The sequence below is a fragment of the Protomyctophum parallelum genome (assembly GCF_964188405.1).
Source record: "Protomyctophum parallelum genome assembly, chromosome: 11".
NCBI classification, from domain to species: Eukaryota; Metazoa; Chordata; class Actinopteri; order Myctophiformes; family Myctophidae; genus Protomyctophum; species Protomyctophum parallelum.
In genome coordinates, this window is record NC_139707.1 from 16,498,241 (window position 1) to 16,642,419 (window position 144,179).

A 144,179-nucleotide genomic window follows, 5' to 3' on the forward strand; every position below is an offset into this window, starting at 1 on the left:
AGTGATGATTGGCATGTTTGCCTTCATTATCGTGGCCATCCTGGTCAGCACAGTGAAATCCAAGAGAAGGGAGCACTCGGAAGACCCTTACCACACATATATTGAGGAGGACTGGTCCGATAAGCTGCACCAGACCTATGCCATCAGCAACCCAAACAATGACAGCTAAAGTGACTTTTATACCTCAATCACTTAACAAAGTAGGCTATATAAATCATAGGCTTTACACACACGTGGGGGTCATTATCATCTTCTAGGCTATCATCATCATCATCATCATCATCATCATCACCATCACAGATTTTCACCTTGACCACCAATTGATAAATAATGAATGTTGATTATTTGTTACCCGAATAAACAGTTTTAATGTGCATCTACACAGAAACATTCTTATTCCACCAAGAACAGTTCTACTTTAGCTGCCAAATATGCTATAATTAGTGGCGATAAACAAAATTTGTTGATATCACCACTAATTATAGCAAATCTAGAAATACATTTAATGTATTTCTTTGATTTAAGCTTAATTTATCTAGATTTGATATACAGTATGTTTGGATCTTTATGGCTTTTGAAGATTATGTCATATGCAGCTGCCAAGTCTATGGGATTTTTAATGTTTATTCATAGCACTTATGACGTAAATCGTTTGCCTGCCAAGTATTTATTTTCTTTTTTCTTTTTTTCTTTTTACTTGTGGCCTACTAGCAGTGTGTATAGAGTATAGAGTATAGAGTATAGAGTATAGAGGACAGACAGACAGACAGACAGACAGACAGACAGACAGACGAAAATTAAGCTCTGGTAATGAAGATGTCACTGTAGGCCCCTCTTTCTCTTCTACTTGTTGAGCATATAGGCTTTATGCTTTGGTGAAAAGGTGTGATCTGACCATCCAATCCAATCCAATCCAATCCAATCCACTTTATTTATAAATTACATTTAAAACAAAGTGCTGTACACAAGTGCTGTTACTAAAATACCAAGGGCGAAAACAACAATACATAATAACAGGGCAACATAAAGACAGTGCGTGTGTGTGTGTGTGTGTGTGTGTGTGTGTGTGTGTGTGTGTGTGTGTGTGTGTGTGTGTGTGTGTGTGTGTGTGTGTGTGTGTGTGTGTGTTTTGGGAGGGTTGGTATTAGATAGAGGGCACTGGCCCAAACAAGGTTGAGAAACACGGATGTAAAGAAAAGCAAGCTAACAGTTTGTGTATAATGAAGCCACATTGCCCTCTACTGGCAACATTCATGTACTGCTGTATAGAGTGATTATATTCTGTCTGACTGAGGAGCCAAATGCATGTCTTCTCTCACACCGCATCCATAAATCCATAAAATCCAGCATCACTCCTCCACATATTTAAACCAACTCACCCGAGCCATCAAACGTCCAACCTGAGTTCAGTCTACCTCTTATATGCATATTCTTAATCCTATCCATCCTTGTCACTCCCAACAAGAAAATCGTAAAATCGTCATCTCTGCCACCTCCAGCTCTGTCTTTTCATCAGTGACAAATCGTCAACTATCTTATAAACGTTCTCTTTCAGTCTTGCTGTTAGACACATTTTCCCCCACCCACTACACCCTGTCTTCACTCCATTACTTTGGACATGCAGTTTTTGAACACAGGTATTTAAACTGAATCCTCACAATTCCACTGTCTTCCCACATGTTCGTGCCATGATCATACTCATATACGCCTCTGCAATCCCAAAGTGACACTAAATGACATTTTATGTCGTCATTTAGTGCCCTAAACAAGCATAAAGTCCATAGACTTGGCTGGCAAACGATTTACAGTTTACATCATACAGTAAATGCTCTAAAGTCTAAACAAACATTGTCATATCCTTTAAAGTCCATAGACCTGGCTCGCAAACGATTTACGTCATAAGTGTTCTAACAATTTAAAACAACGCTCTGACAACGTTCCACACGTCACAAACTCTTCTCCCTTCTGGCTCGAATGCACTTGAACTGCAGACTCACTCCCAATCTTCCGCCGTAGTCTGAAAACCCATCTCTTCAGACTCCATCTTAGCCCGTAGCACTTGCCCTAGCCCAGACGACCTTACAGGCGACTGCAAAGGCTCAACTTATGTAACTTAGCATTTAGCATTTATATTCTTAGCTGATGACTATTTTTATGTATTTGATGTATTACCTTGTTTTTTGTTCTTGCTTACTGTAAATTGCTCTGGATTAAGAGCGTCTGCTAAATACCAATATTGTAAATTTGTAAACAAACATCCTCAAAGTCCATAGGCTTAAGGCTGGCAAACGGTTTGCATCATAAGTGCTCTATTAACAAACATAAAAAATCCCATAGACTTGGCTGCCATATGACATAATCTTCAAAAGCCATGTATTGGAGGGGCTAGCGCCCCTCAAAAAGAAGACAATGTTCATGCCCCTAACTAATCAGAGTTCATAATCACAGACAGATAGGTATAGCCCTAACCCGAAAACACTAATTGTGTATTTAGTTTCACCAAATATTCAGATATTATTGTCCAAATTGTACTCAATTAATTAACTCATAATGTAATCAAGTTGTCCCCTCACATAAGTGTAATGGACAGAACCACACCTTTTGTACTCATCAAATAGTATGCATTCATATTCAATCATTATGCACTTGCAGGTGACATAGTGGGGCATCACACTAGTCTAGTAGATTCCCTTCAGTATGTGCTTTAATTAGAGTATAGTCACAGAATTAAAATCATTACTTCAGTGCCTGACTGAAGTGTGAAACTTTTCTTTCAAGTGAATACCAGCCTTTCCGTTGAGTGATAACTGTACTTCTTCTAACCGGAAGTACAGGAAGTAGGTTACATGGCTACATTGAGAGCCATTGCATATGGCGTATATGTCCTATGAAGGGGACCTTCATGTAGCACTGTGTACTTCCAGTTTGACACTTTCATTAGAACTTAATATCCTGCCTAACATCATAAGGTAATTTCTTGACGGCACAATGACGTCACGTTTGGTTTAAACCAGAGCCATAGAGCAAGACAGAGTTAGGACAACTCCGTTCACTTCATCGGGCCAGTCCAATGGCGGCTCTTCTACATGGACTTCTATTGGCGAATAGTGACAATCTGTGGTGACAAAGGCCTGAACCCGAAGTTTACGGAATGCATTGGAGTCTATAGGCTTTACAGTTACAAACAAGTTACATGAACCACGTGACCTGGCTGTGTTCTGCCCCCTCAATGTTGCAACTCTGTCTATACTCTGTGGCTCTGGTTCAAACTATGTTTGGATTAACAAACCATAGCATCACCAATTACGTCATAACGAGTCAGGCGGGGCATACATATAAGTATAACCGCATCACCAGTCACCACCTTTTTCACAACGAGTCAGGTGGTCTATAATGCGTGAGCTCTGACACCGAGCTATTTGCTGCTTATACATTCACCTCATGTGTAAATGTATTAACGCAGTACATGTCGGTGCTGTACCAACTTGCACTCAACATTGTTGTTATTTGTATACAATTTGTATTGTATAAGTTTATTTTGAAACCCAATCTGGTTCGAGTCCAATGTGAACACAGCTTCAGACAACAGGCTCCCTTGGCTAACGTTGATAAAGAGATGAGGGAAAAGTGGAAAGAGTTCCAGACACAAAGGGCTACACAACTACGGGATCTAGATGGCCAATGCCATAAACTGGAACAGAAGTGCAGAGAGAGACACGATGAGATCATCTCCCTTCTGACTGTTCTCAACGATCAGCTGGATAAAATGGAAGAGCGTCGTAAAATGGAAGCGCGCCATTCTAAAGAGCTGGACAGATTGGTGAAAGCGCGCCATTCTAAAGAAGAGCTGGACAGATTGGTGAAAGAGAAAGATGAGAGAGAAAAGCTATTACTGTTGGCGATGGCTAGAAAGAAGAGCTCGCGAAGAAAATTGCTTAGCCGGAAAAAACGTAGAGGAGGCGAGAAGAGCTTGGAAAATAGATTGTTTGTATGGAAAAACAAGAAGAGGATGCTATACAACGTTAAAAAATGTACTGATATAAACATAGACAAATGAGTAGACATACAATATCAGCCGCGTAGTTTTTTTTAACCAGCTGTCCTGACTATTATTAGGGGGGCTGGGCTGTAGGCAGGTAGTCCCTCTTGGATTTCTCTGTCTTCAGGAGATCTGCCTATGTGAAAATAAACACAACTTTGCACATAAATTCAGTCCTAAGGACTGAGGTTAGGGTTGCGACAGAGTTCGGAATTATGGGAGGTCGAAACCCTACAATGGGGGGTTCAGACCATAGTTAGGCCTATATTTGGGCAGACCCAGTGATCCGGCCTGCGACTTCCTCAAAAGAAAACAAAATTACCCCCACTCCCAAATATTAATTATAAAAGGCAGCCGGTTTTGAGGCAAATTAATTGAACTTCATTCCAAATATTGACAATTAATATAATAAAATGTATGTCCATACCAGAATTCCACTGATGCAGGTAACTACGTAGATTATGCAGGCCCGTACTACAAATTTGAGTAGGCCTATATTGTAGGTAAATATTTTGAAATAGTCTTCCTTGTCTCAGTCATCAGTGTATGTCTGAAGTGGTGGTTTATGAAACACTGGCCAGATATACAGTAAACTATTAATGCACTCTGTCGAGCTGCCAACTAACTAATGTCTATTACAACTGCTGTTCTAAATCATTTAGACTCGTTATTGACCTTATACCAACCTTGAAACGTACCTTAGTTACGTCACCATCAACAGCCAATAAGGGACCACCATTCTTACCACACACACACACACACACACACACACACACATTGAATAAAAACGTAATATTACGTTCTGGCACAGGAGGGTTGTGCTGCTAAAAACGGATTAAAACGTTTTGCCACTGAATGTGTTAATTAAAGGACCGCTTCACCACTTTTAAACCTATCTTCATATAATATCATCACTAATAATCATGATAAAATGGCCCAATTATTTTCTCCTCAGTCTGTCTCTCATAGGAGGGTTGTGCCTGTGGGCAGTTCAGAAACCCATCCACCAGTGACATCTTCGATACATGGGGAATCCAAGCCAATAGAAACAGGAGGCTTTCTAGTCCTGAAAAGTTGCAATACGAAAATGGAAGCCATCCTTCTCACGAATCGAAACATTTTTGTAAAAACAAATCTTGCTTAATTAAAAAAAAATCTGCCTAACAATGATGTCACTGGTGGACGGGTTTCTGAACTTCCCACAGACTTATGAGACAGACAGAGTAGAAAAAATGGTGCCATTTATCATGATTATTAGTGAGGACCAATTATATGAAGATAGGTTGAAAAGTGGTGAAGTGGTCCTTTAACAGAGTTATTCCAGTTGCCCTTTGCACACCTGTTGGCAGATTGTCCAGTGAGCTGTCTCTTAAAATACATGAGCAGTTTCCCCCGCAGCAGCAAATTTAAAATGCACTTTGACTCTTTCCCCTGCAGACCCCAAAATATCTGAACCCCTCCAAATCTCTGGCTCAGTCATCTAGTCACCCAGATCCATGCCTAACAGAGCCATTATTGAGAGCATGCTTAAGGATCCGGTAAAATGCTATCAGCCGCTCTCTTGTTCTGTCCCTCTTTCTTGCTCACCTCTTTATTTTTAGCCTCCAAACAACTGGTCTCCTAAAAATGGGCCTGTCTCGCGTGGGTAGGAGGAGAGGGGTGCTGTGCTGCTATGTGTGTGCTATGTACGGTATCCAATCCCCAGTCTTCTACAGGCCTGATAGTCCTCCTCTTTTGCCTTTGTCTCTGCTGGAAAGAGTGCGATACAGGGTCACTGGTTCCTGTGCACATAGTTTGGGATTACCAGGGACATCTCAAGGAGAGCTCACATCAAAGGACCAACCTTTACTGCTGGACTATTTCCTTTTATTTCTCTACTGTTTCAGGGGACGTGGTGACCTTGCCAGCTATACAGTTCTGCATATTGTGACCAAACCATATTCTCTGACTCTCAGGGTGTGTGGATGGTAGTTGTGGACCATGCGCTCCCTGTGGTTGTTCCTGCTCCCTTGCCTGAGTCTTGTGCCTTTGGTCCCTGCTGAGAAGGGCCTGGAGTTCCCCCGCTATGATGGCAAAGACCGCGTTCTGGACATCAGTGACAAGAACTACAAGAAGGCCCTGAAGAAGTACAGCATGCTGTGTTTGCTCTACCATGAGCCCATGCCAGAGAGCAAGGAGCTACAGAAGAAACATCAGATGATCGAGTTGGTGCTAGAGGTAAGACACTGCCAGGGAAGAGAAAGAAGAAAGGGAGATGGTGAATGGAGATGATGGGCGGATTGACAGTGTTAATACAAATATATATGAAGAGAAGTAAAAAGGAGAAGGGTAATCAGGCGTGCTGTGAGTGGGAGAGGCATGAGGAATGGAGGACTTGTAGGGGTGAATAGGTCAACTCAGCCCATCGCCTAGGCTTGTTGTATAACAGAGTTGCTGTACCAGAGCATACAGTAACATCCGAGTCAATGTTCATTTATCTATTTGTAGGATTTGAGTGTACAATTGTGTCCATTTGGTTACATTTGTATGGCCAGTTAAATGAAAACTGATGGTTTTATTGCAGTACTTTGTTTCCCCCACTAGTCAAAGAACCCTCTGATGAAGTTCAAAACCCCATAGACTTAATATGTGACATAACCCTTTGTAAGAACCGCATACAGAACATTCTGCCTGCCATTTAGATGTTCCCACATATATCCTATGCATGTGTATATGTCTGTACTGTATGCGTTTCAATGCATGGGGGTCTGTCTGTACAGTTGCACAATGCACAGTGAGATACAATTCTGTCAGTTATGGTTATTTCTGCTAGGCTAATTGTGCACCCGAGTCTCACAGAAACGTAGCCCTGGCATGCTTCCCTGGCTCTCCAAGAGTGGCAGAAACAGGCCAGGGGGTCATCTATGTTATGTTATTGAACTGCACATGGAAAGGATACTGTATTTCTGATCATTATGTTTAAGGCCCATAATCACTTGATTATCACTTTTAAGGTCATGGAGATTGAAGTGGTATAGTTGCAGTGGTTCCCAAACAACGTGTGGAGATCTGCAATTTTCACTATGTTTTTTTATTTATTACAGTAGATCTATTTTCAAGCCCAAATATAAAATGCTAAACATGCATGGTAGCTTAAGGTAGTCAGATACAATCCTAAAGTGACAATTCAGAATCCTGCACCGGGTGAACTGTTCATTCTTTGTGTCATATAGTCGGTGCATGCCGAGTTTCTGCCTGATCTCTAGAATGAAACTTGAGACCTAGTAGTATTCTAACTCTGATAATAGCCGTGTAATTTTACACAGCACAGGTGGGACATATTAGGGGAAACGTACTATAGTCTATAGGCACCACACTGTACTCATGTGCAAAGACCGATATGAACTTGACTTGTACTAAAGGTTAGCTATACAGTATCTGACTACAATACAGTATAGTGGTCAGACTCGAAAGTGGTTGGTCAAGCAGCTAATTAGTTGCACTTGGTCCATGGCACATCACAGAGACTCATGCCTGTGTCCCGTGGGATATTGTTTGTGCCAACACAGTCAGATGTTTAACTTTTGAATGAAACTGATGCTGGTAGATGTCTCACAGCTGTGGTTGGCAGAAGATCACACACAATCTCACATCCTGTCAGAGGACTTTTTGTCCCTGTCCCCAACACTAGCAACAACTAGTCCAGCTTCACAGCAGTAGTCAGAGCATCCACATGTAATCTGTCAGTACTGGCAAACATCTAGGCTAGTCTATTTAATTATCTCCGACAGGCTGAGACATAAAATAAAGAAATCACACCCGTGTGAAGTGAGGCGCGCTCTTATCATCATACATCATCATGACGTAACATGTCTATTTGCTCGTCCACATATGACGGAAATTCTGTCTGTTTGTGTAATACGAAAATCTACACAAATAGGTTAACATAGGAGGGGTTAGCGCCCCTAAAAAATGTTCCCCATGATTCCTTGGATCATGATGTAATTAACTTCCCATAAGGGCCTCGCCAGATTCTTCCATTTTACATTTTCTTAAAAACACACATTTTTCTACTACTGTCAAACACAGTTTTAATACCCCATTCTGTTTGCCTTGAATTGCTTTAATCACACCCGTGTGAAGTGATGGCGCTCTCATCATTATACATCATCATACATCATCTCATGAACAACTGAATGGCATTTAATGTTTGTGTTGCCACAAATTTACGTCATATTTGAGGCACATATGACCTAATTTCTCCTTTCATTGTCAATGGCAAATATGAGACGTGTGGGGACAAAAGCGGTATATAGGAGGGGCTAGTGCCCCTCAAACATAATGAGGGTGGGGCCTATTTAAAAAAAAAATCACATTCCGTGCTCAGCCAATCAAATCATAACAAAAGTCAGTCCGGCCAATCACTTTTGGCGTCTGCCCTCACTTTTATCTTCAATGTAGCCTACGGTACTTTGCTCAGTCAATCAAATCTATGGGGTGATCAGCCAATCACAAGCCAATGTTTGTAGAAAGCTGGACATAGAAGGGGCTAGTGCCTCTCAAAAAAAATGTCATGAACACATCCAATCATACCCAAATTAGAGTAGTGTTACAGCATTTGTATACAAACTATTTCCATGCGCCTGCAGCTTTGAAATGCCTCTGTTGTGTTAGGGTTGGTCTCCAAATCTCATTTGCTAATCTAATTCACTGCACAATGGCTAGTATAATGCTATGCTGCAGGTTATAAATAGACCACAGCATTTTTGGATGATTATATAACCGTTTCTATGGTGGCCCCTGGGCTGTCCTTTCTCTGGGCTGTGTTATCATGTCAATATTAATTCCACCACCACTAATCCTTTGCTCAGCTAAATGGAATTTGATTGCATGGCGTGGGTCTGTTTGAGTGCATATAGTACACTATGTATCTGTGTAGTTCATATTGCATGATATGCTGTAAGTCGCTCTGGATAAGAGTGTGGAGTTTGCATGTTCTCTGGACCCCGTGTCCCCTAGGGTAGGTACCCTCACAAAAAACATGCACGGGCGCCTGATTGAGGGGAAAGGCACTGGTTGGAATAACGTATTCCTTCCACGTGCTACGTCCAACCAGGGAAACTCCCCCCTGTCAGGTGAAAAGAAGCAGCTTGGACTCCTCATGCATAGAAGGAAGCATGAGGTCAGTCCGCTGCCTCCCCTAGGTTGGCAGAGGATGTGTAACCTGACTCCGCCAGATTGTGGCAGAGCAGGAGGAGGAACTCCTTAGATAATTAGGATTAGTCATTAGATAATTGACACTGGGTGAAAAAATGGGTTGCAAAATCGTGGGATAAAATTTGTGAAAAACAAAAAAAGAGCGTCTGCTCAAGTATTGACTATCACTGTTGACCCTTGCTTCAAAAGGTGTAGTCGGTACTCTCATTTTATTAATCTTGAAAAATCAAGGCCATTATCTACACAGTAATTTAGAGCCAATTCAGATATTTCTCCTCTCTTCACAAGTAATATTAACCCTATACTGATCAGTTAGGTCTACTGTAGTTTACAGTATTTTAGAATTTTAGAATGCCACAGTAGAAACCATTATACAATCATATTTGCTTCTCATCCCAATCATGCAAAGTCTATTTTCACCATGGCTCAGCTGTCAATCTAACAGCTGAGTCTCCATGCCTACTATCCCATTTAGAATTGACCATTTCCTGCCTGTAGGTGCTTTGCTTGACCGACAGCTGTCAATCTGACAGCTGCCTCCATGTGTAACTATCTCACCTAGAATAGGATGATTGTGTCGGAGTCCATGTGTGAGTCCGTGTCGTGTGTCCATGTGTCTGTCTGTCCGTCTGTGTACAGCTAATTTCCGTTAACCAGGTGACTGTGTGTGTGTGTGTGTGTGTGTGTGTGTGTCACCGTTAACCAGGTCGATGCCAAATTTTGCACACACAATCCCTGGATGCCAACGATGAACCTCTGCCCCAAATTATCCAGAACAGCCTGTTATAGCGTCACCAGGAGGCCGACTTTTGAAAAACACATTTTTTGAATATTACTCTGTCCAAAAATACCGCAAATCGTTTCACAGTATTTCTACAGTCATGTGTTCAAGTCGGATCTGTCCGATATTTCATATTCCATCCTAATTGGCTAACATTGGCTTTCAAAGTTTGCAGTATTGGCCCGTTTCACAGACTTTCCTACTAGGCTGAGGAATATATCCCACCCTTTTCACATTGGCCTGTTATAGCACCATCAACAGGTGGATTTTTGCAACATTTTTTTGGAACAAAATGCTTCAAATCATCCAATTGCCATCCAAGGAATAAGAAGAAATGGCACCCTTTTCACATTGGCCTATTATAGGCCACAACCTGACCTGCCCTGGTGGAGACCTGTTCCCAGAGGAGCACTTTTTCTAGTTTTGTTATTATTTAGTCTTTGATGATATATTTTTTCTTTCTTCAGATGGTTGCCCAGATAATGGAGGAGAAAGACATTGGATTTGGAATGGTTGACTCTCATAAAGACGCCAAGGTGGCCAAGAAACTTGGTAAGTGAAATATTATAGCTTTGTGTCAAGCAAACTGCACTGATTCAGGAGTCCCGAGACCGGTGATGCTAGACTACACTCTCGCATCGCATCGGATGGAAGAAAAAATGACCATTTAGGGCCTGGGCCGGCCGAGCTGTCCAGGCACCTGGGCTGGTAATCCAGTCTGACAGGCAGCGTGTCGCAGATTCGAGTCTGCTTAAACTACATGATGTCACCTGCCTACTTCAACAGTTTTTACACTATTCTCCCCCGGCCTATACTGTAGGTCTGGAGGAGGAGGGCAGTGTTTACGTGTTCAAGGCCGACCGAGTGATCGAGTTTGACGGGCTGCTGTCTGCTGACACCCTGGTGGAGTTCCTACTAGATGTAAGTGGAGTGATTGTAGGCTGCCTGCTTCTACTAATCAACACACTAGCATTCGGTGCCAGTCACGAGCCAAGTGTTCTGCTCTCCTCTCACCTTCTCTTTTGACGTGTCGCTGTATGTTTGTCTCTAGCTGTTGGAAGAACCAGTGGAGGTGATAGGGAATGCTCTGGAGCTGAGGGCCTTTGATAGGATGGAGGAGGACATCCGCCTCATTGGCTACTTCAAGAGCGAAGACTCTGAGCGTGAGTGTGTGAGGCTGTGAGGATGAGTGAGCTGAGAGTGTTTGACGATAATGCAAGTGAAATGGTGCATGAGCTTGATTTATCCTTAGCACACCGGTATCGTGCATAATGAGCTTGTAGATCTGCTATTTATGCAATATGACACAGGCAGGGGTGGACTAACCCTTCATGGTGGCCGATGCTACAACCCCGCTGTCTGTTTTGTCAGCGAGCGGTGCAGGGTTGGAAATTTGACCCTGCACTCACTGCCGCATATCACCGTTTTAGCGCTCCTTCAGCAGGCTTCACTTCTACATTTTGCTGCTCTCCCTTTTTCTTTTCCCTTTGTCCTTGCCGTTTGGTGCCCCCCCCCCCCCAAGGTTGGTGCCCTGTGCTGCAGCACCTAAAGTCCTTCCATTAAGCCAGCCCTGGACACAGGCTTCACGCCTGTGACCAAGTATAAATCAAGCCTATATGTGCATGTGCTGCCTTGAATGTAACGGGTTTATGATAATTAGTATATCTGTGATGGGGTCTTCAAGGTGAATATCCTTCATTTTTATCTCATCTCCAGTGATTTACAGTTCCATTTTTACCACAGCTTTACATGCAGCTGCCGGTGCCTGTTTTATACGAAGAACTCACTGAAGTGTAATTGCCTCTGACTAACTGGGAGCATGAACCAGGGAGCAGAGTTCAGCTATTTCAGTTCCCTGATGTGTCTGTCATCTCTCCTGGGGCTAGAACAAGCACGCACTGATGTGTGTAATAATACTATAGCAAAAGTAATAAACGTGAACCGTTTTGTGATATTAAGACTCATACATAAATAGTAGTAATAATTATTGTGTAAATGTGTGCACAACTGATTTGTTGTTTAAGTTTGTGGACTTTTAATAGCAGATCTACAAGCTCACAACGCATCGCAGTGTTTGTTTAGAGCCTAAATAAATAATAACCGGCCGCCAGTCAAGTCTATGGACTTTAATGTTGTTTAGGGTAGGAAATGACAATGCAAGACGTCATCTGGCTGATATAAATACTGTGCTTGCTGCCCCGATCACTTCACACGAGTGAATCAAAGGTTTTATGGTCATGACTCATGACTCATGACTCATGACTCATGACTCATGCACCAGGCTTGATTCTAGGCTTAAAATAATTGATAAATATTTTGGGAATTCATCCTAATACTTTCCTCTCCTCTTTCATCCTCAGACTACCTTGCTTTCAAAGAAGCAGCAGAGCAGTTTCAGCCCTACATTAAGTTTTTTGCCACATTTGAGAAGTCTGTAAGTAGTAAGACATGCTCTTTCACAAAAAATAAATAAAAAAAGATTCATGAAACAGCATCCAACCTTGAGTGGGACACAACTTTGCCTTGAGCTGTCTTGGGCCTTGCAGGTGGCCAAGGAGCTGACACTGAAGATGAATGAGGTGGATTTCTATGAACCCTTCATGGAGGAGCCCGATACCATCCCAGGCAAGCCACACTCAGAAGAGCAACTTGTGGAATTCATCAACAAGCACAGAAGACCAACTCTGAGAAAGCTGCGAGCTGAGGATATGTTTGAAACATGGGTGAGCGAGGACCTCTTGTCTTGCCTGCACATACAATTAAAGACAGATTGATGAAATAATATACTAAAAAGAAAGGATTTCTATTTGACATTTGTGACATGCCATGATGTCTTTCTCAGGAGGACGACGTGGAGGGGATCCACATTGTTGCTTTTGCAGAAGAGGAGGACGCTGGTGAGCCCATTGGCAACGTCATGATAAAACATAAAACCATTACCATGTGTTTGACAAGGCCAGATGGATGCATGAACCCATAGAAAAAATTTGGTCTAAACCGCTAGTTCTCAACATGAGGTCCAGGGACCACCAAGTGGTCCAAATGGACCCTTACAGGTCTGTAACTCAGAGAGCATAAAATGTAACCAAATGATTATTATGGATTTTACAGTATAGATTGGGTCCCAGAGATAAAATGTACAGAAATTAACTAACTAAATGAAAATACTGGAACCCTAATATATAGCCTACACTGTAAACTCTGCTCCGAGGAAGGCTGAGGCCGAAATGTGTTAATAAATAGAAGAAATGTGCATCTGAGGCAGTCTTGCAATCTTTATTTTGGAGGGACGCTTTTTCCAATTTGGTGGTATTTCAACTACACTGTAAACTGCTCAGTACTTAATAGTTACATATACTTGTGACTGAGGATCTATTTGGACACCTGGTTGTCCCCCGACCCAATGTTTAGAACCAGTGGTCTGCAGACACCATGGAGTAGAGTTCTGCTATAGACTTACATTGTTTGTCCCATCATGTGGCGTTGATTTCTTGCAGATGGTTTTGAGTTCCTGGAGATCTTGAAGGAGGTAGCCAGAGACAACACCCATCTCCCTGACCTGAGCATTGTCTGGATCGACCCTGATGACTTCCCACTGGTGAGACAGAAACCATAGAAATATACAGTCATCAATGTAAAGTACTCTGAAAGTCTATTTCTTTCTAATATGCTGTTCTTGCTGCCCCCCTCAGCTGATTCCATACTGGGAGAAGACATTTAAGGTGGACCTGTTCAGACCTCAGATTGGAGTTGTCAATGTTACAGACGTAAGTCCCAGACCGGCGAGCCAAGTAAAACCAATGGCAATCAGACTACAGCATATTGGATCTTCCCTGACGTTATTTAACAATAGTGCCCACTTGAAACTCTTGCAAGTGTTCTGTCCACTTCACTATCACTAGTAAGAGAGTGGGTAGAGGAGGATGATACATTTTAAAGCAATGAATAGCAGAAATAGCCAATCTACAAGCACAGTACTCACAAACCATGTTTGGTCAAACAAGCCGGTCGAGAGATTGCAGGTGTATTTATTCTGTGGTGATTGCAACAAGGATTGGCTGTGGTGAGTGGAGGCAGGTGTAGTGGATACTGATGATTGTGAATGGGGATTGGCTAATGAGTGAGGGAGATAGGGAAGCGATTGAGAACGGGAAGTGGCCTAGAACTAACATAGTATACTTTAGGTTCTTATCAGTATCACAATAATTATTAATAAAATGAACTAATTTTTAAACGTTTTAAAGATAAAATATAATGAATTATTTTTACATAATTAAAAATATATATTAATGTTATATTATCAATACAATCTCTGTGTTTTGCCAATTATTTGCAATCCACAGGTTGGGAATTGCTGATATAACTCTTCTTCATATGCAGGCTGACAGTGTGTGGATGGTGATGGACGATGAGGAAGACATGCCTACTGCTCAGGAGCTGGAGGCCTGGGTTGCTGATGTTCTCTCTGGCAAAGTCAACACTGAGGATGACGATGATGATGACGATGATGATGATGACGATGATGATGATGATGACGATGACGATGACGATGATGATGATGATGATGACGATGATGACGATGTTGATGATGACGAGGACGATGATAACGATGATGATGGTGGTGATGCCGACGACAATGATGATGATGATGACGACGACGACGACGACGATGATGATGATGAATAATTCATAAACAGTGAATTGTAAATCTAGCATTGACTTCTTTCTTGTCACACTTGCTGTTATCAGAGTGAGTGATTTCCAGTTGAACAGACCTGGATTCAGCCATGCAGCAAGGTCGTCACATGCCACACCGCCACAGTGGCTTACACTTTTACGTTTCAGAACAATCTCTATGCGATTTGTATTGAATGGTGTGTATTCTGCACACAGTAAAAGTCTACTTGGTCTACTACATAATATATAATATATAGATATATTTTATCAAATAATAATGTATACAAATAAATAGAGTTGTTCGATGCAAAGTCAATGTAAGTAATATTTAAGTCAACATGAGTCATGGACCAGACTTCATACCACACTGTAAATGACTGTATGAAGATAAATGGGTGTTTACAAGGAAAAGGTACAGGGAAAATATATTATGTCAGCATTGCACATCAAAGTCAAGTCAAATATTTCTGTTTCTGAATAAAATTGCCGGCGATTAAGCCAATATAACATAGGCTACTATCTCAGGTCTTTTAAATGAGCCATGAACATTAGAGAGAACTTTACCCCAACTAACAAGTCAACTAGTACTTGAACAAAAATTGCACTTTCTATCATAATCTTCACATATTTTTCCCCCCAAAAGCTGTAAGATTAAAGCATAATTCATGTTGATGTGTAACCTTCAATTCCAATAAACAAATCTGATGGTCTTTGTGTGTCCTTTTTGTTGTTGTATTGCAGCTTTGATTCAGGTAATGAAGTTTGCAGGTTGTTTTTGCTTAGAGAATTCTTATGTTCTGCCCCAGGGGTCACAGCCAGGGGTCACAGCTTTTAAAACATGTCATTAGCTGGCAATCTCCATTTTCCACAGCATGCCTATACAGTAAACCCATCTCTCGCCTTCTCCATCTTTTAGGGGTTTATTTCTCAGCTGAATCAATAGAGCCAGGAGGAGCAGCTGCACTGGGAGATAATAATCACTGTTAGAAAGGTGCTGGAAAGCTCATTTGAATCCTAATTCGTTTTCAGTTCCTCTATTTCGTTCCTATTCCTCTAACCTTGCATTCCACTACTCTGCTGTCCATTTTCATCGTGGACTTTGTAAGTCGCTCTGGATAAGAACATCTGCTAAATGCCTAAATTGTAAATGTAATTGACTTATGTCACTGTCCATGTAGTTTGAAGGGGGTGAATGCATTGTGGCAGGAGGGGGCCAGGTGTTCCTAATAATGTGGTCCAGGTTTGGGGGAAGGGGCCTCCATGAAGCTCACTGTCCCGCTCTGCCAAGCAAAGACCTGAGATAGTAGTCTGCACTCTGCACTGAGTGATATCAGATGACACACACCAACCTAGCATTACACACAGGAACATGCTCACTATGCATTTAACTCAGTGGTAAGGGTCCATTTGGGTCCATTACACTCTTAAAGGAGTAGTTCACCCAGAATTACTTATTTTCTATCAATTACACACCCGACGAAGCCTTGATTTCACGGAAATGTTTTCGTTTTGTTTTTGTCGCATTCATGAGCCAATAATTTGATGACCAGTGGGAGACTGCAGAGTCTCCACTAAAATAAGTCCTATTTTGGGTGAACTACTCCTTTAAGAGTTAAATAAACACTGACTGAGGATAACAATACATTAAATAAAAAGCGTTACTCAAATGTCTTGAAAAGGTCAATACAAATATTTATTTTGTACAAATGTGATTTTGACACAGCTGCTGTGATTTCACAAGTGCCACCTTATAAAAGAACCCAGGGAAAACTTAGGGCTTGTGATTGGTCACCTGGATGACAGTGAAAAGACAGCGATCGCTGGTCAGTTTTTCTCTCTCACACTCATGCACGCACACATGCACACACGCTCACACACAACCTTGAAAACTGCACATGCATGCTGAGCACATACATACACACTGTATGTGTGACAGAGGCACGTGTGTGTAGTTAAGGAGACATAATGTTCACACAACTATCAACACTATAAAATCCTAAATACTACACATATTGTAAGAGACAATAATAACACTTGTGTAAATATGAATGTACAGCATGACAGGCTAACTAAATAGGGTTTTAAATGCATTGAAGTATAATATTCATATAAATTATTTTCTTCTTTTTTGATTGGTGCCAAGAGAAACACAAAACTATTTCCTAAGAGCTACACTTCCAATTATCAGAACTAGGTGGCAGTAGTGCGACACTTGACATGACTGTGGCGTCTACACAGATAATACTGACACTATAAATACTGACACTGGGTTCATCTACATTAAAGAAGCATTACATTCCAACACTTGTTTAAACACTGACACCCGTTCAAATGTCAGCGGCTATTATGACGATAAGAAAGTAGTTTGACTATTGGAAATAAAGACAGCTGAATAATAATCTCTTTTATCGGTCTGATCGATCGGCAGACGACAAGCTCTGCCTGGGATGGAGGTACTTCACTTGGCATACAGGATTTCATTGTCCAGAAATGGATCCATTTCACGAGGAAGGAATTAGGACAGAAATATGAGCATATTCTTGTCATTAAGATAGAAAGGGATCGTTTTGAATGTAAAAATAATACGTTAAACCACATGAGTCAGATAACCTTCCGCGCCCTTTCTTTCACCAGTGTGTACTGCACAAAAAAGAACAAAATAATACAGAGACAGATGTGTTCATTAATAATTTCTTGGGTCGACCTACTGTATGTCCATCTGTTCAGGCACACTGTATTTTTGGGCACAGTCCATGGCCATGGGTGGCCAGTGTTTTGCCAGTCAGGTTCCAAATATGTTTTATATTATTTACAGTCACAATATGTCCAGATATAGGGCAGACACACAAGGTAGAACAAGGTAAAAAAACAACAACAACAACAACAACATACAATACACAAATATTGATATAAAAAGGTATACAGGAATGGAATATGTACAAGTATAAATACTATACACAAATTCACAATACATAACAGCTTAGCAGTGTAGTGTGAATAGGACAATGAAGCTGAAATAGAACAGTTTTTCTGATAAGGGGTTTGTTAGTTTCAGAAGGGCAACCAGGGAATTGGAAAATGTCCATGTTGCTATAACAACAATAAAGGAGCGACTGGACACAGCTCAAGACAGTCTGTGAGTGCAGCGCATGCACACACACACACACACACACACACACACACACACACACACACACACACACACACACACACACACACACACACACACACACACACAACTCACCTTCATGTGCTGGCATGCACATGAAAAAGTAAGAACACTAAATTGGGGCCGCCATTTGTAGTGCATAGAGGAATTCTTGAGCTGTATATTCTGGTGAGCATCAGTGCAGAGACCCATGCATGTTTCCTCCCAATTTCCAGCCTCCATTCCATTGTGTGTCCAAGGATGCAGAGAGCACTTCCCTTCAGTTGAACTTCAGCCACAATTATGATAGGTTTGTGTCCAAAGGCATGTACAGTATGTATGTACGTACGTACGTACGCAAATAATTGGGGAAGAGAAGAATACAGTAGGTGTAAAACACAAGGTACAAAAAAAAAAAAAATACAAAAATTGCTTCTTCTTCTTTGTATTATTGTTGGAAAAAAACAAGTCATGATAGTCATAGAAGTCCAGGTCAGATCAGACCAGCTGTGTGTTGACTGCTCTTTTAAACTGATGTCTCTGACTGGAGCAGCAGTGTAAACTTGTGAGACTTGGGGTCAATGTACTCCTCAGTTATCCGGATGTATGGGATGCTCCTGACGGTGACAGCCAGGCTAAAATCCAGACACCGCAGGAGAAACTCGGTGCCCTCCTTCATGCTACTGGTGACTGATGCCTCGCTAACCAAAGTCCACTGGTCAGCCATCCAGCGCTCCGTACCGTACTGCAGAGTAGGGCCAGGTGCTAGGTAGGCCTCCAGGAAGGCCTAAACACAGACAAACAACCACTGTTATCAACACGTTCACAAAGAACATGCTGTGGAGAGACAATATTAGGATTTAGGTTACTTTAAGTCCTGTGCGTGGGACGCTTATGTAAAGTACTGCTGCTATTCTTTTTACGTCTGCACCTCATGTCTAGATGGCTGCTCATGTACACGCCAACATATTTTTGGGTGCTTTTATGGCTTATATTGATAGATTTACAGTAGGTTGACAGTGAGATGTGTGTGTGTGTGGGGGGGGGGGGTGACACCCAGCAAAGGTCATCAGGATCGTGAGTCGAACCCGTGACACGCTGTCGGGATTACCCAGACGGCTACGCCAGCCGCCCAGGCCGTTTGACCCGTTTCTATCGTGTGCTTTTTTTTCTTTCCCTTTCCTAAAATCAACAAATAATGTAGCTTGCACGAAAACATTCTCACGCACTTCTTTATACACCTATAAACCTGTGATGTGACAATATATTTGGTCTGTGGTGCTGCTGTGACATAATTCAGCAATGTTCCACCTCAAAATATCTCAACCATTTTGACTACTTCAAACAAATCACATCAGCAGAACCAGAACGGTTGGAATCTACTCACCTTTGGGCTCATGTTATTGATGAGACAGAAAGCCAGGTGTTTCTGGATGCTCTCCATGCTGTGGCAGTGCTGCCTCCTGGTGGTTCGGAGGTACTTCTGCAGGGCGCGGGCCATGGAAGGGAAGATTGCTAGGGCTGCCTCCCGCACGTCCATGATATCTGAGGGAGATTCACGCTCGTCCTCTTTCTTCATGCGGCGGATGTGTGTGAAGGCCTCCTCCACAGCCACCACCAGCCTAACATCCATGCAACACACAACATTCAGTGTCCCGCAAGTTATAAACTCTAATTTATACTTTATGCTTTACGACATCATTTGGCACAAAGAACTGATTGTGTACTGATTTGCATAGATTTTTTACCGTTTATGTATTTTAATTGTTTTAGTTCTTGACCCTGTTTTGCATTTTAATCGATTATTGTGTTCAGTTGGTTGTAGCGTGCGATAGTTCTATCAGTCTGTTTGTACTGTATGTTTTATTGTTGTAATAGTAATCATGCTGCTCTATTGGCCGCTACACACACCAGTTGATCAATGACTTGATCGCCTCCCAGGCAGTTCTCATTGGATAGACCTTGTTTCAGAAACCTCAACATTCAACGTAGCTAGCCTAGCTTTAGGTTGACAAGACGAGCCAGGCTTGCACAGGGCGCCGCGTGGGCATTGATCAAGTGGTGTAGGCATGCGATAGGTCACTCATGTAAAAGAGATTTTAATCTCAAATGACAAATTTGAGCTGAGTTTGTTATTTTCAGTTCGCACAACAAAGTATAAATGAAGCTATACTCTTCAATGGTCACTATGCAATGTCAATGACCCGGCCGCTACCTTCCACTCCTCTCTTTTCCAAATCAACAGACCCTCGTTTAAGCACCGTCTCTGTTCCTCACCTGGCCCTACGTTTGCGCATTCTTCTATCATGGTCAGCCTCCTCGTAGTACAGCTCATTGTGGGCACTGTCCTTGCGCTTGGTGGCAGCTGCGGCTGACATCCGTGACTGATTCCCAGTCCCAGGCTGGGCCCCTGCTGTGTTCCCTGAACCTGCTTCATGAGAGCGCACATAGACACAAAGCCTAATTTGTCCTTGGTATAGCCCATCGCATCGTGCATTGAAAATATCTGATCTACAAGCTCACAACGAGGCGCAAGTGCGCCACATTGTGTGCTTGTAGATCCGCTATTATCAGTGCGCAACCCTGGCATGCAACTAAGTATAAATTAGGCTTAATGGTTATGTCAGCTGGAGATAGTGGCCCCTGGACATTGATAAATGGGTTTGCGCCTCATTTGGAAAGGAGGAGAACAAAAAGGGTCAGGGGAGGGTAAGCCACTCAAATGTGTTTGGTCCGGCACTAGGTGGTCACGACAATTGTGAATAATTCGTGGTCAGTATTTTTGTCTCACCCACCATTTGAAAGTTTAAGATTTGAGTTATGAGGTATGCTGATTTTAAACATATATTTGGGGCACCATCCAGCTTATCTTGTTGCAGTCTCAGAGACCATTAATTACAGTGAAAAGAACAGCACTGGCAGTTCTGTGTAATGGTTAAACCGTGGTATCGTGAGGATGGATTAAATATTCATCAATATTCACTTACAAGGCTGTAGCTCCAATAAAATGTGTGCATTTGTTAGCTTGTGTGATGTGCACCATCTCACATTCAGTGGTGTTAGTGGATCATAAACTGTATATATCTATATAGAATAGAATCAGGTCCACATTAGGCATGATTAGAGGATGCATATACAGTATGAATATAGAATAGAATCAGGTCCATATTAGGCATGATTAGAGGATGCATATACAGTATGAATATAGAATAGAATCAGGTCCACATTAGGCATGATTAGAGGATGCATATACAGTATGAATATAGAATAGAATCAGGTCCATATTAGGCATGATTAGAGGATGCATATACAGTATGAATATAGAATAGAATCAGGTCCATATTCGGCATGATTAGAGGATGCATCATTATACAGTATGCATTGTAGGTATACATTATGCATCATTAATCTTTGATCTCCATACCGTGTGTGTGTGTGTGTGTGTGTGTGTGTGTGTGTGTGTGTGGGAGAGAGAGAGAGAGAGAGAGAGAGATAGAGAGAAAGAGAGAGGGGGGGTGGAACGTGAAAGCAAACAACATATTTTAACAGCCGTAATATGCTCTAGAGAGTGATCTATACATCAGATTATTCGCTGAGCGTAAACCCTTATACACTCCCTTACACCACCTCCTCACCATGTGCACAAACACAAACACAACCTCACCCTGGCCTACATATTCATGTTGCCTAGAGACTGAACGAATGATAGACAGAAAGGTAGACAGAGGAAGGCTGGTGGTGGTGCGGGCAGGCGGGTGGTGGTGATAGACAGAAAGGTAGACAGAGGAAGGCTGGTGGTGGTGCGGGCAGGCGGGTGGTGGTGATAGACAGAAAGGTAGACAGAGGAAGGCTGGTGGTGGTGCGGGCAGGCGGGTGGTGGTGATAGACAGAAAGGTAGACAGAGGAAGGGTGGTGGTGGTGCGGGCAGGCGGGTGGTGGTGAATGATAGACAGAAAGGTAGACAGAGGAAGGCTGGTGGTGGTGCGGGCAGGCGGGTGGTGGTGAAGTGAAAGGGGCAACATGAAATAATGAAGGACAAAAAGAAGGGGAAAGAGAAAGAGAGCGAAGGAGCGAGGTCGAGAGAGAGAGAGGCACGCACGCACGCACGCACGCACGCACACACGCAGCACACGCAGAGAGAGAAAGAGCGAGAGACACAGAGAGAGAGAGAGATCGGGGAGTAATCCGGAGACGGGGCGAGTGGGAGGGGGAGAGTGAGGGTATGTGAGGAATGAGCTTTACTGTGATGAATTATTGAAGGGTTTGAAATTCCACAGCCCCAGAGGCCTTTCTGCTGGATTTTAGCGGGGGGCTGTAAGGACACCATCTCCCAGACTGCACCTCTCCCATAGATCATTACAACCACAATGCGGGTTGGCAGGGGTGCGTTTTGTGGGGGGAGGGTGTTTCTGCTGGTGGGGGGATGGTTTGTGGTGGTGGTGGTGCTCTGGAACCCTTTCAACGAGAGGAAACTGTAGCGTCGCTGTGCTGTTTGTGTAGCAGCCTCTCTAGTTCACACTAATGTGTGCACGCGTGTGTGCAGGCACATACACAGTGCAGTAAGTGTGCTATAGCCAGGGATGCAGTACTGTACATACAGTACATTACGGACAGAGGCAGAGGAATAGCTGTGCAGTCAACCGTGAGATGGGTCTGTTTCCTGTGATAAAGTGCTGTGCAGAGCGGGAGGAACCGTTATCAGTACTTACTGTCCAAAAGGTATATTCTCAGTTTATTTTTAAAAGCTGCTCATGAAAGCACGGGGGGGGGAAGAGAGAGAGAAGGGGAACAACAAGGAGGCGGAAGGAGAGAGAGGTCATGAATACAAATGAATCATCTGAAAGCCCATCAAAGAAAACAGATGTTGTGTGTAATTCTAATGACGTCCGTTCAGTGAGGACACTCACCATCCACGTTGTAGACCTTCAAGCCTGCAAGGTGTTTGGCAGCCCGGTGCTTGGAGGCAGAGAGGAGCGCTGGGTTGTGGAGTGGAAAGTCTTTGTAGTAGTACTCCAGAATGGACAGAGCCGCCTTCTGGATACTGAGACACGGAGAACAAGAAAGACAGAGAGACATGGAGATAGAGAGACATGATGAGACCAATGGTCGAGCATTACAGGAGCAAAAATAAACAAGAAATGGGGTTTATTAATGCCATGGCTCCAATGTGGATCTCAGACTTCATGTGGGCAGACTGTATGGCGTATCTATTATTTGGGCAAGGTTTCAGCCTTAGCCAACTGCCATTCACTTCCATTATGGAAACAAATTGACTGCTTGCTGCCTACTGGCAAAATTGGCATGATAAATCCAGCGGTTTGCGAGATTAGACCCGGACAATCAAACACACATAGACCCATTTGTAGACAGTTTGCAACAATCTTACCGAGTAAATAGTCAAACACAGGATCGGTGCCTGTCTGGGCCATATTCCCATTATGACCATACATTGCTTGGTCCAAGAATAGTAACACCCCCCCCCCCCCCCCCCCCAAAAGCCCACCCCCTCAAGCAAACTGGACAAGGAGACTGAGTGATGAGTAACTCAATTACTGCTACCGCCATTCTTCCCTCTGGACATGAGCCTCCAATTACACACGTAGAACAACAAGGGAAGGGGGGCTACTTGGAGCTGCATGTGTCCTCCAACAATGTTAAGACGATCTTTCTCATCGCGGGCCCCTCATTTTTCACTTCAAAGCACGCACACGTGCTTTCTCACTTATCCCCCCCCCCTAAACACAAGCGAGCAAGATGTGCGTGCATGCGCTGTATACCTACCTGAGCTGTCCCACGTTGTAGTGGCGCGTCTCTCCGTCCGTGGAGCGGATGATGCGTATGCTGTAGCAAGGCTGCAGGTGCTTGAGCTCCAGCAGCACCACGGCCAGGTAGTGAACGAACAGCAGGGAGTCCACCAGGGACACGGCAAACTGGACTATTCCGTGGTAGTCCTCGTCCTGCACAGCAGGTACACAAACACATACACACCTCTTATACCCATTCTGACCTGAGATCAGATTAAAAAAATGTCTTCTATACATCCTGACAGTTTTCTGAAAAAGCTATGTTTCTATGTCAGTGGTTCTTCGATTTAAAAAAATAGCAGATCTACAAGCTCGTAGCGCGCCACTCGGTGGTGCGCTATGAGCTTGTAGATCTGCTATTTTTCAATAGCTAAAGCATAACATAATGCTAACACAAAAAGGTGATGTATTCATTTCAAGGTGGCTTTTTGGTGCCACAAAACATTGTTTGTTTTTGTTTTTGTGTTCCTTGCTTTTGCTGTTGTGTGTTGTTTTATGTGTGTTTTGTTTGCTTTGAGTCTTTCATGTTGTTAACGTGTCTTATTGTGTTTTTTGTCTTAAAATAAAAAACATTTGATAACAAAAAAAAAGAAAGGTAACAAGGGCAGTTCTCTAGCTATAGGCACAGTCATCAATCATAGGCTATGTAGAAATAGAATGCCTACAGTAGAAGTGTTACGCCTCCAGCCTAGGGGAAAGCTAAGCACAACATGACATTTCTCTCTCCCCCTTGTTTCGCCGGCTCCCAACGACAAACATACAGTACCAGGTTCACAGTCCAAACACACTTAGGGCAGATATCAGCGTGGACATGGCAAAAATAAACAAACACAAGAAACAACAATCAGTACAAGACTACCTCCCTACACAACACAGGACAGAAATGTATTAACAAAACATCCCACCACCCTTAAAGTTGCAACACTAAACTGACATTGGCACACACACACGCGTGCACATTAAGCCGAGAAGACAACCGCACACACTGAGCCAATACATTAACCAAAGGTCATGACAAGAAGTGAAACACTGTACACGTATATGCTCCACGCCAACCCTAACACCCACCTGTGCATCCAGGATGCGGACCCCGTAGAACAGCCAATATGACATGGTGAGCAGGAGTGTGAGTGTGGCAAGGAAGGCGCGATACACGCACACTCTGGGCAGGCCGGCGCGGGCCGGCCTCAGGAACAGGGCCCAGACGGCCAGCATGAGGATGAGGAGCTTGAAGGAGATGGAGAGGAAGAGTCCCTCGCATGCCGCGCCACAGGTCTGCAGCCTGTCGGGCCACAGTACAGCCGGGAGGACCATGAAGGCCAGGGGAGAGGCCAGCACCAGCATGGCCAGACATACGCCCACGACCAGGGGGGCATAGCGCCGGCAGCCTCGGACCCGGTCCGCCGCGCCCTTCCCTAGGCCCACCACCTCTTCCTGGGACAGACTCAGCTCAGAGGTCCCCGTCACGGCTGTGGTGGTCTCTCCCCAGTTGTCATCCTATTGGAGGGAAGGAAGATGAGAGAAACAAAGGATGGGTTAAGGATACATTTGGCTGTAGTTTATTTATGTTAGAGAATGCTCACACTGAGTTGATAATATATGTAAGAAAATAAAGGAAAGGGCTAAAAGGCCATGGAGGCACATTCATAGCAAACTTCAAAGCCGGGGGACAATTGGGAATCGGAATCAGACAACCATTATCCCGTTCTGCCCTCTACACACAAAGATAGACAGTGACTAGAAATCTCCAGGGGTATTTTTTTTCCACAGTGTGTGAATCACGTCCTTTGTGCTATTTCAGGAGGTTTTGATTCTCTTCTTCTTCTGTCTCTTCTGTCTCACTGTGGCAGGCTTTTAAAGTCCGGTGGATCTAATAAAAGATGACAGCATGATCGAGCCATCCAGTAATGGCCATGTAGCCAGGAAAAGCCACACGCGCACACACACATGCGCACACGCACGCACACATTCACGCACACAATCACGCACAGATTCACAACAAAAGATGCTTTGGATGCCCATCATTGCAAATTAGAGTCAAATATATTCTCCCTCGCTGGCAGGGTGAGGTTTCGCATAAAATCTTCTCTGGAAAGCAAGAATGGATTAAAAGCTCTCAAGAAGCTTTCATTCTATGTCTGTCTGTCTGTCTGCCTGTCTGTCTGCCTGCCTGCCTGCCTGCCTGCCTGCCTGCCTGTCTGTCTGCCTGTCTGTCTGTCTGTCTGTCTGTCTGTCTGTCAGCCAGCCATACAGTATATTCATCTAATTTGTCCCTCCTTTCGTCCCAGTGTCACTGTGCAGTGTTCCCCATGCCAATCACCGCGACCACCACAGAGAATGGCGATGCTGGGTGAATGATAAGGTCTATATACAGTTGATGCTCCATCCTCTAATCACAACTAATAGTCCGTAAAAGCCCCATGTTCGGGCCATATGGACAGGGCTACCTGATGAAGTCATTAGGAAGGAGACCTGCTGTGAGAGCCAAGGGAAGGAAGAAACAATCTAGTTCTTGCAGCTGACTCCTGTTGACTCCTGATTACCCACTGTGTGCGTACGTGCGTGTGTGTGTGTGTGTGCTGTACTAGAAACCATTCCACAGCAGACTATTAATAAGTACCTGCCTATTTTTGTTGAATAGGGAATATGATACGACACATGCATATTTCCAATTACCTGCTCATAGGAAAATCTGGCACCACATATACACTACTGTGGCACAGCTGCAAATATATGCAGTAAGTACATGAATAGTGCACTGTACATAAGTAGCCTACTTCTACCCCATTGACTACAATCACACTGGAGGAGATATATAGGATGCCAACGGGAACCAAGGGGTGGACGGAAGTGAAAATCAGGAAAAGGACAGGCTGAGGGCGGGGGTTGGGGTTGTTGAACTGGGAAGGAAGCAGTAAAAGGGTAGAGCCGAGCGAGGCCAGTTGCGAGCAAAGGAATGCAGAGGCAGCGGTTCATGACATGGCTCTCCATGCGAGAGTCATGTTCATGTATGAGCAGAGAGAGGTCAGCTCTGTAAATGTCACCATTATCGGACTCATCTCACTTTACCGTCCAGGCTCATTTCTATTCCACTCTCTTGTTTCCACTCTCTGGCTGGCTCGCCGAGCGCCTTAAAACAAAACTAATTCAGCGGGAGGTCTCCACCTTACCACATTATGAATCAGAGCACATGCTGTGAACTGAAGGGATGTGCAGTGAAACCGCATTCCACACCTCTCATATCTGAATGGGTGCAATGTGCGAAAATATGCGACCAGCGAGAAAATAATATCCCGGTTTGCAGCAAGTGGAATGCCCCTGTTTATTTATTCAACTTCCTAAATTTCGACTGCCTGCAAATTATACCCTATTTAGATCATGTTAGAATATGCATGTAGCCTACAGTACATTTTATGAATGAGATTTTCTTCTGTAATTTGAAAGAAGACATTTTTTTTACAAGATTGCCCTTGTAAGTAAAGTGATATTATTTGGTTAAAAACAAAAACTAAATGTGTTTAAAGATTAAATCACTGTATTCTTATAGTAGCCCTTGCTATAGTGTAGAAACAATTAACAGGTGGTGGCCAATCAGGAGAGAGTACCCATTTATGAACTTCAATTATATCTAGCATTCCAGTTCCAATTATGTCTGCTCATTTGATTGTGATCACTTCCAATTTCATAAAGAAATGGAGAGACATGGAGAACCCTGTTACTGAGTAAACACTCTATAGCAATGATTACTATCAACTTTTTAACACTTATATGTAACAAAAGAATATCACCTACCCTACCTTTATCATCTTGGTGGGAGATGTGTGACAACAGTGTAATGTTGGCCCATCTAATAGACTGTTTCACTCCATTCTTAGTGATTATTCTATTGATTACTTTTTCAATTAATCAAATTGTACTTCTTTTTTTAAATCAACGACAACTACATTGATTAGTCTGAGCCTATGTTATACATAGTTTTATAACAGTGTCGCGCAAAATAATTGTGAAAATAGGCGATCTACAAGCTCACAGCACGAGACGGGGAGTGAGAGGGAGAGAAAGAGAGAGAGATAGAGAGAGAGAGGGGGACAATAGAAAGGGATAGAGAGACATGGAGAGAGAAAGAGAAAGCAAGAATTGAGATAAAGAAGATGTGACTTCTGCTTGCTTGGCAGTCTTTCTGCAGAGTGAATATGGATTATTTTAGGCCTGTTACACCATCCCAAACCACAGCAGAACCAGGCTAACGCACAGTACGTTTGACCCCCAAAATACAGTAACTAAGGTCCATTGTTCTGGGTTGAGGGTGGCAGACACAAAAGGAATGTGTGTGTGTGTGTGTGTGTGTGTGTGTGTGTGTGTGTGTGTGTGTGTGTGTGTGTGTGTGTGTGTGTGTGTGTGTGTGTGTGTGTGTGTGTGTGTGTGTGCGCGCGTCTGCATGTGCGTGTGTGTGCGTGCGTGTGCGTGTGCGTGTGTGTGGGTGTGTGCGTGCATGCATGCTTAGAGGTGTGCTTTTATGTTCATTATAAAAAAGCATCAGGCACAAGAATCAATGGAATGCATAAAAAATGCCTTGCAAGTTTCCTCCTGTTTACCATGGAAAAAAGATTTCCATGGAGAAATGCCATGCTGGTTAAAATAGAGTAAAAGAAGAGAATAAAAAAAGAGTTGAAAAGCTGAACGCAGGTGGTAAAAAGAAGAATCACCGATTGAGAGACTTCACATTTGAACTGAGAAATGCGAGGCAACTCTGACAAGTCATACTCTGGAATTAATGTCAAATCCAATAATAATGCACATGCCTTGTTTTCTACAGTCAACAGGGTAACAAAACCTCCTGTGTCAGCAGCCTCTACACTTCTATCTATCAAGGCATGCAATGAATTTGGTTCCTGCTTCACCGACATAATTATGAAGACTAGACAAGCAGTCAAAGCCTCCATATCAGGTACAGTACAACATGTGTGTCCACTTAAAATGAATTAAAACTACTCGGAAACAATGCAAGTCAGGAACGATGCAAATTGGGAATGCATGCTCCATTCAGTTATGCACTACCCGTTGTGTCCCTTTTGATGATCTCTGTGTCTGTCTGTGCTTGTGTCCCTTTCATGCCCATCCTGTCCTTGTCCTGTTTATGACCATATATATATCATATATATCAATATATGTCCATACTCCATATATGGGCATGCACCCCTTTTGTGACCATAAGAGAAGTTGCGTGAGAACCGCAAACGGGCGTGGCGCGGCCTGGCGCATCACAAACGGGATGAACCGAGGCTTCGAAAATTTAAATTCAAGTCTGAATGCACCTTAACCCTTTTACTGCTGCCATTTATTGAGAAATTAGGACCTAATTCATGCCAGCATTTTTTTAATTTGAGCTCTTATTTTGAAAAGCCACATTTTGCCTCAACCGGAAGTGAGCTTATCCCTGCCAGCTTTACGTTGCCAAGACAACCTTTGTTTACATAATCGAATCAATGCCGGTACATATAGCACTCCACAACGTCGGCTCTGTGCCGTCAAAGAAACGCTGTTTTGACCAAAAATGCCATCTGGGACAAGGAATAGGAGATACAGGCGATTGAAAGAAACGGATAGAATGGATTCTTATGGCGACCGCGATCTAATCTGAACGATCCAGTGCAGTGCTAACAAAACTGCTAGCTAACCGGCTAACGTGAGTAGCATTATGGCTCGATCGATCATATGCACTATAAAAGTATAATTGCCGAAGGGCTACGGCAATGGCAGCAAGGTGTATTATCAAATTGAGGCTTTGATTGCCGAAGGGCTTCGGCAATGGCAGGAAGACGGTTAAGGATTCTAATTTAGTACTGTAAATTAGAATCCTTAAGGTGCATTCAGACTTGAATTTAAATGTTCGCCTCGGTTCATCCCGTTTGTGATGCGCCAGGTCGCGCCGCGCCCGTTTGCGGTGCTTGTGCAACTTCTCGTCTTTGCATTGACTTTGTTAGCGCCGCTCTAACCATCCAAGTCTGCACTGATTCATCGAACAAAGCAAGTGCCATATTAAGCAAGTACACAGACGCACACTAGCGTTGGCATCTTGTGGAAACCAAAGTTCCAACCTTGAGGCACTAGGTCATGATGTCTCAGTCTAACGACAGATCACACGGGGGTATGAATAGTCTCACCCTTCTAAGGCTGGAACACTGACTATGACTCACACAGACCCACTGACACCCAGACGCATGTGTTTGTGTGTGTGTGTGTGTGTGTGTGTGTGTGTGTGTGTGTGTGTGTGTGTGTGTGTGTGTGTGTGTGTGTGTGTGTGTGTGTGTGTGTGTGTGTGTGTGTGTGTGCGCGTACACACACATACACACAGATCTATACCCTTATGTCACAGGTGTGTGCATAAACATGCCTGATTATCCATATCAGCTTTCCCCAGAGTGGCGTTTGGCTGTATACTACTAGGGCTAATCTCAGTCTATGAGAGTTCCTCTGCACCAGAGCCTATTAGACGTTGCACTGCCCTCACAAAGAGCTGCTCTTAAAAAGCGCCGGCCGGGGTGAGCCGGTGCTCGTGGTGGTGGTGGTGGTGGTGTACCATTTGGACACATTTGTCTGGAGGGCTAATGTAATACCATGGTAGATTACCTTACAACACAGACAATGGACATTAGTTACAAGGTGACAATCACATGACAGCATGGAATGCTGTTAACTCGACCAGAGGGCTATACACAGGGATAACAAAATATGTCGAATGGACCAGCGATTTTATGAAAAAAGAATACTGCCGGTTTTACGTGCATTACACGTGTGCTTTGGCATCCATGAACCTTGTATTTTCATATTTCATCTTTTCTTTTCTTTTTATGTATTAATGAATGGCGTAGGGTACTTTATAGGCTACTTGCGTGTGATTTTGTATTTATTTTTATACATTTCCTGTAAAGTAATGGTTTTGGACAGGATTTCTGCCAAAGGGGACAATAAAATACTCTCCTTCTTCTATGGAAGGAGAGTAGGTCAAAGAGTCGGAGTCGGCAGCCCAAGGCAGAATGTTTTCTTCAGAACAATATGTCACCCATTCCCTTTCTCTCCACTCACTCTCTCTGCGTGGTTGTCTAGTATGTCTTACTGATCTTAAACTCTCACTATCATTCATTTTCCTGGAGCATTTTGTCACCTGATGCCATGATGTCACATTGAGGTTAGAAGCGTGACGTCCTCCCTTAATCCAATTTTAATATAGAATAGGATAATAATAATGAAAATAGTATAGATCTATCACAATGCGTTCTGAGCTTGTACGCTATTTTTCCACACTTTTTGCACGCCACCATTGTGCAACAAAGAGGTCCCGATTTGTTTCCGTTTATTGCCCATCCCTAGCTAAGAACCATAACAACAACATCACTGCTATTGCACATGCAGATTTGTGTCACAACAGCTATTTTTCTTGCAGTGCCCAGCAGAAACTTGGAGGTAACACTAGTCGTGCTGGTGTAATAATGTGAGTTTCAATACATGGAGACTAATTACAGGAATTTGTTTGTGTTATAGTCTCACAAATTGCTAAGTTATTGCAATGATTCCTTTTACTTATGCATTAATGTCAAATTAATATTCTGAGGATATTTTTGGAGGATTTATCAGATGATAGAGAAACCGAGACTCATCAGCCTTCCTTCTATCATTGCTAATCATCTGATCCGTCACAATCATTACAAAAACAATTGCTCTGAATTAATTTGACATAAAGTCATCATCGGTCAAAAGAAAACTGTACATCGCCTCAACAAATTAGCAAATTGAGATAACTTGCAATCAACACAAAATAAATGCCTCTACTATCACAATGCTGAACATTATCCCCGCAGTTTATGTGGTGGGGCTTATGGTCCATTCACAGCCATAAAATGTAGCATTTCTAAATAATGCAACCATCCTTTGCAATGAACTCTGTCAGAGAGCTAGACAGTTACAGCGGGACAGTAAGACACGCGTTGCAGTCTTTACAAATCCACGCCAGCCTAAAAGAGAGATCAAAATCCTTTGACCTATATGGTCCACTTGTCACCATAGTGATTATATGGACTTGTGGCCATGGCGATTAGCAGCCAGCTGTGTGTAATATGAGTTTAGAAGACCAGAGTTCACAGTTCACAGATGGCTCAATGAGTCCTCGGACTGACCCCGAAGAAATGGGATTATTTGACGTGACGTTCAAAAGGCACATGAAAAGCAGTTCGTAGGTCAATTCTTACACTCTCAGAGTTAGATTAACCCATTAAACCAGAGAAAGAATATGTGCAACCACTTTACTCAGTACTTGCGCAAGCAGAGCGCGCAAGTAATGTTTTCGCCCGGTCTCCTTCGTTGTGACAGCTGTTCCGCCATTCGATGTTTATGCAGAAAAACATCAAATCTGTGTCTGTGTTGCTGGACCAAATGACCACAAATGACCATATCTCTTACGTCATCATTTAGAGCTAGTCATACGTATACTATATACATAATCAGTAAAAATAAAATAGCAAATTGTGCCTGATCTGCTGGGACCAGATTACGTGGTGTGTATGTGTATGACTAGCTCTTAATGATGACGTAAGAAATATGGTCATTTGTGGTCATTTTCCCCAGCAAACCAGGCACAGATTTGCTGTTTTCTTGCATAAACATCAAATGGCGGAACAGCTGTCACGGTTTTTGGCGCAAAGTAACCACAGTATACCGCTAATCAATTTACAACTACACACTTTATACAGTATAGAGTATAGAGTATATATGTATACGTATATAGTATATGCCTATATACTATATATATACTATATATATTACTTACGTCATCATTTAGAGCTAGTCATACATATACACACCACGTACTCTGGTCCCAGCAGATCAGGCACAATTTGCTATTTTATTTTTACTGATTATGTATATAGTATACGTATGACGTAAGAAATATGGTCATTTGTGGTCATTTGGTCCCAGCAAACCAGGCACAGATTTGCTGTTTTCTTGCATAAACATCAAATGGCGGAACAGCTGTCACGGTTTTTGGCGCAAAGTAACCACAGTATACCGCTAATCAATTTACAACTACACACTTTATACAGTATAGAGTATAGAGTATATATGTATACGTATATAGTATATGCCTATATACTATATATATACTATATATATTTCTTACGTCATCATTTAGAGCTAGTCATATGTATACTATATACATAATCAGTAAAAATAAAATAGCAAATTGTGCCTGATCTGCTGGGACCAGAGTACGTGGTGTGTATGTGTATGACTAGCTCTTAATGATGACGTAAGAAATATGGTCATTTGTGGTCATTTGGTCCCAGCAAACCAGGCACAGATTTGCTGTTTTCTTGCATAAACATCAAATGGCGGAACAGCTGTCACGGTTTTTGGCGCAAAGTAACCACAGTATACCGCTAATCAATTTACAACTACACACTTTATACAGTATAGAGTATAGAGTATATATGTATACGTATATAGTATATGCCTATATACTATATATATACTATATATATTTCTTACGTCATCATTTAGAGCTAGTCATACACATACACACCACGTACTCTGGTCCCAGCAGATCAGGCACAATTTGCTATTTTATTTTTACTGATTTAGATTCATATATTCATATATATAGTCGTATACTATATACATAATCAGTAAAAATAAAATAGCAAATTGTGCCTGATCTGCTGGGACCAGAGTACGTGGTGTGTATATGTATGACTAGCTCTTAATGATGACGTAAGAAATATGGTCATTTGTGGTCATTTGGTCCCAGCAAACCAGGCACAGATGTGCTTATATACTTTTTCTTTCTAGGTGTTTAAATGCATAAAGTAGATAGGTAGCAAATAGTTACACCTAATAATTAGACATTTCAAACGTTCCTTCACAGAGATATTGAGATTCCACCGTTTACAGAAAAATTATACTGTATAACATATTTTAATTCAGTTTATATACCTTTTTTTTTTCAACACATATCAATGATTTATTTGTCTCTGAAAAACTAAAAAGGGATCCAGAATATATCTACAACGATAAAACAGTATTTCTTATATAGATAGAAACTTGAACCATACTTAATAATACTAGGTGTTTATATGCATAAAGTAGGTAGGTAGCAAATAGTTACATCTAAACATTAATCATTTCAAACGTTCCTTCACAGAGATACTGAGATTTGACAGTTTACAGCGGTCGAAAGGACTTGCGCGCTCTGCTTGCGCACTAGTTGGCCATTTATGGCCTACTAGTGTGCAACAAGCAAGTATGCACTCGACAGAGTGCAGTTCTAGTTATTGTATATTGTGGCTATTAAAATAAATCGCAGATATACACTTACGCACTATGAGCTATTTTTTTGAAAAATATTTAACTTTTTTGTCAATCTTTGAAAATATATTTTTAACATTTTAACTAAATTATTTGCTTCTGGTGTTCCCTGGAACAACATACTTTGAGATGGGAGTCGGCGACTAAATACATTTTTGGGCGTCCTTGACTTGAAAAGGTTTGAGAACATTTATTCATTCATTCAAGTTTAGTTTAAAATCGAAAGTAATCAAACTAATTGTCAGTGTCGTTGAGTAATACAATATCATATAGAAAAAAACATCACAACTGATGAACCACTGACATAGAAACATATAGGTTTTTCAGAAAAGTGTTTAACACTCACAGTCCAGCGCTTGAATCAAATCAATTACCTGAGTGTCGTCTCCCTGCTCTGCTGGGGGTGAGGGCTCTCCCGGCAGGGGCTCCCCGTTCTGAACAGGGGACTCCTGGGACGGTGTGTCCGGGGGGTTGATGACAACAGACCTCTCTGACCGACTGCTGTCCTTACTGCTGGCCTTGTGCCTCTCACGACTCCGGTCCCTGTAAGTACACGCAAGCACGCACGCACGCACGCACGCGCGCACACGCGCACACACACACACACACACACACACACACACACACACACACACACACACACACACACACACACACACACAGAGTAAAGCTAAATCAAATTTCATGACTGAATTTTATGATGATGTTTAGATGATTATCATACTAATCCTATGCTGTTGCCGCTGTTCTACATACAGCCAACCAGTTGAAGAAATCACAGATTGACTGGCTTTAACCTTTTGCTTTTACGAAACGTCTGAGATCATTCATGTTTATTCACGATGCTTCTGAACATGTATTCTGTTGCTACTCTGACCACTTCAAACACCCTTTAATCTTAAAATAACTAATCAATAACGATTTACAACCTCTGCGACGTATTGTGAGCTTGTAGGTCGTCTATTTTCGATGCGTGACATGCTTTCATAGAAGACATGCTGGTTTCTATCGAATCCAAATGCATGAAGTCTTAATTCCATACACACATGCATGCACGCACGCACGCACACACACACAGGCATACAGGTGCATGCACACTTCCTCTCTGTCTCGCCCACTTCATGAACGTGTGCTCAGTTGCACAAACCCACACCCAGAAAAGATAGGGCAGGACAGAATTTGAGCGTTTCCTGTCTTCTGATTCATGTACTGTTCTCTTTTTGATGTTGTATATGAATGTCATTTCTGTTGATTATTGTATTGTATCTCTAGCTAGACGACTACATTGAAAATGAGGGCCTGCCCCTCAACTGTACTCCCAGTTGAAATAAAGGTTATGATGATGATGATGATGATGATGATGACTGTGGCAGTGTGGCACAATGAATATGAGATGGAGACGAGGAAGAATCTCATTTGCTGAATAGGACAATCATTGAAATGGGTTAGATGCGGTCAGCTGTGACGACCCTAATCCACAAGCTTTACCCATCTCTCAATCTCTCGCATTCTCGCTCTGTCATTCTCCCTCTCTTCCTCTTCCTCTGTCTCTCTCTCTCTCTCTGGGTCACTCTCTCCCACACTTTGTTTTCCCATGGCCGACATGTGGTTTGCTTTAACGGAAAACAAACAAACAGACACAAACTCCATTCAAAGAGCAGCCGGGCAGACATAAGCAAGCCTTTCAACGAGGTCTGCACGATTGCGGCCCTGAATGCACTCTCTGGGAAGGAGAGAAAACCAACGCAATAAGCAGCAGTTAAACCTCATACCAGATTGATGGCCGTGTGCGACAGATACAGTATTGCTAAATGTACAGTGACGAACAGACACAGGACTCAGATCGATGTCTGGAAAAAGATGAGAGAGACTGAATAGAAAAGATAGGGCAGACAGGTCAACAGAAAAACAAACAGTGAACTTACCCATGTCTGTTTGATTTCCCGGAGCGGCTGGAGTAGGAGTAGCCCGAGTGGGTCGACTCAGTGTCCATTCCAATGCAGCTCTAACCCAGCGGCTGGCGGAGGGGTGGGGGATGGGGGTCAGTGTGTGGCACAGAGAGGATCAGAGGGGAGACGGTTGCTATGGTCAATCTGGCCTGTTGAGGACTTCACAAATCTGTGGGGGCTGACAGCTAAATCAGGAGAGCTGCTTTGGTGCACACCTTGACCTACAGTATAAGAGAGAGGGGGGGGGGGGGGGGGGGGGTAGATGCCATGCATGAGAGAGTATATATTATAGCTCTGCATTAAAGATAGCTATATACAGCAGCTAACAAATAATGCAGTGGATGTAGGTACTCAGTACTGTACTACATATAGCCAAGAACCTGCTTGAACAAACAATAGGCTCTGTTTGTTCAAGCAGGTTCTTGGCTATTATTTGTCTTGGCCTGTGCCAAAGCTGAATGTTCAGCATGCTACCACAGTGACAGATTGAGTGATATTAACCACTTTTGTCTCTATTGTGACAGTGTGAGCATCTCTACTGTATGTCATTATAATAGACAAAAAGGGTTTCACTCATTTAATGATGTTTTTCAAAAAGATAGATTGTAGATTGGCTATTTTCGCTAAAACATAATGATAATGATTGAATGATTAAACTCATGAGAACAGGTGACATACTGTATAGACCTGGGCTATATACGGACAAAATTAATTATCATATTTGACATTGAGACTTTTGCCTATAGTATAGTATCTTGAACTGTCAGGTAAGTTTAGAAAATAAACTTAAATATAAACATCGCTTTACTGTGATACAGCCTTTGAAACCAAAGAAGCTTTCAGAAGGAAAGGAAATGGTCACGTGACTGACATGACACTTTCATAAACACTTTCATGGGAGCCAAAACTCAAACTGGAAGTGAAAAGAATACATGGCAGTGAATGGAGCCGGCTGGACCAGCTCATAACAAACATTATTTCTGAACCATTGAGACCTTTGTCATATAATCGGTTCAGGAATATAAAAGAAGACATATATCACAGGTTGTTTTCGATGTGCACAGAGTGCACAGTGTTATAATCATGATCGCCCATGTCTGTGTACTTGAACGTGAGACACAGTGTACTTGATATGTATTGTGTACTGCCTGAACCGTAGCATACTTTATAGTTAGGCTACGAGAGACATCTCGGTGACAGCAAGGTCAGCCTTGCTGCAGTAGGCACGTTATTATGTCTGATACCTTGTCATTATGATCCAGCACTATATACTGTATGTTCCTGTTTTGTGTAATAAACTTGGTGAACCTTTAGCGTGATACTGTCTCGTGTCGCTATATTGTTCTCCCGTGCCCGCCGCCGCAGTCGCCGTACCGAAGGAATACTTATAATAATAATAATAATAATAATAATGGATTTTATTTATAACGCACTTTATATTCAACAGAATCTCAAAGTGCTACAGCAAATGAATAAAAGCAAAAAAACAACACACCATTAAAAACATCTAATAGAACAGGAACATTTAAAACATAAGGGCAAGGCTATAAAAATGCTTTGGTGAAAAGGAAAGTTTTTAGTCCTCTCTTAAAAGTGTCGACCGACTGTGGGGATCTCAGGTGGGCGGGGAGAGCGTTCCACAGTTCGGGGGCGACGGAGCAGAAGGCCCGGTCACCCATGGTGCGTAGGTTTGTCTTTATGGGTTTGAGGAGGTTGGTGTTTGAGGAGCGGAGGGAGCGGGTTGAGGATTGAAGGGTGACAAGTTCCTTGAGGTAGTGGGGGGGGGGGGGGGGGGGGGTGGATGCACTGGTGCAGGGTTATCAGTCTGGAATGAGATGGGGAGCCAGTGGAGTGAGCGGAGGATGGGTGTGCTCGTATTTACGCACTCTTATCAGGAACCTTCAACCGGATTGTCACACACCACCCAGCCTGCACACACTACCTGTCTGTCAAATCAGACGAGGGTCCAATACTTAGAGTTTACAACACACAGTATAAAAATAAAATAAGGGTCTAAACAGCAGCAGGTATCGTTTCTGGCTAGGAGGTATCGCGAGATTTGACTGACAGACAGGAATCGGTGGGAAGTCTCGTGATACTACCTCTAAAAAATGACACAGTGTACACATTGAAAAGCAACACAGCAGACAATAATGTGTCTTCTGTTATTTGCCAGAAGCGATTACTTTACAAAAGGTCTCAGTCATTCAGAAATAGTGTTTGTTCATGAGCTCTCATTGACTCCAATGAAAGTGTCATGGCGCAGCCCAGTCACGTGACCATGTCCTTTCCTTCTCTAAACGTCCTTGTTTGAAACCAGGAAAAGACCAAATTATCATATCACGATTACAGTATCCAAAATACCAGACTATATCTAGTCCCATATCATGATATCAATTAAGTATATATTGCCCAGCCCCTAGTAACATGTCAGGGCTGTCTATCCCAGCTCCTCTCACCTCACTGACAGGCCTGGCAGAGGATGAGCGGGTACACCACATAAGATTATGAATCATTATTTCAGGCAGGCAGCTTTCTCCAATGTTGTGTAACAGGAAGACAAATGCACAAAGAGCGTTTGGGAAAGAGTAATTGAGGTGAGCGCCACATACAATTTAGAGAGCCTGCATGCTATCGGCATCCAGACAGCCTCAGCTTGGTCTTAACGGGAGGAAACTAAGTGAATTCACCAATTTCCTCTTCCAGAGCAATAATGCCTAATTAATGCGCCGTTATATGGCGGCGTTGTGGAGCAAAATAAGCTCACGTGTCGAATAAAGCGGGCTTAATGTATGCCATGTGCGCCTTACAGATGTCTTGGTGACCCACAGCAGCCAATCTATAGTCAGTGACAGTCCCCTTTGCAGTTGTCCGGAGAACCACCTGTCAATCATCATCCCTAACCCCAGTCTTATTTGACAAACAGGCATTATGCTAATGCCGTGGTCCTATTTAGAACATGTTCATTATCTCTCTATAACCGATGGTGGCCGCAAACGGCAAAATAGCTCATTCAGCATACTGGAGCGCAGATCCACATAGAGTATGGTAATGACTCTTTATGCACTGTGGTTAGTGGAAAATGATGCATTGTGGTTGACTTCTATTAGGATAATGTGTGGGTCGAGGCGCTCTTAGTTCCTTGTTCCTTCCTTTCGAAATAGCCGTCATGGGAGTTATGGTTTCCACAAATTGGACACACAGATTTATCATTTGCATTATCAAGGCTGACAGTACTGTATGGTTTCAGATATTACACAACAATATAATGAATGATATAATATTGCATGATGTCTTGTCTGTCACATAAAATGAGTGGACATGTACTCTAGTTATACGTGTGCATGTGTGGCACTACCACATATTACGATACCATAAAGACCCTATACTATACAGATCCAGCAGAAAAAGGAATAATGCAGAGTATGTGGCATTAGCCCTTACTGAGAAATACATTAGCTAATGTTACTGACAACTGAGAGCATCTGATCAAACCTCGACCGGCAGTACACTACAACATGCATGCAGGACATCAGCAAGTAATGGACTTGGACAGAACTGGAACTAGTCCAGTGGTTCCCAAACATTTTATCCCGTGGCCCAAAAGATACATTTGTCAAACTAGTGAAAATAGCAGATCTACAAGCTCATAACCGGTGCGAAGCAACGTGTTATGAGCTTATAGATCAGCTATTTTCACGACTCTACTCTAATTCATGGAATTTCGTAGATTTTTCTTTTATGAAATTACTGAAAGAAATCATTGAATTTGTTTTTAATTCATGAAAGAAAAATGCTTTTTTTGAAAATATTTATAAATAATAATAATTAAAAAATAAAATAAAGGGACCTGTAAAAATGTGTCTGCGACCCACGAATGAGTCCCGACCCAGTGTTTGGAACCAGTACACTAGTCAGTACATCAAAGCTGATGTCGAGACATCAAAATTTAACACCAGCCAGACGCATAGAGAGGGAGGGCAGAGAGAGAGAGAGAGAGAGAGACAGAGAGAGAGAGAGAGACGAGAGCGTCATCTCTCATCCCTAACCCACATCTGGAGCGTCCGCTGTTGCCTTGGTAACACAGGAGGCAGCCGGCCCCTTCTAGCAGGAACAATCAATCAACCCCTGCTGAGAGTAAATGTGTGTGATATCGTCGCTGTTGGGTGGAAACCTCGTATCTCCATTTATATCAACGTGTGTGTGTGCTGTGTGTGACTGTGTGTGTGTGTGTGTGTGTGTGTGTGTGTGTGTGTGTGTGTGTGTGTGTGTGTGTGTGTGTGTGTGTGTGTGTGTGTGTGTGTGTGTGTGTGTGTGTGTGTGTGTGTGTGTGTGTGTGTGTGTGTGTGTGTATGTGTGTGTGTGTGTGTGTGTGTGTGTGTGTGTGTGTGTGTGAAAGACAGAAAGAAAGAAAGAAAGAAAGAAAGAAAGAAAGAAAGAAAGAAAGAAAGGGGGTGGCACAGAGAAGGACGGCACAGAGAGCAAACAATGGTCTCTAATCACCCTGAGCATCCTTATGGTTAAATGAAAAACCCTACGGTTTGAATAAAGGCTTTTAACCCCCAGAGTGCTGGTCGCTGGATGTGTGGCGGGCTGTATGTGGGCCAAGCAGGTCGCTCTGAGCAAGCACTCATCCACGAGACGAGCATGAAGAGGAGCAGTGAACCAGGCCATGTGGAAAATCACAGCCAGGGGGTTAAAATAACTATCAGTTACAATGCTACGGATAAGCATGAATAACGCATGCTGAAATAACCATGTACTGTACATGTGGGAACGCCCTGCTGCCCCAAACCGCCTACGTCAGTCGTCTGCTCACTATAGTGACTATAGTGAGATGCACATGTTACAGAAAATGTGGGCTCCAGCGAACCATAATTACAGTTCTCCACGTTGTTCCACTTGGCTGCACTGAGGAGACGTTCACGAGAGCAGAAAGTGACACTAATGTATAACAAACACTCATTAATGTGTTGGTTTAGTAGACGCAGGCTATGACACAGTTGGAGATCATCAAGCGAGGTCAGACTGTTGACTGACTGACACACGGCCAATTAAGCAAACCCCTTTTTTACTTTTGACTGATACAAGAAGACAAGGTTAAAAGAGTTCAAATATGGGGTGCCCGCTGGCCTAGAGGTCCAGGCGCATGCCACATATACTGTATAGGCCTGACAGAGCGTTGCATGTTTGAGTCCTGTTCATGACGAACTTTGCTGCATGTCTCTCCCCTTTTCTCTCTCCCTCTTTTGTGTCAAGAAGCCAAAAACAAATCTTAAAAAAAAAACTAGTTACTAGTTACTATTACAGTCTTAGGGCTGTATTTTGCGTGTCTTAAGTACCAGGTCTTATTCCCTAACTTGAGTAAACTAAAGACCTGGAGGCGTGGTCAATGCTCTTTGGCCACTCAGAAAAGCCAAATGGCATTGATCACGCCTCCAGGTCTATAGTTTACTCAAGTTAGGGAATAAGACCTGGTACTTAAGACACGCAAAATACAGCCCATATTACAGTATTACAGTGAAGTCTCTCTATTTTTTATGTTGCTTTCTTTGTGGCTTTCGCCTTTATTTAAAAAAAAGAATTATAGAGGGACAGACAGTATGGCTGACAGGAAATGGGGGAGAGAGATGGGGGAGTGACATGCAGTAAAGGCCGTCGGGATCGGGGTCGAGCCCGCGGCACACTGCCAGACTCGGACTACCGGCCAAGGTGCCTAGACCGCTGAGCCACGGCCCAGGCCAACTGTGATCAATTCTGATAGGCCAGTTAACGTATAGTCTATACATTTATTTTAGCTGATGATCCTATCCTGGTTGACTTGCAACAAGCACCACCAAAGATACCATATGTTCAAAGATACGAGGTTCGTAAATTCACAAACATCAAGCAACGAACAGACCCCATTCTGTGCTAACCCCAGTGCATAAGACTTGAACGTGTGTTTGTGTGCAGCAGCGTGCAGCAAGGGCAGAATCCATTTTCTTGCGACCGACGGCCGTCGCGACGGACCTGTCCGTCGGGGGGTCCGCCGGTCCGTCGGGGGGTCCGTCGGTCCGTCGGGGGGTCCGTCGGTCCGTCGGGGGGTCCGTCGGTCCGTCGGGGGGTCCGTCGGTCCGTCGGGAGGTCCGTCGGTCCGTCGGGGGGTCCGTCGGTCGGTCGGTCAGTTTTTGCGTCGCGACCGTCGGTCGCAGGGTTAGGGTGGATGGATTCTGCCCTTGCTGCCCAAATGGTAACTCTGTCATTTCTCTACCGTTTTGGACGGGGGTGGTCTCTTTGGAATCGTGTGGCCCCCCTGGAGGTTTCTATGGGGGTCTCGAGGTTCGGGGACCCCTGGGGACCCCCACGGACCCCCAAATGGTAACTCTGTCATTTCTCTACCGTTTTGGAGGGGGTGGGCTCATTTGAATCGTGTCGCCCCCCTGGAGGTTTCTATGGGGGTCTCGAGGTTCGGGGACCCCTGGGGACCCCCAGGGACCCCCAAATGGTAATGTCACCTGTGGACACTAACTGTAATTGTCTCGCTGTCTCGCTGCTGCGCTGCGCCGCACAGACAGCAGCTTGTGTGTAACATGTGCGTTCGTGCCGTGTTGCTGGTATATTATTATTATTATATTTTTTGCGCCGCCGCGTTGTCTCGCTGCTGCGCTGCACAGACAGCAGCTTGTCCTTCCCAGCCTCCCCGTCCTGGACGGCGCAGAACAGCGTTGGATCGCCGGCCGCCTATCGTTGATCGCCCGCCGTCTCCTCGAGGACCGCCGACGCAGATGGTTTACTGCTATATGCCATAGTGTTTATTATAGCTACTATTATTACACACTGTGCTATTATCCAGATTCCTGAGGTGGACATTTCAAGAGGAGCTTGTGATTATTGCTTGCCTATAGATACAGTGCCTATTTATATTGCTATTTGCTACGTTTTAATAATTGCCAGTCATACAGTATAAATTGCCACATTGTTATACCTATACATTTACGTATTTTACTTGTATAGTGTTATATTTGATATCCTGCTACATGATTTTATACTTACCTGTTTTATCTCCGAGCTTATAATAAACTTTGTTACTTTTCTATATACGACCTGCCTGCTGCCCTTATCCGTTTTTCTCAAGCAATGACAATTTCACTGGAGCGCAGCGCTATATGCACGCAGACAGCACATGATACAGGCCTACATCCCGTCCCAAACACTGAGGACAGTGAGGAGGTAAAGTAAACTTGTTTATAATGTGGCAAGAAAAATATATTCCAATTACTTTTCGGTGCGCACTCACCATGAATCCAAGCAGAGGTCCTATAGGTAAAACACCGCCGCCACAGTCCCAATGGCCCGTGCGCAAAAAGTTGATATTTAACATTGGCTATAATCTGCCAAATCTCAACCGATTGGTATAATTCCAAATGGTATACACTCAATGAAATTTATATTTTCCATTTTTCATGGGCGTATAAGTCATAGAGCCAGAGAAAGGAGAGATATGGTATAGGGAAGCACTAAGCCCTGTTAGCCATGCAGCCTATTATGTTTCATGAGCTGTGGTGGCTTCACTGATATACAACCTTTATTCAAATAGTTGCAAATGTATTAATAAAAATACTGAGCATGTATGTTTGATATAAGGCCAAACCTCATTTGAAAGAATATATTCAGAGTATACTCTTCATTAGCAAACTGTACCAAACGAAGGAAAAACCCCCGCGGGGATAACTGACGTTATAAGAAGATAACGCCCCTGCATGACACCTCCCTGGCCACCGTATAGCGCATTGACAGGTCTGTCTGTCTGTCTGTCGTAGCATGCAGATAGACAGATAGGGGGGGGGGGGGGGGGCAGTTTGACAACAGCGGCTGACACATGTTCATTGATTATGATTAATAGGCCTACTGTATACAGCTACTGTGCTGCTGGATCGTCGATAAATGGACTATAGGCCTACTGGACTTTGACGTTAACGTTAAAACAGAGGCCAGCCAGCGGTACCGTGACCACACCGTTCGTTGTGTGTGTGTGTGTGTGTGTGTGTGTGTGTGTGCGTGTGTGTGTGTGCGCGAACTTCGAGACGAGTTGGTGACAGTGGTTTGTATTTTGATTTGAAATAAATAATGATGAATAGATGTCTACTGTTCATGCTTGTGTGTGTTTTTTTTAGACAATAGACCACTTAGCAATTGCTTTAACTATGAAAGAAATGAAGACGATGAAGGATATCGATGAAATGTATGTTTCACTATATATAAAATATATACCTTGACTCTCCCTCTGAATGAAATTAAAAATCGGGTCCTAATAATTAACCCTAAAAATCTATAGACCTACCCTTAGTTTTAGCTGGAACACACGCTCAGCATCGCGGGGTTAATGGTAGGCCTACTTGGTAACTATACTTAAAAGGTCTACTTTATCCCATCACAACTATAGTGATTTTGCAGCTATTTTCAATGAACAGTATGGTCTATTGTTGATTAATGTGGTCATTTCAATCTAGGCGCCGTAATGCGCAAAATGGAGTCGACCGGTGGCCACTGATGGCCTATTATTCCTATAAATTCATATCATGCCTGTTGGTGAAATATAAACATCTAAAATGGTTCAGTAATAATTAGCATAAGTTATTATTAACGAAAAACATCTAATACTATTTTAAATTGGTCTAGTAAAGTTAGTAACTAATCAGAAGTTGTTTCAAACAACTGTTTGAAAAAACTGTTTGTTTTTCGTTAATAATAATACATGCTAATTATTATTGAACGGTAAGTATGCTGGTATGTACGCTATGGTACACTATAAGCTTGTATATCTGTTTATTTTAAGAATGCGCCGCTGCATTCTGTCAGAATCTCGTGTGTGTGTGTGTGTGTGTGTGTGTGTGTGTGTGTGTGTGTGTGTGTGTGTGTGTGTGTGTGTGTATGTGCACACATGTGTCACACATGATGTGTGCTATATATTTTATAGCTCTAGAGACGCAGAGACAGAGACATATTTATTTAAAATCATCCTGGCACGTAGGCCTATAGACAACGGCGTCAACTCCGCGCAAGAGCCAAAGCACCCGCTGGCAAAATAATAATAAGTTAATATATATAGGCTACTCTAAGGTGGGCACCTGTCGTTATAAACCTTCTGCACTTGCCTATAAAGCCAATGAACGGAGCTCATTTCTCTCTCTCTCTCTCTCTCTCTCTCTTTCTCTCTCTCTCTCTCTCCATCTGCCGTGCACATGCAAAGAGCGCATGCAGGTATCCAACTATCCAACATTGATAAACTGGTTCGCTTATATCCGTGCAGTATAACATCAAAGTCCAGTAGGCCTATAGTCCATTTATCGACGATCCAGCAGCACAGTAGCATATACAGTAGGCCTATTAATCATCATCAATGAACATGTGTCAGCCGCTGTTGTCAAACTGCCCCCCCCCTATCTGTCTATCTGCATGCTACGACAGACAGACAGACAGACCTGTCAATGCGCTATACGGTGGCCAGGGAGGTGTCATGCAGGGGCGTTATCTTCTTATAACGTCAGTTATCCCCGCGGGGGTTTTTCCTTCGTTTAGTACTTTATTTACAGTTTGCTAATGAAGAGTATACTCTGAATATATTCAGCAGCAGGCAGGTCGTATAGAAAAGTAACAAAGTTTATTATAAGCTCGGAGATAAAACAGGTAAGTATAAAATCATGTAGCAGGATATCAAATATAACACTATACAAGTAAAATACGTAAATGTATAGGTATAACAATGTGGCAATTTATACTGTATGACTGGCAATTATTAAAACGTAGCAAATAGCAATATAAATAGGCACTGTGTTGAGATTTGACGGGATGTATGTCCTCACTTGTGTATTGTGTGTAATTCTGTACTGCTGTTCTGTGTGATATGCAGTGTTGTGCTTGTGCCACTGTGAGGCGCCAAGGCGCAAGGTATGGGATGCATGTTTGTCTCCTATGGCGTGATCAGGTAACTCGGGTCACATGACCACTGCCTGTGTGTGGAGCGGACCGGTGTTTTTTCATTCAGTGATTGTATTGTATTGGGTCTGTCACCGTGAGAATGATGCGTGACAGGGAGCCCTTAATATAATAATAAATATGCCATGCTTGGCTAAATGGATCTAATCTTTTCTCCGAATGCAACGTGTAAGCTGCAGAACTTCTCATAACTTAACACACTGTATCCTATTCCTAGGCAAGCAATAATCACAAGCTCCTCTTGAAATGTCCACCTCAGGAATCTGGATAATAGCACAGTGTTTGTTCCCACCCAATCTCCTAAGCAGCCCAAAGATTGATTAGTGCACATATATTATCGATTATCGTATACACATTAGTACACACGACCACAAAAGATGCCACGGCAAATCAAGTGCACACCAACGATCACTGCAATAAGCCTATATCAAAATAGGATAACACTTCTATCGAAAATCACAGCAGTAAAATACAAACATGCGTGTTCACCAATATAGGGGCGCTAAGAGACAGGTGAAGCCAACCCTGAGAATATTCCACCCCTGTAAGCAGCCCTCTGAAGCCTGAATGACCGCTGTACCCAATGTACTGTACACTACAATAATACGTGCCACACCGTTAAGTTAGCAAATGCCCAATAATAATAGTAGCTATAATAAACACTATGGCATATAGCAGTAAACCATCTGCGTCGGCGGTCCTCGAGGAGACGGCGGGCGATCAACGATAGGCGGCCGGCGATCCAACGCTGTTCTGCGCCGTCCAGGACGGGGAGGCTGGGAAGGAGGATATGATATATAATAATAATAATAATATCTATACCAGCAACACGAACGCACATGTTACACACAAGCTGCTGTCTGTGCAGCGCAGCAGCGAGACAACGCGGCGGCGCAAAAAATATAATAATAATAATATACCAGCAACACGGCACGAACGCACATGTTACACACAACTGACACAAGCTGCTGTCTGTGCGGCGCAGCGCAGCAGCGAGACAGCGAGACAATTACAGTTAGTGTCCACAGGTGACATTACCATTTGGGGGTCCCCAGGGGTCCCCGAACCTCGAGACCCCCATAGAAACCTCCAGGGGGGCGACACGATTCAAATGAGCCCACCCCCTCCAAAACGGTAGAGAAATGACAGAGTTACCATTTGGGGGTCCGTGGGGGTCCCCAGGGGTCCCCGAACCTCGAGACCCCCATAGAAACCTCCAGGGGGGCCACACGATTCCAAAGAGACCACCCCCGTCCAAAACGGTAGAGAAATGACAGAGTTACCATTTGGGCAGCAAGGGCAGAATCCATCCACCCTAACCCCGCGACCGACGGTCGCGACGCAAAAACGGACCGACCGACCGACGGACCCCCCGACGGACCGACGGACCTCCCGACGGACCGACGGACCCCCCGACGGACCGACGGACCCCCCGACGGACCGACGGACCCCCCGACGGACCGACGGACCCCCCGACGGACCGGCGGACCCCCCGACGGACAGGTCCGTCGCGACGGACGTCGGTCGCAAGAAATGGATTCTGCCCTCCCTCGCAGCGTGTGCGCATGCGTGCGTCAGCCATTTTAGCAATCAGCCTCGCCATGACGGGGCAAGAAAGCCTATACAATGTTTACATGCCAACAAACACCCAGACGGAGCATGCACCCTGGCACAGATCATCTTCACAGCTCATCTAGTACCAGGACTCTGTGTTACCATGGCATCTGTGCCACCGCCCTCCCCCCCTCCATCCCTCAAAAACCATTAGCCCCATGCCTTCCTTCCCCTCCTGTGTGTGTGTGTGTGTGTGTGTGTGTGTGTGTGTGTGTGTGTGTGTGTGTGTGTGTGTGTGTGTGTGTGTGTGTGTGTGTGTGTGTGCATGCGCGCCCATGTGTATGTGTACAAACATGCACCCATGATGGCACAGTGCCAAATTGTGCCAGATGCAGTGACTGGCACTGGGATTCAAAAGCAGTTAGGCTGCATCTCTAAAACCATACAACACAAATGTAAAACAATCAGTGTGATGGTGACAAATTCATGGAGCTACATTGTAGTATAACACACACACACACACACACACACACACACACACACACACACACACACACACACACACACACACACACACACACACACACATACACATTGTGCTACTCTGGAGGACTGGTCTCTGCCAGGCCGTGTTGCCTAGGGCCCGTAAAATGTGATCATAGCCACTTGAAAAATCTAATTGATCACATGACCCCAGAGATAATGTGGGACATTTGGGACACTACTGCATCATGCTTCTATCGTCTGAAACGCTAGTACACCTGCTCTATTGGCTCCAGCATTGGGAGCATTAGAGCAAAACGCTCACCCCCAAAACGTTGGGAGCCAATCATAGCCAATTGGAATGGAACATGAGAAATGTCTTGATCACATGACTACAGAGAATTTGCGTGATGTTTGGACAAAAACTGTAGGGCCAAAATCTGGCCCTTCTGGCGGCGCTATAACAGGCCAATGTTAGGGCAGAGGTTCTGCTCTGACCTCCAGGGAACGTGTGTGCACAGTTTCATGTCGATCGGTGCTAGAGATTACCTGTACACACAGACAGCTGTCTGTGTGTGTGTCCGTCTGAGAATAGCTAATCTCCGGCACTGGTGGCTTGAACGCAACGAAACTGTGCAGTGTGCACACACACTCCCTGGATGCCAGAGCAGAACCTCTGCCCCAATCTTTTCACATGGGCCTGTTATAGCACCACCAGCAGGCCGATTTTAGCCATTTATTGTCTCCACCAGGCCGAAGGCATGGGGGGAGAGTATGTTTTGCACTCCGTCCGTCCGTGTGTCCGTGTGTCCGTCCGTCCGTGTGTGTGTCCGTGAGCAGCTAATCTCGGCCACCGTTAACCCGGTCGATGCCAAATTTTGCACACACACTCCCTGGATGCCCCAAACTTTCCAGAACGGCCTGTTATAGCGCCACCAGGAGGCCGCTTTGTGCAAAACAAGTTTTTGCACAGTACACCTACAGATTTTGTCCAAACATCGCGCAAATTGGTACACAGTCTCTCTAGAGCCATTCAACGAAACCGGTCTTTCAGATTTCTCAGACTCCATCCTGATTGGTTAAGATTGGCTTCCAAAGTTCACAGGAGTGCTCAGTTTCAAACAAAATGCTGCAAATCATGAACACATCGCGTGATTTCCGTGAAATTGTGCACCCACATTCCCACTAGGCCGAGGACGAAATGCCACATGAACAATTTCAACTCAGCCTCAAGGTGGCGCTATAACTGGCCGAAAAGTGTTTTTACCTAACTGCACGGATCTGTGGATAACTTTGTATGCCAACTCCCTAGAGGCCAAGGAAAAACCTTTGCCTGGAATTTTTCACATCTGCTCATCCTGGTGGAGACCTGTGCCCAGAAGGGCACTTTTTCTAGTTTGTTTTTGTTTAGACCTTTTTTTTGTTTTTCTGTAGTCTGTACACCCTTACTGATAGGGTATACAGAAATTAGACAGGAAAGGGGGAGAGAGACGGGGGGGAGGATATGCGGCAAAGGCAGATGGGTTCGGGAACCGAACCCGCGTCACGCCACCAGGCCGGACCACCAGCCCAGGTGCCCGGACCACTCAGCCACGGCCCAGACCACCAAACACAGTTTGACAGTAGCCTATACACCTACAGATTTAGTCCAATCCATCATATTCCATCCTGATTGACGAATTCCGAACATTGCTGGCCCACAATAACCTACCTGACCCGGCTGATCTGTGCTCCGTGGAGCCCTTTTTATTTTGCTTGCAATAACACTCACTCACAGTGGCTTTTCAACAGAGGACAGTGCCAGACCTGGAACAGTAGTTTCTTTTTTTAATTTACGTAACTAGATACTGGTTATCATCACATGGAATCAAACTTGTTATCCATGACTGGAAGGTCCTTCCCACAGTGCTGCCCTTTGGAAGGCCTCCCACTGTGTCTCATTCTATTATGTGCATGCATGCACATGTACACGCACACAAGCATGCACGTGGCACGCACGCACACACACACGCACGCACACGCACACGCACGCACACGCACGCACGGCACGCACGCACGCACGCACGCAAGAGCCATCACAAAAGGTAAAGGAGATAGTTAGGAGCTGACACAACTCTCAGGAATGCAAACTTTCACATTTGATCCTCTTGTGTGGAACAACATCAAAATAGAGTAGAAATAGAGATGGAGACATTGTCCTCGAGGGTTAGGGGAGGGGATAAACCAGTGTTCAGACTGGTGTGTACATAAAATACCTTATTGTGTGGAAAGCTAAAAACAAACAAACAAACTACTACCACACATCCATTAATGCAGTCAATATCTGCTATCCATGTGCAGAATTCCAATGCCTCTGATCACTCTAAAGGTGAGTTTAACCACATAACATGAATCCTTGTGTTCTTATTCTGGGTGCGAACATTCAGCAAAAATAGCAGATCAACAAGCTCAAGAGCTTTGGTGCAAGGGAAAAAGGAGGGGACCAAGTTCAGACGCCATGGGGGATTCTGATATGGTTGATCGGCCCTGCTTTCTTCCCTCTACACTGTAGAGGGAAGAAAGCAAGTTTGTCAAAGAGATTTGGTGTAGACTGTAGAGTCTACAGTCTACACCAAATCTCTTTGACAAACTCTTTGTAAAAATCTACAAATGTGAGCTTGCAACAGAATGTTATCCCCAGAGATTAGGGATGCTATAGGGACCCTAGGGATGGTTCATACTTCATAGTGTGTCACACTGTGGACTGCACTGCAACTTTAGCAAGAAACAAGAGATGTCTTGAACAAGATAAACCTTAAGGCAGCCTTAAGAGAAAAGGTGAACAAAGCAAGGTAAGGTCAATGATGTGGTTTCTCAAGTGCAAGAGAATTTATATTTTTGGATTGTTGTCATCAAAAACCTATTTCTCAGTGGAGTGTAGCTCACTCACCTGTTAAGACTAGACCTATCAACACGATTCAATAATGAATGGACTCTGGAGGGAGGTGATGTACAATTCCGTGGCCCCATTATGCGTCCAACGGTATGAGGCTACCAAGGTAGAAACGAATGGACCTAGCAGTCACGTGAAGTTGCTTCATTCAAGCTTACAATAACTGGCAGCAGGCTCCTCCAGCTGTGCAGCCTATACTGTGCTGTCAGAATAGGCGTAAAGGCAAAACAGCTGATGATGAACGGTATACATAGACTGCACCTAGAGCTCAAAGCAGAACAGCTTGAGCTGGAACGATGCTCTCAGTAGAGAGACCTAGTCGGCTACTTCTGTCTCTGTCACAGTGATACAGAGGTTCGGTTACAAAAGATCTCGTTTCAATTGCAGACAGAGCACCGGCTCTCAGCCCAAATACCATGCATGTTAGGCTATGTGTTCTGTTCAGGCGTTTACATAGGAAATATATAGGCAAATGTGCACGCATGAAGAACATAAAATGTGAGCTCACGTAGACTACAAATAAGCGTTATACCTCTGTCTCGTGAGACAGGGAAACCATTTTTTTCAAGACGGCAGTAGGCTATTGAACTTCATCAGTGTAGTGTATATAATTCCTGGCTCGTGTTCTTTTAAAATGCCGCATGCATGATGGAAATAATCACAATAACAAAAGATACTAGGCTCCGCTATATCTAGATCTTGCTTTACTCACCCTTGAAAATGCAGCTTATGCCATTCCTCCACGATGTAAAGAAAGATAGCCTATGCCACTGCGCTGCTGCAGGGCGCACCTAGGCTGCAAACCCGACTGATCATCCGCTGCTAGCTGAAGGAGCTCCTCCATGCGCGACTTTCTATTTCCAGAGGCAGGCCTATGGCTGGATGCAGTTATGAATGTACACGCTAGAGGGCAATATTACACTTGTTAAAGGAATGATATTATGCATTATGCACCGCCGTTTAGCCTATGTAAGTTTCCACCCCCCCTCCCTATCTTACTATTATTGGTATAGCGGCAGCCTATAGCCTAATGCGTATATCTAAACTTATTTTAAACCGTCCATCACTAACCTAATAGGCACCATGCGTTGTGGCAAGTTTCACAATGAATGTTATATTTAAAGGATAGGCTGCAGTGCAGGCATTGACTTAATTGATTAGGACCAATGATTAGGATCAGACAGCAGCAATTAGCCTAGATATCAACCGTAGGCCGTATACGTGTAGCCTGGTCGTAAAGAAGAAAATGAGGAGGAAAAGGGCCCAAAGGAAAATAAGTTTAGTGAATTTTAATTTCATTCGCTATCGGTCTCACGTTTTGAAATTATCGTCGTCTATAATTGCATTATATGTTGCATGCCGTCAACAGAGGGCAGTCGTACTCCATATAAAGCATAGGGCCTATATGCCCTATGCCGGTTAGACAGGGCATAGGCCGCTACAGCAAATAGCAAAAAAACATATATATCTCGTTTCAGCTTTTCCCCGCATGTTCCTCAATCTGAATGTAAAGGCTATATAGCCGATATAATTTCAAACACCTCTCTTGATAAAGAAGGTGAGGCAGCTGTATGCATGCTTGCAAAAACTTGAAAATAGCCTAGTTTCTGTGTTTGACCTACATACGCTATAAATATAGGCTACAGAGTTACAGACTAGACCAGGCCAGTCAGTTTTCCTTGCCCCACTGATTAAAAAACCTTGGCCATCCTGCATCACCATGATTGCGCGCGCGCGAACGCTCTCTCTCTCTAGCTCTCTCTCTCTCTCTCTCTCTCCCCCCCCCCCCCCCTCTCTCTCTCTCTCCCCCCCACTCTCTCTCTCTCTCTCTCTCTCTCTCTCGCGTATAGACAAAGGTCTGGCAGACTCTTGCTGCTGGAGAGTGGTCAGGGACAATCTCTACCCCTGGGGCCACATTACACCACAGCGACACGCATAAATGGACGCGAGAGGAACACATGGCATATCTAAGGAAAGGACAGGCAAAGGCACAAGGTTTTCTGTTAACTTTTGGTTGATGTGAATTGGATTACAGAATTGTGCTATAGAATTATAATTTACTATCAAATGTATCAAAACAGTCTTTGTTTTTCATTTCACACTTTGCTCAATATATAGGCCTATATCTCTAGGGACGAGGCAGATGGATGGGTCGTAATGTGGCTGTCTCGGTTCGTCTGGAAGGAACACCTGCCCCATCTGTAGGGGGAACGCTGTTGACTGTCCACCAAGGTGCTGTCGTCCCATGACGGGGACCTCACCCGAAACTACATGGCCTTCATTATAGGCGATCAAAGAACAGTAGGCCTAGACCTATACTCATAAATACTACCAATAACAACGGCAGTCGCATGTAAAATGTTTATTTGAAAGGGTATATAGGCATATACCCATAGCACATTCAAAAGGAAGTTAAATTAAAAGGAACATTACAATCATTGACATATGTGATAGCACCTTGAAAGGCTTCTCTGTTGCTGAGGGTAATTGTATTTAACAGTTTAGAATTTCCAACATATGGCATCATAAATATAAGACATTCATATCACAATTGTATTTGGGCCTGTGGGCTTTATTTCGCGCTATAAAAGTGCATATACATGAACAATAATCCCTTTACAATAATGTACAATGATTGCTTTTAAACAGAAGATGCAACAGATAGGCTAAAATAGGCCATTTACACAAATTGGTGCAAACTGTAAACAAAAAACAGGCTACATACAAATGTAAAGCCGATTCTGCAGCTTTGATAATATATACAGACTTTTTCCTTCTTTACCATTTACCACCCATTTGGTAGCAACAAAGATCAAGGGCCAATTGTGCCAATTAATGCCAGGCGTGCCAGCCATTAACCTCTACAACTGTCCAGCTGGCATGTCTTTATATAACCTTACCTGGCCCTATACATCCAAAACATGATTGAGGTAGGAGATATAACAAATTGCTAATCGCAGGATTTCAATCTTGGACAATTTCTTGTCTGGTGGGAGCGTCGGAAGAAGTTTTCTTAACTCCGCAAAGGCCATGTTGAACGCCTCGACGCGGATTCTCTCCCTGGAAGCGTGTGCAGATCGATATTTGGCTGTGGCGCGCCTCCGCCGTCTTTTCTCTTCTCGGCTGAGAGCGGGCACTGTCAGGGAGCGCGCCTTGCCCTCACTGTCCATGAGCTCGGCTGGCATAGGCGCGTACTCTACCTTTAAAGAGTCCAGCAGTGTCTCCGTGTCTGGTTGCCCCCAGGGCAGGTCGGGGTCCGGGTGGTCTGGACTGAGCATCATCATCTAAGCTTCAAAATCTCTACAGAAAGAAGACAAAAGTTTAGTAAGGCTATAGTATAAAGCATGTGCAGCAGCCGAACGCGAGAGCGAGACGGTCGGATGAGATGTTACAGTCAGGTCTTTAATTGAACTTGGTCTTTAAATGCTTTTTGTAAACTAGTGAATCACAGGTAATAGCTTCAGAACAAATATGTCTAATCAACTTCATTGTGTCCTTTGGCTGCAAGCTTTTAACGAGGGACCGGTGCTGTCTAATGTCTATAGCTAGGTGCTGTCCATGGTGCTGAAACAATGCAAGTTATTTTCGTATTGCGGTGAATGAAGGGGCAGGGCTATATAGGCTAATTCGAGTACACATTACAATTAAAGATATTAATCGTGGGTATGTCTACTGTAGGCTATGTTAAATGTAGCCTATGTGCCAGCATGAAGTTAACTACACTATAGGCACAAGTTCAACAATTATGACGCAGACATGGACATTATCATGTAAATAGTGTTTATCAGCCGGGATTACCTGTCAAAATGTGAGCTTTTTTTTCCAGACCAGCACGAATAACTTATTTAAGGCTAAACAAAGTAACCTATAATAAAAGTAACAAATTTCAGTTCCATGCATGTGCTTTAACATAACAATAACACTATACAACAACTGCTTAAGGGAGCAATAGAGCGATCTTTTTTAAGAAGTCTGAAAACTATATGTACTGCAGGGCCAACAGGCTATGCCAATCGCTCATTAAAATAAATGCAATACTAGATTAAAATTATGCCATACTCCTATCAAAAAATAAGTAATGTGATCTTATTTCAACATACCAAGTTAATTGTTAAAATCTTGATCCAAGTGGTTCCAAAGTCTCACGGTATGAATGCAACTGTCTTGTATTTTCTCATTAAGCCACATCCCGCCTCAGAACAACGCGGTCAGTGAGGTCCGTCTTGAAATGCAAAGTTACAAAACAAAAACAACAAAAAACAAATTTGTTTTCTTCCTTTAGTTTAGTTAGTTTATATAAATCCAAACTAGGAAATAGCCTAAAGGTTCCGTCCTTGCATTAAATAGATGGCCAAAGTCCAAGATAAACAAACTGCACCAATTCCTCTTTGTCTTGTTCCTTGTTGTCCATCATCATGTTGTCCAGGTGCCCTGCAACACGCTATGCTGCAGGGGTTATCCTTTTATCTTAAGTGACAGTTCGCCTTCTTGATTTGTCAGCTTCCTCCTATTCTCCGCGGAACTCCTGAAGAGCGCATGCAGAGTACCGACCCCCTCCTCCTCCTCCTCCTCCTCCTGCTGATGGTGCGCCAGATATGACGATCCCCTGATAAAGACTGGATTGAAGTGACGACACACAGGAAGAGATGATAGGCTATATGGCTAGCCTGTTGCCAAAAACCTTTATCTCCTCTCTCTTTCTGTCTTTCAATCTTACTCAATTATTGTGTTCTTATATAGTTTTGTGGTTTAAATTAATCTCAAAGATTATTGACAGGGAATGTATTGATTAGTCCACGCCACTGAGCTGAAAAACATTTGAATCTATATGTTCCAATCGGTTTAGCGTTACTTGAGAATGTAGATAGACAAAATTGAGCGAAATGTGCATTTCTTTTTATCGAATTCCAAAATCAGCAATTGCCTCTACCCTCTATCACAGAAATAATGCTGAAACATCTGTCGTCGTTCCCTTATTTAATACTTTGCTAGAAAACCACAGCAGACACCACAGATACAGCAGTACCAGGAGATATTTTATCATGGAAGCAGGGGAGTCTATGGATGGACAGAATCCGTATATCAGAGGGAAATATCATTGTGAATACACTGCTCACCCTGCTGAAAAGCACCATGATTATAACTTTAAGATTCTAGCCTTCCTATAGTCACACATGTTGTGAGAAAGAGTAGCCTACGTGCTCACAAAACACTAACAGCAGCGGCGAAAAACAAGCATATGGCATCATGTGTTCCCCAGTCCCGATGAGATTTAAGGGTTGTCTTGGGAATAGCTTGGCCGGGTGGTAGCCACTCTGTCAAAATGAAGGCACACTGTCAGCCTCATGGGGGGGTGAGGTCAGAGTGAATGGCGTGTACTGTACATGTTCATGTGTGTACTGTGAACATAGTATGTGCGCATGCACAGCCAGGTGTCAACAATAATTGTGGTATGGAGTATATAGCACCTCATCCTCTGAGTCTGTGAGGAATAAATAGGACTGGCATAGGCATCTGGGAGGATGGAGGAGAGAATGGTGTATTGTTACACAGAGCTATTAGCTCGCCCTGTGCAGTATATCTGTCAACATAATTGTCTGCCTGGCGTCTGCTACAAATACAGCTTTATCTTATGTGGTCACATAGCTAACAGGCCAGGTCATGCACCTGAGTAATACTGCATGTCACAGTCCTATATGTACAAACGTGCTATTTCCATGATTGGTGCAATGACAAGACTCACTTTCCAGACACTACAGTCTGAAGGCAACACATCATGTTTCCGTCATGTTGACAGAACGATGGATCACATTTATTGATTCCCTGTGTCACCTTTAGGTATAGGATGACATATTGAGTGACCTTTGAACTGCTTAATTTGTACTAATTACTGAATCAACTGCGATCAATTCTGCCAATCTGTTCATCGTTTCTGTACTTTGTTGTTAAACTGGTTCACCTTTTAGTTAAATGATAGACTTAGAACATTCCAGTAATCAATGACAACCATTGTGATTTTCAGCATATGTGAGCATAATATAATTAGAAGAGGATTTACAGGTTCTCTGCCCTTCTGCACACTTTATCTTCCCCTTCCTATGTCTTCTCCCCCGATCCCCCCCCCCCCTCAAATCCCCCATCCCCTCCACCTCTCCTGGGTGCACCCCTTGCCAGCTACGGCCTGGACACCATCTGTTTGATAATGTAAAAGGACAGAGCCCCAAACCCCACATTTTCACCTCCTCTCTCATCTGTGTTTGTATGCCTGCTTGTGTGTGTGTGCGTGTGTGTGTGTGTGTGTGTGTGTGTGTGTGTGTGTGTGTGTGTGTGCGTGCGTGTGTGTGAGAGAGACAGAGAGAGTGAATGCAAGTGAATGCAAGTGTCTGCATTTGTCATTGAGCTTGTGTGTGTGTGTGTGCGCGTGCGTGCGTGCGTGCGTGCGTGCGTGCGTGCGTGCGTGCGTGCGTGCCTGCCTGCCTGCCTGTCTGTCTGTACTATATTCCCCACTCCCCAGTTTAAGTCTAAAGCTCATGTATCTAGTGCATGTGCAAATGGCAGAATTTCAATCCCAAAATAAATGTGTCTCTGACTATGTAGGGTTGTGGGCCTATTAATGTTGAGTCTCTCTTTCTCCCATGAGGATTGAGTGCATTTGAGGACCATCTGTTTCTTAGGTCACATTCACACCAGAGAGCTTTGCTGCGATTAAAACGAATCCTGCTGCGCATTTTCAGAAAGTGCACTTCATTTGGCAGGTGTGAAGGCTCATTCGAATCCTAATGCGTATCAAAAAAACGCATTCTACTCCGAGCAAAAATGGGGGTTTCGCTTCGCTTCCAATCGCACTAGATTACGATTCGGTGCAGGTGTGAATGCAATCCGCAGCAAAATAAATATGCAAGAATCCCAATTTCTCCGCCCATACGCATCGAGTCTACCGAAGTATTAGGTGGGAATGTGACCTTAGTGTTGGACATTTTCTCTCTATATCCTGTCCTCTGTCCATAACGTTAATTTACTTTTCCTTTCTAAAGTGTGGAGTCTGTGGACAAACAGCCAATAATTCCTTCAGGCACTAAAACATCTTGTTTCCTATCAGCCTCATCTCAAGGTTAGTCCAGCAGCAATCTGGGAACCCATTTGGTAAAAAGGCAGCACCTTTTTTCTGTCGAAAAATAAACTGTGGCTCCTCCCCTTTCTTAGTCCACTTCCTCTCGGCTGCTTCTGTGTTTATTCCTACTAAGAACAGTATAGGGCAGTGAGTGGAGCTGTCTTGCATGAGAGATAAGTCCAGAAGTATCAAAGCTATAATAAATATACATAGCCTTCTATACAGTAGATACTGATATATTGTATAAACCACAGTCGTTTCCTATTTTCCCCCTTTCCTGTCATCTCTCCACCCCTCCCTCAATCCTTCTCTCTGGCTGGTTACCATCTGCTGGCATCTTTTGTTTCTGCTTATTTGGAATCAGATGGCATCTAATCGATCAGCTTTGTAACCATGGCTACTGGGGTGTGAACAAAGGAGAGAGATGAAGGAGGGAGAGAAAGATGAGAACGTTATAGTAGTTCTGTGGTTCTCAACCTGTCCTTGTGTCCTGGTGAGCCATCCTCGCTTCTCTTCATCTAGAGTAGACCTAGCCCAAACATTTAGATTCTCGTAGAGGGTTTTTTTCGATTCTGACGAATCTCTCTACGAGAGTCTAAAAGATAACACCGCCCCAAACGTCGAAAAGGAACGTTTGTGCCTCAAAATCACTTTTACCTTGTACAAATGCAAAATCTAAGCTGCTTTAAATGTTGCCCCACTTGTTTGTGATCTGTGCGCACCCATATTAAACACCGCACATGCTTATTTTTCAATAAAAAAGGTATTTTAATCCACTCTTTTTCGGAATCCTCCATTGTAAATGCGCAACAGAACATTGCCCGCGCCCCTAGCGGCCAGGGTTCTCTTGCGCATCTACAATGGAGAGAAAACCAAGATGGCTGCCAGATTCCGAGACAGAGTGGATTAAAATACCTTTTTTATTGAAAAATAAGCATGTGCGGTGTTTAATATGGGTGCAGACAGATCACAAACAAGTGGGGCAACATTTAAAGCAGCTTAGATTTTGCATTTGTAGAAGGTAAGAGTGATTTTGAGGCACAAACGTTCCTTTTCGACGTTAGGGGCGGGGTTATCTTTTAGACTCTCGTAGAGAGATTCGTCAGAATCGAAAAAACCCTCTACGAGAATCTAAATGTTTGGGCTAGAGTAGACCGACCCTCGTATGACTAGTGCTGCACGATAAAAATCGGTAGCATATCGAAATCGGCCATAAACATGCCATATCGGTATCAAAAGTATCCAGATTATTTTCACAGATATTGATGACGCAATAATAATCTGACCGTCATTGGCTCTCCGCTTTTGTTTTGTGTATTTCCAATGTTTGAATTCAGCATAATCCATAATATGGGAATCAGTCAGAATCGGTATCGGCAGATATGACCCTGAAAATAATCGGAGATTGGATATTGGGCATAATTTCATAATCGTGCACCCCTAGTTCTGGCCCGTTCTTGCTATAGGCATACACTTAAAATTACAAGGTTGAATACAACATAATATAATACATTCCAGTGTCATCCCCTTCCATTCATATACTGACAAAGCAAACAATCAATTTACATGCACCTCAACCCAACACAACACCAATTCTTTCATTCAAAATGTAAGAACATTTAGCATTCACATTCAAGAGCATTTGGTCCAATCTTGTTTTCAGGCATGAACAGAAGATTCCCAAACCATACAGCAGCCTAATTGAAAAACAAGAGTGGGAAATAAGATTAGGCAGAAAAAAACAAACCTGTGACAAACATATAATTGGTTCAGAGGAGCGTGAACGGAAAAGCAGAGTAGATGGATTTGCTCTGGGCGGTCTACACACCTGATGACAACATAAGGGAATCCCCAAGTGAGATTTTGCCCGCAAGAGAAATGCTAATGTTGGCTCACCACCGGCACAAAAAAGTCTGCCACTTAGCCATGTCTCTAAGCAACTAAATAATACTTCAGTTTAGCCAATTCAGTTCGACAGGCAATACACAGGACACTCGTTTCTCTTGCCACAGGGGCATCGGGTGGGAAACGGAGAGGTATGCATCGATGTCAGGTTGACAGAGAAGAGAAGGAAAGGTCCTCGGAGGAAGGAACTCACTTCAGTCACATCACAGAGAGCTGACAGTGGAAACACTCACTGTGAATAGCTGCTGCCTGCGGCAAATGTACTCATGTTTTCTACTTGAGTAAAAGTGTCAATACTGCAATATAGAAACACTCTACAAGTGAAAGTCCGGAATTCTAAATATCAAGCATTGTGAGCTTGTAGTCATGCTATTTTCAAATGGCCAAAAATAGGGCTGAAGTATGTTTAGGACTGAAGACTTTAGTCTTCAAATAATTGCAGCGGAGTAAGTACAATATTTGCCTCTGAGAGTAGAAGTAAAAGTAGGCCTACTAGAAATTGGAAATACTCAAGTAAAGTAAAAAATACTTCAAAATTGCACTTAACTTTCCACCACTGGCTGCCTGGAACCTTCATTAGTTAGGTGTTGTGTATATATATTTATTTTGTTAGAGCAAAATGATGTAAAGTTTCATATTCTGATCATTGTTGATCAGTGTTTGTTCAGTAACAGGGTTCTGCCCGTCTCTCCAGCTCTGTAATAAACAAAAAAATCAGGTGGGTTGCCAATTTCATACAATCTGGAGAGAGAACCCATTTATTAGCTTCAATTCCATAGTATGTCTGTTCCAATTTTGTCTGCTCATTTTCCTTTGGTTCACTTCCAATTTCACTTGTTTATCCTGTATCGTATGAGACACTGTATTTTGCGTGTCTTAAGTACCAGGTCTTATTCCCTAACTTGAGTAAACTAAAGACCTGGAGGCGTGATCAATGCCATTTGGCTATTCTGAGTGGCCAAAGAGCATTGATCACGCCTCCAGGTCTTTAGTTTACTCAAGTTAGGGAATAAGACCTGGTACTTAAGACACACAAAATACAGCCCCTTGAAGTTCTCCCTCCCGATTGGATCAAATACGAATCCTGAACTGAAAATGTATTTTCTGTTTACTGGAGAGACAGAGAGAGACCCCTGTTACGCATTAAATAGCAATGATTACTATCAAAATATTGAGCTATTTCATATTTATTTTGACCCAACAATATCACTTTAATACACCACCTTTAAGTAAACTTTAAAATGTCGACTACATAATATTATTGACATATCCAAGTACAAAAGTACATGGTGGAACAGATTTACAGGATTTGCAGGTAATAGACGCACGCACGCACAGACGCACGCACGCGCACGCACACACACACACACACACACACACACACACACACACACACACACACACACACACACACACACACACGTCCAGTGCAGGAACTTTCAGCACACAACATACTGTAGTATAATATTCCCTGATGCTCCATCCATCCTTTTACCAATTGTGTATGGCAGATACCTCTTCTCCTTTTGGGCACAAGCTGTTGCTAGGTAACTCAGGGTCACAGCTGTCTGAGATGCCAGACACCTTTTTGTCCCATTATTGTGGAACTATACGCAATTTATTACTTTGATATATAGGCTTTAGGAAGAGCCAGACAAGATGAGCTGAGGCGCGGGTGTATGGACCTATAATACCTTTGGTCATACCTTATGGCAAATACAATCTCAAGTCAATTTGTCATGATGATATTGAAAAGCCGTCTTCTGAATGAAACTTTTCTGGAACTGAATGAAAGGGAAACTGCCCATCCAACCTTCAATGGAGAGCAGTGTCACACAGGAAGTATTCTACCTCTGTTCTCATAGCCTACTGTAGGCCTATCTGTATCAAAAGTCCATTAGGAAGAAGCCATTGTTATCCTCATTGTTATCCTTCACCTTTCGTTTTTATTAACTTTCGTCAGCTGTTGCGGTGTGCTCAATCTTGAGGGTGCTCTTGTTAGCCAAACTGCCATGCTCACATACTGTAAGGTTCCCAACCTGTGGTACTAGTGGTCACTGGTGGTACTTAGCCCCCTCTGGTGGTACACAGAGGAGTCGACCAAAAAAGGAGAAAAAAGACAAAACAGGGGTATGAAATATTCATATTCATATGCACGAATTCACACACACACACACGCACGCACACACAGGCCATGCTGGCTTGTGTTTTTACCAAGGACATATAGAGTGGACAATAATATAGGCCTATGTAAAAAAAGGAATAAGATATACACTCTCATATGCATATCCTTGACGGGGAGCAGACATACAGTATATCGTGTGCGGACATTCCATTTTTCTCTTCAAAAATATATGACCATAACAGGCCTGTAACTCTGAGAGTGTACCCTCAAAGTTATGGGGATTCTTGCAAATAAAACATTTGAACTAATACTAGTGGGCTCATAACATGCCATAGTGTCATACTAAATCAGTGTCATACATTCTGAAGAAACCCTGGAGACTTGACATTCAGCAATGGGTATTATGATCAAAATAAGTACATTATAATGGTATGTAAAAAAGATAATCTCCAATTTGCCAAGTCTTTGCCACGGACAAGGCCAAGTCTTTGCCACGGATAAGGCCAAGGCTTTGCGACAGAGACATTTTGTCCATGAACAGACATATTGATGAATTCCTGTTCTGTTCTTTAGCTACATAGAAATGTCTATTTGTATGTCTCTAAATGTTTTGATGAATTGAACAATGTGGACCCTGTTGTAAACAAGTGTAATGCTTAATTGGGTCGTCCACTCACAGTTAACAGTCTTTGTATTGAGTTTGTGCTTGAAATGTACTGTAAATTCTGCAAACTGTTAATAAATATTTCAATCAATCAATCAATCAATCAATGGATATGGATGACCCCTGTGCAGGATCTCTCAAAGATTTTCATGATTATAATCAGAGCACTGGTGCATATAATTATTCTTGAGTAGTTATATAGTATCTGTGGCTAAAACCAGTCATATAATGTGAGTATTTGAATGCCACAGAACAATGTCACATAACACATCACTGAAAAAGTGTCACATCTGTTTCTGCAGGCATATCTCATAACGGCCAACAGATTACATTTGTATGGTAACATTTATATTTCAGTGTTATAAAAATGATTGCTTGCTTGCTATGGTATTGTTTTTTCATGAATGACACTGTTATTGTATCCTCCAACTGTTCATTTTATGCTAATATCCAACAAATGTACACCTGGTACCATGCATGAATCTGACACAATTCTTAGAGAAGTTATCAGAGAATTCTGTGAACAATAATGGGAATAGTGTTTTGATTTCATAAAGTGCAGATGATGATCTTGCAATAATAGATTATATGCTGCTCTCTGGTGGAGCAACATATATAGCAAATTATGTTAATAGTTATAGATCTATTGGCTGTGATAATTAAATAAAAGAGGAACCAATATTTATTTACATTCTTCTCGCCATAAATAAAGTGTTTATCTATCTGACATGAATAACTGATAACTTTGTAAATGTGTGTGTATGCCAGCCAGAGTGGCAGTGCTCAGACTGTGCCAAAGGATCACAGTAAATCCTGGAGCAGTATACTTGTGGTCATTACAGTGATTAGATCAGTGGAATTAATCTTAAAGACTGTCGTTTGCATGCTGGACAGTGGAACTGTTCTGTCAATATAGAGTCACAATTCATGACTCACCATCTGGCTATAGCTATTACTCACGTTGGCCTTATAACCTATTCACGGGAACTAGCTGATAATCACCAACTCTTTGATTAAACCATAAAGAAACACCAAATCAAATGGTGTGGCTTGCCAAGCCGCGTGTATATCCCAAGCTGTGTATATCCACGGATATCCCAAGCCGTGTATATCCACGGCTCTTTTTTTACCTGTAGGCCTACTATATTTTCACCTGTACTTTGAGATTTTTCCTGTTCTTTTAAACAGAGAGAGAGAGAGGGGGGAGGTAAAGTGTCTAGTTATAGTGAGAGTTGAGGGGGCCCAAGGGGGGTCATCAGCCTCGAGTCTTTTGTTTGAGTGTGCTGGGTCGTTACTACTACAACAACAACAACAACAACAACAACAGATCCACCTGTTGGTGCACGGCGCTGTAACTGGCCAATGTGAAAAGGGTGGGAACTTCGTTTGTATTTGTTTGTTTGACTGTCTGTCTGTCTGTCTGTCTGTCTGTCTGTCTGTCTGTCTGTCTGTCTGTCTGTCTGTCTGTCTGATTGATGGAATGCTTTATTAGCTGTTTGCGAAAATGAAATAAATTAATTATCTACATATAATTAGAAATTGAAAATAAACAAAAGTATAGCCTCTACAAACCTGAGCCATGATCCCATTATGAGCTTGCTTGAGCCTTGAACACATATGAGGCAGTATTTGCCCGCGTCCATCTCATGTTTGATGTGGACGTTCAGGAAGGCAATTATGTCTGAGTGTGAGTTTTATATAATTTTCTGAAACATATGTCACCCTGGTCCAGCCTAAAAAACAAAAACAAAAAAAACACATACATATGGTCAAGTGCAACACTTTTATTGCATACTTTCCCACAATAAAAGGAAGTGTACATTCTGGTACTGGCCACATGATGGCCCTGTTGACTCTATTTCAATATCATTGGTCCTATGGTAAACAAGTGTATGAGCATAATTATGTACACACTGACACAGTACAATGTAGTGTATGTTGTAGGCCCACTGTATGTGGCTGTATGTAAACATTGTACTGTGCATTGTAAGCACTTGAGTAAATGTACTTAGTTACTTTGCACCACTGACCAGCCAATGACCTGCTGAATATAATTGCTAGAGTGCTAGAGAGGGATATGGGTTGACTTGATATTAATGGTCTTAACTCAGAATCTATACATCACACAGTTTAGCTCTTTGGATTAAATCAGAGAGCAGACCTATGGAGCAGACCTGTGCGAACTTGGTGATGTAAAAAAATATATCCGTAGTGTAAAAACTAAAAAGATATCCGTAGTGTAAAACTAAAAAAATATCTCCCGTGAGCAAAACAGGTGTGTGGTAACAACAATGGTAACAATGTCAGTACTTGCAGAGGAGACTCAGTTTCGAATCCCCGCTAGGACAAAGTTGCATAGTATATCTTTAAGTGTCTTGCTCATGGTACACTTCGACACATACATTTAGATCAGTGCCAGGGGTCAAACCAGTGACCTTCTGTTTAACAGGTGGCTTCTATACCCATTCAGCAGGACTGCAATACAGAAGGGCCTATAAGCACAGCATTAACAACATGCAATGCTATGCGTGGTCAAAGTTTGCATTTTACATTGAGTGGTATAGCGCCACCCTTTGGCCAATGGTTGTGGGCGTCGCATCCTCACCATTTGGCAGGGCCACTTACCATATCTCCAAATTTCTCGGAAACCGACTGCACGGTTCAGCCAGAACTGTTATTTTTGGCGGAAGAAGAAAAAAAACAACAAATACAATAAAGGACCTTCAGGACTGCTTGGTCCTTTAATAATAATGGATTGCATTTTTATAGTGCTTTTCTATGACTACAGTGACTATCGTAGACGATACAGAGCCACCTCCCCAACAATATCGCAGAGACAGTTTGATTACTTTTGGACCACAATTATTATGAGACAATTCTAAGATAACCCAATGTTATTCTAAATAGGGAAATATGAGCGAGTGACATCAGGACTTCAGTAGGCGTATTCTACTGTCTGTAGGCCTATGTCTCATTGGGTTGAGAAAAGAACAACTTTCACAGACAAAAGCTTGCCTAAGTACTATAAATTAGAAGACAAACACAGCAGCAGCGGTGCTTTAGCTAACAATAATTTTCTCAAATACTAGTGACTGAGAAATTACTTTTTGGTTGAAAAACTGTCGCCATATGTCTAAACCGTCTCTGAGAGAGATGACATTGGATTGTTTCCGTGCATGTGGGCCAATGTGCTAATGTGTAGCACCATGCACAGCACATACACACGCACACATTTGAATTACAATATTTGTGAGGACATCAATATCTTAGGACGGCAGTTTTATAAATGCCATTATTACCTTTTTTTTAGTTATACTTTAAACTCACAACATGTCGCAGCATGAGTGAACTTGTAGATCTGCTTTGTTGTGCACTGGTGCACAACAAAGTGCAAATCAGACATAAGCCAAACTTTAACCCGTAATATCTAAATCCAACCCCCATCACCCAACCCTAACTGTATAGTCCTAATTTAAAAGCCTAACTTCTTTAACCATAAAACAATTTCTATGTGAGTCAACATGACTATGTTTAGTTGTCAAATTCTAATATATTTTTGTGGGGCCATACTGTAAGAGTAAAATTTACTTTTGTTCCTCAGTTAATGTTGTTTTTAAATGTGCTTTAGATTTTCTTTTTTAGCTTGTGTTCAAAGCAATGCAGCTCAACAACAGACCTACAAAAGTGAGAGAAAACGTTGTGATTTGAACCCCACCCCAGCTGGACTGGTTGTTGATTTGATTGATTGCTTGATTAGTAGACAGCTGCAAGAATGGGAGTGATGTGTTTAAAAGAGCTGCCTTCAGTTGTAGAGCATAGTCTTTCCTTCCTCCCATATTGCAACTGCTGATTTCTTTGCTCATCATTTTGACACTGTGATTGAGGATGGGTGAGTCTGCTTTAGAATTTATTTAATGGTGTTTAATTGGGATTGAACATGTCTGGGGTCATGGCTATTCGGCTGATGGAACGTGCCAGTTTTGTATGGGTTCTTTAATGTTTTCATATTGAATCTGAACTTTTTACTTCAGCAGAAGCAGCAACAGCAGAAGCAACCGGAAAGAAGGTACTTATTGTGTATGCCCACCAGAGCCCTCATTCATTCAATGCTGCTGCTAAGGATGCTGCTGTGGAGGTTCTAACTGCTCTGCCGGGCTACACTGTGGTGGTTTCTGACCTGTATGCTATGAATTTTAAAGCCACAGCTACTGCTGAGGACATCAATGGTGAGGCTTTGAGCTGTTTTAGACACTAAATTCATCTCAATCAGCTTGTGCAGGGAAAATCAAATGTGCTCTCATCTGCAGGAGAGGTGCATAACCCTGAGAATTTCCAGTATGCAAATGAGACCAAACTGGCATGGGAGGAAGAAAAGCTGTCTGCTGACATCACTGTGGAACATAAGAAACTCAAAGAAGCTGACCTTGTCATTTTTCAGGTGAGTTCTCTAAAGGGGGAAAAAACTGCTTGCTAAATATTGCTTTCCCTCAACATGAACTAACTTGTAACTTGTTTCAGTTTCCCATGTACTGGTTCACTGTCCCTGCCATCATGAAGGGCTGGATTGATCGGGTGCTCACACTGGGCTTTGCCTTCACTCCTGAGAAGAGGTACAGTCAAGGAATCTTCAAGGTAAGGAGTCTAAGGACTACTGAATAGCTCTGCATTGGTACATGTTGCTGTCGGGAGGAAACCACCTAACTCAATTTGAGGTTTTAGAAATTCTTTTGCATAATTGCAAATTGAACTCCCTTTTTTGTGTCCTTTGGACAACCTTAACTCCATTGGACCCTCAAACTGTCTGCTAAAGCAGCCAACTCCACTAGCCCCTCTCGGGACCCTCCGTAAAGCTTTTCTGAAATTTGGACGATTGCTTTACGTAGGGGCCCTGTGCATTTCTTCCACGCACTATGGTAGACAGATGTACATGCCCTCCGTTCAGGCCGTGCTGTGGCCTGGTGGTGGTGGTGAGATGTTTCAAAAGATGCATAAAGCGGCTATAGGAGACAACGGAAAGCGATCGTCTTTAAGGATGGTACCGAGAGGGGCTACCAACTCCACCACTTCTCCCCTTCTCATGCAAGTAATTGACAATGCATAGTCCCAATACCAACTTTGACGAGGCAGTATTGCTTTGTTTTCAAAATGTAAGGTTTTCCTGAAAAATGTCCATTTTGGATTTGAGTGATTTCTTCCTGACAGCAGATGTACTGTATTGTTGGCATGTCTTTGAAATTTGACTTTCTTTCTAATCTAGGAGAAGAAAGCCATGCTGTCTTTCACCACTGGGTCTCTGGAGTCTATGTTCAGTGACCATGGCATCAATGGAGACATGAATGTCACCCTGTGGCCAATACAGGTATTGGTTTCCTGAGAACTCTACTGTACATTCCTAACTGAATGTAATGCATTTCAACCAACTAACTGATGACACTTGTGTGTTTTCCCCATCTCCAGAACGGAATCCTGCATTACTGTGGTTTCCAAGTTCTGGCTCCTCAGATCTTCTGGGCCCCGTCACGTGTTGCCTGTGACGTCCGTGACACCATGCTGGAGGCCTGGCGATCAAGGCTGAAGGGTCTCCTGGCTGAGGCGCCACTCTCCTTCACTCCCTCGGACTGCTTCGATGGAGAGACGGGCTTCCAGCTGAAACCTGAGGTCAAGGAGATTCATGCAAACAAGGCGTATGGCATGACGGTGGGAACCCACCTGGGAAAATCGCTTCCACCCAACAGCCAGATAAGAGCTTGAGCTGGGATCTGAGTAACTGTAAAAGTGTTGTCTTTTTCTGAAATAAAGTTAATTTTAAGCCTAAATACATTGTCAAGATCTTTCCCTGGTGTAGCTCCATAACAGATTTCTGTCTTTGTCAAAGTGTCTAATTCAGCCATAACTTACGGTATGCTTGTGCTGCAGTCTCTGCATAAGTGTGACCACTTATTCATTGTGCCTATACAAATGTACTATAGTTAAATTGGTATGTACTGTACTAGGTAATGCCAGGAATGCAACTAAAGCAAATCTACAACATGAGTTTCATTCTGAACAAAGCCAGTATAAGTGAGCTCCTGGCTGCTAAAAGATCTGTAGAAGTTTGGTCACTAGGCTTGCAGCAAAAGCTGTGGGGCTGAGGAAGGGGGAGCTGTGGATCGAATGGTCACCAGTTCCATTCCCGACCCAGAACATCTCTCAAACCCAAAGTGTTATGAATCTTTCAAATATCATTTAATTAGTGACACAAATAGGTAGGTATCTTATTGAGAAAGGCATACAGCTAAGTATATGCTAGTATTTCGTTTTGTTAATTACTTTATCGGTAGTGATATTTTTACTAAAGCTGTATTATGGACTGATATGTGTATGCAGGGGTGGCCTTAGGAATCTGGAGGCCTGTTTCATGACCAAATGAGGCCCCCATATATACCTATGACATAATTATTCTGTTGATATAGGCGTATTGACATGTTTTTTTTTTTTTTTTTGTATTGTATTGACTGTTCAATATCGCTCAGCCATTACACAAGACAAATACGCAGCAACACCTCATCCTGTCGTCCCTCCCCAATAAAGTGTCCCATTTACCTCCCAATGCTGCACATTTGCAGCATTGGGAGGTAAATTATGAAACATAGCAAAGGCCTCCTATTAGTGTGTGATAGATTATACTTTATACAGTGTGCAATCCTTTATTTTCTGTATTTGCACTTCTCCTAGCTGTCCAGCAGATGGTGTTTGTCTCATCGGTCTAGCGTCCATCTTGTGTTTGATTGATTGAAATTTGTATTAACAAATACCAGAATGGGTAGGCTACAGTCCAAGGATGGTACAGGACTACATGGGTAGTTTAATTCGATATACATTTATAATGGCAGTTATATTTGACTGACATACATAAAATGCTATTGCAACGTTATTTACTTTACCTGTTAATAAAAATGAAATGGGCCCTGGCCTAGCGTGCTCAACACCAGCAGTATATGATGAATTTAGCTACATAGAAATGTCTATTTGTATGTCTCTAAATGTTTGTATGTCTTTAAATGTTTTGATGAATTGAACAATGTGGACCCTGTTGTAAACAAGTGTAATGCTTAATTGGGTCGTCCACTCACAGTTGACAATCTTTGTATTGAGTTTGTGCTTAAAATGTACTGTAAATTCTACAAACTTAATAAATATTTCAATCAATCAATCAATCAATGCCGGACTAATTAATTGGTAACACATGTGAAGGAACTTAAAGTGTAGCTGCTTGAAAAGCAGAGCTCGACAGTGCACTCACTTTACACACACACGGATCCATACCTGATAGCCTCTTTTCAGTGTGGCAGGAGATTGTGCTGTGTGTTAAGTTTTCAAGATGAAGGTAATTTAAACTTTTTGTCATATTTTCACAGTTTATAAAATTATCTCGAATTTCAATCATTCGAGCTCTTCATCAACACGTGTATCCTGTCGTGTGAAATAGGCCTGTAAGACCGAGCTCTGAAAAGTGCACCAGCGGTCAAGCTTCATAACTTTTACCTATATGTATTTTCTATGGTAGATAATGATATATTTTATATCCAAACTAGGTGCGGAGTCAATAGTCATACTCTATCTAGTCCATAGTATATGAATGTGAAGCCTGTAGGCCTACCACTCTTATGTTACCACTAGGCTAAACAGCAGGGCAACTGGGTTGAACTACGCGCGTGCAGTGATTAATTCAATGTCCAGAGTTGTTACTTTCGGATATGTCGATCCATTTATTTGATATCCACTTTCTTTCAGCAGTAGTATTCAAACGTAAATAAACTGTGTAAACTTTTAAACAAACAAACAACTGAACCTATCGACCACGCACGGTCGAAACGACACAGTTTTGTTGGTTGTTTAAAGTTTACACAGTTAATTTATGTTTGAATACTACTGCTGAAAGAGTATGGACGCCTGCTTGTCTATAGATTTAGAATAAAGCTTTAATTCAATAGTTTACAGTTGCTGGCTAGTTTGACTTAGGCCTACTTAACTTTATGGAAGTTATTACGGCACCTTGTGTTCTCAAATACAAGCAAGCAAACATTATACCCCAGACCCCCACCATGAGCTAGGGGAAACTTAGCCTGGGTATACCCTTCCCTCGCCAGATTTGCATTGGGAAACTATGAAGTTTTGTTAGACAATTTGCTGTAATGCTGAGTTTTGCTGACCTTGTGCCACTTGTCAAGTCGAGGAAGATCTAATTAACAAGGCACAGGGGAATAACACATCTTGTTTGATGAATTGAACATGGTGGACCCTCTTGTAAACAAGTGTAACGCTTAATTGGTTTGTCCCCTCACAGTTAACAGTCTGATGCGTCATCCTGTTGAGAGGGTTATCTAATAGTCCAATAAACAGGCTGTACACTTAAAATTATGGATTCACAAGATCTGGCATTTATTGATTGCCCACAATTATCCCAAATTGAATGGTCATGTGATATATACATGTGAACAGCAAAGACATATAAAGCAAATACGACCTGTTACGTCACGAATTCGGATTCGATCATTATCAGTCCACAGATTTGGGGGCCCCGCGAAGCACAGGACAGAGAGCTTGTCTATCCTGGAGAATTCTGACGTGTCCCTCTCTGCCCTGACAATATATACAGTACAGTCGCAATCTCACTGAAGTGACCTTGCATACACACAGCTCAGGCGGCACACTCTGAAAGTAATGGTAACTGCTTGAAGGGTCTACTTTACCCCACCAGCCCTCCTTGGTAATGAGTAATCAATTACCAGATATCATACAGACGTTCGAGGGGCACACCAATTCAGGGACGGTAGAACACTGCATTCAGGGGTTAGTGGTACACAGACATTGAATTCCAAAAGATGAAAAATAAAAAAGAATGACAATTAATAGTCAGGTCAATCATATGAATAGAAGTACATTGCGTCACTGATGCGGAAATCAAATCAACCATAAATCACATTGTACATATCAAACTTCTTGTAGTATTTTACTTATTGTCAGACATCATTTTGAGGCATCGTGCAGGTGGACACTGGTGGTGTGGAAAACCAAGTTAGTATGCGTGTGGAAACCTGTAAAATAGTAAAACCACTCCTTTTTTGGGGAAACCAACCACTAGGAACGTTCATTTTGTTCCTACCATTCGGCATTGTTCCATGTCCTGCACACTGAAAACATGTTGACAAAAATTGTACTCCGGGATGCCCTTGGGGGGCAGAGTTCTCGCGCGGGGGAGGGATGGGCAATTGTTTATTTGCCCATCCATCCTGTTGTCCAGTGGGTAATTGTTATCGCGAGTCGCAACCCGACGTATAGGCCTTGAACTGCTTAGGCTCCGGTATGCAAGGCACAAGGTGACAGGGCAGTTCGCACTTCCCATCAGGTGATTTTAGGACCAAACTCGTATCCCCCATTCGAACCAGAGACAGGGCCGTCTCTGCTCCAGGGGCGGTGGCACGAGCTGATGGTGCACTGCTCCTTGTCCCGCAGCGTCCCGCAGCGTCTGCAAGCCTGCAAGCCTGTCCAGGTGGAAGTTGTGATGGACTCCTTGGTGCTTGGGTATATGAACCCCGCCTGGGTACTCTCTGACTGACCTGTTATGGAAGCAAAAACTCGCAAAACAGTTCCCCTCCCCCCTTCATCGACAAGTATATATATATTTTTTTAAACATAAGGTTCTAGAACTCCTGGTGTGTCTCATATTTACATATTTGAAGTTCAACACTGGGTGTAGCTGTGTTTTTGTTTTCATACTTACAGTTTTGTTGACAACTGTAGAGGAACCACAACAAGGACAACAGCAAGATAACAGAAGCACACAACATTCTTTTTGCCGGCACGTATAATCATTCAAGGAGGTTATGTGATTGGGTTTTTTTGCATATGTTAGTAAGTTAGTTATTTAGGTCGCCTTCGGTTTGATTGACATACACAGAATCACAGATAAATGTATTCAGTGACAATAAAACGGAATAGGTCACGGCTCGGTCATCCTACCCAATGATTTGTTGAATCCACCCAGGTGTCCCTCCTGGATATGAACTTGACACCTTGTTGTCCATGAGGGTCTTAATTTTGGTCTGTAGTCCACTTAAGTAAAATTTGGAAAGTCTGGGTCTGTGTTGCATCCTGACCTTGTATGTGAGTGTACCCCCTGATATTATGCTTACGCTCCACACACCTTCAGACATTGACGTCCCCCTGATCCTGTAGAGAATTTATTAGGGAATTTATAGGATTAGGGTTACTCTCAGGGTTACCCTCTCCCCTCCTTCATGTGACATATTATTGACACATTAAAACATATTATTGACATTTAAGTTTTTCAGAACTCCCTCCTGGACACCTCCTGTGGGACAAATTGTTAGTTACTTTTGATTATACATTTTGGCAATTAATCCCTCTGTTGGGGGGGATTGGTTATTTTGATTCAACCCAGACCTTTGCAAACCAATTATTCAAAGACATGAGCTTCCCGCATGCTCTCCGTCCCTCCTTGACACATACCAGGCCAGAATGACCCTCCTAGAACTCACTCATGTTTAACCACCTCTCTTGGGGAGATAATATTGAAAGAACGCTTATTTTCAGTATTTGATTTTTGTTCACTATTTTTATTGTGTTACATACTCTATATTAATTTTTGTAGTTGGTCTTCCCCTTACATTTTATTCCTCATTTTTGTAATTGTACCAATTTATATTGACCCCGTGTTTTTTTCTCTGTGTTTTCATTATAATTTCAACTTGATTTGATATTGAACCTTTGGGAAAGGTCACTTAATTTTGTAATTTGGACTCCCAGAGGGAACTTTTTCCCCCGAAAATAGCCGCTCTACATGCTGCCGCGTTGACATGGCATTATAATGGCCCGACGTGCATTCATACCATACACAAACACTCACACAGTTGCTACTAGTATGGAAGTCTATGGTGCTGCTCTCTCCTGGACACCTCCTGTGGCTTTGTACACAATTTTATGGTTCACCGGTGTCATATATTAGAAGTAGCCTACACCTAATCTAATTAAACCATAGAGAAAGGAGCTCTCTAAAACAAACTTCCGACTGTACTGTAGTGAAAACCCGTGTCAAAGCATCGGATCAGTACTGACCGCTAGACGCGGCTAGTCAAGACTCCCTATTCCATTGACAACATGATTGACATTCAAGACACCAGGAACAGCATTACAGTACAGAATTTTTTCCAAAATGGTTCAGCTCCATTGTTACAAGAGCCTTTTTATGCAATAACCTACATGTTTTCACTTAAACTCTGCTATCTCAGTGCCACGATATCCAAATAAGTCAAACACTTCAAACTGGTTCTAACACCTGCGCATTTACACATTTCCAAGATGGAGGGAGGGCAGATGAAAGACAGAGAAAAGTATCTAAAGAAACAAAATATATATATCTTCATATTTCTCCTGAGCGTTCTCCCCATGGCGCATTTACACATAACCAAGATGGAGGGAGGGCCTAGGGAGATCGACGAAGGAGAAACTAAGAATAATTAAAGATATTTATATTTCTCCTGAGCGTTCCGCAAAAATGCACTTTTTATGGAGGGAGGGTACCTAGAGGAACAGATGTTCCCCCCTGCACGCATTTACACAGTTTAGAGCGCACTGCAGAAGACCCAGGAGAAAGATGGTCAATAAAAGATAAAAAAGACATAACATTGATCTGCCAGAGTTTAACTATAATAACACATATCTCTTGATATAATATCTCATTGACTCCTACTTTAGGCTACTTATGACTCCATTTATCTAATTACACGACAACCATACCAACATGAGGCCTATTAATGAAATTTTGCATTATTTACTCATACATTAATATCATGGGGACCCTGCTTAAGGTGTCCGTGGACACTTTTGGGACACTGCTTTGGGATCGTTATTTGGTGCATCTTCTATAGATCTGCTCCCTGTTTGTATTTTGCCTGGAACTCCACAAAGTTCCCCATAGACACTGAATAATGACACATTTTACTTTAAATCTTACTTACATTAAGGTAAACTTACTTAAATTTGAAGTACTGTACTTACTTGGTCAATTTGAGCTATTTTTCAAAGACCACTAAGATTTATATTTAAGTTAAACCTTTTGGCCCTGCCTCCCTTTTTTTTTTTAGTTCTATATCTCATTTGGCCCTTTTAGGAAAAATACTTGCCCCCCCCTGGTCAATCATTGAAGCGTGACACCGCTCAAAACTAGTCGAAGTGGGGGTAAACATCTGTTTATTGCGTGCTATACAGCGCACTATATTGTTACCCGAATTGTGGCCCTGTTCCAAAATTCCTGAACCTCTCTCTTATCTAATCCAAAACAAATGGTCGGCCCCTTGAAGGCACAAACCCGACAAAGCTTTAGTTTTTCCAAATTATTTAATTATTTTCAATTTTATTCACTCCATTTAGTATATATATATATGACTTTCCTGTGCAGTTACTTATTATGTCAAATTAGCATAAACGAGAAAACTATCCCCTAGGGTGCGAGTGTATGACCGTCTAAGCCTATAGCACTTATTTGATTTCCAGTTTCTTCTCACTTATTGTTTTCTGCACTATTATGCTGTAGCTAGGTGCCACTTGACTATAATCTTTAACACGGGTGAAACACTACATTGACACCCACACTTGTACTATTTATTTTGCTGAACGTGCCCCCACTCAGTTCCCTAAATGTATTTTCATGAAGTGCGTGTATATACTCTATATACTGTGTAGGCCTACAAAAGGGGCGAGGGATAGGGGGATGATTCTCTGTTCAATCAATTACTTTACACTATGGTTTTGTCCGAGTGCCTTCCCTTACCTTTGAAAATATATAGTTTGATCGTGGTACTTTAATTGCATGTAACTACATTTAATCCCCCTAATTTATTTGTCTTTAGTATTGTGTTTTTGTACCAACGGCGCCCAACCCTACGCAATCGCGCATTTATAATTTGTCATGAGAGTGTGTAAATCCACACTCATGCTTCTACTGTGTACAACTGTGGCAGGTCCAATATTTGATTTTAAATGGCTTTGGGCCTCTACTTGGGCAGAGTGGTGCAGGCAACGCACCCCTGGCCCATGACCTTGAGCAGTGTGGTCAGTGTCTCTGTGAGTGACTCCCCAGCACTCGGAACAGTTCTTTTTCTCCATAGCAGGTGGCATAGCAGTCTGGTGGCTGTGTGTGTCTGGCCCATGTGCTTAACCCAGTGCAGCACGGTCAATTCAATGTCTCTCAGCAAGTCCCCCCCCCCCAACTCTGGAGCAGCGGTGGTGGTCTTGTGCTGGCTGGTTGCTGCAGTCGACAATGTCTCTTTGGTGGAACAGAGTGTACAACTGTCTCTGGAGATACGACAGTAGGCTGATGCATATGAAATCAAATATCCTCCCACCTGTGTTGTTGATTTTTTAGACTATGCCCCCTCCTTCCTGGTCCCCTTCTAAGTTATGGTGTTGCTGGATTGCAACTTTACTATGCGGCGTTTGTACAAAATCACAATTTGTCTTTCCCCTAATTTGACCCTAAACTATATTTCACTTGTGGAAAGTAAACACGTACTTCCTTAGCTCAATTAAGTACAATCTTGGGATGTTTTTATATAGTTTGAGTATTCACTTGTTTCACAATTACTTCACCACTACATAATTTGAACTATTTTACTTATTTTGCAAATATACCTAGACTTATATATATACTATACTGGGCGTTCAAGCTTGTGGATTGGCTATTTGTCCCTACACTCATTTTTAAATGTACACTCTCCCTTTGCACTTCGGCATTCTACACAATGAGTCTTACTTTTACTTTGAGTATGTTTGATTACTGAACAGGGCAAGGCCCTTCTACATGGGGCCATTTGATTCGCTTACTGGTGTACTTTTATTAAGTATATTTTTGAATTCTGGACTTTATTATTTACTCACTCTGGTGTTACTTACACTAATTACACTTTGAAAACAACATACTTTTTGTCCCCCCATTCAAATACCCCACTATTTAGTCCGAGTCAGCCCCCTCCCACCCCTCCAGTAGTTGTACTAAAATTTTACTCGCTACACGCTCCCAACCTGCCGACTGTGTTCTGCCTCTGGGCCATTTTAGTGCAGTAGGAAATCCGTGATCCACTTAATTACAATACCATTCACCAAATTATGAGTACTAACAACCACAAAATAAATGGAAATAGCTGCTCCACCAGCTCTCCATGTTCACTCATTTTGCCTGTGATAGCTGCCAGGTGCCATTTTTGTCCTGATTCCCTTCATGTACACTATTCAAGGGGGGGTCCATTTTTTTTTACAGAGGGCTATTAGCTACTAGTGTTGTGCCACATTGTGGCCACAGTGTACATATATTCACTTATATTAACTTAATGTATAATTTTCTTCTATATTTTGTCGCCCCAAGTTGAACATGGCTAGATTTCAACTACTTTTATCGCAATTAAGAACACAACTTATAACCTGTGGTCAGACAGCATAACCATAGTATATAATGATAATTCAAAAAATGTTGTTTTTTATTAATTTTTCCCTGGCTGTGTGGTGCATTTATGACTATAGACCTGATGGTACTCTAATGAAAATGATTGTTTCCGCTATACTCTGGTACTCCAGCGAAGGCTAAGATCAATTTGCCCTCGTGACCTACACTTCAAAGACAACATCACGACCCTGCCCACTTTTACTGACCCACAACATCCTGTCACTTGCGTCCCCCCCCCCCTTTAACCTCTCTCTTATGGAGGGAGGTAAAATCTATGTAAAAATCCCTCCTAGATGGTGTACACTTACAATATCCCCTTTAATGTGAACCCCACCCCTCTTACCGTTTTATTTTATTTTAGTCTGGTTTACATGTATTGAATACACTGGGGTTTTCCCCTGAACTGAATTCACACTTTGCAATTTATTCAGTCATTATTATTTTAATCAGACCCTACCCAACCCTCCCATAGTTCACGTACTATTATGTTTTATACTTGACTTTATTTATTCGATTATTATGATACCTTTCTCTCCCCCCCCACCCACTGCATGTGAAATTGAATATTATTGGGGCTTATGGTTTTGTAAATTGATTTCTTCCCAGATATCAAGCTTAAGGCCTGTCTACCGCTCAAATATTAGAACATTACTCCCCCCTTCTTTTAGAAGCGCACAAACGCGCACAGTCCAGATGGCAAAAAGTATTGACAGAAAGGCTATCTTTGTTTTGTGAAGAGTGAATTTCTACTCCCCGGAGTATTTTTTTTTACTTAATTACAAATTTTAGTATCTTGCGAGCGCTACTGGGTACCACGTGACATTTCCATTCAACTTCACACATTCTCTATCACACAAACCATCACACATGCACCCGCGTGCACACACGTGCATATGCGTGGCGAATATTTTACACTACATTCACCTGCAACCATTTTAATATACATACAAATAAGTTTACAGAAGAACATAATCAAAAATGTACAGTTATTTTATTATTTTTTTGTCTTTTTCTGGATCCTTAATTTTCTCTTTTGTCATGACTAGCCTTCCCTGGCTTTTGCCCTCCCTGGCATATCTGTGCCCTAAGCAACAGATCTCTTAGCCCCCTGGCTTTTTCCTTCCCTTAGGCTTGGTTGATGTATCGATATTACCATTTACCGCGATATTTGAAATCAATATCTATAAACAACTATAATTTGCCTAATAACTCAGTGCCCATGCATTGACTGGCACCGACGCCGAATTTCCAGCCAACCTAAAAAAGGTAATTGATAATACCGATATCAAAAAATCAATATCACCCAAGCCTCGTGCTACAATAATGTCTGATTAGGACATATTGAATTCACCATCTCTGTGCTTATAAAGCAACAGATCTCTTAGCCCCCTGGCTTTTGCCTTCCCTGGCATATCTGTGCTTATAAAGCCACAGATCTCTTAGCCCCCCCTGGCTTTTGCCTTCCCTGGCATCTCGGTGCTACAATAATGTCTGATCAGGACCTATTGAATTCACCCCTTCTCTGTCTGATCAGGACATGGCCTAATGGCTCCTCTGTGTCTAAGAAACAGATAACTTTTTACATAATATACATTTATCCGGATATCTCCCTTCATTAGACACTCAGGACCTTGAGGTTCAACCCTGGAGCCCTAAGTTTCCATCCTTGAACCACAGTTTCCCCAGTGAACTCCACCTAGTAACTCTATTCACCAGACCCCTTATATAGGTGGTCGGCAATTATTAATAATATTATTATTATTTATTCTATTATCATGACTATTATTTTCTATCTAGTTTCCCACTGGCCAGGTGAGAAACTGAAAATATTGTGGATATTATTATTATTTTCACAGCACCACTTGATTGATTGATTGGTTTTTTTATATTTATATATTTATTAAATCACCTATAACCCCTTTTTAGAAGCGCACAACAGTGCACCAAGGCGTCTTTTTTTTAAAGAAAATTCCAAGCAGCAAAAAGTATATAATATGCATGTGGGCGTGGCGTATCTGGGGAAGCGCCCAGATAACACTTGAGAAAAGGAAATTATGATTTTATGCCTCTCGGTTCAATAATTATTAAACAAACACATGAAATAGGCTGTTACCAGGCCACCGTGTGGCCACCTTGTGCAATTTTTCAATTAATTTTCTGAATTATTATTGTTCTCATCTCCAATGTTTGTAGTTATGGAATGGTTATAACCTTTTTATTAAAAGTAAAAATAAAAGTCAATTAAGTCAAACGTCACCTGTCTACACGTCAAGATAAGCGAGCAATCAGTCCATGTCGGGTAACTATCAGTTTCCTACTGTCCAATGCAGAGGGAATAGTTGGTCATCATATCTGTCTACTGGTAGTCAGAAGAGGAACATGGTCTATGTTTGTCAGTAAAAATAAAACCAATAAATATTAAATCAAATCAAACCAAAATTATGGGCTTTTATAGTGCCACCATGTGGCCAACTTGTGTACTTATTTTCCAATTAATTTTCATAATTATTATGACACTCCTATTATATTTTTGTAACCATGGCGCTTACAGTTTCCCAAGGAAAAATGTTTGCTCCCCTTTGAAAACGGTCTCGTCTGGAGCTGTCAATGTGTTAAATGGTGAAATCTACAATTTTTTCCCAGCCGGGTTTTTAGGGAGGGTATTCACACAACCTTCATTTACACAACATTACCCACCTCACTGACTTCTTATCTGACTCCATTTGCTCTCTCTCTGGGTAATTTGTGTCCCCCAAAAACTGGGGAGGTTGTATTTTATGATTTGACATAACGGGACAACTTGTGCATGTCCAGTGGTGGAAAGTAACCAAGTACCTCTACTTAAGTACTGTACCTAAGTACAACTTTGATGCCGATACTTTTGCACTTTTACTCAAGTACTTTTTCAATTCCGTACTTTTACTTGTGAAGGAGTAGTTCTAAATTGCAGTATTGGTACCTCCACTTAAGCAAAATAACTGAGTACCTATTCCACCACTGTGCATGTCCCAGGTTTTTTTTGACCCACTCAATGTCGCAAATCCCTCCTCTGAGTGGCAGGACTTGGTGTACTTTTCAATTTATCAATATTTTTTAGACAGGCGCCAGGCTGAGACACAACAAAACCAGTTCCCATCACATTCCGGGCCCAGACGCACACACACATTGCACACACACTGATAAGAAAAGCGCCTCGCTGTGGCAGGGTGTGTGGGGCACGACACTGCACTAGCACACACACACATTCAAATACGCATGCCCACACACACTGCCCGCACGCACACACATCCAACTACGCATGCACACACACACAAAGGCGCATGCACAGACACTGCACTGTCATCCCCACTGCTAGGCGCACATACACACACATTGCACGCACCTTCCGCTTCCCCTTACACACCGAGTCACACGCACGCACACGCGCGCACACGCCCGCACACACACATACTTTTACAGCGAGCGCCTCCATTTTCCATTCTTTTTTTTCAGCAAAACATCAAAATCAACAGAGCTATACCAGCGGGTATAGGATATTTCACTTATGCAAACACGAACACAGTTGGCAACAAACAGAGCATAGCGTGTTCACAATGGTATCACATCCAAACATTATCACTTAAAATTGATTCCCCATTTAGATAAAACTAATAAGCCGACCTACACACAGCCCCAAGCTGGTAGAAATCTGCATCCAAATGCATTTTTTAAAGGCCCTTTCTAGCCAGCTATGGGGCCATGTCTAGACTACAATACTGGTCAAAATGACCCAACCTGCTGGACAAGATAACCGCTTTCAATCACGTCGGGGTCGTCACGCTGATGCGTCATCCTGTTGAGAGGGTTATCTAATAGTCCAATAAACAGGCTGTACACTTAAAATTATGGATTCACAAGATCTGGCATTTATTGATTGCCCACAATTATCCCAAATTGAATGGTCATGTGATATATACATGTGAACAGCAAAGACATATATGAAAGCAAATACGACCTGTTACGTCACGAATTCGGATTCGATCATTATCAGTCCACAGATTTGGGGGCCCCGCGAAGCACAGGACAGAGAGCTTGTCTATCCTGGAGAATTCTGACGTGTCCCTCTCTGCCCTGACAATATATACAGTACAGTCGCAATCTCACTGAAGTGACCTTGCATACACACAGCTCAGGCGGCACACTCTGAAAGTAATGGTAACTGCTTGAAGGGTCTACTTTACCCCACCAAGTCTTTGTATTAAGTTTGTGCTTGAAATGTACTGTAATTCTGCAAACTAATACATATTTCAATTAATCAATTTATTGTTAATACAAAAAGTGAGGGGTGCCCACTGGGGCTGCCACATTACGTCACTGCTAGGTTATTAATATTGTATTTGTCTTGCAGCTGAACATTTCTTTCCCGGCTACTGGCTGTCAAAAGCTAATTGAAGTGGATGATGAAAGAAAACTTAGAATCTTTTACGAGAAGCGCATGGCTACTGAGGTGCCTGCTGACCCTCTTGGAGATGAGTGGAAGGTAAGAAATGGTATATTAAATGCATGATTATAGATTTAGTATTTATGACACAATGTATGGTAATATTGTAAACCAGAAGCCCCTTGGACTTCCCTGTAGTAAAGGGGAGATGGCCTACTGTATGTGTGTTGCCATAAACTGGAGCTGCTCTACCTTGGCAACGTAGTTGATGGTAGTGTATGCATGCATTGCATAACTCCCAAGACCTGCAATATCAGAAACGATAAATGATTTGTTCTAAATGTAGGTAAACTGTAGAGTCTACACTCTACAGTTTACCTACATTTAGAACATATCACTAGATTTTGTATGCATAATGCATGCATGACTTACATGTCATGTACTGCACATTGTAAGCACAGTAGCACACCCTTTCACTGCCCTGTAGTTGTTAAGGGGGGATAGCGTGTTGCTATAGTAACTGTGGAGCTGCTTTAACAGATGCAACCTGACTTAACCATGTCTGAAGTTGAACTGCATTGCTCTCTCAATCACAAAATCTGAACTCTCAGCTTGGGAGACATTAAACCTAGCAAAGGATAAAATACTTGTTAATGTTGAAATAGTTCATTAATGCAGTACAGTAAATGTTCATGTCATTATCTGCTCATGCAGGGCTATGTGGTGCGCATCAGTGGAGGCAATGACAAACAGGGATTCCCAATGAAGCAGGGTGTGTTGACCCAGGGCCGTGTGCAACTTCTGCTCTTCAAGGGCCACTCCTGCTACCGCCCCCGCAGGACTGGCGAGCGCAAGCGCAAGTCTGTGCGTGGTTGTATTGTCGACGCCAACCTCAGCGTTCTCAACTTGGTCATCGTCAAAAAAGGTAATGCACTTGTATAGGTTATTTTTGCAACGGATATGATTTGGACCTTGTCTGACATGAGAAATGAAACATTGACATGTCAACTTTTAGGCTTGATGGGGTTTGCTACTAATGGTTCCCGATTGCTTGGTGCAAGTAAGGTGTCTGCAATCGCCTCCAAATTACTAAAATGGCGAGCTATGCTAGTTTACGATGGAGTTCTTACTGTTTGTATGCAACTTTAGAATGTGAAATTTGAGCTTTGTAGATGATCAATAATAATAATCACACTGCCTATATACATTTTTTAACTTTTCTGACTTTCATGTCCTGTACTAACTCACTCAGGTGAGAAAGAAATTCCAGGACTGACTGATGGCACTGTACCACGTCGCCTGGGTCCCAAGAGGGCCAGCAAGATCCGCAAGCTCTTCAACCTGTCTAAAGAGGATGATGTGAGGCAGTACGTGATCAGGAGACCTGTGAAAAAAGAAGGTGAAATTTGGTACCGTGTTCTGTCCAGCATAATGGGTACAAATTGTATGTGCCTGTGTTGCTCAAGCACCTATGTTTAGTGTGTCTGAATAAATGCAAGCATGGCTATGGCCTCCTAAAACATTCTTTAAGCCTCTACTTGGTTACTGGCGTCACCAGGGGTCTATAATTGCATCATCAGTGGCACATGGTAACGGTGGGTCCTGATGCAGGCTACTTTACTCTCAATCAGGCAAGAAGCCCAGAACCAAGGCACCCAAGATCCAGAGGCTGGTCACACCTCGCGTGCTACAGCACAACAGGCGCCGCATTGCACTAAAGAAAAGGCGTGCCCTGAAAAACAAAGAGGAGGCCTCGGACTATGCCAAGATGCTGGCCAAGAGAATGAAGGTATGTGAAATAAATCGGCCAGTCATTGAGTTAAAAAGTTTGGTTGCTGTCAATTTGGTGCTTGCTGAAAATCCACAGGTTGATGCAGGAAAAAAAGTATAGTTTTTACAGCATTCCCATGAATCCTACAAAACTACTGCAGGGCTTCTGTCATATACTTGGTGCAAACTGTCCTGCAACTGTATTTGACCGACATGTTTTTGTTGTACAAACAGGAGGCCAAGGAGAAGCGGGCAGAACAAATTGCCAAGAAGCGCCGCATTTCTTCTATGAAGGCAGTCGCCTCAAAAGCATCCACATCAAAAACTGAGTGAAGAAAATTACTGATGTGCACCACATAAGCCAGCAAGATGTTTGTGCTGAAATTAATAAAACTAGTCTGAAATAAACATGCTAAATTCTTTCCCCCACTTAAGTTGTGAGTTTGTTACTGTAATATTAGTACTTAGATGAGGTGCACAAACCAAGACATTGAAGGCTTATGCAGGGCTTAAAGTTCTCAGTCCTGGGGACTGATTTCAGTCCTGAGGATTTCTTAGGGGTCATTTAATGGCATCAGTGTAGATTTGCAAAAAGAAATAAATCAGTCTTGGGATATTTATTGCTTTAAGCCCTGCTTGCTGCATGATAGCAAATCCTACAGTAGGAGTAGTCTAGTTGTCGTTTTCCACTGGTAACATTGTGCATTGCTGGGGTTGTACCGATCACGTCATTTTCAAATGGCCGTGATCGGGACATCACTAGTATCAATTAGACTGGATATTGTCTGTCATATTAGTTTAGGCACTTGGTAGTGCTAAATTGTTTAGAAGGACAAACTAATATCCATCTGACACACTAGCTAATTTAAAGGGGAATTTTACGTTGCTGCATTGAACATTTAGATATTCAGACTTCCTCCTATAGTCCATTTTATTAGACTCATGGAAAACAACTGGAAAACAACTAATTTGATACGGATTTCTAGTCTGGGAAGTGCTGTTTTCCACATTTTAATCAAAAGGTTCAGAATTGGGGGTTAGGTGCTTGAAGGTATGGATGAATATCTGTTTTAAAGGGCTTGGACATGGGTTTTTTTTATTTCAAATTTTTGTGAGCATTCATTTTTCTAAGCTTCTTAAAAATCACACCTGTGTGAAGTGGGCCATTTTATCATCATACATCTCATTCCGGCCAATCACAATTTGTGTCCTCACTTTTGTCTTCAATGTTTGTGTTTACACAAACACTCAACGCTGGGTGTAGGAGGCCCCTCAAAAAAGAAAAGTGATGTGTGATTATCTCCAATCCAGTTCCCTGTAAAATGAGGTGGTGGGTACTGGGATGATCATGAGGTCAATAGTATGGAATTTTAATATGAACATAAGCAGTGATGAGCAGCTTTGGGATGTTCTTTAATGGAAGTCAGATGATGGACTGTCATGGTTTAATGCTGCTATATTCAGAATGAACCATGTTCACTGAACAGACATTGAAACCGCAGCTACTCACACAAACACAAACAAAGCCAGGGCGAGCATACGTAGCCCAATGAAAACTGAAGAGAAATTGTGCCCAATTTCCGAGAGACAGCAAGATCCTTTTTCGACCCCGACGGCTGTGGAGATTCCTGTATTTAGCTTTTAAGCCTCGGTTGGCGTTATTTGAGGAGCATTGGCGTTTAAATCTTTTCACATGTCTCTCCAAATCCTCATTAGACCGCCTGCAACTGGTTCAGAACACTGCTGCCAGATTGCTGACCAGGTCCAGGAGATCCTGCCACATCACACCCATCTTGTTTTCCTTGCACTGGCTCCCAGTAAATTATATAATTCATTTTAAAATTCTTGTCATCACACACAGAACCCTCCATGGTCAGGCACCCACATATATTTGTGACTTACTCCACCCATATGTTCCTAGAAGGCCTCTGAGATCCTCATCCCAAGCCCTGCTGGTCGTTCCACCCACAAAACTAAAAACTAAAGGTGATCAAGCCTTTTCTAGTTTAGCCCCCAGGCTATGGAATGACCTCCCGGAGCACCTGAAATCTGTGGCCTCAGTGGACCTTTTGTTGTGAAGCACTTTGTGACTGATGTCTGTGAAATGTGCTCTATAAATAAAATGTACTTACTTAAATAAACTTTATATCCATCACATAGTGATGCAAGAATAGAACATTTCACTGAACCAGAGCAACACATTTTAAGCACAAATGGGAGAAAACCATACTTAGCGTTACATCCTTATGGAATACTTTCCTCATGTGGATTACTTTTCTTCATGAGGACTACTCTATTTTATGCCTCACCTGCTTGTTAGTATTTGCACAAAGGTCTTCGATACATGTTACTGTTCTATGGCTGCACTTTATATACACATATGTACACATCTGCCACTGCACATACACACAGACTGCTGTCCAACAATGCAGCAGCCAGCGACAGACAGCAACATCAATGTCATTACAGACAGACAGCAGCCTACAAGAACAGCAGCCTCCCAGTAAAGTTATAAACAGTCATTCTGGGAATGTGTTCCACTGCCGTTGGTTGGTTTCCTTTTATACAGTATATGAAAATTACTTACTGGCACCTGGATTTCATTGAACAGCCTGCCCTGCCCTAAAGCAATCCTTTCTCCTTCAATTTACAGCTTTTGTTTTGATGTTAATATTAAATTCCATTGCGATGGCAACCAGCAACATTGTATAGCCTATAGGCCTATGTGATAGGCCTACATAACGTTGGATGCATTTTTCCAACACAGTAAAGTTTGCGGCTTCTGTTCTGACTTCTGACACAGTGCAGTGTGTTCCGCAATCCGCATAGATACAAACTCCTCCTTTTCACCGACAAAATGTCTCAACGCCCTGGCTCCACAGTATCTCTCAGGCCTCCTCCAGGAGCATACTCTGTCACAGAACCTGCTGTCCATATGACTTGGACCTCCTCTAAACCTTGGGGGACATGCAGAGCCTTCAGTGTAGTAGCCCCAGGGTAGCGGCAGCCCCCACCCTGTCCAACTCTCTCCTAGTGGAGATTTGCCATGCTCCAACACTGGACTCTTTAAGGCTTGAAAATACACCTATTCTCTAAGGTTGGTTGTGAGTTTTGCTTGCTGGTTGTTCATTGTTTTTGATGTAAAGCGTCCTTGGGTTCATGAAAGGCGCTATATAAATTCAAGCTATTATTATTATTATTTGAAGTTGAAGCCAACTCAACTTATTTGTAGCTTTGTAGTTGTAACTTTTGTAGCAGCTACATATGATGTATCTTTGTATTTCAGGTTTTACTAGTCTTGTGGGGATAATTTGTTGTCCCCACGTGATTAGTAATACTACCTGCATCCTGCGCACGTGCACTCACGTCTCACGCATGCACACGAACACACACACACACATGCGCAGGGCTCTTGGACATTGGAAATTGGAGAACTACAACAGGCGTTTTAATGTTCGGATCATTGGCCTGGCAGAGGGTTCAGAGGCGACGCAACTAGTGGATTTCTTTGAGGCATGGCTGCCCAGAGTTCTGAAAACGGGCGCATAAAACTGGAAATAGCACGATGAACTGCTGCTACTAAACCGAACCCGAAGAGGTTTCCCAGGACTGTGTTGTGTTTCTGCTCGCTCAGAGATAAACAGAAAGTGATGAGTGCAGTGTGTCGTGCCAGTCAAGACGGTGGCATAGAGCAAGATGGTGCCAGGCTATCGTTTTTCCCACGACTTCACAGCGGAGATGAAGAGGCACAAATCATACAGTGCTGCGATTTTTGAAAATACATATCCCTTACAGTTACACTGTGATCTTCCCCAGCACTCTCTTTTATTCTGAAGTGACTTCATGATGGCTCCAAAAAAGAGGTTTTCCACCCCAGAGAAGGTGCTGGAATATCTGCTCTGTGCTACCTGACCATTTTGGTCAATAAAAAGCTTGCTTTTGAGCCTCTTAATTCTGTTATAGACATCCAAGGCCGTTATGTAATTGTCAAGGGGGTTCTTAAAGGTAAAGATGTCACATTAATGAATGTTTATTGCCCCCCTGGTCACTAGCTCGGCTGATTCTTTATCTATGATGAAAGGTCTTTGCTGAGTTTGCATCTGAGACCCATCGAGAAAAAAAAGAAGGAAAAACAGCACCCTCTGCTGTTTGTTTCCAGAATCTGTTCTTGGGAGATTAGTGGGCAGAGACTTTAACTGCCAGCAATGCATCTCTCGACAAACTCCCACCTACAGTATATGACTCCTCATCATTATACTACGATCCCCAGACCCTCCTGCCTCTAGCAGAAACACATTCCAAGGCATATAAGTCACATCTGGCTCCCTCAAAGGAAGCCAGGCCGCTCTCCTCTTTTAGATTTGGGATGTTCTGATGTTTTTGTAATGCTCCCCATAATAGGTACACTAGACTACATTACTTTTTGGTTCCAGTTGTACACTCTCAGGGGTATGAAGGTCCTTGAAAATAAAAATGTTTGAGAACCACTGTACTGGTGGACTCCTAATGTGCCATATACAGTAGTGCCATAGTAAATCAGTGTCATACAGATTCTGAAGAAAATCTGGAGACATTCAGTAATTGGGTCGTATGATCAAAATAAGAACATTATAATGTTATGTAAAAACTACATCTGAAAATACAAGGACAAGTCTTGCCACGGACACACTTGTCCGTGTATGGACATTTTGATGACCCCTGCTGTACATGATGGCTTAAAATACAGGATGCATGTTAATCATGGTGATCATAACAATGTTTGGCATAGCTGACTCTGAACTGTGAACACGATCCAGAGTAGTGATTTGTTTACCTTGTGTTCAAAACAATGCAGCAACAACAGACCTGCGGAAATCAGAGAAATCTTCAAGAATTCCCTGTGGTTGATTGATTGAATTGATTGCTTGATTAGTAGACAGCTGTGCGAGTGGCAGTGACTGCATAAAAGATCTGCCTTCAGTCATGAAGCATGTCTTTCCTTCCTGTTGCAACTGCAGATTCTAGCTCATCATTTTGACACTGTGATTGAGGATGGGTGAGTCTGCTTTAGTTATTTGACTTATTTAGACTTTTTTTAATGGTGCTTGGTACTAAACACATTAGTTTGGGATCGGTCATGGCTATATAGGGCTGAGGGAACATGCTTGTTTTGTATGAGTTTTTTTAATTTTTATGTTTTTACTTTGAATCTGAACTTACTTTGATCAGCAGATGCAGCAGCACCAACAGCAGCTGCCGCAACAGCAGAAGCAACAGGAAAGAAGGTACTTATTGTGTATGCCCACCAGAGCCCTCGTTCATTCAATGCTGCTGCTAAAGATGCTACTGTGGAGGTTCTAACTGCTCTGCCGGGCTACACTGTGGAGGTTTCTGACCTGTACGCTATGAATTTTAAAGCCACAGCTACTGCTGAGGACATCAATGGTGAGGCTTTGAGCTGTTTTTTTAAGACCCTAAATTCATCTCAATCAGCTTGTGCAGGGAAAATCAAATGTGCTCTCATCTGCAGGAGAGGTGCATAACCCTGAGAATTTCCAGTATGCAAATGAGACCAAACTGGCATGGGAGGAAGAAAAGCTGTCTGCTGACATCACTGTGGAACATAACAAACTCAAAGAAGCTGACCTTGTCATTTTTCAGGTGAGTTATCGAAAGGGGAAAACTGCTTGCTAAATATTGCTTTCCCTCAACATGAACTAACTTGTAACTTGTTTCAGTTTCCCATGTACTGGTTCACTGTCCCTGCCATCATGAAGGGCTGGATTGATCGAGTGCTCACACTGGGCTTTGCCTTCACTCCTGAGAAGAGGTACAGTCAAGGAATCTTCAAGGTAAGGGCTCTGCATTGGTACACCGTATACTGTATTGTTGCGGCGTGTCTTTGAAATTTGACTTCCTTTCTAATCTAGGACAAGAAAGCCATGCTTTCTTTCACCACTGGGTCTCTGGAGTCCATGTTCAGTGACCATGGAATCAATGGAGACATGAATGTCACCCTGTGGCCAATACAGGTATTGGCAAACTAACTGTACATTTCTAACTGTGTGTATGCAATACTGTATACATTTCAACCAACATACTGATGTCACTTGTCCCCATTCCAGAACGGAATCCTGCATTACTGTGGCTTCCAAGTTCTGGCTCCTCAGATCTTCTGGGCCCCGTCCTGTGTTGCCTGTGACGTCCGTGACACCATGCTGGAGGCCTGGCGATCAAGGCTGAAGGGTCTCCTGGCTGAGGCGCCACTCTCCTTCACTCCCTCGGACTGCTTCGATGGAGAGACAGGCTTCCAGCTGAAACCTGAGGTCAAGGAGATCCATGCAAACAAGGCGTATGGCATGACGGTGGGAACCCACCTGGGAAAATCGCTTCCACCCAACAGCCAGATGAAATCTGGGGCCTGAGTAACAACTGTACTCTACAAGTGTCATGTCTTGTTCTGAAATAAAAGTTAATTTTAAGCCTAAATACATTGTCAAGATCTATATCCCTTGTTTGCAGCTCCATAACAGATTTCTGACTTTGTCAAAGTGTCTAGTTCAGCCATAACCTAAACGTTATGCTTGTGCTGTGTCTCCAATAGAAGATTTGTGCAAAATCATGTAGGATTAAAACTTGTGTAATTTTTGCCTATGCAAATGTACTAGTGCTTGGGTATGTAGGGTAATGCCAGGAATGCAACTAAAGTAGTATCTACAGCACCATGAGTTTTATTCTGAACAAAGCCAGTATAAGTGAGCTCCTGCTAAAAGCTCTTTGGCAGTTTGGTCACTAGGCTGGATTAAAACTGCTGCATGATGGCAAATCCTACATAGTCTAGTCAGTCGTACCCACTTGCCCTTGTAAAGTACGTTGTGACTGTTCCTACCTTAATGATTGCTTGAGGTGTCTATAGTGGGTGCATGCTTTTGGTTAGACATACCCTTGGTCTGATATCTCAAACCCTCACCCTAACCTTAACCCTCTCCTAACCCTTAACGCACCCTCTCACCAACCGTGATTGCTTGAGGTGTCTATTGTGGGTGCATGCTTTTGGTTAGACATACCCATGGTCCGATATCTCAAACACTCACCCTAACCTTAAGGGTGTCTACTAACATATTCCCAGTTGGTTTATATTTCACCACCCTAGGGGAATTTGACAGCTGCTGAAAATTGGGGTACCATCAACCAATATACTGTATGGCAATGTTCTAAATTTCATTATACTTTAGTAGCATAGCATGTGACGTGTCAAACTAGGTTTTTTTCTTATTTTTTTTTAAATTCTGAACCCATTCCCAGCATTAGTTTAGGATGAAAAACAAGTGTGTGTGACAAATCGTTTGACTTTGACTTTTTTTTCTTGCTCGAGATGAAGAGATGGTGCCAGTTTCTCAGCAATGTTGTTTATAAAGAGTTCCTGACAATATAAGTGCAGTGCACAATGTCGAGTCTGTCAGACCCACAGTTGTCCAGAACCGCCACAAAAGGGTGGGCTGCAGGAACGCAATTACTGTATATCTACTGCAACCTAGAGTTTTATTCTGAACAATAATGCCAGTATATAAGTATGCTCCTGCTACAAGCTTTTTAGCAGTTTGATCACTAGAATGGATATGTATTAAAATTGATGGTACTGCCTAATGGCAAATCGTAGTAGCCTAGTTGTGGTTTTCTACTGGAATAACGGTATGCATTGTTGGGTGTAGGTAAAATGAGGAAAAATTACTTGTGTGTACGAGCACATTCCGTGAACCTAGATAGTGTAGAGAGTGTAGAAATGGGCGCATAAAACTGGAAATAGCACGATGAACTGCTGCTACTAAACCGAACCCGAAGAAGTTTCCCAGGACTGTGTTGTGTTTCTGCTCGCTCAGAGATAAACAGAAAGTGATGAGTGCAGTGTGTCGTGCCAGTCAAGACGGTGGCATAGAGCAAGATGGTGCCAGGCTATCGTTTTTCCCACGACTTCACAGCGGAGATGAAGAGGCACAAATCATACAGTGCTGCGATTTTTGAAAATACATATCCCTTACAGTTACACTGTGATCTTCCCCAGCACTCTCTTTTATTCTGAAGTGACGCTTCATGATGGCTCCAAAAAGAGGTTTTCCACCCCAGAGAAGGTGCTGGAATATCTGCTCTGTGCTACCTGACCATTTTGGTCAATAAGAAGCTTGCTTTTGAGCCTCTTAATTCTGTTATAGACATCCAAGGCCGTTATGTAATTGTCAAGGGGGTTCTTAAAGGTAAAGATGTCACATTAATGAATGTTTATTGCCCCCCTGGTCACTAGCTCGGCTGATTCTTTATCTATGATGAAAGGTCTTTGCTGAGTTTGCATCTGAGACCCATCGAGAAAAAAAAGAAGGAAAAACAGCACCCTCTGCTGTTTGTTTCCAGAATCTGTTCTTGGGAGATTAGTGGGCAGAGACTTTAACTGCCAGCAATGCATCTCTCGACAAACTCCCACCTACAGTATATGACTCCTCATCATTATACTACGATCCCCAGACCCTCCTGCCTCTAGCAGAAACACATTCCAAGGCATATAAGTCACATCTGGCTCCCTCAAAGGAAGCCAGGCCGCTCTCCTCTTTTAGATTTGGGATGTTCTGATGTTTTTGTAATGCTCCCCATAATAGGTACACTAGACTACATTACTTTTTGGTTCCAGTTGTACACTCTCAGGGGTATGAAGGTCCTTGAAAATAAAAATGTTTGAGAACCACTGTACTGGTGGACTCCTAATGTGCCATATACAGTAGTGCCATAGTAAATCAGTGTCATACAGATTCTGAAGAAAATCTGGAGACATTCAGTAATTGGGTCGTATGATCAAAATAAGAACATTATAATGTTATGTAAAAACTACATCTGAAAATACAAGGACAAGTCTTGCCACGGACACACTTGTCCGTGTATGGACATTTTGATGACCCCTGCTGTACATGATGGATTAAAATACAGGATGCATGTTAATCATGGTGATCATAACAATGTTTGGCATAGCTGACTCTGAACTGTGAACACGATCCAGAGTAGTGATTTGTTTACCTTGTGTTCAAAACAATGCAGCAACAACAGACCTGCGGAAATCAGAGAAATCTTCAAGAATTCCCTGTGGTTGATTGATTGAATTGATTGCTTGATTAGTAGACAGCTGTGCGAGTGGCAGTGACTGCATAAAAGATCTGCCTTCAGTCATGAAGCATGTCTTTCCTTCCTGTTGCAACTGCAGATTCTAGCTCATCATTTTGACACTGTGATTGAGGATGGGTGAGTCTGCTTTAGTTATTTGACTTATTTAGACTTTTTTTAATGGTGCTTGGTACTAAACACATTAGTTTGGGATCAGTCATGGCTATATAGGGCTGAGGGAACATGCTTGTTTTGTATGAGTTTTTTTAATTTTTATGTTTTTACTTTGAATCTGAACTTACTTTGATCAGCAGATGCAGCAGCACCAACAGCAGCTGCCGCAACAGCAGAAGCAACAGGAAAGAAGGTACTTATTGTGTATGCCCACCAGAGCCCTCGTTCATTCAATGCTGCTGCTAAAGATGCTACTGTGGAGGTTCTAACTGCTCTGCCGGGCTACACTGTGGAGGTTTCTGACCTGTACGCTATGAATTTTAAAGCCACAGCTACTGCTGAGGACATCAATGGTGAGGCTTTGAGCTGTTTTTTTAAGACCCTAAATTCATCTCAATCAGCTTGTGCAGGGAAAATCAAATGTGCTCTCATCTGCAGGAGAGGTGCATAACCCTGAGAATTTCCAGTATGCAAATGAGACCAAACTGGCATGGGAGGAAGAAAAGCTGTCTGCTGACATCACTGTGGAACATAACAAACTCAAAGAAGCTGACCTTGTCATTTTTCAGGTGAGTTATCGAAAGGGGAAAACTGCTTGCTAAATATTGCTTTCCCTCAACATGAACTAACTTGTAACTTGTTTCAGTTTCCCATGTACTGGTTCACTGTCCCTGCCATCATGAAGGGCTGGATTGATCGAGTGCTCACACTGGGCTTTGCCTTCACTCCTGAGAAGAGGTACAGTCAAGGAATCTTCAAGGTAAGGACTAAAGGGCTCTGCATTGGTACACCGTATACTGTATTGTTGCGGCGTGTCTTTGAAATTTGACTTCCTTTCTAATCTAGGACAAGAAAGCCATGCTTTCTTTCACCACTGGGTCTCTGGAGTCCATGTTCAGTGACCATGGAATCAATGGAGACATGAATGTCACCCTGTGGCCAATACAGGTATTGGCAAACTAACTGTACATTTCTAACTGTGTGTATGCAATACTGTATACATTTCAACCAACATACTGATGTCACTTGTCCCCATTCCAGAACGGAATCCTGCATTACTGTGGCTTCCAAGTTCTGGCTCCTCAGATCTTCTGGGCCCCGTCCTGTGTTGCCTGTGACGTCCGTGACACCATGCTGGAGGCCTGGCGATCAAGGCTGAAGGGTCTCCTGGCTGAGGCGCCACTCTCCTTCACTCCCTCGGACTGCTTCGATGGAGAGACAGGCTTCCAGCTGAAACCTGAGGTCAAGGAGATCCATGCAAACAAGGCGTATGGCATGACGGTGGGAACCCACCTGGGAAAATCGCTTCCACCCAACAGCCAGATGAAATCTGGGGCCTGAGTAACAACTGTACTCTACAAGTGTCATGTCTTGTTCTGAAATAAAAGTTAATTTTAAGCCTAAATACATTGTCAAGATCTATATCCCTTGTTTGCAGCTCCATAACAGATTTCTGACTTTGTCAAAGTGTCTAGTTCAGCCATAACCTAAACGTTATGCTTGTGCTGTGTCTCCAATAGAAGATTTGTGCAAAATCATGTAGGATTAAAACTTGTGTAATTTTTGCCTATGCAAATGTACTAGTGCTTGGGTATGTAGGGTAATGCCAGGAATGCAACTAAAGTAGTATCTACAGCACCATGAGTTTTATTCTGAACAAAGCCAGTATAAGTGAGCTCCTGCTAAAAGCTCTTTGGCAGTTTGGTCACTAGGCTGGATTAAAACTGCTGCATGATGGCAAATCCTACATAGTCTAGTCAGTCGTACCCACTTGCCCTTGTAAAGTACGTTGTGACTGTTCCTACCTTAATGATTGCTTGAGGTGTCTATAGTGGGTGCATGCTTTTGGTTAGACATACCCTTGGTCTGATATCTCAAACCCTAACCTTAACCCTTAACGCACCCTCTCACCAACCGTGATTGCTTGAGGTGTCTATTGTGGGTGCATGCTTTTGGTTAGACATACCCATGGTCCGATATCTCAAACACTCACCCTAACCTTAACCCTTAACGCACCCTCTCACCAACCTTAATGATTGCTTGAGGTGTGTATAGCGGGTGCATGCTTTTGGTTAGACATACCATTGGTCCGATATCTCAAACCCTCACCCTAACCTTAAGGGTGTCTACTAACATATTCCCAGTTGGTTTATATTTCACCACCCTAGGGGAATTTGACAGCTGCTGAAAATTGGGGTACCATCAACCAATATACTGTATGGCAATGTTCTAAATTTCATTATACTTTAGTAGCATAGCATGTGACGTGTCAAACTAGGTTTTTTTCTTATTTGTTTTTAATTCTGAACCCATTCCCAGCATTAGTTTTGGATGAAAAACAAGTGTGTGACAAATCGTTTGACTTTGACTTTTTTTTCTTGCTCGAGATGAAGAGATGGTGCCAGTTTCTCAGCAATGTTGTTTATAAAGAGTTCCTGACAATATAAGTGCAGTGCACAATGTCGAGTCTGTCAGACCCACAGTTGTCCAGAACCGCCACAAAAGGGTGGGCTGCAGGAACGCAATTACTGTATATCTACTGCAACCTAGAGTTTTATTCTGAACAATAATGCCAGTATATAAGTATGCTCCTGCTACAAGCTCTTTAGCAGTTTGATCACTAGAATGGATATGTATTAAAATTGATGGTACTGCCTAATGGCAAATCGTAGTAGCCTAGTTGTGGTTTTCTACTGGAATAACGGTATGCATTGTTGGGTGTAGGTAAAATGAGGAAAAATTACTTGTGTGTACGAGCACATTCCGTGAACCTAGATAGTGTAGAGAGTGGCAACTATACTTCTTGGCAGAAGGCAAGAATCATGGTCTACTAACACTCAAAAAGTATAATATGCTTAGGTAGGAAGAAATACAATTCTGAGGAAGCCAAACTCATTATTGAGGGTAATGAAATCTGCAGGTTGGGGGTTCTCAGTATACTGTAGGCCAGGGGTTCCCAAACTGTGGTGCATGCACACCTTGTGGTGTGCGAAAGCCCTCTAGGGGGTGCGTGACATGAAAAGGGTAATGGTGATATTTAACAAACGGCAAAATCTGGTAAACAAAATTGTAAGGAGATGTATAGAACAGCTGCGGGAGTATACAGCAGCTGCGTCTATCAGTGCAGTGACATTCCGTGATTATTTGCCATAAACATAAAAAAAGGTATCATTTTCGGCCAAATACGTGTTGGGGGTGCGTCAGCTAGGTCAGGAGGTAACAGGGGGTGCACGGGCAAAAACGTTTGAGGACCGCTGCTGTAGGCTAAGTGAGACAGCCTTCATTCCCAGAGAAGGCGTTTTGTTTTGGTATGGAGGAAACTGAGGTAGGGGGCACTTGAGTCTCGGCCTCCGGTCAGGACAGAGGAAATGGCCTTGCACTCTCAGATGTACAGACAAAACAGCCTGAGAAGTGGAATTCCAGGACAACTTTGCATAGCAAAGACTTATGAGGTCAGGTCACCATGAGAAAGGGCTACCAATCACCTGCATATCTCTGCTGTAGGGGAGAACAAAATGAAGAAAACATTATATTTTTCAAACAATGCAGTACTGCCTCATCAAAGTTGGTATTGTGACTTTATATACGATATTGTCGAGAGGGAGAGAGGTGGTGGAGTTAGTGGTCCGAAGCGCTTTTGATACATGTCATTGGTTCAATATTATTTTAACCAACACACAGAAGTAAAGAGTGTTTAAAAAAAATCAAGAACCTCAAAAATGGAGTTAGGTGGTTTCCTCCTAACAGTGACGTTATGCCACCACCACTAAATCCTGAGTGTTAGGTTAACTTGAGTGTACAAATGGACCCTTCAGTTCTTACAGTCTTTAAGTTAAACTAACAGGACTGTGTGCATTCCCTAAATATTTAGCCCTGGGCATTTACTGTTGAATACTTATGGCATCTTATAAACACAAGAAATCCACTGATCCTGAACCATACACCCTGTGATCTGTTTGAGTAAGAACAATCTTTCTATGGATTGCAAGCCTTGCATGCAATGCTTAGATTTGATCCCCAGGGAGAAACCATGTTTCGGTTGAACGCACCCTTCTCCAGTTTACCACATGGTACAACAGACAGGCAACCTGGACAAACCATTTAGGTTTACGTGGAGAACAATCGTCGGCGTTAAGTCTGAATTGTATGAATCACTGATTTTCATCTACATTCTTACGATACCTGCCTGAATTGTTGCTTCCAACAGACCAATTCTTTTTTTTTTACTTAATGTTTTTATCCCACAATTTTGTAACCCATTTTTTTCACCCAGTGTCTAATTTAATCCTGGGCACTACACTTCCTCTGCCAACCTGGGGGGGGCAGCAGACTGACCTCATGCTTCCTTCTATGCACGAGGAGTCCAAGCTGCTTCTACCCTCCATCAGGCGCCCCGGCTGGGGGGAGGTAGTTTAGACTTTAGAGACCAGGATTACGGCATGTTTTTGTGAGAGTACCTACCCTAGGGGACACGGGGAGAACATGCAAACTCCACACAGAAAGGCCCTTTCGCCAACCCCGCCTCGGGTATGGGCACTGATGGAGGAGGAAACACGCCCCCAGCGCCCACAGGGTCCCCAGCGGGATTCGAACCCATTACCTTCTAGCTGTGAGGCGACAGCACTACCGACTGTGCCACCGTGACCCTAGGCCGACAGACCCATTCTTTTAAAGAACAGCTCCTTCTAATGTATATGGAGTAGTGGGCAATGTAAATGAGAAAAACATATTTTTTAAGTTAAAATGGCGGTGGTGTGGGTGTTTTTATATGTTTAGTTTGTGATTCTGTGCCCATCCTGCTCTGCCATTGTCCATCTCTGTTGTCCCTCACTAGCTGGTGGAAAGACCCATTCTCTGGTGGCTCAATGAGAGGAAGTGGGCACTCTCCTCCCAGGCTCTCCGGAAGAGCAACTCTGCTTCACTTCAAACTTAAATACACACATTCATTCAGAAAAATGCCATGGGGCTACAATGTTAAATGGCTGAGCCTTAAACGGCAGGTGCTATTCACATACAAAGACAATAACTAGTGTAATACCACCTAGGTTTTAACTTTTCCCACAAAATATTATTTGTATTTTATATATATATATATATATATACGTATATATTATTGTATAAAAATGTTTGGGGAATGTGCAGCCTGTGAAAAGGTATATTAAGGTTATCATCATCATTTTTCGACCGCGGTTGAGATCATGGATTTCACAATGCCACGCCAGACTTCCGGTCCATCCCCAGTTGCTGTTTACTGATGCATGTGTCCCTAGCGATGACAGTTTTCTACTATTGAAGAAACACGGGGAAGGTTGCCGTATATTAGAGTGGAAGTGGCTCTTCCAACTTGCGCTCTCATTAGAAGGTGGGTGTAAGTGCCATCCAGCCGTTTCTCTAATGCGTTGGTGAGAGTCTGTAAGATGTGTTCCTTTCACTATACAAAAAGTTTGAAGACATTACAACTGTTTTTGCATTATATACAGTCTCCGTCCTCTGTCCTAACCATGATAGTTATGATAGTGATGTAGACCTATATGCGGAGCTAAACAGTGTCAATGTGATTGATCTGTTACCCATTGACTCTTGGGTGTTTGGACGGTGCAGTAAATGACTCTCTCTGTTTGTGCCAGATGTGACAGGGTTAACGACAGGTCAACCATTAAAAAGCCTGACCCTCAACAGGGTGCCAGTAGAGAGACAGAGAGAGAGAGAGAGAAATGTTTTTTGGAAATAGAAAGAGATAGGAGAGAAATGAAGGAGAAAAATAGTGCCGAAGTGATTGGGAGGGAGAGTGAGAGATGAGGGGTTAAGGGGTGAGGACTGAGGGAGATTTATATCACCCATGTGTTATCCTTTCACTCTGTCAGAGGATACATTAAAATCTAATCTATTATCCCTCAGCAGAGAGAATACCATTCATCTACCAGTGGATGCACGTGTGCGTGCGTGTGTGCGCGTGCGTGCATGCGTGCGTACAATACGTGTGTCTGTGTGTGGAGGGGGTGTACATGTGTGTGTACTGTGTAGTTCTATGTAGTTGTGTGAGCGTGGCTAAAGTGAGACATAGTTCAGGGCAGCTCTATTAAGATTGGCAGCAGGAAAGGCCTGTAATAAACTACCACGCTGATGCATGCCTAACCTTTTGCGCAAAGCCCCTCTACCCTGTAGGAAAGGATTAAGCTTCCCTTCCCCCTAACTGAAGACGAGAATGCCCCCTTCTCCCTCTGACTCATAGTGTGCCCATTGTGTGTGTGTGTGTGTGTGTGTGTGTGTGTGTGTGTGTGTGTGTGTGTGTGTATCTGCGTGCGTGCGTGCGTGCCACCCTTCTGGAACTGAGGAATTCTCGCACCTGAGCAAAACGTTCCTCCAAAACTAGGGTAGGCAGTCACAGAAGAAGGCGCCCTGCTAACAGATTCTCCATGAGAAAATAGCTGATCTACAAGCTCACCTATTTTCAGCATGCAACACTTATACTTTCGTACGACAAAGTATAAATCAGGCATTCCATCATTTCGAAAACAAAGACCGGTTTCACATCTTCTTAATGAGATGAGTTATGCCCTGTAGCTCAGAATATTGCAGTCTCTCGACCAAATTGAAACCGACTGAAACTTAAACGTGGCTTATTATACAGTACACAGTCACGTGAATATGTCTTTCATAAACTTCAAGCCAGTAATTTCTCTTCGGGTATTAACATGTTACAGGCAGGAGACACATATGTTTGATGACAGACACAACACTTTCAGTACAATTTACAATGTACTGCCTGCCTGGTGCATGACGAGGTGGCATTTTTATAGACTTCTTCTCTTTTGGCTAAATGTTTTCAAGGTGCATGCATTCTCGCATGCATGTGAAAAGCACACGGTAATAGTATATGCATATATATGGGTGGGTGTTCATTCATGTGTGTGTTCACTCAGTGTGCGTGTTGTTGTGTTCACTCAGTGTGTGCGTGCTTGTGTGCGTGCGGTTGCTTCTCTCAGAGTAGTTCTTACAGTCTTGCATGATGAATGGGCAACAGCAGCTGTGGAGGAATGTGACCACAAATATAGTAGCTCTTCTTTCAAAGGCCCTGAGAGAAATAAGGGAAAATTAGGGTGAAAATAACAAACAAAGCAAAAAAACAACAAACACTACCTCCTTCCTTCCTCTCTTTCCTGAACTTCTGGAGGACATGTTTATCATCGTTTAGCCTATTTTCTCTACAACTCCATCCTTCCTTTGTGATAATCTTCCCTTTTCTCAGGTGTGGATGTAAGTTATTTGCACAGAGTGGCTTTATAACGTTCCACACACACACACACACACACACACACACACACACACACACACACACACACACACACACACACACACACACACACACACACACACACATTAGACACACGTTAGAGTTGCTTGTTCATTGGCCTAGCCCTAGCCCTAGCTCCTAGCTGTTGCGGTATAAAACTGTTCTTTCTTTGCCATAGAACGACTCATATGCAGCAAAATGTGTAGTGTTGATTTAACTGAAACGTAAAACTCTTACACTTTTGGAGTTAAATTAACACCCTTGATTTGTGTAGCATATACCTACTCACTCAGACCAGGTCCCTGACAGGCACTTTACTCGGTTGAGTTAACACTGATAAAACCCAGGCAAGCCTGCACTTTGCAACTCTGAAACCCTCACACGGAAGGCCCGCCATTACGCTTCTGATGAATGGAGGGGGGGGGGACATCGCGCCGGGCCTCCATTGTGGCTCTGATGGATCGAGTGCCTGGTACTGGGGAGGCTGACGTGAGACAGCAAAGCTGTTTCATATTTGCGGAGAGAGCGAGAGAGGCGCTGAGTATTATGACCGGGAGGCTTGGAGAGCGCTTGGTGGTTCGGGGTGTCAGAGCAAGGCTTGGAGTGACGGGGGTTAAGACTGCAGTCAGCCATTACACTCCTCTCCAAATCCCTTCTATGTTGTAATGAGAAGCAGACCCCTGCTATCTCCACCGCATGCAGCGTACAGACAGACTGATGGGAGAAACAGACACAGACAGGGGGATGCTGTACATCTCCCTCCCTCGCTCTCTCTTGATCCCTTTCTCGGTTGATGGCTCTCTTGTCCTTATCTTTGGTTGGATCTTCCAGCCATTCCTGCCTGCCTTTCTCACTGTCAAACATCAGCATAAACAACGAAAGGCTACAAACGGCTCGTCTGCCCTTATTGCGTTTCTTCTGATGAAACTGAGTGTGTTCCAGGGTTCCAGAATAAGACCACGGGGGAGAACAGAGAGAATGGACGAATGGGGCGTGTTTGTATGAGTGTTCCTCACCGGGAGCTCCAGGCACACACGACCCAACTCCAGATGCCGTCTGGGTTGCCACATCCTGGCCGTTATTCCCCCCGCAGCGTGTATGCACATACTGTACACTCACGTGTATGCGATTTGGCGGGCATACCACGAATGGGAACCACCTGGGACAGAACAAAAGAACCAGAGGTAACTTTCCATCACGTGTTGCCCTGGTAACTCCGATCCATCATGCTCTGCACAGAGAAGTTTGAAAAGTATGGCCATTTGGTTCTTGTGAAGTACACTGGAACATAATAATGAAGTTGGTAGAAGCTCATAGAATAAATAACATAGATAAACAAGTACTGTATGTTTATCAGCGTTATTTATTCTAGCTTGCTTCTGTGATGCAGATTTATGGTTCTATCATAAGAATCCTGCAATGTTTGTTCTTCCCTCTGTGCTTATGTTGGCACTTGAAGAACTTCTCGTTCCTTGTTTGCATTTGTGATGTTGCTTTGTCTACGTTATGTCTGTCTGTGTACTGGCATATTTGGACGATTCTAATCTAGACGAGAGTTGAATGGTGAAGTTCACGCCACTGACTGTACTGCAACATTGAACTTGTCTTACAGTCTCATTCACTCTCAATGCAACACCTACAGATGACACAATTATCACTGCCACGGGCTGTTCAAAATCCCAACACATTCCTTACGGACCATTTTTCATTTAGTGTTTGACAGCATGACAGAAGCACAAGTCAGTCACCTTATCTGAGAAGGGTGTCCGCAATATGTTATAGCAGCATTCTCCAAACCAGACGTCATCAATTGTCAGGATTTCAGGGTAAGATTACCAGATTAGTGCCAGGGGCATCAGCGGGAAGACATTGAGCTGGACCTCCAGTCATATACTGCAGAAAGCCATGCATGTACAGCATTCAGTCACCAATCCACACTGGACACTTTCTGCCCCTCAGGGAACACCTGTGCGTGCGTGCGTGTGCGTGTGTGTGTGTGTGTGTGTGTGTGTGTGTGTGTGTGTGTGTGTGTGTGTGTGTGTGTGTGTGTGTGTGCGTGCTTGTGCGCAGAGCATAGATACTGCAGCTGATCTCAATCTAGTAAAGTGTAGCCTGCAGGCAGGCAGAGTTTGCTTTTGTTTGACTCACTATGGTGAGATGATGGACAGCTCTGCAAAGTAAAAGGGCTGCATGAGCAATGGACATTCGAAGCAGCCATGTATGAGGCACTGATGGATTCAATAAGCATAGAGAGATCCATCAATAAGCACACACAGAGAGAGAGCGAGTGAGATACACAAGTAAGTATTTCACAACGGCATACCTGTTTAACAAAGCCTCTCAGTGAGTAAATTCTGACCTTCCCAGCATGTTTGACATTTAGTCAGCCTCTCCGGTTTCAGCTGCGGTCCATTCATGGGCCGGTGTGTGTGTGTGTGTGTGTGTGTGTGTGTGTGTGTGTGTGTGTGTGTGTGTGTGTGTGTGTGTGAGGGATGCACGCCCAGTGATGGAATGGAATGTTCTGACTGCTGCACTACGTGATGGAGAAGCACTTTCCCTCTTTAACGCACACCTGTATTATGAACACGGACCACCAGGGAAACGCGTATAGGATCACGAGTCATCGTGAGCTTGCATGAACATCAGCAATTATGACTCACAATGTCCCTCACAATGTCAAGTTGAATTAATTCTCAACCTTATCTAAATATCAGATGCCAATCTCCCCTCCCCCTTCACATCCTTCCAACCTCAGTCAGTTGCATAAAATACATATATGAGCAGCAAATTAGCTAAAATGGAAACTTTGGAGCCGGGGGAGGGCCCGGGGGAAAGCCAGGACCCATAGAACGCGAGAGTGGGGTTTTGGAGGGGGACCCTGAATTGAATACAAGTGAATGTAGCTTTTCACCAAAATGGACCCTCCCCCCAACCCCCCGCTGTGTTCACACATACAATGGCAAGATGTGTAGCAGTCATTAGGAATAACTCATTCAATCTTTCTCTGATTTCTTCATCTTTCAGCCCACCCACCCACCTCAGTCTCACAAAACCCCATCCCTCTCTCGCTGTCTCCCTTCATTTAGTCCCTATCTCTTGATCTTTTTGTTTAGCTTGTGGGGAAACATGTGTGGTACCAGGGCAAATGCTGTACAGTTTTTGGGGCTGTTGGGGCCAAGGGCTGAGGGCTGAGGGCTGAGGGCTCCCTCAGTCCCTCCCTCATGAAACTGATCAACATGAATGCAGACATTAGACATGTTTGTACTTAAACTTTTACATTGGCTGATGTCATCTTTCACAGTCATTAATTCATTTAATTCACAAAGACATTGCAGATGTATTGCACATCTCCTTCCTTCTCAATTCAATTCAATTCAATGGGGTTTTATTTGCATGGGAAACGTATACATTTACAAGTGTGAAATAAAACAACCAAAACTAAGAAATGTGTGTACAATTAAATAGAATTAAGCAATGTGTGAACTGTGAACAGAGCTGTGTCACACTGGAACTTTGTAATCAAATATATTATGTAAAACTTAAATACTGAAATACAAACCTGTATTTGCAGCAAACTGCTTGTTTGCTGTTAAAAGAAAAATATTTGTAGGATCTGCTCTATTTGCATGTACAGTAGGTGTCTGTTCTGAGATCTGGCTATTCAGAGGGGGGGGACTAATGAATCTTGGTTTACATGGAAGTCAGTCAATTGGGCTTATTTTGAGGGGGGGGGGGGCTTAGGGGGGGCTAAAGCACCCCCTGGAGCCGTCCCTGATCACAACAGCTCACCAATTCTGCTGCTGTGTTTGCACATTGCTGTACACACACACACACACACACACACACACACACACACACACACACAGACAGACAGACAGACAGACAGACAGACAGACAGACAGACAGACAGACAGACAGACAGACAGACAGACAGACAGACAGACAGACAGACAGACAGACAGACAGACAGACAGACAGACAGACAGACACAAATGGACAGACACATACACACTCACACATACACACACACTCACACATACTACACACTCACACACACTCACACACACACACACACACACACACACACACACACACACACACACACACACACACACACACACACACACACACACACACACACACACACACGTCACCCCTGCTGTTTCTCAGAGGAACTTCTCGTCTGGCCTCTGTAAAATGCGGCCTGTGGAACAGAGGTTGGCAGCAGTTTGAAGGACTACGGAATACGAATGCTTATCAGAACAACCTAACAAATCCCCCCAGATGCTCCTGATATGGAGGACAATGGCTATGTGCAAAGTGGAAGCTCTCTTTCAAGCCTCAATAAAATAAACCGTAACACTCTGATCTTGCATGAGGACAGAGAGTATACTGTTTCATCATTGAATTCAGGGAGTGTAATCATAATAAACGGCAGTCTGCTGTAACATTTGCCATTCACTGGTACGATTATCATAATAAAACACTTGGCTATATGAATGTTTTTCTAACAGGAGTTAGCGTTATCAACATGTCATCGCTTGTAAGCTTTCTGACAGCTTCTGGGCTCTGTTTGTCTCTTCACACTGGGTTGGGTCATCGGTACGTCACTGAAATGATCATCTCTGTTCCCATTTCTTCTTAGTTCAAAGTTTGTACCATGCACAGTGAAATTATCCATGTTGATTTATTCATAATGTAAGTCATAAAGGGTACCAATGTAACACAAACTTTGATGAACACTGACACAACCGCTGTCAGAACCGCAACCGCTGAACGTTAACTGTTCTAGTACAGCTGCACAGGCAGCAGTGGAGCAGGTGAGCTCCCAGTGAACACATGAGGCTCCCACATTCCCACAATGCTTTGTGACGCTTCCAAGAGGATGTGCTTGAAGTGCAACTGAATGCTGAGGCTCAACAATGCTAATGACAACAAAAACCAAGCCAACAATCCTCCTGCACCTGACTTTGTTATTTACTTTTTTAACCCCCTTTTTACTTTTTTGGTGGTGGTTGGAGGGGTGGTGCCGTGTCATTAGTCAGAAGGTTCATTGTTCCGAAATTACTATCCCTATCTCTAACCCTAACCTAAACCTAACCGCAAGCACGGGAGCAAACCTAAACCTAACCGCAAGCACGGGAGCAGTGCATGTTCGGACTAACGGGACTTCGGATCTATGGGCAGTTTCCGGAGGGGTGGGGGGGAGGGGGGGGGGCGTAACTGCTTAAAATCCATTTAACCCATAAGACACATACCTTTATGACAATGAATGATACCCTGCAAGTTAATGCAACATTTCATGTGGGAACGCACAAGGATAATTTATGTATCCATCCGTTCACTTGTGCATTTAAACCATTTAAAGTCATTCTCGTCAGTTAGAGCTGTTAAACAATCAAACGTTAACATTCAGGACTCAAAGTAACCATGTCAGCCGTTGTCAGAGAGTTGTTCTTGTTGTGTGACTGTGTGTGTGTGTGTGTGTGTGTATGTGTGTGGGTGTGTGTGCGTGTGCTTGTGTGTGTGCGTGCACGTGCATGCGTGTAAGTGTGTGTGTGTGTGTGTGTGTGTGTGTGTGTGTGTGTGTGTGTGTGTGTGCGCGCACACTCACGTGTGCGTGTATGTGTGTGTTTAGGAGTTCGTTATTTAGAGGGCGTTTGCTCTTTCTTTGAAATGCTCAATTCAACATCCTGTGGTTCTTCAGTGGGAGTGGAGGGCTGTGGTGGTGGTTTACTAAATGCTTACTGTCTGAATCTATGGATTCAAAATGAATCAACCAAGGGAGAGGCACTGTCTGACAGCTGCCAGATCGTTATAGCTTACGCCTTCCATATGCGTACAATATTGTTTCTGTTTGTTTCACAGGGTCGTTCTCAGTGTGGACCCCCTCTGAAAAGACACCATAAGAGAAGATTTGTGTTAAAAAGAAAATTCAAAATACATTTTTGGGGTCGCCACTCTGGATGCCATGCACTTATAGACAGCTGGTGCCTCCATGGATGTATTAAAAATCCATCAACTAATCAATCAGTGATGTTAGATCAAGAGGTTTTGTTTCCATATTGTATGATTATTTATTAGAATCTAGTTATAGGACCTTGCCTGTCGATACTGTATGGAGGAATGACATACCAAATCTAGATCCAGATTGGAGCTGGGATACAGTGTGGTCTAATGTTGTCCTGTCTTCTAGGAATCCTGATCATCAACAAATTCATCAACATTTTGTTCATCGGACATACTTAACCCCCCTGTAGATTGTGTGCTATGCGGATTTTAAATAATCACAACTGCACTTTCTGCACTTCGAACACCATAGGTACATTCTTTCATATGGTGTGGGAGTGTCCGAGTGTCCTCCTTGTTTTTGTGTTCCTTGCTTTTGCTGTTATGTGTTTTTATATGTGTTTTGTTTTCTTTAGTCATTCATGATGTGTCTTATTGTGATTTTTTGTCTTAAATAAAAAACATTTGATAACAAAAAATCAATCAGTGAAATCTTAGCATACTCAGGTCCATAACAATGCAATAAAAACAGTCAAGGGAAGATAAGCGTAAAAGAAGAACGCATTTGTGTTCATGGGTGATGAGCCGGCAGGGGCTTTCCTTGTCGCTCCACTATATGGTTGTTTGGGACACCCGTTAAACTGGGAGGGGAACTGAGGGGAGAAAGTGTGACACACAGACTTAAACCTACAGTATATTCTTGACCAGGGGTCTGTGTGGAGTTTGCATGTTCTCCCCGTGTCCCGTAGGGTATGGTACTCTCACAAAAACATGCCGTAATCCTGGTCTCTAAACTACCTCCCCCTGGCCAGCCGGGGTGCCTGATGGAGGGGAAGGGAACTGGTCGGAATAATGTGTTCCTTCCACGCGCTGTGTCCGGCCGGGGAAACTCTCCCCTGTCAGGTGAAAAGAAGCAGCTTGGACTCCTCATGCATAGAAGGAAGCATGAGGTCAGTCCGCTGCCCCCCCAGGTTGGCCGATGCACACCTCAGAAGGCTAGTGACAGGTGCGTTACGTGCGTAGGGCAATAAAGCATACTTAAAAAGGTTATCTTTGAAAAACAAAGTTTTGCTCTTTAAAGAGCAACATTTTTGGCAGGTTTTCTGACAGTGTGTGGGAACCTTCTTTGTTTTTCAAAGATAACCTTTTACAGAAAAGAAACAATAGGCCTTGGTGGCTCCCTCGGAGGAAGCATGGTTGTCTGTGCCTTCCATAAGGTCCAACAGTGGGGGTTGACAGTGACAAGGACTGCAAAACTCAAGAGTTCGGAGACGGAGTATAGGCCTATTTCTACCGAATGGCCACAACAGCTAGCTAGACTGTTCATTATTTATGGCAGAGATTTTCAACCCTTTTCATATCAAGGCCATGATGAGATTTAGCCTTGCAGGCCCAAAACTATAGGCTATATGTCCACATTTCCATGCTGTTGGTACCATAAGAGAGATAACAGGCAAACATTGATCAAAATAAAAATTATTCTACATTCTCTAATTGTGTAGACTTCTTGTAAACTAACTTAAGTAATGCAAATGTTTAAGATAATAATGTAACTCCTGTGAGTGTAAAATGAGACCAAATGGACCCGTAAGGGTTAAAGATCTATAAGGGCCCATTTCCTTACCAACTCTCCATCATTGAGTACCACAGACGAAAAACTGTCTAAGTCCAAATTTCATTCTGACCCCTCCACGAAAAGGCCTCGTTGTCCTGAACCCTTATCTATCATTTATACATTATGGATCAATAGTGTGCACTTAGACTGTTTTTCGTCTGTGGCATTTTAGCTGCATGGGGACCACCTGGAACCCCCTCCTCAAGGACCACTGATGGTCCCCGGACCATTGATTGAGAATCACTGATTTATGGTGCAGTTTTGAATATTTCTCCCCACATCTGTTTTCAGTTGGCTAGTGTGTGTGCGTGTGTGTGTGTGTGTGTGTGTGTGTGTGTGTTCGTGTGTGTGTGTGTGTGTGTGTGTGTGTGTGTGTGTGCGTGTGTGTGTGTGTGTGTGTGTGTGTGTGTGTGTGTGTGTGTGTGTGTGTGTGTGTGTGTGTGTGTGTGTGTGTGTGTGTGTGTGTGCGTGTGCGTCCGTGCATGCGTGCGTGCGTGTTATGAGGACCAATCTCTGCACCACAATAATAGAATATGAGAAACAGGTATATTGGTTTACAATTCCAAAAATATTCAGGTTGCGGCTGGGATTAGGATTATATACATTTAAAAGTATAGGTTTAGGGGTTGGAATAGTAAAGCATTATTAATACTGTATATAGTTGTGTGTGTGCCAATGTCATGCACACAAAATGCTGATACAAGCTCACTAGCAATGACAATGCATTGTGATATTGTAGATTGCTATTTTCAGCTATAGGCTTGCAGTTAAAAATGGCAAAAACTTTAATGGCATTCATAAAGTCCTATAGGACATTATACTGTATGCAGTAGGTAATACAAATTATGTTTTATTTATTTGTTAATTAGTTGTTAATTATTAGTCTGTTGCCAATTCCCCTGCATAATGCAATTTTAATAAAATACAATTAGGCTACGAACAGGAAAAGTCAGGGCCTCAATGGATTTATGTTGACGTATGTCAACATACATTTTTTAATGTTATAACATTTAAAAACAGTCCAAATGTTTGCCTTGGTCATTATAGTGTTAAAAGCCCAGATGTAAAAAAAGAAAAACTTTCATGCATGAAATCCGATGCATGCAACGTTTCTTGGCCGAAACTGTACCGTATGCAAATTACAAACGTTTCAGGGTAGGGAGTAGGGACCAACCCTTGAATCAGAGAACATCAGCAAGTGTAGTGCTGTGGGAGTTACGATCTCAGATTCATTGACTCTTGACTGACTGTCTGAGGAGATTTAGAGTCGGACGGGCGCAAACAAGAGCAGAGCTCATATCTCAAAATCGAAAAGAGTATTTTTATTTTTATTCTTCATCCGAGCAAACGGGACGACTCAAGAAAAACAAGTAGAGGTAAGCATCTATAATTCTTTAGTCGCTTAAAGGGCAGGGCAATAGATTTATAGAGACTAAGTAGGCTATTATATAGGTTTAAGTTTCTCGGCTTAATTAGTTCGTAAAACAAACTTTAGTGACATGTCCTATAATAGCCTACGATTGATGTTGTTATTCACGCTTATTGTATGCTATTTCTGCGAATATCGTACGAGTCGCTGTTATTTTTCCTCTGTCTGGCTGTCTGTCTGGCTGGCTGCAAAGTCAAGTGCCCGGTCTGCTCTGCTTCCCAACCAGGCAGTGTGGTGCGCATGCAGCGCTGCGCCGTACACATCGACCTATCCAAATACAATACGCTACAATGAACCAGGCATCATGAGTGACACATTGTTGATAGGCTTCTAGCGACGTACGCCAATACATTGCATTTGCCGTGCATTGAGAAACAAGCGCTGTTTATGCATGCATTTCAACTAATGTGTCTATTATTATTAGTATTATTAATGTGTGTTTCATCAGCTTATTGTGGGCACGCACCCACTGACTCAGTGCGTGTGTTTGAGAGACAGACAGACAGACAGCTGAGACAGACAGACATTGAATTGAATTGAACAATGTGGACCCTGTTGTAAACAAGTGTAATGCTTAATTGGGTCGTCCACTCACAGTTGACAGTCTTTGTATTGAGTTTGTGCTTAAAATGTACTGTAAATTCTACAAACTGTTAATAAATATTTCAATCAATCAATCAAAACAGACAGACAGACAGACAGACAGACAGACAGACAGACAGACAGACAGACAGACAGACAGACAGACAGACAGACAGACAGACAGACAGACAGACAGAGAAAGAGGGCCAGGGATAATACATAGATTAAAGCCTATATGTGCTGTTTGTGTTATCTGATGGTGTGAGTGTGAAGGAGCTAAGCTTGAAACCTATGTGGTTACCGGCTGGCACCTCCAGGTATTTTCCATATAATAGAAGGGAATTAGACAGATACCAGTGTGAGGGTGCATTTTAGCATACAAAATCCCTCAATTAGAAGGGATCAGCATCCTGCAGCTGTTGCTGCAGGTAATGGCAAATCTGAGATTTCAGCTAGAGTGACTTTGCTGAAATCTCTCATGAACTGTATAAGCCTATTATGGACACTTTGGACAGGATTCAGCGCCATAACCGAACCTTGTTTCCCTATAAGCTACTACACTGTCTGAGCAGCCGAAACAAATAGGTCATTTTACTCTTACTTGCACACAAGACCTAACAATAAACACCTTGAACCTGATGGGGATAAGATAAGAGTTGTCACTAGATAGAATCACATACAGCTTTGCGAGGAGGATGCTGTGAATATAAGGCACATTTCCCGTTCTCCTTTACACATGCAGCTGGTTTAAGCGGTCACATTCACTGCACTCTAACCCGCTGTGACGCCCAGCGGTCAGTGACCCCTTTATGTAGCTGTGCACAGTAAAATCCTCAGTGATCATTTATCCATTCCTACCTCTGAGCGTATACAAATGTAACCAAATCGAACTTTAGCCGGGCTTCCCTCCACTGATGTTTCCACACATTTCACTCATTAGTCATTGGCCACACATTTTCAGCCAAAAGCGGGAGGATTAAGGACCCCTGTGTACTGGTTCTGACCCCTCACCTTTCACCCCTTGCCCCTCACACTGACGCTAGCAGTCAGAGGGGCCAAGAAAGACATCACACCAATGAGTAGAGTCTCAAGCATATAGGTCAGGTTGAGGCACCATGACACCCTGCAGATCAGTGTAACCACACCAGTCTATACAGCAAACTATAGTTACATTTAACTTAGTGTTAAATGTACCTAAGACAATGTACAAATGTTACATTTGTACAAAAAAGCATAAATGAACGCTGAGGATTATAGTGTGTAGTATGTGTGTGTCTACCCTGTGTGTGTGTCTTTTATTAGTTTCAGATGTTCTAACTTGACGTAGTCGATGATATGAGGAGGCTTTTCTTTGATCCTTGGGGCGGTGAAAACTCGTCTCTCACACTCTCCTCGCTCATTTCAAAAGAAGAAGGGGGGCATGGGATTTTTTTTGTTTCTATAACAAGCAGAAAAAGCAAAAACATTCTTTATTGTGGCATCAGGTTTCCCACTCTGGCTTGTGCTATATCTCGGAATGCCCGGAACGCTCCGGAAATACACTCTGTTTGGGTTTCCAGGTCCCATTTCCTCACGTCTAATCTGCACTCTATGCTTTCTGGGGCTAATGTAAACATTTCTAGTGCTGCCCCCTGCCCGTGTACATCAAATATGGGGTGACTGCTCCTAAACTCTCCAGTTATCACTACTTTAAAAGTTTTTAAACTCATAAAAACTGTGTTTTTTTAAATTTATGATGATTTAACCACGTTAACATTCTTTAGTATCTGGTAGCAACCACAAGAGGCTTTGTGGTTTTATTAACAAGTCACTCATTCAAGTACAGAGTGTATTCCACAATATAAATAATGCTGTGTTTTATATTATCTCCGTTTACCGTCTAGTCTAATTAATTAAAAATGTGTGGGGCGCTAATATATTAAAGTCTAACTCATGTTGATTAGGTGATGTAAAAATGATGCACAACAAACGGTGCAAACACTGGCGCCTCTCAAAAATCTTGAAAACAAAACATGTGCATCCCACGTGGCCAGAATGATGTCAGTCATCTATGACGTATATCTATGAAGTATGACTCCATATTTGGGCAAGGTTTCAGCCCAATCTGACCACCATTGGCAATTGTTGCTATTCTCGAGCAAGTATGCAGGGTTAAAACTCTGTCTGGGAGGTTGGGGGGTTTATACTTACTGTATGTAGCCTACTAGTACTAAGCTCATGTGTTGGTTCAACAGGACGTGTTCCAGTGAGAGAGGCGTTCCACGGCAGTCTGCTCCCAGTCTGCTCCCAGTCTGCTACCATGGGCCAAGAGCTGAGTCTGAGCACCAGCGAGCTGGAGGACCTGTTGGCGTCATGGGGGGACATGAACTTCACGGACGAGCTGAGCAACAATTTGAGCGTGGACACCACAGTGTGCACCACGGCATTCAACCGCAGCTACTTGCTGTACTTCATGTGCATCATTTACCTTTTCATCTTCATCATTGGCCTGGCGGCTAATGCATTGGTCCTCTGGGTCAACGTCCGCTCCCAAAGAGACTCTGTCCCTCGCCACGAGACGCACATGTACATCGCCCACCTGGCGGTGGCAGATCTGTGCGTGTGTGTCACCCTGCCTGTGTGGGTGAGCTCGCTGGCCCAGCACGGCCACTGGCCGTTCGGCGAGATGGCGTGTAAACTCACGCACCTGATGTTCTCCGTCAACCTCTTCAGCAGCATCTTCTTCCTGGCGTGCATGAGCGTGGACCGCTACTTTAGCATGACGCGGCGCGGAGACGGCGAGAAAGGCAGGCGCAGGAAGCTGATCCGCTGGGGGGCGTGCGTCGGGGTGTGGCTCTTTGCACTGGTCGCTTCGCTGCCAGACACCTACTTCCTGCGCGCTGTAAAGTCGTCGTACGGGGACACCATGCTGTGCAGGCCTGTGTACCCAGAGGATACCCCACGCGAGTGGATGGTGGGCGTCCAGTTGAGCTTCATCCTGTTGGGTTTCGCCATCCCCTTCCCCGTCATCGCCGTGTTCTACGCCCTCCTGGCCAGAGCGCTTAATAATGGCTCCTGTTCCTCATCCTCCTCCTCCTCTGCCTGCTCAGCGGTGGATCATGAGCGCCGTGTGAGCCGCAGGGTGATCCTGGCCTACATCGTGGTTTTCCTGGGCTGCTGGGGGCCGTACCATGGCGTCCTTCTCGTGGACGCTCTGGTTCAGCTGGGCCTGGTGCCTCTGAGCTGCTGGCTGGAGAACGTGCTGTATGTGGCCTTACACCTCACCCAGTGCCTGTCCCTAGTCCACTGCTGCTTCAACCCCATCCTCTACAACTTCATTAACAGGAACTACCGCTATGACCTCATGAAGGCCTTCATCTTCAAGTACTCCACTAGGACTGGCTTGGCGCGCCTCATAGAGGCCTCCCACGTGTCCGACCCTGAATACTCCGCTGTGGCTCTTGACAACCCGCCACAAGTCTGAGCTCCATTCAGGCCGCGGTAATCAACCCCAGGAGACCGTCTCTAAATAGTGATGACATAAATGTAAATCAGTTGCTTCTACGCATCGCCTCTAGACAGCCTTTCAAGTTTATGTAGATTTATTTTCCATAAATATCGGCAGGATGTCAATTTAGATTCATCTGACCAGGTTTTCATGCTTATACAGTAATATGTCTACAGACTGGCTCTCTACAACGTTGATGGACAGAGAGGTGTAAAGCACTTAGAAATGTTATGAAGAGAGTTGTTCCCTATACTGTAAAAGGTTGTTAAAGCCAAAACAGTGACTGTACATTTCTATCTCTCTACAGCAAAGATATGGACCAATCATGAACTAACTATGTAGTATTTTGCATTGTGTATGTGTGTTTTTCTATGTCCATCATGCACATGTGTGTGTACTGTATGGGTATTTGAGTGGATCTGCCTTATTTGTAATAGAGGGCTAAACATTTTCCTCCACTTTGTACATAATCAGAGGGGCATTAAATACTGTACCATTATTATTGGTAGAATAATATTAGTCTTTGTATTGAATCATATTTATATATTGTATGCTTTAATCATTTTGCGCACTGTGATTCCAAGTTCTCATGCCTTTGATAATCTGCATTATGCTTCACTCTAAGCTGCCTCGTTATTTTTAGTTGAGTCACTGACTGGCTCAATGGTCCAGTCCTGCTGTCAGATAAAACTATCACCTCACTTCCTAGAGATGAAACCTTCAGATAAAGAACTCTATAAATCAAGCTTAAGTTTAATGTTTTGTTTAGGCCTCTATTTGGTTGACTGCGGAGAATTGAAATTGCGAAATGACCTTCACTGCTGAGTATTTCACTAACCTTTGAAGAACCCCCTGTCACTTATGTAGGTCTGTTTCACGAAAACGTTCGTATTAGTGTATAAAAATATTCCACAGTCCCGATCTCTGAAAAGTGATCAAAAACAATTAATTAAACAATGAAAACAAAAGACGGGAATGTCGTGATCCGCAGTCAAACTGTAAATTGTCTGTATGTTAATTGTATGTTAACTATGTTCACATATATACAGTACACTGTAGACACTAGAGAGTCAAACCCAGAGTACTTATTTGTGTTAAAAGGCACCCTTTCGGAGTCTGTAAATATGTACTGGATTTTACTGTGTAGTAGAAGTTTCAGGTCTTTTCAGATGACGTATAACAGTCTATCTCAAAATGAATTGGATTAACTTCATGTGTGTGCGGTCTGGTTGTCGACCCAAACCTCCAACATACTTGTATGGTTCTTTGCCTGAAGGCTTCAGTTCCCCTCCCTCATTTCCCGCCGTCTACAAGGACTACTGAGTCCTGACCTGCGAGAGAGCACAGTATACATAGCTCCAGTCCTGTTTTGAAATACAGTATACAACTGAATAGTGATTGAACGTGCCAGCTAATTTTACCATCAGTGCTCAAAGTTAATGGCGCAAAAACGACACATGTCCATATGGTATTAATCCTGCTGTGTCAGCAGCACACAAGCCTCAGACAGCTATGCCTTTATGACCAATAACTGGGAACAGCTTTACTGCTCTCTCATGTAGGTAGCAGCTGTGGTGTATACAGCTAAGTGTTTTTTAACCCATTCTGAACGGGAACCCATTTTGGTGTCAGCATCATGTCGTGCTTTAGCTATTTAAAAATAGCAGATCTACAAGCTCATATCGCGCCACCGAGTGGCGCGATACGAGCTTGTAGGTCTGCTATTTTTGAAAAATCGAAGAACGACTGACATTTTTTTAGAATCTGATCTCGGGTCAGAATGGGTTAAGGACTGAGTAGCAAGGATAACTGAGTGCATGTGCAAGTCCAAAGATATTTCTCTATGTCTTTTAGAGATTTGTGTGTGTGTGTGTGTGTGTGTGTGTGTGTGTGTGTGTGTGTGTGTGTGTGTGCGTGCGTGCGTGCGTGCGTGCGTGCGTGCGTGCGTGCGCGCGTGCGTGTGTGTGTGTGTGCGCGCGCGCGCGTGTGCATGCGTGCGTGCACACATGCGTGAGAGAGACATAGATATATATATATAGGGAGAAGAAGTGAGGCCACACAATATGCATCACACAGCTCAACAGAGAGAGCTGATGTGTAATCTGTCATAAACATGGAGATATACAGTTCGCTCACTGTCTGTGGTCGGAAACACATTTTGTTTGATATGTTTCAAAGAGCACATCGTATCATCTAAATCGGTTACGCATGCATACTGTTACACTGAAAAGACTCTGCGTTGAGATTAAAAATGAATGAAGACATGACCATGTGCCTACAAGAACAGAGGAATTCCATTGGTATTGTAATGTTTACCATGTGTTTTGTTATATATTAAATATGAAATAAGTATGAAAAAACGATTTTGCCTTGGTGTGTTCTTTAACTAATTCAATATTCATAACTTGTAACAGACCCTGATATTATATTAGATCCCTTTAATACGGATTTTAAACCACAAATCCGAACTGCATTCATAAGACAAAGTGAGGCAAATGTGCTTCTCCTGACAATCTGGCAATGGACATGCAGTCATAGACTAATGCCAAACACAAGTGTCACTGGATGTGCTTAATCTTACAGTATGTAATTTATGGACTGTATCCCTTGCAGTGCAGAGATGGACCATGGCTTCAACATGGACTTTAGCTTCACACGTAGAGGAGGGGCATATTTCTCAATTACTGTCCTCATTAATTCATAGCTTATGCCGGCATGAAATCATCATGAGCCAAGAAAAGAGAAGGCGTTACAGTGGATTTGGAGGTTGGTAAGACAAAGTGCCATGCGGCATACATCATTGTGTGAAGCAGCTAGAATAGCCTATAGCACTTTTACACAGACAAATGCAAGAACCCCCTTAATTTATGTCACAGAACACTGTACACATGAGTTTTCAGAAGAACAGTAAATAGTTGATAGTTCAAATTGAGGCGCTATTCTATCTAAAGTACATCAGAAGTCCATGTCCTACACAGCATGTGTCCAATGTCTCACTAGACTGAAGCTGCAGACAGACTGTATGAATGTAACACACACCCCTGCCGCTCTATGATTGAACAGCTTTTGTTTTAGTTGGCTCAGTCTGAGGCTGTGAACTGTTTGCTTCCCTTTACAATTTGTCGGCTGTGAATGATTCCCTTCTTGATATTCCTGTCGGTAGGACATGCTTACCCAGAGCAAGTCAAACAGTATATCATCCCAGAGCTAACCATCCGCGCTCAAAGTTAAACATGCCCAGTGTGAGTGAAATAAAGCTTGGAACTCCAGGGCATTAAACTCCATCAAGTTTTTTGAGTTTCTGTCTTATCAGCTGCTTTCAGTTCTCACCATCAGGGGCACACACGCACGCACGCACCGACGCACGCACCTCTGTAACTCAAAGTGATGATCTATTCAAATGCTGCCTCAAACCTCAGGAATAATATATATGGCACAGTAAGTGATCCTAAAGCTGATGAATTGCACAGCGGCGCTCAGAAAAGCAGTAAAAAGTATGGCACAGGCCTGGGCCATGGCTCAATGGTCCAGGCACCATGGCTGGTAATCCAGTCTGGCAGTGTGCTGCGGGTTCGACTCCCGATCCCGACGGCCTTTACTGCATGTCTTCCCCCCATCTCTCTCCCCATTTCCTGTCAGCCTACTGTCTGTCCCTCCTTAAAAAAATATAAAATAAAGGCGAAAGCCACAAAAAAAGACATATAAAAAAAAGTATGGCACAGCAGATGTTATATCTACAAATTATCTGTTTTCTAACTTCCAATCCCGTTTTTTTTTTTATCAAGACCCTCTTGTACCCTTTATACAAGTTATAGTGTATGTTGGATGATGCTTTCTCTTTTGATTTGATTTAATATGTGGAGATAATGGGCCACATATGCATTTGGTGGAGGGAGTATGGCTTTATGGTATTATTGATGTTCTATATACCTTACTATAGTGGACTGATAACATGATTAAAGACACAGGGAGTAGAGCTAAAGAGCAATCTAGCAGGAATTTAGGGGCAGGAGTCATGCTGCTCCTCACGCAACCCTTGTGCTTTCGGTGGTCCATGGGAAACTTAATGTGATTTAAACCTTTTAGCACATTGGTGTGTGCGTGTGGTGTGTGTGTGGTGTGTGTGTGTGTGTGTGTGTGTGTGTGTGTGTGTGTGTGTGTGTGTGTGTGTGTGTGTGTGTGTGTGTGCGTGTGTGTGTGTGTGTGTGTGTGTGTGTGTGTGTGTGTGCGTGTGCGTGCGTGCAGTGGTGGGAAGTAACTAGTTACATTTACTTAAGTACTAGACTTAAGTATAGGTACTTTTACTTTACAGGAGTATTTCCAATTGTCAGTACTTATACTTCTACTCCACTACATTATATTTAAAAAATATTAAAATACATTAACCACTTCAGCCCTATATACATTTCGGCAATTTGAAAATAGCGCGTGTGCGTGCGTGCGTGTGCGTGTGTGATGCGTGCTTGCGCAAGTAAAATATTTGTATGGGATCAATTCTGTCATAATTCTGTGTAATTAGTCCCATATTGCAAGATTCCTACCACATTCTTGAACATTCATGACTTTGTTTTTCATGTTGAGTTTGAGTTTGAATCTTTAGTCATTTAAAAAACAAAACAAAATGGTTGTTAAGCAATTTACATTGATTAGTCAACATAGTGACTATTTTAGCCGAAAAGTTATGGGCTGAAGCATAAAGCTTATTTAGCCCACCTTTTTACATAATAAAAAAAAGAAATAATAATAATAGTCTATGATAAAATATCACAGTAGCATATATGAAAAGCACAAATGAAAAAGTAATATCAAGTTACCGTAGAAATATTACTAAAAACAGAAAAGGAAAAATAAATAGAACAAAAAGTAAACAAAATCTTTCACGTGAATTTCTTTAGGATAAACCAAATAACGGACAATTATTGATACTTGATACTTCCGATAAGCCTTAGGACCCAGGAGGTGTTTTTGAAGCACCTTTAGGATTTAGGAAGTTGTGCGATTATCTTTGTTTGTATGAAAGTTGGCTTTGGGGTCAAATGGGTATTTGCTTTATTGACTTAATTTAGTTAAAACTTTGTGAATAATATGCAGCTGGTTATCTCCAAATGTAATGGAAATGTAATATTTTTCATATACTCAGAGTTAGTTATTACCTGAGCAACCATTATGCGTCTACGCACGCACGCATGCACGCACACACGCACGCACGTGCGCACGCACGCACGCACGCACGCACGCACGCACGCACGCACGCACGCACGCACGCACGCACGCACGCACACACGCACACACACACACACACACACACACACACACACACACACACACACACACACACACACACACATGCAACATTTATACACAGAAACACACCCACACACAATAACATTTATACACAGCACTGCAAGCTTTATAGCTACAACTAAGATTGTTTCTGGCCTATACCCAAGGTTAATTCTCAATCAAGTTTGTGCTTGCTTCAGTGGATCTGGGATGAATTCCATATGTATTGCAAATGAAAGGCCTTGCTTGAATTATTAATGAAGCTCAAGGAGAACAGCAGCTGCTGTAGCTCAGAGGGAGTTTTTGGTGTGAATACAAGAAGCAGCCGAAGAAGTAGGAGGATAGTTTAGTGCTCCGACTCCTCTTCCCTCCTGGAGAACGGGCAGAGTGTTACAGACAGATGTTGGGCAGATGCTGAGCTGAAAGAAAGTAAAAAAATGAGGTGAAAGGCCATGCTGTCTGAATTTGGATCAAACATCACCAATCAAGCTCATCATTTGACACAGCCAGAGCTTATTTAACTTTCCAACATGGTAGCATTTCCTTATTCAACACCGCAGACTATACAGGAATACAACCACAGGAACTGAGGTGTGACTTATTTTGAGTTGTGTTAATATGTGAGCATATGATGCATCATGGAATATGTCATAAAGTAACGTTCGACTATAGACATCTTTTTGTTTACTGGAAATCTGGAAAACAGATTGTTCCAAATAAAGACGATAATTAAACACAACCCACAAGCCCCACAATATATAATCACATGTCTTAAATAGTCTCCCCCATGGACCGTACATACCACACACGGTCTTGACAAAGATTGACCTGTAGAGATTTGCCCCATAGAGTTTAAAAAACAACCATCAAATCTACCCTGAAATATAACCTATGCCATGTTGTTTTTTATCACTGCTGCCTACGGCCTGTAAACCCGAAGAGGCTTCTCACTCTTTCTTCACTATATGAGGGTGAAAGTCCTAAGTTTTTCCAGACCCAACACACTCACAGCCGTAAGCAGGACACATGGCTATGAAGCCTTGATATTATATGGAGGTGATTTATGCCACGATCCGTGCCTGAGCTGTGGATCCGGTTGTTTAGGCGCCACTTAATTCATCTGACATTCCGTCCAGTGAAGAGAGCAGACTGCCTGCCTATAGCTCACCCCAGATCAGCAGCACGCTCGTGTCAGTGTTAATGATGGAACTTCAAAGCCATGTCCGGGAAAAGGGGGCAAAATGCACAACACTACCAAACTCTTTGCCAGTTATTATGACTCAGCTACAGTATGTGAGCAGTTGGTGATGTGTGTGTGTGAGTTGGGTCATGATACGTTCTTTCTTTTCTTGTCTTTTCAGTATTTTTCAGTTTTTCAGTTTAGTTACTAGAGTTTACCTTACAAAAGGAAAACAATACAACAAAAGGAAAAACATTGGAAATGTAAATTAAGCCCACAGATATATGTACAGGTGAAATTAGTATAGATATACATGTATGTTTTAAAATGTTTTTAAAATGTTTTTAATTAGTGCACTAAACATTTCTGAACAGATTATATTTACATCAATATGTCTGGGTCCCCACCTACTGCACTCAGGGTTGACGTGTCACACCTGCAGTGATGGGAGGGGCACCAAAATGTGGTGTTTTGATTGGTTAATGGGGGCACTCCCTTAGTATAAAAGTACAAACTTTTGTGTATGTTCACATGAACTGATGAAGAGCAAACAGATCGAAACATTGTCAGAGAATTTTCAATAAAGAACGTCTTTCTTGTACCTGTGGTGTGTGGTCTCCATCCACTATCTACTCATGATACGTTCTTGTCATGTTATTTGTTACTTGCATACTGTACTTTTTTTTTCTTTCTTTTTTGCAAATAATAAATCTCACATGGAGATAATGGGAATTGGGGTTGCAGCATGGACCATAAAAGACACAAAGCCGTAATTTACGCAGAACCCCTGTTCTCTTCTGTGGATGTGTTTATCATAGCAGTCTGTCAATCATCCCTTTTTATTCTTCACAAGATAATGCATACCTTACCGCCGGCAATGCTTTAAGAGAACATGTGTGATGACAAACACAACTATATAGGGTGGGATAAAAGGGAAATTTAGTGACACCTAAAAATATACTATTATTCTGTTCCCTCATTCCCTGGTTCGGTGCGTGACGGTGTTTGAGCAGATGAATGTTCTCTGTTCCTGTCTGGGGTCAGACTCTGAGTTTCCACAGTAAAATGACTGTTTGCTCAGACAAAAGCAGCTAGACCAACCCATGCGACGCCTTTAGACTAGTCCACACGACATCTCTGAACCAGAACGCTCCCTAATAAGGTTTATAGCTTTATAAACTCCTAGTCGCATTCCTTGCTGCGACGCAAGACATATACAAGACACAACACACGCAAGAGGCCTCTGTAAAGAATAGCCAGATGGATTGTTTGCATCCACTTACAAACACATGCACAATGGACTATATGCACTGACGCACACACGCACACGCACACACACGCACACGCACGCGCGCACACACACGCGGATGTACAAACATCTGCACCATTGATTGCACTCTCTGTTACATTATACACATGTACTGTACATGTTTTTGATGATGAGATGAAGCCCTCTGAACTGGATGCGTTAATGAATACACTCTTAACACTCTCTCTCTCTCCCCAAGGGGATACTGGAATCCATATACTGTAGTATAGGTTGCCAAAAGCTTAATACATTTCACTGGCTTTTTGCCTGGAAATCACATTTGGAGACACAAAACTCACAGTTCAACCCAACACCCAAAAGGAATAGAATAAAATAAAGAAGAATACATAACATATGGCTTAACGTTACATCACAAAAGGTGGTGGATCTGGAGATTTAATCAAAGCTTGTTGCCGGTGGCTTGCATTGATGTGTGTGTGATATTGTAGGGTTTACATAGCTGCAGATGTGATTACATTGAATTCCGCCATCCTTGCCCATCATCCATTCACATGCTTTGTCACAGACACCCCATTGTATATATTCAAGCTTTCAACAAACTCTGTCACTGACGACGTGTCAGTGTTTAGGTTCCCTTGTCACTGGGCGAAAAAGAGTCTCTCTCTGTCTCTTTATCGTTCTCTCTCACTCTTCCTCCTCCTCTGGATAGTGGGGTAGTGACAGATGCTGGTATCAGTGTGGCTATCACTTTACAGGGGAGTTTCTCTCTCTCTCTCTCACACACACACACACACACACACACACACACACACGCACACACACACACACACACACACACACACACACACACACACACACACACACACACACACACACACACACACACACACACACACACACACACACACACACACACACACACACACACACACACACACACACACACACACACACACACACACACACACTTCAACACTTCACACCCCAGGGTGGGAAAGACGGTCTGGATTTCATTCAACAAAACACCTCGAAGTGTCTTGACTGAAACAGGGGATAGCCATCATCCCTTGTCAGGATCAGGCCTCCGCATTTGAAGGCCCCCACCATAGTCATCACTGATACTACACTCACTCTGTGCTTGTGTCTTTGGTTGCAGGTCCATACTAGCTCAGGCAATAGAGGGTATGCGCATGCTTAAAGTGAATGGCACATTGAGTGGCAAATCGAGTGGCAAAGCAACATGCAAAGTGAGTTTAACATTGTTTAACGTTGTTTAATGCAATCAGATATGACTTTTCTGTTTGGATGTATGGGCTGTCATGGCCAGAAAGTAGTTTTTTGACACTCAGTAGGCGTTCCCGCATAACTTCCTGGTTTGATGATGATGTCATGCGCATACCCTCTATACCGTGACATAAATCATCCAAGTGTGATCAGTGAGTTTTTTAATGCACAAATGCATATACACGCACGCACGCACGCATGCACGCACGCACGCACGCACGCACGCACGCACGCACGCACGCACGCACGCACGCACGCACGCACGCACGCACGCACGCACGCACGCACACACGCACACACACACACACACACACACACACACACACACACACACACACACACACACACACACACACACACACACACACACAGTCACACACACACACACACACACACACACACACACCCTGTCACACACACACACACACACACACACACACACACACACACACACACACACACACACACACACACACACACACTCAGTGAACTGGATTTGAACTCTCCCTAAGTGGAGTAGATAAGTGAAAACCCTGGTTCTGAATTTGAACTTCCCGTGTCTCACTGGCTGAAGTTATAGCTGCGGTTGGCCTCCATTGTGCACAGCATAATGACGCCTCAACTCACCGATGACCAGCATTATTCAGGTAACCCCCAGTGTGCTGTTTCTGTCACACTCCTCTGCTTGTGATAAAGGAGAGTTCTCCTCGCTACTGTTCCGCCAGGCTCGGTTTCACCACATCCAATAAACTTTTGTGCGGCATGACAAATGATTTTGTAAAAAGAAAATGGCTTCTGCGGAATAAAACAGAATTGAATTGAGATGAATGGGGATAGGAAGTTGCACTTTCCGTGTTTGGGGCAGGGGGTGGGGAGGTGGGGAAGCTGAGAGGCGGCACGCCCAATATATCTGACACCAAATCTCAGCATTCACCGGCACAATTGACCTAATGAAAACACACCAGAGTTTGTATTCCCCCTTGGGACTTATATTTTGAATAGAGTATTTTCAGAGGCTGAAGGGATAGTGGCCCCGTGCCCCCTTTTCATCCCCTTAAGCAGCCTGGTTTTAAATCACCTCATGTATCATTTACTGCTTTTCTAGCCTCGGGTCGTCACTGTGGTTGTCACAACTGTAACCTTGGATATTTTTCATTGTTAAAATAATACAGATTTGGTTGCAGCGAAAGAGTGACTTCTATATCCTTGTGAAAAATGTATATTGGTATTAGCATTAATAAATGGAATAAGAGGAAGGTCCCTAGAACACCTGTGGGCTTAATGAGTGGAATGAGGAAATGGTTAAAATCACATCATATTAATATATGTTGGGCAGAGTGAATGGAGACAGAAAAATTTAAGAGACATGGGACAGATTTTGGATTTATATCAACCTTAAATGAACGAACTTGACCGTGACAGAATGTGGGCTCTAATTCATAACCTCAGACAATTAGAACTTCTATATATTTTTATTATCATTAATAATAGTTGCGACTAACAATGGGACTATTCTATCAAACCAAAGAGTAAAAAGGACATTGAAGTAATAATATTGATATGATTCTATGCAGGAAGCTTAGCCACATTAGAGCGACTAGAGAGGGTTATGGGCCTCAGTTAAACACATTCCAACCCTGATCTTTTTTATTTACTGGACACAGGTCTTATTGGACATACTCTACATATGTATTCCTTGTATTGAGAATCATCCCAGTGAAACTGGATGAGTGTCCATAACCTTGCAATGTTGCCCCATCAACTGTTACCTGTGACACATAGAACATCTAAGGGCCATCGGGGTCCAGAGTCAATTAAAGGGAAACTTCACCCTTTTTGCAAAAAAATATAGGCCTATGTTAATGACGTTTAGAAGATTTAGAACACTTTCCTGGGGGGTCTTTATGTGTGTAATATGTGGTTTTAGATATTTTAGATTTTAGCAGTGAGCCCAGTGTCTCTGATGTCATGGACACTGGGCTCACTTACTTCCTGGACTACATCAAGGTCAATTAAATAAGGTTAGGAAGCGAAGACCGTACAGTGGACTCCATGTTGCTCCCTGGAAGGAAAGAAACATGCACAATTGAGACCAAGGAAGCTGAACATGGAAGTGTTAGCTGCATATAGCCCATTGAAATGAAATGATGAGGGCAGGGCAGGACAGAATATACATATACTCTGGCTGTAGTTCATTGTACAGCATGAACACATTTCCATGCTTCATTTGGCATCCATACAGGAACTCACACCTCACACACACTTCATTGTTGACATTCACGGGCCATGACTGCACACTCTCAAGCTGAGAAATACAGCCATACTGAAAGGTGTTAATACTACTATTCAACTAGATTAGTTCGGGGGCCACAACTGTAGAATGATTTGTGTGTGGAGGGCCGCAAAATGTGTGTATTCTCAAAAGGCATTAATGGTAATGAGCAGGATAATATACAGTATGTCTATACAGGTATATGCTACCTGACCATATACCAGGAGTATATAAGCTATGAGGGGCGAAACCCCTCCTATGCACAGCTTTATGTGTTTGTGTATAGAATGTGCTCAGCTGATTGGCTGAGCACGGAATGTGATGTATGATGATAATAGTGCCCCTCACTTCATGCGAGTGTGCCTTTTAACATGAGATCTACTTTTATAGTTTCCTGCCAAAAACATGTTATCCCATTGCTGAAAATAGTAAAAAAAGAATCACACCTGTGTGAAGTGAGGGGCGCTCTTATCATCATACTGTACATCATCATATATCATCTCATTCTGGCTAATCACAATTTGCGTCCTCACATTTGTCTTCAATGTTTGTGTTTACACCATGTTTCTGTTTACACAAACACTCAAAAATGGCCATTCAATGTTTGTTACCCTCAAAGCTGGACATAGGAGGGGCTAGCAGCTTAGCGCCCGTCAAATATTTACCTGAGGGGGTTTTATATTGGCGCTGGTGTCACATATAAGACAAACGCACTTTGAATGGGAATTAGGGGGGGGATTGGTATGGTTTTTATACTTTGTAATTGACGTTTGTGTGCAACACTCTTGAAAACAAAGTATTGCATTGTGGGTTTGAGCCAACAGGTACTTTTTGAAGTCACCTTAATTTAAGGCCGGGGCAGATTTTTAAATATTGATTTAAATTATATATTGTTAGGGTCATGTCATGTGGTCTACCTGCATAGCCTGATCTACCTGCATAGCCTGATCTCCCTTGGGCAGGGCACCCCTTACTGTAGGTATACAGCCAGGTATATGGCGATCCGGTTGTCCAGAGCCACAGATCGGACCTCTATGCCCATACAGTATGGTCATGCTCATATATGGGAATAAAAGGGACATGGACCGACAGATACAGTATGGGCATAAAAGGGGACACAGGTGGACAGACACCGTCAGGCAGATAAAGAGAACTCCAAACTGTATAGCTTGTGACAGAGCAGCCCCTAACAGACTAATTATCTAATGTTCAACAATACACATTCATTGTATTTATGCTGTATTGTATGCTGGTGACATGTAGATTCTCAGTCCCACATAAGGTGCACATCTGCTGTCACTGACATCATGGAATCTAATGCTTGTGTTTATCTGCTCAGAAGCCTGTGGGCAGTGTGGGGTGAGGTGCCTGAAGAACTGATTACATTATGGGGAGCATCTTGGGTGAATTGCTAGTACATTGGGGTTGGTTGATTACTTAGCCATGGGTGGAGTCTGTGTAGACTATATATGAATGGTTCAGTTGAGTGAGGGTTAAGGGAGAGCTGACACCTACCTCTCTAAGTTATGTTGTTTGAGTTGCCTTTTGTTTTTGTCCAGTTTTGTCCACTTCTGTTATCCATGCCTGGAACTGGAACACATTGAAAACGCTTTTTCACCTGCAAGCCTGCTTCCAGGTCCATGATTCCTGACATTGTAAGGTTTTTGTCACTGTCAAACAGCCAATCCCACTTGGTAACATAGGTACAAAAGGGACACAGATAGACAAAACCCTGTCACTATGACTCAGAAATATCAAGTGTCGGCCCGAACCTCTACCGTGGGTATAAAGACACACACAGGCATGTCAAACAGACATATTCAATTCAAAGGGCTTTATTCACATGAGAAAACATACATTTACATTGCCAAAGCAAAAAGCACAATACAACAATACAATCAAAACATAATTCATGAACATTTGAAAGTAGAATCTTCAATACAGATCTGTGGATTTATAGATATTTCTGCTGATATACAGGAACTGTTGATCCGACGCCCTCGGGTCCTCTGTGACACACCAGTGTGAAGTCGGTCGAGATAAATGGGGGAAACACAGTCAGACAGGATTCTGTGAATTATCGATGGGTGAGTTGAATACAGTCAGTTAGAATCTTTGAAATCGTTGCATGTTAATTCTGAATACAGGTCAAACAAATGTATTCTGAAGAGGAACATAGAGTACATGACACAATGTAAAAGCCAGGACACTGTTCTGAAGGTAACAAGACTACTCGCCCCGTTTCTGTTTTCCTCCCAGAATCTTCCCCAGTGAGGGGTGGGAGAGGCTGGACAGCAGACGGCTGGACTTTGAATTTCTCTAACTATAAAGTTTAAACTTTCATGACAGCAGAACAGCCTAAGTACAAATATAATTTATGAAAAGCTACTACAGTGAAGTCTGTTCACAGAAGTTGTTGTAGCCTAGGATATGTGGGGATTATCTGACGAGGTACCATTTGAGGGGGCAAAACCTTACATATACTAAATAATACTAAATTGTTTATAGGTTCAATATAAGTCAAATAATATAGCCTTTCCACAGGAGTATCTTTTTATATTTTTCCAAAAAGAATACAAACAGCCAATAGCATATTACAAAGTTATCCCCCTCACTGGGGAAAATTCCGGGAGGAAAAACGGGCAAGCACCGGGGCGAGTAGTCCAGTATTTGTTCTGAAGAGGTTCCCACAGGAATACAATCAAAAGACGCTTGCAACATGTGTCGTTGTAATACGAACAATCTTCTTGAAACTATATCCAGCATTATTCTCAAGATACAGACTGGGTTTGTTTGGACTCTATTATGCACATGGTTTCATGTTTTTGCCCTGCAAGCATTGCCGGGCAGATTTCAACAGAGAGCAAAATGAGATGGTGGAGAAACCCTTAAAGTTTCCTCCAGGTTGCTGGACCGGCCTGTAAACCCATACCTGCCTCTGTCAGAGACTGATGAATGAGCACTTTCATTGAGACTGAACATGCTAAATAACGGCTGCAACCCAAACCTAGCTTTCCATCATGGCCTTAGACTTGGTACTTGGGTCAGGCCTCGTTACGTAACACTATATGAGGAGCGGGGGTTCTCACATACACAAGTGCAGGGCAGGAGGTGTGTGTACAGGTATATATATATTTTCTTTACCGTTCTGCACTACAGTGTTAAATGGCTTTCCTTCACATGTCTGTCACTTTGTAATCAACAATCCTAGAATGACACCACAACAGCCATCAGTAACCTGTCATTCAGTCACAGACATGCAGAAATGTGATCATGCACTCACACGTTCACACACACACACTAGCCTGCAAGTGCAAATGTATGCGCGCGCACACCCACACGCACGCACACACACACACACACACACACACACACACACACACACACACACACACACACACACACACACACACACACACACACACACACACACACACACACACACACACACACACACACACACACACACACACACACACACACTCAAAAGTACCATCATTCATGACTGTCTAGAAAATGTGCTCAGACAGCACACCTATGAACACACAGCAGCTCCAGTACCGCCAGGCATCATCCATCACCTCAGTCCAGCAGAGCACAGTCCACAACTAGAACACACGCAGAGAGAGAACTTCACTCATAACCAGGCCACAGGCTGGACACACGCACACTCACGCACACACTCACACACACAGTCACACACACAGTCACACAGACACACACACACACACACACACACACACACACACACACACACACACACACACACACACACACACACACACACACACACACACACACACACACACACACAGTAACATGCGCTCACACACAACTGTGCAGCACATGAAACTTTCCCAGTTTCTCAGTGTCTTATAGTCCTGTCTTTTGCACTGCACTCTCTTTCACCTCCCTCATTTTCATTATTGTGGGTAAACGAATTTCAGCCTTTTAACCTGCTTAATTAAATCTTACATTCTTACGTCACTTTCCAGCCAATGCCATTAGTAGATACTTCCTGCTCTGTGGATTATGTCTGAAGCATTGTGTATAAATAGCACTGGAGTTGGTGGCCTCATAATGGAAACACTGATATACACATATCAAAGGGCTCCCCCCTCCCATTCTCATCACACACTCATTAATCAAGACCTGTGCTCTGCAGACGTTTGTTTGTGGTGGATGTATGTGCATGCATGCGTGTCTGCAGGGCACATGTGCATAGCATGTTTGCATACAAGTACATGTGCTGGTGCATGTGTGGGTGTGTGTGTGCACAGTCTGCACAGTGCACACACATGCGTGTCTGCAGTGCATGTGTGTGTGTGTGTGTGTGTGTGTGTGTGTGTGTGTACGTGTGGTGCGAGCACGTAGCGTGCATGCATGCATGCGTGCCACGTGCGTGCGTATATGCATGTGTGTAATTGCGTATTTGTGTGTAAAAATGTGTGTCATGGAAGTTGGCGAGACCATATGGCAGAACAGTTTATACTTTCTCACGAGGGCAGCCTCGCTAAAAGCTTCAGGTGGCCTGAAATCCGTGATTTAAGTGAAAGGTTCAACCTTCGTCTTGCACTACCAGAAGTCTGTGCTTTTGTTTTCATCACAAAACTGGATTGTCATATTTAAAGAGAAACACAATCTGACTGAGCACACTGGCAAAGGTGTTCATGACTTATGTGTCTGAGTTACAATATCAGCTTTTCTATTCCATTAGCATCAGTCATGAGAGTTTCAGTGTACATTAGAGAACATTTAGCCCACCATAGTTTCTCTTCCAAAGACGATTCTACGGTCTATGATGGCGAGATAGAAGTCCTCCACTAGTGATAGAGGTCTAGTGGAGGGGGTCAGCAGTTTGAGTTCAGGGACAGGTCAGCGCAGCGGCTCTACAGGCCTTCAGCTTTACTTCACGCTACTGTCTGGGAACCTCTCTGAGTCTCAGGTAGACCGCGGGGTCCTGAGAGAGCTGCCGAGCTGTCTATGGGGTCCTGAGAGAGCTGCCGAGCTGTCTATGGGGTCCTGAGAGAGCTGCCGAGCTGTCTATGGTGCACAAAGACAAATAGGCCAGGCCGTCCCATGAGAGAGGTGGTGTCACCGTTCAGTCGACAAGTCCTGTAGGAGTCCCTCTAGTAAATCTCACTGTTCTAGTAAGAATTTTCTTTTGTTGTTTGAACCCCCTACTCTTGCATCATGTTGTGTTTTTGGCTTCTGTGGTTGATTTATAGGCCACAGAGATGTGTCAAAGTTGCGTCAACGAGTGACATTTGAGGCTATATATACATATAAATGTCTTTACAAGAGCATTGAGATTGACCTTTATTGATCCCACAGGGAAAATTCAGTTGTCATGGCAGTATCGCAGTAATGAAACACAGGACAGATACAGAAAAAAAGGTTAGTAAACTGCAGCACAGCGATTATAGGAATAAAGTATACCATAAAAACCAAAGGAAATTAGATGATTAAAGTGGTAAAGTTTTCTTTAAAATATTTTTAGTTTTTAAGATTTAATTTAGATACCGATATATAGTTTCTCTACTCCAAACTGCAATACAATCAATTGATTGACTATTAAAGGAGAATTCCATACTAAAAGGCTTTCTTACCTTTCTTTGTAGTTGTTACGTCCCCACCAAAGAGGTCCAGGTGTTATTTTGTGCAAAAGCTCCTTATTGGCTATTTCCCCTACCATAAGCCCTAAATGAATTGCATTGAATTGAATGGGAATTGAATGGGGCTATGGGGTGTTGTGCTAATTTGCTTATTTCCATCGCTCAAAATTATAATTTCTTTGTATATATGCTCTCTTCATAATGTAAATAATATCCCAAGCGGCACACTTTACTACTTCTTTTAATGGAAATAAGTGAATTAGCATAACACCCCATAGCCCCATTCAATTCCCATTCAATGCAATGCAATTCATTGAGGGCTTATGGTAGCCAATAAGGAGTTTTTGCACAAAAAAACACCTGGACCTCTTTGGTGGGGACGTAACAACTACAAAGAAAGGTAAGAAAGATAAGAAAGCATTCTAGCATGGAATTCTCCTTTAAAATAAACATGCTCTGAAAATGCATGCGGCCCAGTGGGCCCACCCATCTGACCACTTAACACAACTTTAGCTTTTTAATCCACCAACAGTACTTGACACATCTTAATGCCTTCAAGCCTATATTAGCAGGAGAATGATACTATATTAAATCCTCATGGTAGATTTAACACAACCTTACTGAATGGATGTCATTAGATTAGTTTACCTTTTAATCACTTGGGGAACAAATCAAGCTCTCGGTTCATCCTTGGACATACAGTAACTATGAAAATGGGTCCCTGATGGCAACGAGTTGGTCTTTCCTGAAAAAGAAAAGAAAAAGGAGAAGAAAGAAATTCCAGCACAGAACACAGAGTTGTTGCCAAGACAATGACAGAGCTCTCCCTGTCTTTGTGATGTAGTTTGGTGGTGTATAGTATACGAATCAATTGTGTCTCTTATCCTGGGTCTGAAACTTTATATTCCCACTAGGCACAGCCATAACAGTAACAGTTATCATATTCCTATGACCATATATATGAATGGGTGGTTGAACATTATGTTCGGTCTTATATATATGCCACATAGAATGGGTTTGACTACTCCCATTGTAAATCATACACGCACACCCCTCTCTCTCTTTTAAGTTACCTTTACCCTTGACGTGAAACAGAATATGCTGCAATCAATGTAAACCCACATCATATACTGTATTTAGAAGCTTAACCACTTTCAACGTACAGTAGATCCCTATTTTGGGCATGTCGTCATAGGTGAGGTGAGGCAACATAACAAGATAAACTGATGAAGGTCTCCGGAATGAAACATTGTGTTACGCATTAAAACTTCATTTTTGCATTAAAAGACAGTGTGTGTGCGCTGCAGATTTATTTTCAAAAGATTTCAAAATGAAATAAAAATAAGTTTGTGACACAACAGCACCACTGTTGGGAGACAAAGGAGGTTTGTCTTGTTCCTTTTCTATGGTTGTCAAGATGCAACATTTTGTTGTTTGTACATTCCTGTGGTATTAAAACACTTGGATCCCTGGCAGGAATCTGTTTTTACTGCTCTGTTCCTGCCCAGAGGTGAGGGACGGTTCAACCACACTGACTCTGCAATATCAAAAGGTACAGTAGGATATCTATGAATTTATGTTCTATATACTGTATACACTGTTCTTCCTCTCCTATTGGGCAGAAGGTGTGAGTTACAGTGAACAGAGAGCTTCATTTGTCTGAAATTGAATAAAGTCTCCATTATGAAGCTGTACTGATTCTATGAAATGCATTCAACTACTTGAATGAAGTAATATTGCTACTGGAAGTGGTAATGAGTCCCCCAGCACTGGCCATTTATCTAGTTTCAATCTTGGGAAAGATCTGGGGAAGTATCTGATAGGCCTTGTTTCTCCAGTGCAGCACCTTACATAACTACATAACTCAGTGAGGGAACACCCTAATCACAGCCAAAGAATGATCAACAGAAACGCTGCTGGGTGTTTCCCTATACTCTGCCGAAAACTGGCTGTGATTCTGTTTGTCTTTGGAATAGTTTGTTGACTTTATCGATGAAAAAGAGACGATGCGTTGAGACTTGTGTGGGATGGCGTCTTGTGTTGAACAACACAATGCTTCATACTTTGTGTTTCCAGCAGTTCCCTCTTGGCAAAGGGCCCGTTGACCCAACGAAGTTGTGACCCAAACTTTATCAGTCTCTCCCATCGTCACAGGATGTCCCGTTGAGATGAGTATAAGGACCAGTTGTTTTCTCCATAGAGCTCTGTTCCAGGGTACTGTGCTTAGAAAGACTTGAATCAGTTTAGACATCATGGAAGTTACGTTATAATGGGTATCATTTTAAACTTTCAGAGGCTGATCATTTAATCTGAGTGCCTGAGTCAAAGCAGCCTGGATTTCTCCCACTGTAAATCCCTGGAACATGTGACGCGTTTAAACCTAAACACCATGTGTGTAATAATAAAATGACAAATGTTTATTAATCGTCATAAAATACAGTAGAACACGAGTTCACGAGAACACCTAGTGTTCAAATTCTAAACACCTATATGACTGACTTTGATTGTAAAAACTAAACACATTTTATGCGTTTAAAAAGTGTTACAGGCGATTAAACATGTTCTTCTGTTTATAATCTAAACACTGTGACACGTTTAAAAAGTGTTACAAATATGTGTTTAAAACAGTTTATAACCTAAACGCTTGGGTTTAGTATACTATAGTATATATCTGAGGAGAATTGTCCATCCCCAAACAATGTATTGTCTGCGCTAATGATGAACCTGCATAGTGCAGTCCATCATTAGCTGCTTGGCCATCTGCCAGGTGTCTCTGGTAAACCGCTCGCTGCGGTCAACGCCAGTGAAAGACCTGAAGCGTTCCCATGCCAAACAAAAACACATCAGTAAAGTCAATATTAGCCTCTTATGCTGCCAACCAGCAGGAGGAAAAGGCGAATAAATGAAAGTGAGAGGGGTTGGGGTACCTCACAGGATATAAAAACACTCCGACACAGGAGCGCAGTCATAATAAAACCTATAGGCCCAGTGAAGTGCCCTGTCAGGTCTGTATGTCTCCACACTCCCGCTTCCCACTTCCGTCCATTCTCTCTCTGGGGTTAATTGGACTGTGGGTTTTGGCTGCGGGATGAGCGCATACCAGGATGTGTGTGAAAAGTTCTATGGAATCATTTACTCAGGGCTTCTCAGTAATGAAACTGTCATGTATTGTATCACACTGAGGAGGCTCCCCACCACAGCATGAAGGAAGGTTAGCAGTACAGTATGTTGCATGCCTTTAACTGCAGGATCTGCAGCAAAAAGACAAGCTCCACCACGTTCATGTGCAGTACATGTGTGCATGTGAGTGTACACTAAGTCAGTCATTTGCACCTCATTGATTCACTTTAAAGAAATACACATGCAGAACAGACACGCACAAAGTCAACATCCTTGCTGTACGTGGCATAGGAGATGGATAAGGTGTGTGTGTTATAACAGCAGCACTGGGGAGGTCTCGTTGCGTGTGGGAGAAATTTAGGACAGTCAGTGGGGTTCATTTCAACCCACAAACCAGCTGCAGCTGCTGGTGTCTGGTACACCCTAGGATTAGAGGCCCACATATGTAGAAGACCTGGGGGAGAATAATTAAAGTTATATCCTCAATGACTAAGGAAGGCATCGCTATGTTCTATGTAGCGTGTTATATATTTAATCCTGTAGACTTTATATCAGTGTAATTCATAATTATGAATTAATTATTCAAAATTCTGAATTATAAGTTTAAAAATTAAGAGTCAAAATCAATCTGAATTTTAGAAGGGGCACCAGTGAAATGAGCTTAGGAATAAGCACAAGATTAATTTGTATTTAACCCTTAAGTTAAACCACTAATAATTAAAAAGATTATAAAATAATAAATTATTATAATTAATAAATCTATGGAATATGAAGGTAAGAGGTCTTTTCCATTACATAGCCTTTCTTACTTTGCATGTGTCAAAAACCAGTAAGTTCAACTTCTTGAGCAAATAATAGACTTGTTTTAAAAATGAATCATTTATTTCCACACGTAAGCTTGTAGACAAACTCAGTAGAACAATAATCAAATTTATTCTTAAACAAGGGTTAATGCAGGTTCAAATTGAATTTAAGAAACAAATCAAATGATAATGAAATATCTATATGATAGATAATGTTCTTTGCCATGAACTTAGAAACTTGATGTAATGCATCACTTTCCTGAGAGTTGGTTTGTTGAGAGCTTTGAGAGAGAGGCAGACTGGGGTCGTCTGTCTTCTGAGGGAGAGAGGTCGTGTGGCAGGCGGCAAGCGGCAAGCGGCAGGGGTTGGATCGCTGGTCTGGGTAACCCCTGAGCTTCTCGTTGTAGTGCCTTGAATTGCCTGGGTTCAGTCAGACAACTCAAGGAGGATGTAATATATATATTTATTGAATATAAGATAATCAATGCAATATATTTATTATGGTTTGGCGATGTATTGGATCTGCTTTTTAGGTACTCAGGTCAAGCGCATCAGTCCCAACCATAGGGACTCTGAATCCCCCGTACCTAAACAGTAGATCCAAAACGACAGGTGGTAGCTGGGGTGGAGGTGGGTGAGCACTTGTATACAGCAGCACGGGTATACAGTATAGCAGCAGCAGAATTGAGCGCAGGTTGTATGACAGCAGCACGCTGATACAGCAGCAGTGTAAGCAAGCAAGAAGGCAGAGGAATGCAAACCTCTGGTTCAAGTAGCCGGTATGAGATGGGGTGAGTGTGTGATTGGCTGAGTGAATCATGTGGATGAGAGCGTGATGCTGCGGTGGCCCAATTAACAGCCGGCGCGCTGACTGAGGTTCCCTGACTGAACTTGCTCTGCGCATGTCTACGACAGGCGCAAATGCTCATATCTCCTGGGACGCTCAGGTCAGAGTGTCGGGAGCTGGTCTGTGTAGCGATGTGGCCAAGACCTTCTCATCAGACATCCTTCTCTCTGGTTCCTCTTGGTTCCTCTCCTCTCCCTCCATCCGTTATCCTGGGGTATCCTCGATGTCCTCATCCGTCCCCGATTCTCCTGGCTGGGCTTCTCTCTGCCTCCTCAATATATAGTTCTCTTTGTTGTGCAATGCATGGCTCAGTTACCATGTATGTCACTCTCTTTGCAAGATGGAGACATTGAGATGTCTTGTGACATTCCCAGACGTCAACATGTTGCTGTTGTGAGGCAAAGTCTCTTTGAAGTTCATTTTGGGAAAGGTGTACGCATGCACGCATGCACATCATGGCTTTAGATCTCACATAACACACAATCTGTAATAATTACATTTATTGTACAGTGAATGTCATACTTCCAATTGATGGTCAAGGAATTGTGAATTAATGCTTTTATGACTGAGTGGAACATTCAACCATTATGACATATCCAAAGTCAGGGTGTGATCTGTGGCGATGACACTTAATCCAGCTGAAATGGAATCAAGCCTTTATGGTACAAGGGTATCCCATGGGACTGAGTCTCTGAGTCTGTAGGGAAACAAGTCAATAGATTGTGTACTTCCTTGTATATGAACACGAAGGCCAGTGGTGCCTGGAATTGGACAGTTCCCAGTAAAAGTGTGTACATTTGTGCACACAATTATACCACCATGGGCAGGATTTGGGAATTGGACTCAGTCAGTATACCATACTGACCATTCTTGAGGGTCAATAGGTCAGAAGACTCCTCTGCAGTCTATAACTGTCCGGCTCCTCCACTTACATGCACTGGGTGCACGTGACGTCAGTATGGGAGAGAGAGATCACTTCAACATGTTCATTAGATCATCCAATGCTGTATGTGCTATAGCTGGATGCGATAATTGTGCCTTTATAGCCCTCGTCTACTACATCTAGTTGCTGTTGTTGACTGAGGAACTTTGTGGCTTTGTACACGGACAATGACCTTCCATCAGCAATCAGCATCAATGTGAAAACCTCACGTACAATTGAATGATCTCCAGGAAAACACAGCTCAGAAAGATGTTGCCTCAAAACAAGGCTCCAGACCTCCCAAAACAAACTGGTCAGGCTCCTACTTGGCCTCACCCCCCGAACCCACCTCACCCCTGCCCACTTTGACAGGCTGGGATGGCTTAGGGTCGTCGACAGAGTACAGCATCTTGCAATGGGTCTGGTCCACAAGATTCGATACACCACCAAGATACCCATGTACCTGTCTAAATACTTCCTTAATGTAAACGAAGTCCACACCCACAACACCAGAGGGAGTGCAACAAACCATGTACAACCCAGATTCGGCACAAACAAGGGACTAAATTATTTTCGCTCCTATGCCACCAAAATGTGGAACGCCCTACCAACAGTCATTAAGACATGTGAATCCCTTGACTCCTTCAAAACCGCTCTCAAAGGGCACCTACGGATGGCTGCAATTCAAAACTGGCCTCTGTAAAATCTGAATCCCCCCCCCCCCATTTCCCCTCACTGTACATTGTATCTTTTCCCTTTTTTGCTTCCCATATGATGAATTCCTGTTCTGTTCTTTAGCTACATAGAAATGTCTATTTGTATGTCTCTAAATGTTTGTATGTCTTTAAATGTTTTGATGAATTGAACAATGTGGACCCTGTTGTAAACAAGTGTAATGCTTAATTGGGTCGTCCACTCACAGTTGACAGTCTTTGTATTGAGTTTGTGCTTAAAATGTACTGTAAATTCTACAAACTGTTAATACATATTTCAATCAATCAATCAAAAACAGTACTTATCTGCGTGAATGCTATCGTTTGTCAGTCGTCGAGTGGTACAGTGAGATTTTGTGGTGTTATAAAATGTGTGGCAGAATCAGGGGATTGTCCTGAGCGCTGGTGTGGGTTATTTGGCAGTCCACTCACTGGCTGACCTCAGCAGGAAGAAAGAACGTCACAGTGCAAAGTGTGTGAGTGTGTATCTGTGCATGTGTGCTTTCATGTGCACATGCACATACAGTATGTGTGGGACAGTGGGAGCATACATGTACAAAGTTTGTTCGTATCTGATTTAAAAACAACTACACCCAAATTCTTGTCAATAGACTTGAAATCCCCAAAAGGCTCTTCTCTGAGGGTGTCGTAGGTTAGGGAATAATTTGTTGATATTGTTTAATTCTCCGGAGCTCTCCGCAGTGGGTCTAACAGCTGTTCAAGACACCAGCTGTGGCAGGGATCCATATCCCCACTTGATCTTACGATGATAATATTTTCAACGTTTCTTTTGTTGTTTGCTTTAGAAAGCTTATTTATTTTGTGGGAACAGAGTGCACTCACTCCTACATCTTTTTTAATGAACAGCTGAGGAGCTGATATATTATAATTGTGTGATAGCCAGCATTCACACACAATATATTTGTTCCTCCTGAGGAAAAAAGACGTGCTTATCCTGTAGAGAGGTTTTTTGTTATGTGCATGAATGTGAGTATGCGAGTAAAGAACTTTATTTATAAAACTTAAAGGTAATCTATAGGAATATGTACAATGAAATCAAACACAGGATGGTAAGGACAAGAAAACAGAGGTAAATGGAGAGTGAATATTTAATGGCTATGCATTTCTTAAATGTGGGCTAACCTTTGAGAGGGGTTTTATGAGACCTGGATTTTCCCCTTTTCATAAACCAATCCCTCATGCTTCTGAGAGGCACACGCTGCGCGAGAAATATGAAATATCCCCCACTGTGTAATTCTTAATCACAACCAAAGTCCAATCTTAAATATCAAAGGCTAATTCAGCTGGATTCTTTTGTTCTTTTCATTTGTATCATAGGGTATGCTTGCGGCTAGCACAATGTGGTGAAAAGGTGAATTGCTGCTGTTAGAGGGATGATGATTTATTCTGACCTACATGGTTGATATGATTATTACAATATGTTTTGATTTAAATTAAATTGGACATGACTAATAGATTCAGTGGTATTTATTTTAAACATTAAAGAATCACTCAAATATAGTACATCATGTATTGTAATAATTTCACAACTACTGTATGCTACTCCTCATTTAGTCTTGGACCCCCTGAAACCCTCTCAAGGATCTCAGTGGGTACCCAGAGATCCCACTTCGAAAACCACTGCTTTAGAGTGACCCATTCCAGCCCTAATAGTTGCATTATGTCTGGTCAAGGGGGGCGTTCACAGACTTCTTCTGAAGTGTTCCACAGTCAGGTCAGGTTTAACTATGGCACTGATGTTTTGGTCACATTCAAAGAAACACCCCGGACAGCCCCCGGACACGATCTGGTCATTATTTATGCTTATTTTATTGATTTCCATGAAGTATATTATCCATAATAAACAGTGACACATAATTATATAGTCCATAATGGATGCGAAACAACATCGCGTAATTATTTGCAGAGAACATCAAGGACAAAAATTATAGAGGCGCACAAATGGGACAACTGCATGTTTTCCATTTTTGTTTCGTCCTCTGTTTAATCTCACCCTCTTTCTCTTTCTAATGAGAAACTGAAGGTTGTGGAGGCAATTCTTCAACACATGAGCACTGCACGCATGCATGCACGCACGCACGCGCACACACACACACACACACACACACACACACACACACACACACACACACACACACACACACACACACACACACACACACACACACACACACACACACACACACACACACACACACACACACACACACACACACACACACACACACACACACACACACACACACATGCTCTCTGTCAACACACACCAACAGGAAAGTAAGTTTGATTGGGACAATCAGCCTTCTGAAAAGAGACGACTCCCCTCATCCAGGGTCCCATCCCATCCCACCCTTCCCTTTCCATTTGGACCCCGACTGACACAAAAGCTGAGGAAGGGAGAGGCCGCAAGGACACACGCTCCTCTCTCCTCCGGACCATCAGAGAGGAGAAGAAAAGCAGCTTTATGTGTTTGTGTTTGCTCAGGAGGCCGGGAATCAACTGGAGGCGGGAAGCAGAAGCTGCTCTTTGAGCGAGATAATACAGTACAGTAGCAGTCTAGTGAAGCCCTGCGTCCTTAACAATAATCAACCATTGTACAGGAAGCACAATAAACAGCCCAGCCATGTACCGATTCCTGTTCCTGTGCTTTATCACAGAGGTCATAGGGTCAAAATAACCCCTCCTATGCACGGCTCTAAATCACATTATTATGCGTGCTTACAATGTCCACATCTTGTGGACTACTTAAAACCACACTGATGAATGCTTTCCTACACAGATAAACCCCATTTCCCCTGTAGATGGGGACGTGTACCATGGGAGATCGCTTGTCTGTCCAAGGCTCTGTTTAATGTGCTTTTGCTATTCATGTACCAGCTGAGTGGAATTAATAGCCAGTAAATGATGCTCTTTATATGAGCGCTAAACGAGTTCAAATGTGTTAAACACATGGTGCTGCTTAGCTGTTAATTAGCCACCTGTATGAATGCTCAAGGAATAAAGCAGAAAGGCATGATGAAGGTACATGCCAGCCTCCGTACCTCCCACTGGGCTTGAAATGAGAAGCCATGAGGGAGGACAGCGCTCATGAAAAAAAAAGCAATATTCCTTCAAACACACACATTCTCGCACGGACACATGCAAACAGACACACACACACACACACACACACACACACACACACACACACACACACACACACACACACACACACACACACACACACACACACACACACACACACACACACACACACACACACACACACACACACACACACACACTCTGATTACAAAATACAACGTCATAAAGCTCATTCTGTGAACATGGCAATGGCTGATGCCAGTGATGGAAGAAGTAAAATTAGCAATGCCACAAAGTATAGTAAAGATCTGTATTCAAAAATGTACTTGGTTAAAAGTACAAAGCTATTGGCATCAGAATATACAGGCAGTAAAATGTAAACATATACTCTTTATGCATAAAATGTTCCATTACCACTTTTTATTTTCTTTAAAAAGTGTTTAAAAAATCAAATAGATTCAATATAAAATAAAGATTAATTGGTTAAGTTTCTAAACAATTGTAGTGAAGTATAAAGTACACTAATTGCCTCTGAGATGCAGTGGAGAAGATGCATACTTTGCATATTGTACGTAGTATATAGTAAAATGGAAATACTCAAGTAAAGTTAAAGTACAGAACTCAGAAGTACAGTATTCCACATTCATTTGGTAGGAGAATGGAATTGATTAGCCAATCCGTTTTAACAGCCCTGCAGGCTGCATGGGTTACATTGTTCATGTTGTGCTGTTGAAAGCTCACTTTGTCTGAAATGATTGAGATCCAAGAATGTGTTCAGCTCATTAAGACTGCATGGTGTACATCATAAACCATTCTTCATAGGATGGGGACTGTAATTTTTTTTTAATAAAGTCGTTTTATTTACTTCAAATGCACTCAACCAAATCAGTGCTGCTACCATTTCTCACTATTGGATTTGTGGTGAGACCCACCCTATTTCTGTCAAAGAAAGCCAAGTTGTGTTTATAAAGAGCTTAAAATAACTCTTCACAGCCATAATTAAGCTGGCACCTGATATAAAACTCCAATCTGGAGCTGAATCAAATTAATTCAGGCTCTTTTCACACGTCTCAAGCAATTTCCAAAATACATAGATATTACCGTATCAAGCTATAGATTGAACATTATTATTTTCTATGTAAAAGATAAACTCTTCAAGATATAATTGCCTATATGAATATAAAGACACTAAATTCAGTATTGTTTATTTGTACAATGAAAACATAGACTGTGATAAAGATGAGCTAACCCAAATGGATGGAGAGCAGCCTGAAAAAGAAATTTCCCTGGGCTCTCACCCCTGAACTTTCAACGTATGGATCTGGGTGATGCTTTATTATGGAGAATGGCAATAGGGTCAAGTGGTGTGTGTACAGAGCAGTAAAGTCAGTTCCTCACTTTTACAGATTCTGTGGCATTGGTCTATAAAAAGACATGGCCTCAAGCTTTTTTATTACTTTCCTCAGGGACATGACAGGGCCCCTCTATTCACTGTGAATATACTTTAACTCAACCATGCACAAGAATAACACATTATCCTCCTCTCGCCCAAAACACACTATGCCACCAAAATATACGTTATTGGAACAGTAATGCAAGATGCAGACAAAAGCCATAAATGTCAGACAGATGTTTAGACTAGTGGGCCATATCCATTAGATTTCGCTGTGTACAGCATGAACATATGTGATATTTCTTTCACAAATAAAAATGTAATAAAGAAAATATAATATTAACATATTATGCAAGTTCATATCAATCAAGAACAGCACACCATTCGAAAGAAAAGAACATGGCGGCAGCATCCATTGAAGTTCAATGGAGAAGTGGCGCCATGTTATATTAGATTCTTCAAGTTTGTTTAGTGAGAGCACTCAAAGCCAAAGATATGTATGTCTGTACTCTGTAGTACACTATTATTTAAAAAATAACAAATTACATGAGTGTGTATAGTACTTATGTGGGACACCAGAGAGAGAGAGAGAGAGAGAGAGAGAGAGAGAGAGAGAGAGAGAGAGAGAGAGAGAGAGAGAGAGAGAGAGAGAGAGAGAGAGAGAGAGAGAGAGAGAGAGAGAGAGAGAGAGAGAGAGAGAGAGAGAGAGAGAGAGAGAGAGAGAGAGAGAGAGATGCTTGGTAGAAAATAACGTTGAACTTTACGCCACCTAGTGTCCCGATCGAGGTTGCATGTGTACGCCGGCCGACCTTTTATTTTGAAAGCGGAAGCCTTACATTTGCAACAGTCAGTCAGTCCGTCCCCCAGTCAGGCACACTGTCGTCATCATCGAGGAAGAGACATCAGGGCATGCAAACAGACACAGCAGCAGCAGCAGCAGCATGGCTTACAATGCAAAGATCGGCCCGTCCATCCTTAGCAGTGACCTGTCCTGCTTGGGCAGCGAGTGTGTGCGAATGATGGAATGCGGGTCAGATTATCTGCACCTCGACGTTATGGATGGGTGAGTAGAACGGACTAGTGCACTATTCTGTTGATTAGAAATCTTAGCAAGTCAGCTAATGACTTGAATATACAGCTAGCAAGCTAACAAAGTTCAGCCTTGTGGGAGCTAAGCTGTGCTAAAGTAAACACGTCAGGACAGGTTATCATCAGAAGTCAAAGTGGAGTATTGATGTCATGGGGTTTATCAGATTAGCACAGGCAGATCTAGTAAAAAGCAGTCCATTCGCATTCAGTCCTCAGAATTGAGAGATTGAGCAGAAATGGTCTCTTCTCGGTTTGACAATCTTTTGCAACTTCCTCAGCACACTTAATTTGGCCATAATTGCCAGTGTTTTGCAATAAGACCTAAGAAACCACGATATGTGCTGTAATAAGTTAATGTGTGGTCTCCGTTCTTGTGAAGGCACTTTGTCCCCAACATAACATTTGGACATCCCATGGTGGAGTGTCTAAGGAAGTCTGTAGGCCTCGATCCATTCTTTGGTGAGAAAACATGCAGCCCTACCTCATTTAGAGACATATTAAACCACTTATGAATCTACCGATTAAATTAGTAGTATCTACTTAATTATTAGTGATTTATCGATTTGATAATGTTCCTTTGCAGTGCAAATACACAGACACAACAAACTAGTATATTAATGTAATGAATGAATAATTTGTGTTTACATTCTGGATGTTTATGTTTCTGAATGTGTTGTGTGACGCAGACATGCATATGATGGTCTCCCGACCAGAGCAGTGGGTGAGGCCTATGGCTGCTGCGGGTGCCAGCCAGTATACATTCCACATCGAGGCCACCACCAACCCTGGAAACCTCATCAAGTTGATAAGAGAGAGTGGCATGAAGGTGAGACATAGGGGGGGATGTTATTGGAGAGGGGTGACTGGAAGCTAATACCCAAAATCTCTGACACTCGCTCACTCACTCCAGCATGGCGGTGTTACGGAGAAATTGGTGACCTGCCGAAATATGTGACCATCTTGTGGACGTAACGCATAACTTACATCATGGAGGTGTTTACATATACGTGGCCTAATACCGCTAGGTTGAACTCTGCTAATAAACAAATCGCAATGATTCACATTTGGACACTGACGTTATGTGATGGCTACATGATTGACACATATTTCAGCAGGTCACCAATTTCACCGTGACAGTACCATGCTGGAGTGATCGAGTATGAGTGAGCGAGAGACTATTGGAATATAGCATGAGGGAACCAGGGACCAAAATAGGGTAAGATAGACATGTAATGATCCTGGACCTCGGAGGGAAATTCAGGTGTTATACTGTAGCAGCAACTGCAGTGAGACTGTAACAAGGGAAAGTTACAGAGTCAAGAGTCAAGAACAGAATGATAGTTTATACAGATTAAAAATAAATAAATGTAACGTATTGAACTGCTGGCCATAGATATCGGCACTGGATTTAGGGTACATGCATTGCTTACTCTGACCTCACACTGTCTTGTAAGTAGTTCTGGATAAGAACGTCTGCTAAATTGTAAATTAAATAAATGTGAATATTATCAATGAAATCAGGGATCGACACTAATGGTTTCCTGACTGCCCAGGGCAAGTACGGTAAAACAAATCTTGCTTTTCAGAACAGGCAAGTGAGTTTTTGCTTTTATGGATTTTGCTGCCAAATCATCTGCTGTCAGACAAGACGGCAAAATCATCTGCACTGGTTATTACTGTATCAGAGATTCAGTGAACATGAATTATTTGCTTACCAGTTGTCTTATTTCGATTGGCATACATGGGTATTTCAATGCAAGAACAGCGTACCTGCATTCGGAACTCCCCTATGATTATGGCTGAGTCATGGTGACATGAGAGTGATGTCAGAAGTCTGCCCGCCTGGTCTCTTGTCCTCCTTTAAGCCAATGTTAATATAGGATTGTATAAAAGCAAAACAAATGTATATATTTGTTTATTTATGTTCAAATGTTCAAGGCCTCCAGCTGTTCTCACTTTACACTAAAGGCTAAGCCAAAAATAGCTGATTTTCCAAGCTCACATCGCAAGCAGTATTTTTGCCAAAGGTTAAATGGTAAATGGTGCATTTATTTAGCGCCCCTATCCAAGGCGCTTTACATTGTGCATTACATTCACCCATTCACTCACTGATTGCAGAGGAAACCATGCAAGGCACCAACCTGCTCATCGGGTGCAATTAGGGGTACTAACTCT

At 42.8% G+C, this 144,179-nt stretch overlaps 9 protein-coding genes across 9 annotated transcripts in view; 7 read left to right on the top strand and 2 right to left on the bottom strand.

The window, feature by feature from the left end:
• Nucleotides 1–5,757: 5,757 nt before the first annotated feature.
• casq2 (calsequestrin 2) lies at nt 5,758–15,394 on the top strand. The gene is made up of 10 exons (XM_083777207.1): nt 5,758–6,256; nt 10,484–10,568; nt 10,837–10,937; nt 11,068–11,179; nt 12,377–12,450; nt 12,563–12,739; nt 12,859–12,913; nt 13,514–13,614; nt 13,709–13,783; nt 14,397–15,394. Exons 1-10 carry the CDS (start codon nt 6,020–6,022, stop codon nt 14,700–14,702), a joined length of 1,323 nt encoding a protein of 440 aa, XP_083633333.1. The 5' UTR covers nt 5,758–6,019; the 3' UTR covers nt 14,703–15,394.
• Nucleotides 15,395–18,367: 2,973 nt separating this feature from the next.
• Nucleotides 18,368–51,742, bottom strand: LOC310866334 (vang-like protein 1; the record flags this gene model as incomplete). The annotated part of the gene is made up of 10 exons (XM_083775944.1): nt 51,613–51,742; nt 35,930–36,174; nt 34,379–34,547; nt 24,714–25,142; nt 23,623–23,798; nt 22,749–22,882; nt 22,551–22,586; nt 20,119–20,269; nt 19,229–19,463; nt 18,368–18,628 (listed from the first exon to the last, which is right to left on the bottom strand). The coding sequence occupies exons 2-10, from the start codon at nt 35,995–35,997 to the stop codon at nt 18,368–18,370; spliced, it is 1,659 nt and encodes a 552-aa protein (XP_083632070.1). The 5' UTR covers nt 35,998–36,174; nt 51,613–51,742.
• A 2,064-nt stretch (nt 51,743–53,806) lies between these two features.
• nhlh2 (nescient helix loop helix 2) lies at nt 53,807–54,184 on the bottom strand (the record flags this gene model as incomplete). Its single annotated transcript, XM_083776701.1, has 1 exon — nt 53,807–54,184. The coding sequence occupies one exon, from the start codon at nt 54,182–54,184 to the stop codon at nt 53,807–53,809; it is 378 nt and encodes a 125-aa protein (XP_083632827.1).
• Nucleotides 54,185–66,590: 12,406 nt separating this feature from the next.
• Nucleotides 66,591–68,477, top strand: LOC310866906 (ribosyldihydronicotinamide dehydrogenase [quinone]-like; the record flags this gene model as incomplete). The annotated part of the gene is made up of 6 exons (XM_083776702.1): nt 66,591–66,594; nt 66,737–66,931; nt 67,013–67,143; nt 67,224–67,337; nt 67,963–68,064; nt 68,163–68,477. 6 exons carry the CDS (start codon nt 66,591–66,593, stop codon nt 68,454–68,456), a joined length of 840 nt encoding a protein of 279 aa, XP_083632828.1. The 3' UTR covers nt 68,457–68,477.
• Nucleotides 68,478–70,034: 1,557 nt separating this feature from the next.
• Nucleotides 70,035–83,760, top strand: LOC310866772 (small ribosomal subunit protein eS6-like). Its single transcript, XM_083776510.1, has 6 exons — nt 70,035–70,071; nt 81,593–81,724; nt 82,340–82,550; nt 82,878–83,024; nt 83,257–83,414; nt 83,630–83,760. The coding sequence occupies exons 1-6, from the start codon at nt 70,066–70,068 to the stop codon at nt 83,726–83,728; spliced, it is 753 nt and encodes a 250-aa protein (XP_083632636.1). The 5' UTR covers nt 70,035–70,065; the 3' UTR covers nt 83,729–83,760.
• Nucleotides 83,761–88,351: 4,591 nt separating this feature from the next.
• Nucleotides 88,352–89,850, top strand: LOC310866443 (ribosyldihydronicotinamide dehydrogenase [quinone]-like). Its single transcript, XM_083776060.1, has 6 exons — nt 88,352–88,430; nt 88,604–88,819; nt 88,905–89,035; nt 89,113–89,226; nt 89,305–89,406; nt 89,500–89,850. Exons 1-6 carry the CDS (start codon nt 88,427–88,429, stop codon nt 89,797–89,799), a joined length of 867 nt encoding a protein of 288 aa, XP_083632186.1. The 5' UTR covers nt 88,352–88,426; the 3' UTR covers nt 89,800–89,850.
• Nucleotides 89,851–92,577: 2,727 nt separating this feature from the next.
• On the top strand, nt 92,578–94,084 carry LOC310866589 (ribosyldihydronicotinamide dehydrogenase [quinone]-like). Its single transcript, XM_083776249.1, has 6 exons — nt 92,578–92,656; nt 92,830–93,045; nt 93,131–93,261; nt 93,339–93,452; nt 93,539–93,640; nt 93,734–94,084. The coding sequence occupies exons 1-6, from the start codon at nt 92,653–92,655 to the stop codon at nt 94,031–94,033; spliced, it is 867 nt and encodes a 288-aa protein (XP_083632375.1). The 5' UTR covers nt 92,578–92,652; the 3' UTR covers nt 94,034–94,084.
• A 14,787-nt stretch (nt 94,085–108,871) lies between these two features.
• LOC310866819 (atypical chemokine receptor 3-like) lies at nt 108,872–114,023 on the top strand. The gene is made up of 2 exons (XM_083776572.1): nt 108,872–108,986; nt 111,856–114,023. The coding sequence occupies exon 2, from the start codon at nt 111,921–111,923 to the stop codon at nt 113,082–113,084; it is 1,164 nt and encodes a 387-aa protein (XP_083632698.1). The 5' UTR covers nt 108,872–108,986; nt 111,856–111,920; the 3' UTR covers nt 113,085–114,023.
• Nucleotides 114,024–141,809: 27,786 nt separating this feature from the next.
• The window catches only part of rpe (ribulose-5-phosphate-3-epimerase), a 6,681-nt gene continuing 4,311 nt past the window's right edge, over nt 141,810–144,179 (top strand). The window contains exons 1-3 of the mRNA XM_083776582.1: nt 141,810–141,978; nt 142,384–142,463; nt 142,691–142,830. Coding sequence (XP_083632708.1) covers nt 141,857–141,978; nt 142,384–142,463; nt 142,691–142,830 — 342 coding nt within the window. The 5' untranslated portion in view covers nt 141,810–141,856. The remainder of the gene's footprint in view (nt 141,979–142,383; nt 142,464–142,690; nt 142,831–144,179) is intronic.

Excerpts from the sequence above, each read along its gene's own strand:
- casq2 (XM_083777207.1), top strand. The coding sequence starts at position 6,020 with ATGCGCTCCCTGTGGTTGTTCCTGCTCCCTTGCCTGAGTCTTGTGCCT. Across the intron at positions 10,938-11,067 it reads TGGTGGAGTTCCTACTAGAT|CTGTTGGAAGAACCAGTGGA; the intron begins GTAAGTGGAGTG and ends GTTTGTCTCTAG. Across the intron at positions 12,914-13,513 it reads TGCAGAAGAGGAGGACGCTG|ATGGTTTTGAGTTCCTGGAG; the intron begins GTGAGCCCATTG and ends GATTTCTTGCAG.
- LOC310866772 (XM_083776510.1), top strand. Across the intron at positions 81,725-82,339 it reads CTCTTGGAGATGAGTGGAAG|GGCTATGTGGTGCGCATCAG; the intron begins GTAAGAAATGGT and ends CTGCTCATGCAG. Across the intron at positions 83,025-83,256 it reads GAGACCTGTGAAAAAAGAAG|GCAAGAAGCCCAGAACCAAG; the intron begins GTGAAATTTGGT and ends ACTCTCAATCAG.
- LOC310866443 (XM_083776060.1), top strand. Across the intron at positions 89,227-89,304 it reads ACAGTCAAGGAATCTTCAAG|GACAAGAAAGCCATGCTTTC; the intron begins GTAAGGGCTCTG and ends TTTCTAATCTAG. Across the intron at positions 89,407-89,499 it reads TCACCCTGTGGCCAATACAG|AACGGAATCCTGCATTACTG; the intron begins GTATTGGCAAAC and ends TCCCCATTCCAG.
- LOC310866589 (XM_083776249.1), top strand. Across the intron at positions 93,262-93,338 it reads CTGACCTTGTCATTTTTCAG|TTTCCCATGTACTGGTTCAC; the intron begins GTGAGTTATCGA and ends AACTTGTTTCAG. Across the intron at positions 93,453-93,538 it reads ACAGTCAAGGAATCTTCAAG|GACAAGAAAGCCATGCTTTC; the intron begins GTAAGGACTAAA and ends TTTCTAATCTAG.
- LOC310866819 (XM_083776572.1), top strand. The coding sequence starts at position 111,921 with ATGGGCCAAGAGCTGAGTCTGAGCACCAGCGAGCTGGAGGACCTGTTG.